Here is a 139,339-nt window from a genome sequence, read left to right on the forward strand (position 1 = left end):
CTGTGACAGCAGGAGGCCCCCCCTGTGGCGTCTCAGAGAAACCAAACCCCGCAGATGCTGCCGGCCCCAGGCCCTCCCCTGGCCTGGTCCTGCCCTGCGGTTTCTGCACTCCTGAGCGGGGAGGACAGGGAAGGCCGCTCACGGAGGCTCCAGAGAGGCCAGAGGAACCACAGCGGCCAGAGGAGCAGGGAGAGAGCCGTCGGGCCACCCGCAGCCTCTAGCCCAGGGCCCCCGGGGTCTTCCCGGCTCGGGGCGGGGGGGACACAGGCCGCTGGGAGGGAGTCACAGAGACGGGATATTCTGAGTCTTCCCTGAGGCGTTCTGAGAATAAACATGCATCACTGTTTCCTATTTCTTCTCAGAGAAGCGAAATGAATTGCCCTTAGTTTCCATTTTTAAATCTCGTGACGTCACGCTTCGAGTCACTTTGGTCGACAGAGGATGCGTCTTCCTGCGCACAGCAGCCCTCAGCTCGGCGCCCGCCCTCAGCGCAGACCTGGCGGTCGGTTTGTGCGTCTGAGCGCGTGTGCGTGCGTGCGGGTGCGTGCGTGGGTGCGTAGTGCGCGTGCGTAGTGTGGGTACGTGCGTGCGTTCGTGTGTGCCTGGGTGTGCAAGCGTGCACGGTGCGCCCCGCCTCCCACACCTGCGTGGTGCTCTCCGGGCCCCGCGGCGCCCTGTCCGGGGCTCCCTCTGCTTTATCGGTGCTGCTGGTTGGTGCCTTGGCGCTTGCGGGTCAGCACCGCGCCGACAGGGTCTGCCCCCCAGCTCCTTTAAAACGCCCCCTATGCTGCAAACCAGTGGCCGGTGTGGTCTGGCCCTGGGAGACACTTTGGAAAGGGCCATCTGCCCACTTCCTGGCGGGGACGAGGCAGGTGTGTTAGGAAAGGTGAGTCGGGGCCAAAGCTGGGGTGGAGGGGAGTGCGGGCCCGGGCGGGAGGGAGGCCTGGAGCCTCCGCGGCCGCCCAGCCCCGGGTCCGAGTTCTGCCTGCAAGCACAGGAATGTAACGAAGTGTGAGGCGGCGGGGGGACCGGGCGACGGGAGAAGGCCCCGCCGGCTACTTGCCCCCCTGCACCTTCTGGTCGTAGGTGCCCGCATGCTTGTAGCCCGGCACGTAGCCTGATTCGTCCACCAGGTCCACGCGGCCCGCCCTGCCCTTGCCCCTGCCCGACGGGTCGAAGCGCTCCTTGTGGGAGCCCGTGAACTTGGTGGTGTCCGTGAGCCGCGACACGGTGGGCGAGGAGATGGCTTTCTGCAAGAGAGCGGGGAACGAGGTTAGGGAAGTCCAGCCCAGGGGCCCGGACCGCGGACGGGGGCCGCCGGCGCCCGGGAGCCACGCTTCTGCCTCCCTCCCGAGACCCGCCCGCCGCACTCACCGTCACCCCCGAGATGATGGGGGCCTTGCCCTCGACGAGCCTGTGCACCTCTCGGACGGCCGCCTCACCGCTCTTGTCTTTGAATCGCTTCTTGGCCAGCTCCTCCAGCGCTTCCTTGAACTGCTCGAATGAGATGGTCCTGCAGGACTTGCCCCTGCAGGGAGAGGGGGCTCAGGGGGCGCCCACCGGGCCCAGGCACCCCCCACGGGGAGGGGACGCCGAGCAGCCACTGGGCTGGGCCCCGGTGTCATCGGGGGACCCTCACCCCACCTCCTTCCCACAGCCCAGAGCGAGTCTGCCGTTGAAACCCAGAACGTGCCCCTGCCCCGCCCTGGTCTGCAGCGTTGCACCCAACGGTCGGTTGCCATCGGCAATGGCAGCAAACATAAATCGTCTTGGAACAAAGTTGAAAGGAAGCACATCCTTTGTGAACGACTGGACATCAAAACACATCCTTGTCTGGTTCTAAAGCGGGCGAGTGTGTGGCCTCCGTCAGAGGGAAAGTGGGTGAAAAGCACGTCGGATCCCACGGCACAGAGGCAGCTGCAGTCCTGGCTGGGGCCACCGGCCTGCGCAGGGTCGCCAGGGGGTGGGGGGTACGGTCCCCACTCGGGGACAGGATTGGGGGCCGCCTCCCCGTAGCCGGGGCCTGACCAGCACCGGGCGGGCTGGGGCACAGCCGGGACCCAGGAGCAGCTCCTTACCCAGACACATCCCACGGCTGCCCGGGACCTGGTAGGTCATTCTTGCAATTTCTTTCTCCTCCCTCCCTCCCTCCCTTTTTGGCTGCGTTGCTTCGCGTGGGCTTTCTCTAGTTGCGGTGGCAAGCGGGGGCTACTCTTGGTTGAGGTGTGTGGGCTTCTCATTGCGGTGGCCTCTCCTATTGTGGAGCATGGGCTCCAGGCGCGTGGGCTCTGTAGTTGTGGCGCACGGGCTCAGCTGCTCCGTGGCATGTGGGATCTTCCTGGACCAGGGCTCGAACCCATGTCCCCTGCATTGGCAGGCGGATTCACAACCACTGTGCCACCAGGGAAGTCCATTCTCGCAATTTCAAAATGGCTCTAGACTGGCTCTTGGTCTCTACGAATTTTAACTGAAAAACACTTTTGCCACTTTGGATCTTCCCCAGCTAATCCATCCAGTGAGGTTTTCAATGTTCTACAGTAAGAGGAGGTGGGGGGAGGTGCCCCGGGGACCAACAGAAAGGCTGCCTGCAGAAGCCAAGGGCTCGAGACAGCGCGGCCGCCGGCACCCAGGGGACCGGCTGGAGAGGCGAGAGCAAAGTGGGAGGGGGCTGCCCCCACGTCAGCACCGGCCGCAAAGCCACAGGGACGGCCGCAGGGCGGCCACAGGACAGTCAAACAGGCCACATGTAAGGGTTTTTGACAAGGTTGCAAAAGCCAGTGAGTGGAGGTGGAACTGTCCTTTCAGCGGCCGGAGGCTGTGCGCAGAGGAAAGGGCCTGGCCTGTGCCCCACGCCGTCTACAAGATGAACTCAGCTGGACCACAGTCCTACGTTGATATCATAGACCCCGAACCATCCAACTTCCGGATGAGCATCCAGACGAAACTCTTCGTGACCTTGGCTTAGGCAAAGATTTTCTCAGGAACGACCCCCCACAAACAAACAGTCCGTAAAAGAAAAACAATGAATTGGACTTGACCAAAATTTTTAAAACCATGCTCTTCAAAAGACACTGTTAAGAGAAGTAAAAGACAAGCCACAGACGAGAAAATCTGATAAAGGACTTGTATCTGAAATACGCAAAGAACTCTTACACCTCAACAGCAAGAAAAAACCCAGTGTAAAAAGTTGGGCAAAATACTTGAACTGGACACTTTGTCAAAGATCTACAAGTGCAAACCAGCCCGTGAAGGACGCGCCACGCCACTGGGCACCAGGGAAATCAGGTTGAACTGGGATGCGGCCCCGCCGCACACCCACTGGGACAGCGGAAGTAAGTAAACCAGATAAAAGGACACCACGGTGTGGCAGGGTGCACGTGGCAGCATCCCCCAGAAGGTGGGCTGGCAGCCCACGCACAGCCCTGCGACCCCTCTTGGGTCTCACTCGCACGTAAACCTGTGCGTGTGTCGCTCTCCTATTCGTGGTTCTGTTCAGTCACCAGAACTCAGACAGCCCAGCGGTAAGCGATAAACACGCCTCAGGATGTCCCCTGCGCATGCCGGGACTCACAGGCACTTGACACGTGAGTCTGAGGACACGGGACCTGCTGACCGCTCACCCCGGGGTCGGGGAGACAGAGGAGGGAGGACACAGCCCCAGGGGCCATGGGGAGGACGACCGAGTCGTGCCGCCAGCGAGGCCACGTGGGCGGATGGTGAGTGGAGCCCGAGAGGCCTGGACGGCTGTCGGGAGGGGCACCTGGACCGCAGGCCTCATCAGAGCCCCCGTGTCCGGCGGTGGGTTCCACCCCTCAAAGCCTGGCTGCGACACCACAGCGGCTCTGAGGTCTGTGGGCCGGGCTGGGGGGATCCCTTGGCCCAGCTGTCCCGGGCAGCGTGTTCCGGGCCTTGTCGGGGCGGGGAACCTGCCATCCCTGCTGGTTGCTGACCCGCGACGGCCGCGGGGCCCCACTTGTTTGTCCTGGGTTGTCCAAGGCGCTCCCGTCTCTATTCACGGATGCCAGGCCTGACTGCCAGCCTGGTGACCGGCCGCTGGGGCACCAGGCGCCACCAGCGTGAGTCACTCGGGCTGGGGGGCGGGGGCGTGGCCGACGGGGCCTCCGTCAGAGGCTGCATTCAGATCGAGTGGACGTGCGGGCCCAGGGCGCTGACCTGCCTGCTCCACCTGGCGGGGCCGGGTGTCCCCACGTGTCCCCACCATGACCGCCAGGCAGGGTCTCGGAGCCTGGTCTGGGCTGGCAGGGAGCTTTCCCCAGGGGGCCCCCGGTCCCCGCTGAGAGCAGTGCCTGGGGAGTTCTCGAATGACACTGCCAGCCTCTTCCCTGGAGACACGTGATCACTTTACACGGCTCCCCACACACAGGGAGCCTGTTCTCGGGAGTGCACAGAACTGGAGGGGGTCCCCCCGCCAAGCCCCCCTCCTCCCGGCTCAGCGCTGGGGCCAACCAGCGCCCTGCTCAGAAGGCTGTTGTTCTGCTGGAAAGCTGGTCCAGCAGTAACGGGGTCACTGGTCACACACGCGGCCCCGTGGCTTGTGCTCCCCAGGCCCTGCGTCCCCAGACCTCCAGGCCCAACGCAGGGCAGGCAGAGGGATGAGCCCGGCCACCCCCGAAGGTCACCAGGGACACTCGGTGGCCAGGGATCTGGGCGGGGGGGGGGTGGCCAGCGCAGCCCTCCGAGGACAGAGGTCTGTGTCTCCAGGGCCAGCGTCACGAAGGCCGCTGGACTTTGGCTAACACGTCCTAGGACGGAGCAAGGGGCCCCCTCTGGACCACAGATAACACGCCGCTTGGGGGCTGGAGAAAGCCGACTCCCAGGCTCCCCTGAGCAGCAGAAGCTGGGACCTGGGTGACCCGTCCAGAGAGCAGGAAGTGGGATCTGGAGGGGGAGACTAAGGCACCAATGAGGGTCAGAGGAGGGAGCCTCCGGGATATTCCCATCAGACCCTGGGCCAGCAGGGCTGTGCGGGTTGCCACGGGAGCGCTGTCTGGAGGACCTGGATGCCGCGTGAGGCTGCAGTGTGATGTGGCCGCTGCCCACACGTCTGGTTCCAGGCCTCGGGAGCGGGCAGGCGCCAGCCCCCTGCTCCTGGGCCCCAGGGACCACGCTGCTGGCAACCTGGAATGAGGCTGCTCAAACCCAGGTCTGGCGGCCTCCAGGCCGGCCGCCTGAAGGGCAGCTGTGGCCCCAGCAGTCAGCCACTCCCCAGGCAGGAAAGAGCGTCCTACGTTCCTCCTGACTTCGCGAGGGCCTAACGCAGGCTGGAGGCTCAGGGATGGGTTCTGGGGACAGATGCACCTGAGGTCACTGAAACCACTTCTGGGTGTTTGGGGGAGGTCATCAAAAGACCTGCGTGCACTGGCGTCCAACACCGATATCAATGGGATGAGGAGCCAGCATGGGCGGAATTGCCCGATTCCTGCCCCCCCGAAGCCTTGGCCCTCTGTAGACACACCAGGCAGGCCCCAAGGAGGCCAGGGCAGAAGCTGCTGGATGCCCTGCACAGCCTCGGGCGGCCAGGAGAGGCCCCCGCGGAGGACACTGTGAGACCCCCAACGCCACAGCTGGAAGCACATGCTGGGATCAGGGCCCCGAATGCCGCAGCCTCACCCACCAGCCTGCAGGGAAGGGCAGGGCAGGGCTGGGCGCCGCTGGCGTGTCCGGGACTGCACAGCGCACCCGGCCTTGCCTGCTGCCCGCCGCTGCCGCGGGCATCCCGCCCGGCCTGGGTCTCTGCACCGATGCGCCAAGCTCTGTGCTTCAGACAGTTCCCTCTGCGGCCCGTGCGGCAAAAATGGGCCACGTCCCCAGCCCAACCTGCGCCCTCCTAACCTGCAGCCCAGACAGGGCTCCAGTCACGGGAAACGCCACCACTGGCCAGAAAGCCAGCGGGTGGGGGCCAGGAGGGGCCAGCAGAGCCCCCTCTGCCTCCGCAGCCTTCCCACCTGGGCACACACGCGAGGGACCCTGCGGCCCACAGCCCCCCGGTGGGAGTGTTGGGGGTGACACTCCTGCTTATGGGAACGGGGTCCTGAGTTAATTCCTTCGGCCCTGGGGCCGGGGGGGGTGGGGGGGTCCCAGAGACAGCAGTCTTCAATCAAGGCCTGGGGAAGAGCTGCAAGAAGCTTGTTTAAAACTTAACACATAGTAACATCCAAACAAACAAGCGCTGCCATGACGACGGGCCTAAACAGAGGCTGCAGATACGGGGCTGGCGGCAGGGCTGCAGAGTCATGGCAACCGCCCCAAACAGAAACAGCCGTCGGCAGTCAGCGACCCGTGTGGTTCCGCGCCCACGGCTCCCACGAGCTGAGGCGCTTCTGCCGTGGCTGCCACCTGGAGCAGCCGCGGTCCCACGACCCGCACACCGGGCCGCGCACGTCCCCACCGCGCCCCACACTCCTCAGACCTGGTCCCCCAGGGGTGGCTCCCAGCCTGTCCTGCAGGACCCCACGACCCGACTCAGGGCACCAGCCCCCCAGGACCCCCCAGGGAGCACTGCCTTCCTCTCTGTTCCCAAGGCACGGTCCCCCCCTGCACAGCTGGGAGGTCTGGGGGACCCTCCCCCAGAACAGGCTCTCCCAAGTGGGACACAGGTCACAGGGACCCCCCAGGGAGTTCAGGTCCAGGAAGGCGGGGGGGGGGGTAGCCACAGGCTGGTCTTGACTGTGTCTTGACCACGACCCCTCGCCGGGCCGGGGCTGCAGCCGCCCACTTCCCGCGACGGCCCGCGCCCAGCAAGCCGAGGCAGAGACCCTGGGGCCCAGAGCAGCCGGGCTCTGAGGTGGGGCCCCCGTAGTGCCTGGGCGCCAGGGGCCAAGCCTCCTCCCTGAGTGTCTGAGCAGTGCCCTGCCCTCCAGAGCGGGACCGGGACCAGATGGGGCTCCCTTTCCCGGGGGGCAGAAGGGCCCGTGCGCCTCCACTGCCCGTGCCTCCTGCACACGCGGTCTCCAAGGCCTGTCCAGGGCATCCGTGCTCCGGGTGAGCCGTGACCAGCAGAGTGGAGACCTGAGTTCTACCTGTGTGTGCGTGCACGTGCACGTGTGTGCGTGTCTGTGTGATGCCTCGGGGACACTGTTGCTGTTCTCAGGTGTGGTCACGAGGTGTGAAGGGCAGGAGAAGGGGGAGGGGGCATATCGATGCCCGGACCACACGCCCGAGCCCGTGTGCACACGCGTGCAGACACGCACACGGAGAAGCACACGGTGCCACCGTTCGTCATCCCCGCTCTTCTTCACACGCGAACGTCCCCCAGAGCTGAGGGGAGCGGCGCCACAGACGCCCACCTCCCGGACTCGTGCCCCCTGCCCCCAGCAGCCCCCCACGGGCCGGGCTCTGCCACCTGAGACCCCTCGGGCCGCGGCAGGCGGCTGCAGCAGCGTCCCTGACCTGGGCTCCCGGCCCCACGGGGGCATGTTCTGGTTCAAACTCCCGGGCATTGTCTTCCGGGCGGGGACGACGTCCCGAAGCATCGCCTCCTGGCCGCCCGAGAGAACGCAGAGCCCCGCTCCCAGCCCCCTGGTCCCAGGCGCACACGTACTTGATCTTGCTGAAGACGATGTCCACGTCGGTGACGGTCACGTTCCTGCCGTCGATCACCTGGCAGTCCCTGCACAGCTTGGACCAGTTCTTGCCATGCATCTCCTTCCCGGTGGCCCTGGTGTCCCCGTGCACCGCAAACCTCCGGAAGGCCTCCTCCAGGGCGCTGAGCTCCGGGCCCGCGGCGGCCGCCCCCTCGCTGACACCCTCCGACTCCAGTGACAGCCTCTTGGCTGCCTTGTCCTTCGCGGGGTCCCCTGGGGACTTGGGGGGCGTCTTGTTGGCGGGCTTGGGGGGCTTGGGCCTGCTGTCAGCCATGCTACTGGGAGGAAGCAACAAGAGGTCACCTGCTTCTGCGGGCAGCTGCCCAAGGCCCCCGCTGCCCGCGGACAGGGGCTGTGGCCCGCCAGCGACTGTGCGACCCCGGGACAAAGTGTCCATCTGCTGCAGGACACGGCGGGGCGCCTCCAGCCCCGGCGCCCTGGCCGCCAAGTCCCCGACAGTCAAAGCCTCCAGCACGGGGGAGCACGAGGCCAGCCTCCTGGGGGACTCGGGGCCCCTCCTGCTCTGGGGACTCCCCGAGTGACTCCTTCCCGGGTGTCAGTGGGGTGACACCATCCTCGGGGAAGGGATCCAGAACCTGTCACGCTGCTGCGCCCACCTCAGGGCCCAGTCTGCTGACCAGGGTGCCCCCCACCCAGGGGGCCGAACAGACTGCTAGTAGGAGAGGGAAGCCCCAGGCGAGAGCGGGGGTCTGTGGAGACTCCGAGGGCCGAGCAGGGCTGCGGCCCGGGCCCAGGGTGAGGGGGGGTCATGTTGGGGGGGTGGCTGATGGCGTCAGGAGCCCAGTGAATGCCCAAAGCTGGGCCCGGGTCCCCACGGGGCTGAGAAGACACCGCCACCTCCAGCAGCTCGGGGGAGCCGGGAGCTGAGCACCGACGCCCACCCCCAGGGTCACGGCTCGTGGTCGGCGGGGGGAAGCAGGCAACCCGGCATCGTGGGGGTCCCGAGCGGGGCCCTGCTGAACTCAGGACCTACAAGCTCCCCAAACAGAAAAGGCAGCGCAGCTCAAGAAGGCACGGTGGCTGGCGAGGATGGTCCAGGACCCGGGGGCTCAGGGCAGGGTGGACGTGACTGCGGCTGTGGTGATGAGCCCCAGGACCCAGCTCTCCATCCTGGGCTCCACGTTTGTAGCTTAATAAATTAACCTGAAAATTACTTTAACAAAAGCAACAGGAGACCCTACATGCAGATGGGAAGCTCTCCAAGGTGACGTCCTGTTGTGCGGAGAAGCAGGACGGTGGGGGGAGCAGAAATAACACAGCCGATGTTGGAGCCGTCGAGGACGAACAGTATCCACGTGTGGGCCTGCACCTCGTGACCAGGTGTCGCTGTGGCTGGCTGTGGACGCGGCAAACTGGAGGCCCAGCGGCCTCCGTCCCTGCTCCCTCCACGTGAGGCTTGTCAGCAGCTGGTCCCGGTGTGGGGCCAGGGCCAGGGGTAGGAGGAGCAGGTGGGCAGGTGAGGTGGAAGGAACTGTGTGAGTGCCACCTGGCCAGGCCCTGCTGAGGCACGGCTGACCCCGCGGGCTCCGGAGTTGGGAACTGATGAGGGATTCACGGCGGGTGTGGGGATGGACTGCATTACCGGATTTGCATTTTCAAATGAGGGTTTGGAGACGGCAGGGCAGCTGCAAGGTGGACTCACAGCCCAGAGTGGAAGGAGATGCAGGACGAGCGGACCTGGGGACACCTGCCCCGGAGTGTCCACCAGGCTCCAGGGACCACCCCACCACGGGGGCCCAGCTGTCTTCAGACACCACGTGATCCCCTGGTCCACCAGCCCCTCACAGGCTGTCCACGCCCCAAAAAGGCGCCACGAGGCCTATGTCTCCAGAATGATTCTCCCTGGCAATGCCCTTAAGACGTGACTACCTGAAGCAAAACCTATAGAAAAGGTGACACAGGACAGACCATTATATGCCACAGTCACAGCTTCTGCGTGACATCAGCACACAGTGCCCCCAGCCAGGAGGGCTGGGAATCCATGTTAGTGATGTGCCTGCAACAAGGCCAGGTGTGCATGTGAGCTGGGCCAGGTGTGTCTGTGAGCCGGGCCAGGTGTGCCTGTGAGCTGGGCCAGGTGTGCCTGTGAGCTGGGCCAGGTGTGCCTGTGAGCTGAGCCAGGTGTGCATGTGAGCTGGGCCACGTGTGCATGTGAGCTGGGCCAGGTGTGCCTGGGAGCTGGGCCAGGTGTGCAAGTGAGCAGAGCCAGGTGTGCCTGTGAGCTGGGCCAGGTGTGTCTGTGAGCTGGACCAGGTGTGTCTGTGAGCTGGACCAGGTGTGCCTGGGAGCCGGGCCACGTGTGCATGTGAGCCGGGCCAGGTGTGCATGTGAGCTGGGCCAGGTGTGTCTGTGAGCTGGGCCAGGTGTGCCTGTGAGCTGGGCCAGGTGTGCCTGTGAGCTGAGCCAGGTGTGCTTGTGAGCTGGGCCAGGTGTGCTTGTGAGCTGGGCCAGGTGTGTATGTGAGCTGGGCCAGGTGTGTATGTGAGCAGAGCCAGGTGTGTCTGTGAGCTGGACCAGGTGTGCCTGGGAGCCGGGCCACGTGTGCATGTGAGCCGGGCCAGGTGTGCATGTGAGCTGGGCCAGGTGTGTCTGTGAGCTGGGCCAGGTGTGCCTGTGAGCTGGGCCAGGTGTGCCTGTGAGCTGGGCCAGGTGTGCCTGTGAGCTGGGCCAGGTGTGAATGTGAGCTGGGCCAGGTGTGCCTGTGAGCTGGGCCAGGTGTGCCTGTGAGCTGGGCCAGGTGTGTCTGTGAGCTGGGCCAGGTGTGCCTGTGAGCTGAGCCAGGTGTGCCTGTGAGCTGGGCCAGGTGTGAATGTGAGCAGAGCCAGGTGTGCTTGTGAGCTGGGCCAGGTGTGCCTGTGAGCTGGGCCAGGTGTGTCTGTGAGCTGGGCCAGGTGTGCATGTGAGCTGAGCCAGGTGTGCTTGTGAGCTGGGCCAGGTGTGCTTGTGAGCTGGGCCAGGTGTGTATGTGAGCTGGGCCAGGTGTGAATGTGAGCTGGGCCAGGTGTGCTTGTGAGCTGGGCCAGGTGTGCCTGTGAGCTGGGCCAGGTGTGTCTGTGAGCTGGGCCAGGTGTGTCTGTGAACTGGGCCAGGTGTGTATGTGAGCAGAGCCAGGTGTGTATGTGAGCAGAGCCAGGTGTGCACGTGAGCTGGGCCAGGTGTGCATGTGAGCTGGACCAGGTGTGTCTGTGAGCTGGACCAGGTGTGTCTGTGAGCTGGGCCAGGTGTGAATGTGAGCAGAACCAGGTGTGCATGTGAGCAGAGCCAGGTGTGCATGTGAGCTGGGCCAGGTGTGCATGTGAGCTGGACCAGGTGTGTCTGTGAGCTGGGCCAGGTGTGTCTGTGAGCTGGGCCAGGTGTGTCTGTGAACTGGGCCAGGTGTGCCTGGGAGCTGGGCCAGGTGTGCCTGTGAGCTGGGCCAGGTGTGCATGTGAGCTGGGCCTGGTGTGTCTGTGAGCTGAGCCAGGTGTGCATGTGAGCTGAGCCAGGTGTAAATGTGAGCTGGGCCAGGTGTGCATGTGAGCTGAGCCAGGTGTGCATGTGAGCTGAGCCAGGTGTGTCTGTGAGCTGAGCCAGGTGTAAATGTGAGCAGGGCCAGGTGTGCATGTGAGCTGGGCCAGGTGTAAATGTGAGCTGGGCCAGGTGTGCATATGAGCTGAGCCAGGTGTGTATGTGAGCAGAGCCACGTGTGCATGTGAGCTGGGCCAGGTGTGCATGTGAGCTGGGCCAGGTGTGTATGTGAGCTGGGCCAGGTGTGCATGTGAGCAGAGCCAGGTGTGTATGTGAGCTGGGCCAGGTGTGTATGTGAGCAGAGCCAGGTGTGCATGTGAGCTGGGCCAGGTGTGCATGTGAGCTGGGCCAGGTGTGCATGTGAGCCGGGCCAGGTGTGTCTGTGAGCCGGGCCAGGTGTGTATGTGAGCCGGGCCAGGTGTGTATGTGAGCAGAGCCAGGTGTGTATGTGAGCAGAGCCAGGTGTGTATGTGAGTTGAGCCAGGTGTGCATGTGAGTTGAGCCAGGTGTGCATGTGAGCTGGGCCAGGTGTTGTTTTAAAGGCGACAGCAACCCTGCCTCTCCTGGTTCCCCTTCCTCGAGCAGAACGCAGGTTTGCACTGAGATTAAAGGTGGAGTGTGTGTTCCTGCTTCCGCAGGTGTGAACGCACCTCCACCCCGACTCCCCCAAACCAGCTCTCAGCCCCTCATTCCCAATGCCCCGCCTCATACTGCCCATAATGTACACCCTAGCTGCAGGCACTTCCTGCGATCGGACCAGGCCTCAAGCATCTTGCCCCTTGGGATCCAGGTGCCTTCCAGCCCCCGGGGCCCCTTCCACCTCCTGGGTCCTCTGGGCCCGAAGCCCCGGGCGGGTGCTGAGTGCACCAGGATGGCCCAAGCTCGCTGGAGGGAGGCCTGGGAAAGCTGCTGGCCCTGGGGTGGGGGGTCGGGGATGGCGTGCCTCCGGGGGGCAGGATGGGGGCCAGAAGATGCGCATGTCTGGGAGCTGGGACCCGCACAGGGGACCCCCCGCCCCCAGCCCTGCCACGCCACGCGCTCCCAGCACCCGCCTGGGGGCCGTGTGACATCCCCACCCCCGCCTCCTTGGGCCCGTCTGGGAAACACTGGGTCTGACCCCTCTCCTCCCAGGCCCTGAGGGGGCGCTGCTCAGGCCTCAGGCCCGTCCCGCCGGCCTCCTTGACGCCAAACCTCCCGAAACGGAGCCCGGCTCCACCTCACGCCGAGCGAGCTGGGCCGGCGGCACGGGGGCAACGCGGGTCACGGCCCGGCCACGGCGCCCGGACCCTAGCATGGGCTCTGCCGGATCACTGGGCATCGCACCCCAAGTCCGGAACCTCCCCGCAACACAGCGGCCCCACTGGCGAGCCCCCTACTTGGAGGGTCGGGGAGCTGGGGGATCCAGAGGCCTCAGCGCGCTGTGGTCTCCGGGGCGCCCTGGGGTGTCGCTGACGACGCGCTAGAGCTCGACGGGGGTTCTTGTCACCGACCTCGTCCTAGAGGCTGCTCGGGACCGGGAGACCGGCCCGCAGGTGGGAAAGGGCTCCCGGGACAGCGGATGCCGGAAGGAATCTTCTGGAGCCGTGAGCCGGGGTGGGAGCCCTGGGCTCTCGAGCTCCTGCTCAGGCGTCCCTGGTCCTCAGCCCCGTCGGCCCACCCCACGTGCCGCCCTCCTGCGCTCTCAGGGCCGGCGTGGTGCCAGCGCCCTCCAGATGTCTACACCAAGCTGGGCCCAGGGGCGGCACCCTCCACCAGGGCCAAGAGCCCAAGTCCCTGGACCGTGGCTGCGCCCGCGGGTGTGCCCCCAAGGCCCGGGGTCCAGCTGAGACCCCGCTTCTGCGCAAGAACCGCAGGGGCCCTGGAAATGCCAGGTTCCCGAGCATCTGACAAACTAGCCCTCCTTGGACCTCGATGGAGCGCCTGAGGCCGACCGGGCTGACAGTCCGCTGAGCGCACCTGACCTCGGCCGTGTAGGGCCTGGCCACAGAATGCCCCTCGCCGGATGCTGCTGGACGCGCAGAGGCAGCCCAGAGGCTCTGTGCCAAGCGCGGGAAGGAGGGGAGAAGTGCAGCGGGAGCAGGCGCTTCCCAGGGCGGCCCAGCCCCTTTGGACGGCTCAGCCCACCGGGGCCGGTCCCAGGACTGATGCGGACGGAGGGGCGGGGGAATAACAGCAGCAGCCCCAAGTAGACCCCAAGCACAGCTGCTCCGGGGCCGCACAGGAGGCCAGGGTGCCTGGTCAGCTGGGCCCGGGGAGAACCTCCTTGACCCCTGCCGGGTGGGCGCGCTGTCCCTCGCAGCCAAGATGAGGTGGGCGGGGTGAGGGTTAGGACAGAAAGTGCAGAAGACCAAGCGGCCAGCAGCCGGGGGGAGGGATGCCGTCGCCTCCCCCTCCTCCCCTCCGTCCACCAGGGCTCAGGCGCCCAGGGTCGGGGTCCAGCTTCGCCCTCGGCGCAGCCCCTGGAAAAGGCACAGCCTCCGAGTGAACAGCCCGAGGGGAACAGAGGCGTCCGGGCCTGCACAGCCTCTGGCCCGGCCCGCTCCCCGGCCCGCAGCTCTGGCTCCTTACTTCAGCGTCCATTGGAACACAACACAGCCCTTTGGCAACTGTTCACATTTTAATCATAATACGGCCACCCCTCCTCGGCGGCCCGACACTCGATGTGAATGACCACTCGTCCCAGGCAGCGGCAGCCTCCCAGGCGGGCACAGAGCGGCCTCTGAGCGCCGGCCCCGCAGAGCAGGCGGCCCCGGGAGTGTCGGGCGTGGAGGCAGCCCTGCCGCCTTCCCGTCCCTGCAGGGGCCCCGGCGGGACGCGACGAGCGGCCGCACCGTCCGAGCAGGGTGCCACGCAGGTCCCGGGTCACATGCTTCAGGCCGTAGGCCCGGAACGGCCCGTGGGGTTGGGACCTCCTGCACTGAGGCTAGGCCATCCCTCGGGGCAGCCTGGGAACCAGTCACAGCCACACTGTCCCCTGCGCCCAAGTCAAACGCGGTTTCTCTGGGACGAGAGAGAAGAAAGTGGGTAGCTGAGGGCGCCCTCCTGGGGGCCGTGGCCATCCTGCGTCCCGCGCTGCCCTGCAGTGAGATCACCGTGGGAGCCGCACCCTCGGGCCTGGGGGCTCCTGCTGGTGGGGCAGGTGGGGGAGGGGACGGGCACGGCGGGAGGAAGGGGCCAGGACAGGTTTGCCACCCCTGCCCCTCAGAAGAACTGATGTGGACAGCAGGAACTTCTCTGGGTCACCACGAAGCTGGGGGCTTTGAGGGGACTCACTCTGTTGGGACCCCTTGGCCTCCCAGGAACCATATCCTGGGCCCCAGTCCCCCGGTCCCAGAGCCGGTCTCTACTGTTTGTCAGCATGTTTCTTACAAAATCCAAGAACACGGCATCTGCAGCCAACCTGGGGTCGGGCGGGCCCTGTGCAGGGCACGTGTAGTGGGTGAATGGCGGCCCCGAGTCAGGTGTGTCCACGTCCTCGCAAGGTGGAGGAACCTTGTTTGGAAGAAGGGTCTCTGCAGACGTCATCAAGCTAAGGATCTCGAGATGGGTCCACTCTGGACCAGGGTGGCCCTAAGTCCATTGACAGGTGTCCTTTCAAGGGACGGAAGAGGAGACACACAGACACAGAGAAGCCATGTGAAGACGGAGGCCAAGACGGGAAGGACGTGGCCACAAGCCCAGGGATGCCCGGAGCCCCGGGAGCTGGAAGAGGCAGGAGGGACCCTCCCTGGTGCCTCTGGAGGGAGCGCGGCCCTGCGACACCTCAATCTCGGACTGGGAGTCTGGCCTCAGAACTGGGAGAGGACACATTTCTGTAGTTTTCAGTCAAAAGTCTGTGGTCCTTTGTCACAGCAGCCCCAGGACCCGCACACAGCAGGGACACCAGAAAGGGTCCCTGCCCCAGAGAAAAGCGCCTGCAAAGGCCCAGAGGAGTGAAGCCTGGGCGGCGGCACAGAACCCAGAGGCGAGAGCGGGCAGAGGACCCTCCCCGCAGACAGGGTCTGGCCTCGAGTTCGCGTGCACGTGAGACCCTCAACAGGAAGTCTGTTGGCTCCAGGAACGTGGAGCTGCCCGCAGATGGCCTGGCCTCTTCCCGACGGCAGGCGCCCTGCGGTCACCACGTGCCCGCACGGCAGGTCCTGGGGCCAGGCCTCTCAGGCCGCCCGAGACCCCACGGACCCCACAGCGTGGAGGGCAGGCCGGGGCCCGGGGAGGGCGGGCGGGGCGGGGAAGCCAACCGCAGGGCCAGGAGGAGCAGAGGGGCCTGCGGGGAAGGGCCGCTGCCTGGGTCTGACGGCTGGCAGGTGAGGGACAGTGTCGCCTGCAGGCCGCAAAGCCTCTCCTGCCCCAAAGCAGCCAGCACAGGTGTGAAGCGCAAACCCAGAGGCAGCCCGAGGGTCTCCGAAGTGGTTTGCAGCCCAGCCCTCACTCCCCCTCCGCCAGACAGCTGGGAGGCTTCCCACCAACCACGGGGACTGAAAAGCCCCAGGCCCCCCACCCTGGAGGGCAGGGGACCCTGAACAGACCAGCCCTGCCCTGGGGGTGGCGGACGGCGCCCGGGAGTCAGGGGCGGGGGCCGCTGGCAGGGGCGGTCAGGTCGGCTCCTCTCAACCCCCAGCGTGGATGCGGGGATCTGGATAGCTGGTGCCCCAAACACTGGCAGGACACACATAAGCCCTCCTGAGGAGGAGACGACCATTGGAGAGGGAAAAACACAATATCCACACATGATAAAAAAACAACCAGGCCCAAGAGGGGGAACAAGTGCCAAGAACTTGCAGAAACAACAGGAAGCAGAAACGACTAGAGGTTCCAGTTCCTGGAGCTCGATCAGACGTTGAGTTTAAAGTAACTACGTGAACCGTGTGCAAAGAAGAAAAAGGACAAGATGAGGAATTCCAGCAAAGAACAGGAGCTGTAAGAATGCAGGAAGCAGATCTGAAAAAAGAACACCTTAGAAATTCTAGCCCTAAAAAGCACAGTAACTAAAATTCAGAACTCAGTGGATGGGTTTCACAGCAGAGCAGATTAAAGAACTCGTGGATCAGAAATACCCAAAAGAAAACAGCTAGATGTGGTGGCAACGTGTGTATGTGCACACATGTACATACATGTGTGCATGTGTATGGGGTACACACATAGGAAAATCGAATGTGGGTACACCATCATATGTGAGGTAAGCTGCCATCTAAGAACTTAGGAAAAAAACCTCAGCAAATTAAGGACAAAGGCGTTAGAAACAATGAAGATAAAAGTAAAAATTAATAAATTAGAAAACAAATCTATAATATAGAGGACCAACGACATCAAAAGTTAATGCCTTGAAAACACTGATAAAATTGATAAATACTGGGGACGTTAATCAAGTAAAATAAAGAGAAGGTCCAAATATCCAATGCCAGAATGGAAAATGAGGACATCCCTACAAGCTCTACAGATATTAAGGGATTAAAATATAATAAGAGAATATTATAAACAATTTTAGACCAACAATGTTTGATAATTTAAATGAAATAGACAAATTCCTAAAAACAAAACAAAAGCCATTTAACCAAACAGTAACAAGAAGAAATATATTCTTATAATTGCTCTTGTATTTATTATTAATTTTTATAATTATTGAGGATTTGAATTCTTATTTAAAACCCTTCTCACAAAGAAAACTCCAGGCCTGAAAGACTTTACCAGCAGATTCTTCCTTATATTGAAAGAAGAAATAATGTCAGCCTTACACAAATTCTTCCAGAGAAGAGTAAAAGATGAAACACCCCACCCCGACTCATTCTGGCTAAAATAATCCTGGTACCAAAACCTGAAAAGGGCGTTACAAGAAAAGAAAAATTTATGCCAATCTCACAAACACAGATACAAAAACCCTAAACAAAATATTAACAAACTGAATCCAGTAATAGATAAAAAGGATCAATACCTTACAATCAAGTTTGGTTTATGCCAGGAATGCAAGGTTCATTTAACATTAACTTAATATAATTCATCACATAACACAATACAGAACCAAAATCATATTATCATCTTGCAGCCAAAGCATTTGATGGATTTCAGCATTTATTCACCGCAAAAATTCTTAGCAAATTAGAAAAGGAAATAAATTCCTTAATTTGATAATGGGTACCTACAAAAAGCTACAAAATCATCACACTTTGAATACTGAAAATTTTTCTTTTCAAACTGGAGTAAGAGAAAGACGCTTGCCTGCTATCAACACTTCTACTCACTGTGTCAGTGTGGTAAGATAAGGAAAGGAAATAAATATGATATAAACATAGAAAGGAAGAAATAAAACTGGCATTATTTGCAGTTTCTATGACTGTGTACATACAAAATCCAAAGGGATCCCAGGAAAACTATTAGAATCAGCGTGAGTTTAGCAAGGTTTCTGGATACATGGTCAACATACAAAAATCTATTCTATTTCCATGTAGCAGCAAAACCAGACAATAAAAGGTATTTAGAAATATACCATTTTAAAAAAAGTGAGGAAATATGAATTACCTAGGAATAAATTTAACAAAAGATGTGCAAGACCGTCGACACAGAGACTATGAAGCATTATTGAAAGAATAGTGATATTATGAACATGGATTAAGTCTGAAATACAAAGATGTCAATTATCCCTAAATTCATCCACAGTTTTAATTTAATCCAAATAAAAATTCTAACACTTTTTATGTCTGGGTAGTGAGACAAGCTGAATGTAAAATATACCCGAAAAGGCAAAGAACCATGAATTAACCAGCGATCTTGAAGGAAGAACAGGTGGAGGATTTGCCCAGCGGTTTCGAGACTTGATGGAAAGTTCTGGAAATGAAGCCAGTGTGGTGTGGCGTGTGGTCCTGGTACAAGGACAGAAAATAAACCACCGGGCAGAAGAGAGCCCCCAATCCACCCGCACATGTGCAGAGACAGTGTGGACCACAAAGGTGGTCCTGCAGGGAAAGCGGGTAAGAAAACTTTTTCAACAAAAGGAGACGGGCTGACTGAACAGACACACGGAGAAAAATGGAGATTAATTCAGGAACAGATTGAAGCAGGAAAGGCAAAATCATTAAGCCTCAGGAAGGGGATGCGTGAGAGCATCTGATGTCCTGGGTGGGAAAGACTCTCTACACAGGACACAAAAACCACTATCCCTAAAGGAAAAGATTCTTAAATGGCACCAGATTAAAACTCAGAACTTCCATTCATCAAAAGATATCATTAAGGAGTGAAAAGACAGCTGCGGGGTAGAGAAGGTGTCTCTTACATGCAACACACATTGCTGTCTCCAGAACCTAGAAGGAACCCTGTGGATCAACCAGAAAAAGACAGCTCTAGAGAAATGGGCAAGGGACTCGAGGAGGCCCAGCACATCCAGACTCCCAGTCACCGGCAGGGACGCCGGGCTTCGTTACCTCGGCCTGAAACGCAGGCTCTGGCGCGCACCCTCCAGACGGCCACCCGCCAAGAGGCCACTGCGCCCTGCCCGCTGCCGGCGGCTGTGGAGCGCGGCCGCCAAGGGGCTTCGACCCCGGGGAGCCGCCGGTACCATCGGCTACGGCTGGAGGGAGACGGGGCGCCGAGGGCCCAGCAGAAACATTCGCACGCGTTCTCCGAGGAACATGCAGGGGGGCTCCAGGCAGCCACGCCAGAGCGTGGAAATAACCCCAAGGCCCGGGGCCCACACAAGACATCAGCGGATGGTGACGGGTTCACGGAACGGAGCGTGCACCGGCTCCACGCGGCATTGCCCGAAATGCGCCAGCGTGGCAGGGCACGTGCTCTGAGGGAGGAAGGTTGAACGCTAAACCGGAGAGGTGGGGAAACAGGCTCAGGTAGTAAAACCACAGCAAAAGCAGAGCCCCTCCCCAGGAACGGGCTGGGGGGGCAGCCACAACCCCTGGCAGGAGGACGAAGGAGCAGCCTCGGGACATCTGGAGGCCTGGGGGCCGAACAGCCAGCAGAGCCAGGGCGGGGGAGACAGGCCCAGATGAGCTGCGGGAACCGCCTTCCCAGGAAGGCAGCTTGGTGCTGGCGGCTCCTCCCAGGCTCCGAGGCCCATGGCCCCCCGCACCCAGAGGCAGTGGGAGTGTGAGGCGTGAACGAGGCCCCCGGAGGATGCTGGCTTTTGTGACATTCCCGCTGGAGCGAGAGCTTCCCAGGGCTGACCTGGCCGGGCTCACCTGGCACCTGCTGTCTGTTGAACAGATGGGTGCAACAGGGTTACAGGATGAGACCTTGGGAATGTGGCCCAAAGAGGGGAGGTTGTGCTGGGACAATTGGACATGGGACACGCTGGGGACACAGGGGGACACTGTGCTGCGGGACACAAGGCAATGGGCAGGAAAGGGCTCCAGGTGTTCTTAACTTTTACGCTTGAAAAAAGGTAAGGACCAGTCCTTCCTCTTCACAAATCTAATTACGAAAAGGAAAAGTGGGCGTGAACGCGCTCTTCCAAGGTGAGCACACACCCCCCTGCTAGTGGGGGTCGCAGAAGACACTTGGGTTTGGTACCAAAGTCAGAACACCATCGTTTCCTCACACCCCGTGAAAGACGTTTTACGTTTCTTCACCAAAGAAGGTCCTACATTTGGACGTTTAGACATTAAATTACAATTGAGCTTCACTGCATGTCACTGCACATCCTGTACAGTTAAAGGGGAAATCTGCAAGCTGAGAACAGTCTTGCTTCCCTGTCAGCAAACGAGATTTGGAGACAGCATGCCACGTCCCTGTGGGGAGCTGCCCTTCCCCCATATGCCCTTCTTGGGGGCTGCAGATCACAGAACCCGCACCCTCCCCTGTCACCCCAGCAGGGCCAATCAAAGCCATTTCCAGGAAGTGCCATGTGGATGCCGCTGAGGGCGTTCCCCCTCTGAAGAGGCTCTGCTGAGCTGGGGCTCGTGGCGCGGATGCTGTGGCCTGGGGGTGCCGAGTTTGGGGATTCCACGGGTTGTGACACCATGGTTACCTCCCCACCCAAAGAGGAGGCTGGTCTCCCCAGGAGGGGCTGAAGAGTGGGGCGAGCCCACATGGGGCGCCGGAGACCACGTCTGAGCCCCAGATGCCGCTGGGCCCCCCCCCCCAGGCAGCTCCCCACCTTCCTTCCCAGAAAACACCTGCTGCTGAAGCAGTAGGAGTTGGGCGTGTGTCGATTCTCCTGCCTAATCCCAGCATCTGCCTGGTCCAGGGTTTTGGGCTCAGGTGGCCTCTGCACAGTGCCCAGCACCCTCGGTCTGGGGTGGTTTCCAGATGGTGCCAGGTTGGGCCCAGGGCACGGACCTCCCGACCTAGGGAGGACCTGATACTTCAAGGTGCAGAGGGGGCCGTGCCTCACGGCCCCAGTAGCCCCAGATGGCGTCTCCTGTACGTGCTCCTCCGGCCTCACAGCAACACCAGCAGCTATAAATAGCCCTGGCGCTAAACCAGCAAGCCTCTCCCTGAGGAAGCTTCTAATTCTCAGCCTCTTCTGCAGGGAGCGGCTCCACTGCCCGCCAGGGAGGGAAGCCACGAGGACGCGGCCCCGGAGGGCAGTTGGGCTGCTCAAAGCTTTCTCTCAATCCTCGATCAGTGACCAGTCATTTTAATTTTCTTTACGAAATTCTCCTGTGATTTGCACATTTCCCACAATGAGCATCTACAACCTTGTATATAGTTAAAACAGCTTATTTACTGCAACTTCGAAGGATTCACGAAGATCAGCCAAACAACACCGAGGAGATAAGAATTCGGCCAACACAGCTTCCTCTAGTCTCCATCACTTCGTCATTCCAAAAAGATGGAGAAGAATTTTTTAATGTAGTACATAGATTAGGGTACCTTTCTGAGTCACAGATCCTTCTGGAAATCATGAAGGCCCTTTCCCCAGGAAAACACACATACCCTTGCGTGGCACGCATTTTGCAGATGCCCCCAGGAAATTCACCAGCACCCCCTTCCCCCATCACTCATCACTGAGCCCTGGGATCCCAACCATGTGGTGGGAACAGGGGCTGCTACCAGAGGACGGATCATGGAGTCCAGTTTAAGGCACTCGCAAGGCGCCTGTCCCATGGCCCCCGCCCCTCCCCCCATTTCCTGCCTGCTCCAAGCTCTCCCTCCCCAGCCCCATTGCTCCATCCCCGGATGTGGTCCTAGTGCACTTGGAGTTCAGGTCAGGGTTTACTGATCACCTCCTAGGCGGCAGGGGCTGGCTCAGGCCCTGGGGAGGCCCCCCCAGCACACCCTCCCTGAGAGACTGGCCACGGGGAGTCCTGGGAGGTGGTGGTGGGGGCCGTGGGAGCTAGGTCTTTTATCGTTTACAAACGTCAGATGAATTAGCCAGTAAATACACAGACGGATGACAGCATAGCCGGCTTAGCCTAAAAGGTGTCCCATCATCAGAGAGCACAAAACGCCTATCAAAACAGCAGTCACAGAGAGGGTTTTCTTCCCACCTCATTTCAAGGCTTCATTTACATAACTGAAACCGCAGAATAAAGGGTTTCTCTGGATCCTCCTTCAAGGGCGGGGCACTGGTCCCCAGGGGCGTGTGGAAAAAATACACTGGCAGCCAACCTCTTTATCTTGATTGCCGGGTTATGTGCCCACATGCGATAAGAAAACAGAACACCCCTCCGGGGATGCTTCTGGATTTGCAAAGTGTAGGCCTGACCCTCTCACCTGCACCGATATGGCGACGTTAATGCCGGACCGAGAGGGGCGGCCGAGTTATCGCCAAAGGATCACGTACATTCTCGGCCAGTGGACACAAACGGCCCTTTCTGTGGCCCTGGGTCTAAAATTCGTGCTGTATGACAGTGGCTTCATTTCAAACCCTCTAAGCCCTAATGTCCCGCCGTCTCGCCGGCAGCCGCCACCCCAGGCCTGGGCATGTGAACGGTGTTTATGTAGCAGGACACGGAGAGGGAAGGGGCTGCGAGGGGCGTCCTCTGTCGCGATACGCACCGACGCGAAGAAAGGCCAAAGCGCCTCATTTAGGGCCCAATTATAAACCTGTACCTTTGCATCGCCGGTCGCTCCAGCCCGTGCCCCCGCGTCCCCAGACCCGCGCCCGGACGCAGCCACGGGGGCCCGAGCGCCGCGCGGATAGCCGGCAGCTCCGGGGCGCGGGGCGCACGGACGCATTGGGCCTCGGGGAAGGGGCGCGGCGGGCGCCGGGAATGGGTGGCGCGCCCCGGCCTGCGGGCGCAGGTGGCAGGAGGAGCAGGGGGCCCTGCGCGCCGCGCCCCGGGACGGAGCCCCGCGGCCCCTTACCTCGGAGATGCGGCGACTGCAGCGGCGGCGCCTCCGCGACTCGCGCGCGAGCGATCCGGTACCCAGCCTGCGCTCGCGCCGCAGCTCCCACCCCGCCGGCTCCGCCCCCGTCCTCAGGCCCGCCCCCAGACCCGCCGGCGCGCCCCCCGGCCCACAGCTTCCGCGCCCGGTCCGCCCCACGCCCTGCCCTCCCCGCGCTCCCATTGGAGGACCCGTCCCGGGACCCGCCCCCCAGCCCCCACTGGCCCCCTCTCGGACCCGCCCCCAAGGCCCGCCCCGCCCTCTCCTGGCGGCTCCGCCCCGACCCCTCCCTCCCGGGCTGCAGGGCGCACTGAGGCCGTCCGAGCGCAGACCCTTCCTTACAAGGAGGGTCGGCGCTGGCCCCAGGGCCACACGGCTCCGCGGGACGGGGTGTCGCCCGTGCGGTCCCACCTGGCCCTCCGGGACCCCGGACGCGGGTCGACGGATGGGCGCGAGGACGGGCCTCCCGGCTGGGGCGGCCGGGCGCTGGCCTCTCTGCGGAGACGCTCGGGCCAACGCTGGGGTCCGGGGTGGCCGGGCTCGGACCCCACGGAGGGGAGCAGGGTGGGGCGGGGAGTGGGGCCGCCCGGCGAGAGTTTGGGGGACAGTGGGAGGGTGAGGCGAGCGCCTGGCTGGGGTGGGCCAGAGGCGGGGAGGCGGGTGCATGCCGGGCCCTGGGCGCGGTGCGCAGCTGGGACGCCTTCCTGGGGGCAAGCGGCGGCGCCCCAACCCGGGTCCCCACTCCAGCTGGAGGCGGGCCATCTTCCTGCGTCCGACCGGGGCCTCCGCGGGTTACCTGGGTGAAAGCTGCAGACCTCAGAGCCTCTTCCAGGGTCTCCTCCTCTCTCTTCTCGGGACACCTGCTGCCCCCTCTCCACCAGGCCGGCTCTGCGCCGGGAGGGGTGGGGAGGGGTGGGTTCGGAGACAGGGCGCGTCCCCGCCTTCACCAAGAGGTTGCTCAGCCGAAGGTTCTGGGGCCGGGGTGACAGGGAGGTTCTAGTACTGAGACTTGGGGTGCAGGGGTCTCCCTCTCTATCCTCCAGGACCCCCTCCAGTGGAGCAAGCCGTCTCAGGCTGTCGAGATGCCCGGGCTCCAGGGGGAAGTGTGGCCTTTAGCTTCACTGCCGTGGTACCTGGAGCTGGCCAAGGAGCCCACCGCAGGCCCTGTCCCCCCCTCTTGGCTGCAAAGCCCCCCACCCTGAGCCTTACACAGTACACGCCTCCATGGCCCATCTGGCCACAGACCTCACTCCTCCCCCACCCCAGGCTCTGTCCTCCGTCCTGGCTGCAGAGACCCCACACCTGACCCCAGGCTCTGCCCAGCTCTCAGGTCTCGTCTGAATCGGAATTGCAGGCGGCAGCTTCCGACTTCACCTGGGATTCCGGCCGGGCCAGGCAACAGAGGAAGCCGGGGTGCTGAGCCAGAGAAGGGGTGACAGGTGCTGCTGTCCAACAAACCGCCCGCCCCCGGGAGAGAGGATGCGGTTTTCTCGACCCTTCGGGAACCAGGGACCGGCAGGCTGAGCCCGCCCGTCCCCACCGTGGGCCTGGGCCGAAGTGCCTTTCTCTCAACCCCTCTGCGGCTCAAAACTGGCCGCAGACGGGCTTCTATTTCTCGTTTCCCTGAAAAGTTTCACGCTCTGGACGCCAGGTAAGTCCAGAATCTTAGAGTCGGAAGAACAGGGAAAGCAGGAGGTCCCCCTGAGGCCCGCTCCCTGTGACCTGCGGTCCTGACTCTTTAGGTTGAAGCTGGGCTGCACCTTCTCTGTCCCACACAGCCCCGAGCACCACTGAAGTTACTATTAACGATGCAAATGAAAGAACGAAAAACACTACTCGTTATTACGTTCCCGGTATCGTATTAGCCAAAAGGCGAGCATTCAGTCCACTTTTCAAAACCTGTGCAAGTGCCGCGGCATAAACGTGTGGGTTTGCCGATGGCAGAACTGCTCTGGGAGGTGAGTGCCAGACTCCGGGGGCAGAGACGTGTGAGGGACAGTCATCGCAGGGGCGGGGCCTGCGGGATGGGGTGGGCTCCCAGCACTCCCGCCCCCACGATGGGGTGGCCAGAGCCACAGCCCACAGAGCCACGCCCCACGGCGCAGGCGGCCAGAAGCCAGCCAGCGGGGTTGCCGCTGTACCATTCCTGGAGGCTACCACTGGTCGTCTGTGAATGAGACTGTGTTTTGAGTTCACAGCATAGAGCCAGTCCTGGCCACACTCGGAAAATCGCCTGAAATAGTGACATCGGCTCTCACCAAGCTGGGAGAGTCCCCTTCGCGATGGGATGGGATGGCAGGTTCCATCCTGGTGTGGGAGTCAGAGGACCCTTCTTCCGGCTCCGGCTGCTGGACCAGCGCACCCTTTGTGGGGGGTGACACCGCCCCCTGGCCCTTGGGCCACTGACGAGACCTGGACGACCTCCGTCTACACTCCAGTTATCAAAACCCACCTCGAGTTGGCGCATGCTCGTCTGCACGGTGGCCACACGGAGGCCGCCCGTGAGCGGAATCATCTGTACTTGTAAGACACTGTGCTGGTTTTTCAGGGCCACGGGGCAAAGGACCGCATGCTGGCGGCTTAAACAACAGAAGCCCTCACAGTCCAAAGTCAAGGTGTCTGCAGCTGTGCTCCCTGCAGGGGTCTGGGGACCCTTCCTGCCTCTCCAGCTTCGGGGGCCTCCAGGCATCCCTGGGCTTGTGGCCCCATCACCCTGACCTCGGCCTATGTCTTCACGTGGCCTCCTCCCCTGTGTCGGTTTCCTCCCTGTGTCTCCTAAGGACACTCTCGTGGCTTTAGGGCCCACGATGGTAATGCGAGGTGCCCTCCTGTAGAGGCTCCTAGTCATATCTACAGGGACCACCTTCTGTGCCCCCCCAGGACGGCGCTCAGCTCACTGGCCCGGCTTCCCGGCACCTTCTGTCTCCCGCGCCTCGTCCCCCCTAGCTCCCACCTGGATACCTCAGGCTCTGGACCCTGGGCCCCCGCCCCGAGGACCACCCAGGCGGGAGGCAGAGGGCGCCTGTGGGCGGGAAAGGGCCGGGACCTCAGGCTATACCTAGCTCCACACACTAGGCATGAGAGTGTTCCTTGTTTTAAAGCCTGAAGTCCGTCCTCTTGGTTGAAATGCATTCCTGACCACATGCTCGGAGGCCCGGGCAGCTTCCATCCTCGGCCATGCAGTGTTCCCCCACGTGGGAAGCTGCTCGTGGGCCGCGGCACACGCAGGCTCTCACCCAGGCGGCAGGGGGACACCGGTGGGCACGAGGCGGCCCGTCCATCTCGCCGGGGGGACGGAGCTTTGGCGACTCCCGCTTGGTGCTGCTCAACCAGGGAAGAGTTGCCCTTCATCGAAGCCTAGACCCAATGGAGCCAAAATAACCCTGGGCAGCCAAGGAAGGAGGGACGACCTCCAGCCAGCTCTGAGCCCCTTGGGGAGCTGCTGCCCGGGGTGGGGCGCCTCAGCCAGCTGGGGACCACTCTGTCCGCTCGCTGCTGGTCGGTGCCCAGCAGGGCCCCCTCCTCGGGGTGAGATGCACGGGATGGACGGACAGATGGCTCCTGGGGAGGAATGTCCTCACCACAACCGAGCTCGGTGACCGTGGACGCCCAGAGCCCGCTCTGACCCACGCTGGCCCTGCCCTGCTGCACATCCCGCCTGGAGTGGATGTCCGATCGGGGCCGCCGACGTCAGGTGCGGGATCCAGTCAAAATGAAAACTTGGGGCCCTCGTTCCAGATTGTGAAGAATCTCACGATGGTGGCGGCCGAGCCCTGGACCAGCACGGGATCCTCCTGGGGGCCCTAGGCGTGCACAGCCCTGATCGCCGTCCCGATTTTCAGGCGATGCTCCTGGGACTCAGAGAAGTTGAACAGCTGACGCAGGACACACGGCAGGCTTGGGGCAGGGCTGGCGTCCCCCACCAGTGTGTGCTTGATACTCACCTTGGAAACCTGCTTGTTTGGCTCATAGACGTATCCTTGCAGTCATAAACGTGGGCATAAAGTCTTATTTCAGAAAGCCAGAAAAACTTCTGATGGTTTAAGATGATGCCTTAAATTTTTATTCTAATAAGAGTTTCAGGACCTGGGGTCTGTTATTAACTTTGCTTCTAAGACAGTCTCGAGAGGCATCAGCTCACCAACTCGGGGTGGAGGCCTGGTGCTTCCCCTTGGCTTTGGGGACCCCTCCTGCCCACGCATCCTTCTCCACCTCTGGTCATGCCAAGCCTGCGGTGCTAACCCTGGCAGCATGGCGCGTGGGCTCTGAGCACAGTGACAGACTCTGAGTTCTTCCCCGGGCTGTTGGTCGTCGTTGCTGTGATCACAGTGGCCGAGGTGGTGCCCCTGTGTCCATCCGAGGCAGCCTACCTTGGCTTTTCCTTTTTCCCAACGTCGCATGAGGCTGAGGGCGTATGGTGCCAGCACAGGCGTGCACACGATTTCCTGAATGTGCCATCAAGGTCGTTGAACGCCTGTGCACTCCGGGCGTGAGGGCAGGAGGACAGTAGGACAGTCGGACACCCCGAAGTCACGGCGGACGGCGTTACAAACTGCAGGGCTTGAGGTGGGTGTGTGAACGAGGCGGCTTTCTGTGGTCCCTTCAGGAGGATGTGGAAGTGTATCCACGTCACAGAGGTTCTAAACATAGAAACAGTTTAACAGAAATCAAAGCCATTTTGATAAGCTTGTTCTTCCAGCATCTGTGGAAATCCATCATAAGACGTCCACTGCAGGGGAGTCACTGACTCTGCCTGACACCGTGTCTCGTCGTCTGGAAAGGATCCCGGGACAGAGGCACCACGCCTCCCCGGAAACCACGCCGGGGTCAGCTGCCCCGTGGGAGCAGAATCCGCCCTTCAGCCCAGTCCTAGCTTTTCCCACTTATTTAAACTAATAATCTGTTCTTCTGTGCTGCCTTCTTAGCACGTGGAGAGCTCAGCACGAGTCCTAATCTGTTAAGGTAGCAGCTACTGGGTCAGCTGCCCTCTCCCTGTGTTCTCTGAACGCGCTCTTGAGAAGCGCCACCCCCATTTCCGGCTGTTCAGAGGGAGCGTCACTGCTGGGGGTTAGGGCCTGCGAGCCCTCGGCCCTGGCGCGTCTTCACCAGTGACAACAGCAGCTGTCTGAGCCTGTGTGGGTTCAGTCGGCTCTGCTCCCGTCATTGCATTTCCTGAGTTTGCAAAGCAAAACGGGTGTGTGTGCAGCAATAGCCAATATGCATCAGATTATCACTGAACAGACTTCTGCTTCCAGGCAAGATGGAATAACAGGAACTAGGTTTACCTTCTCACATGAAACAACCCCAAACTGGATGAAATACATGAAGCAATGGTTTGCAAGGCACTGGACAGCAGGTGACAGAGGACAGTGACCCCGAGTGACGGAAGCCCCGGCTGACGTCCTAGATAGCGTCCAGGTGCAGGGAGAGGACCCGGGCGGAGCCGGCAGCCTCCCCAGGTGAGGGGACAAAGCGGAGAGGCTGGGGGGTCCAAAGTGGACAGAGTAGCACAGAGAGAGCTGCGCAGCCCCCTAGAGTGTGCAGCTGAGCGCTGATGCCCTCACATAGGTGAGGGCACCGGCCAGGCTGGGAGTGGACCACCGCAAATGTCAGAGGGGGCAGAGCTGACACCCACACAAGGTCATGAGCGATGCGGGTACCGGCCAACAAGAAGACTTCACGATTCTCAGGCGTCTGGGGTGCCTGGAAAGAAAGGGATTGCTCTGGAGAGGGGATGGTAGACCGCAGTCTGAGCTCTGCCCTGGTCTTGCCTACAAATCTTAGCAGCAAGGCACAGAGACCAAACTGCATCTCAGACCAAACTTCAAGAAAATTTATTGTATAAGAATACAGAAATATCTAGCACCCAAAAGGTACACTTAACAATCACTGGCATTCAATGAGAACTATTAGGTGTGCAAAGGAGCAAAAAAAAATAAGACCCATAATGAGAAGATAGATCAATTGAAATGGACCTAGAACTGACACAGGGCAATAAGACAGTATTATAACTTATTCCACGTGTTCTAAGATTATAGCAACACTACCGATTAAATTCATGGAGGTAAAAACTACGATGCGTGAGATAAAATACCCAAGGCGTTACTGGCAGGTTAGACCGTGGAGAAGTGTAGCAATGCCAACCATCCAAAGTGAAACAGAGATAAAAGAGAGTTAAAAAAAAATCATCACAGGGACTTCCCTGGCGGTCTACTAGTTGGGACTCTGCGCTTCCATTGCAGGGGGCACAGGTTTGATCCCTGGCTGGGGAGCTAAGATCCCACATGCTGTGTGGCACCACCAAAAAAAAAAAAAAAATCATCAGTGACCTGTGGGACAGCTTGAAGGAGCCTAATGTATGTTTAGTTGGAGCCCTTGAAGGAGGGGAGAAAATACTGGGGTTGGAGTGCAGAAAAGATGTTAGAAAAAAAATGAATGCCAAAATGTTTCCAAATTTGATGTAAACTCAACCCAAAGGTGCAAGAAGCTCGATGAAGCCCAAACATGAAGCCCAAGAGGGAGGCTCAGCGCGTACAGCTGTCCCACCGCTCAACTCCGTGGTCACGGGGAACCCTGAGGCAGCAGGAGACGGCACCACACAGGGCGGGGGTGGGCACAGAGGTGAGGACGCTCGCCCACCCACGCCCGTGACCAGAGGGTTGCTCGGGCTTTGTTTTGGGAGATAATCCCTGTGTGCCCGAGCAGAACCCACATGTTCCAGAAAACGAGTCCAGGGTCCTGAAGATGCCCCCTAATTCGGGCTTGTTCGTCGTGTTGTCCAATCTGTATTTTTACTTCCTTTCCAATGTGGTGGCCTGACACAGCCGAGAGGGGTGTGTTGGAAGCACTTCTGCACTTTTCCCGTGGCTTCTGCCAGTGTTTGCATTACACGTTTTCCTTTGATGGTGGTAAACTCAGCTTTTATTCATCTAAGAATGTGTTTCTGCTCTTTTTCCTAAGTATGCATTGCCGGGTACATGCTTCTAGGTTGACACCCATGTCTGTCACGCTTTGTGGACACCACTTCCCTCCTTTTGTTGTTAGTATCCAGAAGTCTGCTGTTCTCTGTAGGTGGTCCGTTCTCCTTCTGGTTGTTTTTAAGGTCAGATTGTCTGGTGTTCTGCCTTTCTCTCCAAGATGTCTAGGTGTGGGTTTCTTTTTTATTTATGCAGCTTGTTATACATTATGCCTCCTGTACCTGTACTTTCATGTCCTTTGTTAGTTCGGGGGAACCCTAATATCATTCATTATAACACTTCCCTTCCTGCGTTCTTGTCTTCCTGGCCTCTAGCATCTGAGACCCCATCTTTCCTCTGTCTCTGCCAACCTTCCCTTCTTTCTGTCCATCTCTCATCCTCTCTGCTGCATCTGCATTCTGAGTAATTTCTTCAGATGATTTTCCTGTTTAATAACTCTTTCTTCAACTATGTTTAATCTGATGTTTTGTTTACCTGTTAACGTTTATTTTAACAAGTATATTTATTTCCAAAAAGTCTATTTGCATCTTTTACATATCTTCCTGATCATGTAGAAAATCTTCTTTTTGCTTATTTCTGTGATTTTCATATATTTAAATATTTCATGCACCCTATTGAATAGTCCATATTTCTAATTCCAAATCTCAAGTTCCTGGGGCCTAAATCCACTTTTACTGTTTCTGTTGACTTCCACTCACAATGGTGTGTTTTCTCTGATCTTTGATTGTGAGCTTATTTTGCTTGATCTTAAACCCTGAAATCTAGAAATCTAAGAAATCTAGGATCTCAACTTCGGCCGCCTTATTTCAGTTTATTTCTGCTGGAGTCCCTGATTTAGTCCTGGAATCTTGCACCCAGCCCTGCTCTTGGTTCAAGGCCTGGTTTCAAAGAAGCCCACCCTTCTGTGTACTCATCTACTACTTATCTCCCAGCTCACTTTCTCTAGTTTCTTGAGGGTTTTCTCACTTTCTTCAGTGCAGGATGCAATAAACATGCATTTTTAAGCAAGCGCGTATTGTTCTGTGGTACAAACGTCACCACACAGCCTGGGAGCCCTTTCTTCGTAGCTCGTGTCCTAGGTCCTCCGTCCACACCCATGACTCAGAGGGCCATAGCCCAACGCCCATCATGTGCTCCCTGCATGCTTTTTGTCAGTGCTTTCTAGCTACCCAGCTTCTGAACCTGTTCTCCATTTGGGGGATCTTCTGGATCTTCTTTGTGAGCTTGGCTGGGAGGCAGAGGCCACCTCCCCTCTGGAAGCCAGAGGCTCATCTTTTCTTAAGGTTGAGGTCAGATGAGCGGCTGGGTCCCTCAGTCCCATGAGCCCATGTGGACTTGGAGGTCCCCATGCCATGGGGCAGGGGAGCTGCCACCTGGTGCCATAATCCAATTTCAAGTAATTGGGGTGACAGCAGTTCCACTAGCAGGTCCTGTGGGGACCAGGTCTCTGCAGACTTTGGGGGCTGGGGGCAGGAGCCAGAGTGCTGCTGGCAGCCCAGAGGGACACCCAAACCCTGTGGAGGAGGGCAGAGAGGGCTGGAGGTGGCAGGGAAACAGGGACAGGGAGGGGCCGCTCCAGGTTTCCCGCAGGTGAGAGGGCGCAGCAGTCTTCAGCTTGGAGGCAGGGCCCCCTGACTGTGTTGATGGGGATGAGAAGTGTGTGCCGGGGGGGGGGGGACTGTAGGAGGGCTGGCCCACCCTGGAGAGGCCCGAGGGCGTGTGGGGGTCTTCTAGGTGGTCCCCAAGGGAGAACACATTCCGTCAGGAGGAAGGGGCTGGAAACGGACTCTGTGACTGAAGAACATGGGCACGAGCAGGTGAGGCCAAGGGGCGCCTTGCGTCACGTACGACACACGCGTGTGCTCTCCTGATGAGGGACCACACAGGCGGCCCGGAGGCTAACCCTCTAGGAAGGGACCTCATCACCGTGCGGCTCACGCGGAGGAAGTGGGATTTCAGTAGCCTGCCCAGGGCCTCCGACCGTGTTGATGGGGATGAGCATGGCCAGCACAGGTGTGAGCACGGCCGTGCGGGTGAGGCAGGCTATGCCCTGGATGGTCACCACCTGCAGTGGGCCTGATTCAGGGGAGTGACAGGGACAAGGCTGGGGCGGCTGCCCCCGGGAATGGGCTTGGGAGCCAGTTCTGGAGGCCCAGACCAGGCCTGGTTCACACTGGACTTCAGAGCCCAGCACTAGTGTGGTGGGCAGGCCGGGGGTCAGCTGCCAGCCCTCCACAGAAGCAGCCACTTGAAACCCAGGGACTTAAATTTTACCAAGACTGATTTCAAGGTTATTGCCATTAAAATTAATTTTTATTTTTTCCTATAAAACTTACTAAGGAATTCTAAATTTTCTTAAAAGCTACTTAAATTCCTACAGTTAAAAACGTTAATAGTCAACAAAGTAAAAACATGGCACCCACTCCATCTTGAATCGTCTTTCTTTCTGGAATAACACTTAGACGTGTTTAGAAAAATATGAAAGTCTTTAACATATGGCTTCTAGAGTGAGTGAAATGCAGAGGTCATAAAACTCTTCCCACGTAGCCAGAAGCAGAGGGGCTTATGCTCCCTCTTCCCTCCTGACTCTCATGGAGGGTGTGGGGTCTGATGGTGACAGCAGGGTCTGACGGTGGACGGCGGGGTCTGAAGGTGGACGGCGGGGTCTGACGGTGGACGGCGGGGTCTGAAGGTGGACGGCGGGGTCTGAAGGTGGACGGCGGGGTCTGACGGTGGACGGCGGGGTCTGACGGTGGACGGCAGGGTCTGACGGTGGACGGCAGGGCCCAGGTCTCCTCCTAGAGTTGGAAATGAGGCCAGGCTGTGTGAGCAGCTCTGGAGGGAGGGGGCGTCCTGGGGCCCTCGGAGATGTGCTTGCTCTATAGAGGCTGAGGAGCCCGGTCCTTGAGCTCCGGGTCCTCAGGCGTTACGATCACGGTGACCCTGCGGGAGTCGTCGGACCCAGTGGCCTCCTCGGGGCCACAGCCCTCCTCCACGCTGACGACGGGGGTCACCATCATCCCACACTCTTCTTCCTCGATGACGGGCAGGCCCTTGGGCATCTGGATGTACGGCACCGTCGCCCACGCACGGGGCACCTCCTGGATGGCCGGCTGGTTGTTCGGCTTCCCGGAGACGTTGATGACCGTGGACTCCAAGCTCCAGGGCTTCTGGCTGCCGGGGAGGGTGTCCCAGTGCCTCTGGGACCACGTGTCCTTTCTGTGGCCATGCAGAGAGGACAGGAGAGAGTAGTTTTCAGGGACTGACTCCACAGGCAGCATACTGGCGGAGAAGGAGCCCTGGAAGGGGCTCTCAGTCAGCGCAGGTCCCTGGGCTCCTGCAGAAAAAGGAGACATTCCCGTGAGCACCTCAGAGGGGTGTGTGCAGGGGTGGGGGGCGCCGAGCCCTGGCACACGGCCCCGCACACGGCGCACGGCGCCCCACACGGCACAGAGCCGGCCGTTGCAGCAAAGACCAGGCTCGGCTCTGTGCACCTCTTGTCCTGCCCTTTTGCATTTCTGTAAGTTTTATCTCGTTCTTCCTCAAATGTGTTTGGTAATTAAAGAATAGTTTTCTGTTCTCTTCAGATATTTTGAACTTTGCCTTTTATTTCTCTAAACAAAATAAATCCTCATAGTTATTTGGTGTTTTCGCCTGCTGAGTCCCGAGGCCTCTGTGTCTGTTTCCGCTACAGTTTCTGCGGATTCTCTCTCCAGCGCTTTGTCCCCACGTGAAGTCGGTCACTCTTACTGAGAGCTGCTCACTTTCTTGCAGTTCTCTTCGTGACGCCTTTGATGAAGGAGCAGCAAGCAGTGAGGGGCGAGTCTCAGAGGGTCTCCGCCTGGCACTCAGGATGGCCCTAACCCTCTATGTCACTTCTCAGCTTGGGGGCTCAGGGGATCAGCCCCCTTTCACAAAGTTAGGGACAGCCTGGTGTTCCGAATAGTCAGCAGTGATTTTTCTCTTTTCCTCACACCCCCAAGGTTTGAGGCTGATTATTCCTGTGTCCTTTGGGGCTAGAGATTTGGGGTCCTCTGGCTCACCTCCACATTTTGGGGTCCCAGTTTTATGGGACAACTTAACCCATATAGTTAAGTTGGCTCTGAACTTGGCCTTCTGTTTCTACCTCCTGTACGTCTGTGAAGATCAAGGTCACCAGGGTTGGCAGGTGCCCTGGGCTTCTCTCTGGGGTTCTCCCTGCCTCAGTCCCAGCCCGAGAACCCCTCACCGCCTGGCTGGTCCATCATCACCTTCAGGAGGACCCACGCGTGGGCGCACCCTCACACACCTACGGGGCTCGCTTGTCGGGAGCACGCTCTGTCCTCAGAATCAACCTGCATACTCGGGCTCATGGAACAGCCTCTCCCTTCTCCCCTCCCTGCTTCATGGATGCCATGTTTGTGTTTGTGAGCCTTCAAATCCAGCTTACGTGGATGACGTAACATCAGTTAACCCTTCCAGCCTCCATCTCCCTTCCAGGAGTCGGAGTCTCCGAGTCCTACATTGAGTGTGCTGAAGGGTTAGCAGCTCAAGAAGGTGCCCTGTGTGCTCTACCGGGATGCACACTCATGAGACGATATCGTCATGAACGTTAGTTGGTGAAAGGCTGAGTGGTGAATATTTTTTTAAACTCTGGAAGGATGAAGACTCACAAACAGTGAAGACGCTGCGTGAAATCACTCGAGACCCCGGCAGGCGGGATGTGGTGGAGCCACGTTGGAGCGTCCGTGGAGCACACTGGACCTTCTGTTCCCGTCGCCACCCAGACTCTCTGGTGGGACCCTGCCCTGTGCGGCCACCATGAGGTCGGCCACCATCACTGCTTGCGGTCCACAGCTCGGATTGGTGGCCACAGAAGGATGCCCAGAGCCAGCCCTCAGTCAGGGGCAGACGTTCGCTGCTGGTGCTTCGGCCGGTGTCCAGCTCCACCTCTTGGACTGCTCTTTGGCACAGAGGTGGGCAAGGCAAACACATGGGACGTCGGGGGCTGTCTGAGGACACATCACAGAGACAAGCGTCCCAGCCCTGAGTTTCCATGCTGATTTCTCTCTCCTTTTTTTTTTTTTCTTTTTCTTTAAAAAATATTTAACTCTCTAGAAAATCACACTTGGGTAGATCTCAACATGACCCAAATTGCCAAATAGCTTACCTGAAGCTGAGCCTTGGTTTTCAGCCATGTCTCCTTCCATATGCTGCCTTATTTCTTGTTGATCATTTGCATCCTACAGAAAGAGAAGTAATACGGAATACGTGATGCAGTGTTTGTTAAACTGCCAAAGGGGACAAAATGTAGTGACAAGAGGATGTTTTAGAGACAGACAAGCCTGCCTCTCCCCCGGATGAGCTCTGAGATGTGGGCAGTCGGTCACCTCTAGAGCCTCAGAGCATTCATCTCTGTGTGTGCCTAGAACCACCACTGCTTCTGGTGGAGAATGTTGGCTTTTTCTCCTGCATGTGCATCAGGATAAAGACAAGTGTGCTTTGCCTAATGTGTGTGAGGGTCTCATGGAAGCCAAGGAGACCTGTGTGGGTTCCCAGCACGAGAAATGGTGGGTGCCTGGGGCACACACAGGTCATCGCAAACCTGGCAACTTCTCCATATAACTCGCTGCTCTGTGGTGCTGGGGTCTGGCTACCAGGGAGCCCCTAGTGTTTTACACCCACATTTGAATACAGGCATTTTGTTCCTTGCCCTGGTGCTAACCTGGCCCAGCAGACTGATGGCTTTATTGTCCCATGTCTGCCCAGCGAGCCAACAGGAAGGGTGACCACAGTTCTTGCCAGACTTGCCAAAGGGTCAGGGATGGTGATAATTTCAACTTTCAGTGCTGAATGTGGCATGAACCAGAGACTGGGACTATGCAAAACTGTTCTTTGAAGATTTGGAAAGACTTACAAGTAAACATGTCACTAGGAGACTTCTAAATCAAAACAGCATGTCTAAAATATGCTATAGTCTCCCTTCCCTGATCCAATACTTTAAAATTATAGTCAATATATAAATAGATACATAAAGGGGTAAAGATATAACTTCAGGGGAAAACAAGAAGGGAAACCCTTGCTGGGCCAGAAAAGACAACTCCCAAAGAGGAGGAAGCAAATGGGCACAGAAGGACATGGTCAGAGGAGTGTGCTGTGGAAGGTGGGAGAGACCCGCATGGAATCCTCCGTGAGGGGGGCAGGGTGCTGCTATGGTTGGGGGGGTACCCCCAATGGATAACTTGCTGGGACCACTGCAGGCCGAGCAGCCAGGCAAACGATCGCTGCTACAAATCTTCCTGAGTCCACAGGCGACAACGGGGTGTCTGCCCCCAGATGAAAGCACTGGAGCAGTCATCTTGGTAGAGACAGGGCAGTGTGAGAAAAAATACACAGAGGAACTGATGCCCAGGAAGCAAAGGTGAGGTGAGGTGTTGCCAAACCATCTAAAAATTACTGGAACTAAGGGGAGACAAAATATCACTTTGGAATGACAATAAAAACCGGACAAAGCAGGTAGGTGAAACAGTGGGGGACTGTGGAATGGAGATTTGTGGGGAAGGAGGTGGCTGACGGCTACGTTAGAAGCGCAGCAATGGTTTGCTAGGGAAGAGGGGAGCAGCCGCAAGCTTTAGAGGTTCGCCCTCCACGGAGGCGACCCTCGTGCTGAAAGGAGCTGTCAGTCACCCGTCTCACACGTGGAGACTGACCAGATGCTGTAACATCTGGGGGCGGGGGAGCGGCCGCCACCCTCTGTTCTTTAGTCCTGCTGCGGCTCCGGGCAGAACAGCCTTCATTCCCGGAGCAGTTGGCTGACGCACCCCACAAGTTCGGGGTTGTGTGTTTTGCTTGGCCTGGCCTTGCCCTGAGGGGCAGGCACAGGTGCCTGCCTTAGTTTTGGCCCCCTTGGCAGCAAGAGCTTCCGTCAGTGCCACCTTCTGGAAGATTTAAAGAGACAGAACCTTTGCCCTCTATTTGCAGCCAGACATTTAAGGAAGTCTTTGTCAGGTCACTAGCTGACCACAGAGATAACGGAAGAGAAATTTCAGTGACAAGAAATACACACTTGGCAAAAATAGTTTGGAAAAGTCACAAACACATAGTTCCACCCTTCCACAGGCAAAAATCTATAATCCCTGAGGAGCGAATCTGACTTCCAGAGTTACCACATTATAATACTCAGAATATCCAGTTCTCAACAAAAAATTATAAAACATACAAAGAAACAGGAAGCCCAGACTTTCAAATTAATAGTAAAGGATATTAAATCGGCTGTCTCAAAAATGCTCAGTGAGGCAGAGGACATCATGGACAAAGAATTAAAGGAGATCAGGAAAATGGTGTATGAACAGATAAGAATATCAGTAAAGAGGCAGAAATTAGAAAAAGAAACTAAATGAATTCTGGAGCTGAAAAATACAAAAACTGAAATAAAAAATTCACTGGAGGAGATCAGCATATTTGAGCAGGCAGGAAAAAGGATCAGAAAACTTGACGAAACTGAAATTATCCAGTCTCAGGACCGTAAAGAAAAAAGAATGAAGGAAAGTGGACAGAGGCTGGTGGACCTGTGGGACACATCGAAGGTATCAACATACGTGTTGTGGGAGTCCCAGGAGGAGGGGAGAGGGGAAGAGAACAGAAAAATACCTGAAGAAATAATGACTGAAAGCTTCCCAAAGATGAAAAACATACATCTACAAATCCAAGAAGCTTAACAAACTTCAAGCAAGATAAACTAAAACAATCCACACTGAAACATTACAGCCAAATTCTCAGAACCTAAAAAGAGAATTTTGAAAGCAGCAAGAGAGAAGCAACTGATCACAAACAAGGGATCCTCAGTGTGATAAACAGTGATTTCTCATCAGATTCCATGTAGGCCAGGAGTCATTGGGGTGACATAATGTCATGAAGGAAAAAAAAAAAAACCCTGCCAACCAAGAATTCTATACACAACAAAAGTATCTTTTAAGAATGATGGAGAAATTAAGACATTTTCAGGTAAACAAATGCTGAGGGAATCTATCACCAATAGACTTAACACAGTTTACACAGCCCCTCCAAATTCTTCAGGCTAAAATGAAAAGATACTAGACAGTCTTTCAAAGCTGCTTGCGGACATCAGGACTCCCACAAGGGCTGCTGGCGGTGCCTCCGTTTTGGGGTCCGTCTGCTTCTATCACACACACACCATCCCGCGGCCAACAGCCTTGGCCCTCCTTTCTCTGCTGCTCTGCACTCAGCTGGGCTGCCCTGAGGAGCACCCCTGAGTCACAGGCAAACCAGCCATCCTAACCTCAGTGTGGGGAGCCTGGCTTCTACATAGAGTCTCACTCTGCACTTGGGGCTCAGAGGTCGGTCCCCCGGGCTCACCTGGAGCTGCAGGGAGCTCTCTGAGCCGATGGTCCTGAGGGAGGTCTCACTTGAGCACCTGGACGGTGGCGACAGGAACTCCTTCCACTTCACTCTGCTGGGGCCGTGGGAAACAGAGTCAGCAGGGAGGCAGGGGGGTGGCATGTGGGGGACACGGAAGGAGGCCACGTGCAGTGTCTGAGGGCTGGAGAGGTGTGTGAGCATGTGCGTGCGTGTGTGTGTGTGTGTTTGGTGGGTGAGACTCAAGTAAATGACTTGTTCCTTTTAATTTTTATTTTAAATTGTATTCAATGACACCAGATGAAAGTGATTGAGCTTGGAGGGTAAGGGTGCAATCTCCAAATGCTTACAGCATAGGAAAGGTTTTATAAAAGTAGCTTTTTATTTAAAGCTCTCCCTGTTGCTGAGTAAGTGAATAAAGAGTGAGTAATTTACTTACTGTCAAGTTGTGAGTGTGTTCACTGTTACACGCTATTCTAAGATAGAAGACTCTCGTGGCCACACACAGTTTTGCCAGGGGACAGAGCATACGCTTTAACGCGTGTGCTTGAAACTGGGTCAGGGCCTTTGTAAAGGGTCACTTCCTGCCCTTGAGGCAGGAAGGTGGGCAGCGGGCTGGCCCGCGTTCCTGGGAGGCGAACAGACTCAGTGCCCACTGGACTCAGGCCTGCGTCAGGAGGACACTACGGGAAACCATCGGAAGGGCGTCCTACATGTTCACAGAGAGAGAAATCAAACGAGCACGACTCATATGTGTCCATTAGCTCAGGTGTCAGTTGTAAAGAAGGTGACGGGGAGCACTCAGGACTTTCCAGGCTGGGGGACAGCCGTGAGTGACAGTGTCAGAGAGTTACCTGAATAATTGTATTTTCTATTATGTCTTCCCCCAAATACCCCATCACAGATGAACCACTCTCCTCAGGAATCTGTGTTAAGAGGAGCATACAGCCCTTTGTCAGGCAGAAAAGCTCACAGACTTACCCCACTGTGGATGAACTCAGGTTGGCATCCAGTTCCTGTGGGGGGAAAGGAGTAAACGATGATTCATCAAGTTAAAAAAGAAGCCCTCGACACGGAGCTTACCTTACACAAAATCAAGCCCATCATCAGTGGACTTTGAGTAACGGTACCTCAGGGGCTCCCAGGTCCAGGGAAGGATCTCTGGTGGGTGGTACCCTAGCCCCAGTCCTCGGGTTCTGGCCTGAATTGCATCCCCTCCATTTCTATGTTGAAGTCCTAGCCCCTCGTGACTTTGTGGCTGTATTTGGAAACAGGGCCTTTAGAGCGGCAGTTAATGTGGAATGAGGTCATTAGGGTGTGTCCTCGTCCACTGTGCCTGCTTTCCTCACGTGAGGGGGAGATTCGGACGAAGGCCGTGTGATGGCCGAGGAGAGATGCTCAGAAGGACCAGCCCTGACTGCACCCTGACTGCAGACGTCCAGCCTCCAGAACTGTAAGAAAATAAACGTGTAGTTGGGCTGCCTGGCCCCTGCAGCCCCAGCGGAGAAATACACCGTCACACGTGCACGTGTTTTCACTCCCGTTTGGTGAGGACGGGGGTGGGGCGGCTGGGTCGCGTGAAAGCATGTATCTGACTCCAGGTGCTGCTGGCTGGTCCGCCTTCCGCACCTCACCCGCAGGGCACAGGCCTCCACCGCCTCTGCCCCTTCACCACGCTTGGCATCAGTAAACGCTCTGATTGCAGCCGCGCTGGCGGGCGTGTGGTGACACCTTCCTGCCGTGCTCATCTGTATCTCCTCAGAGTCTAGTGATACCGAGCCCCTTTTCATGTGCTTACTTGCTGTCCTTCGATCCCTTTTGGTGAAGAGTTTGTTCAAATCTAACCCTAACCCTAACCCTAAACTTTGATGATGCCCCATGTACCATTTATTTCTTTTTCCTCCTTTTTTAACCTAAAAAAAATCAAATATTTCATGTATTTTTACTCAAAAGTCATGCAACCACAGAAAACACTTTGGGAAATAGAAAAAGAAAACTAAAAGTTACCCAGAGTTCAATCATTCTAATGCATTTTCACGAATTTTCTGTCAATCTTTTTTTCCCTATTTATAGGATTTGGTTTTTGTTTTATACAGTTGCAAACATGCCATATATGTAATTTTATATACTGCTTTCCCCCACTTATTACATCAGAAGCATTTAACTTTGTTATTTCATCTTCAAAGCCAGAATTTTCAATTGGTCCATCATCTGTCAGGACTGGATATTCAGCCCATTTTACTTAATCATTCACCTGAATTTGGATTTTTAGATTATTTCAGATTTTTCATTATTATAAACAATGTTACGGTGAACATCTTTGCAATAGAGCTTTGTCCACAGTTATGATTGGATCTTCAAGTTAACGGTAAGAAACAGTTGCGTGCTCCCAAGTGCTGGGTGCTGTGCTAGTGGAGCAACTCTGCAATCACCACCAACAAACTTAGAGGTTTGCACAGGAGTAGACGTGCACAGGGCTCCCTGCCCAGGTAACCGGCAGAACTGGGTTGAACCCAGAAAGCCTTAGAGTCTATTTTCATTCTCAGGAGTGCAATTCCTGGGCCCAAAAGTTTACTAATAGGTTTACCCAAAGGGAAGACCTTTTAAAAATAAACCTTATGATCTCACATGCATCCTGGTGACTGTACTTGGAATCTGCTGAGAGAGTAGATCTCAAGGTTCTCTCTCTCACACACAAGGTGACGACATGAGATGCGATCATCTCACCATGTACACGCATGCCACTGCCCTCTTTCATAGACAGTGCTTTTGGCATTGTATAAAAGAAAACTTTGCCTAACACAAGATCTGGATGCCCGTCTGGATGTAAGAATGGACGTAGGAACATTCCGTTACAGTAGCAGCCCCGGAAACACCGGGTCAAACAGGCAACTCCTGCGCTGTGCGGTCCTCCCCCCGGTCCCTGAGTCCGGCCCCTGACCCCGCGCCGCGCTTACCTGCAGCCCCGAGGAGCTCTCGCCTAGGATGCTGATGGTAGAGTTCTGTTCTGTGAGCTTCACGCTGGTGGGACACACAGAAGGAAGAAAGGACACATATCAGCAAATGTGGACTTTTGGGGGCTCAGAATGGGCTGTGAGAGGCTGCGCGATCATACAAGGCTCAGAGAGAGAGCAGCTCTGCCGAGCCCTGGAGTCTGGCCTCTGACACTGAGAGAGAACAAATGCCCCCTCTTTTAAGCCCCTTAGTTTGTGAGGATTTGTTGCACTAGACCTAAAACGAACACAAAACTATTGCGTTGAATTATCTACGTGGGCCCAGTGTAATCATCTGAGCCTCTAAAAACGCAGAACCCAGGAAGAATAATTCAGAGAGATTTGAACGTAAGAAGGACTTAAACTGCCATTGCTGACTTGCGATTCAGGGGGAGGAGAAACGGTGAGAAGTGAATTCTGTCACTGTCCCCAGTGGGCTTGGAAGTGGATTCTCCCCCAGAACCTCCAGGGATGAACGAAACCTGGGGACACACGGTTGCTGTCTGTGGGGTGCAGAGAAGAGACCCAGTTTCATTCGACCAGGTTTCTGCCCCAAGGAAACCATGAGTTAGTAAGTGTTGATGTGTGTCTTCACGTGTAAGATCTTATTCCTTGTTCATATTCTCAGCCCATCCATTTAACATTCCATAACAGATAAACAGTCCAGAAGAGATACTCTTTAGAAATTGGTACGATAACCACTGCTAGAGCAAGAGACACTTTGTAAAGTCCTCCGTGAGGTTTTCTGTTACAACTTGCCCACAGAACACCGTCACATCCACGGGCACGTATGGGGCGCATTTCTTCCTCTGGCAGGTGTCACATGACTTAGATATTTGCCCTGGTCTCTGTGAACCGAGATCCGACCTGCTCTAACAGGGTCAGCCGCCGGAGTGAGGCTGGGAATGGCCATCAGAAGTGCGGATTTCCTCAGCTGGACCCAAACTACTATGTTACCCTGGAAACATTTTCTGCCACAAAAAAGACTACTGGTAATTTATTTCCCATCTCATCTAGACGATTTGTAACTTACATCGTGCTTGTATCACATTTTACCCATCATTAACCCTTTCATTAAGTAATGCTAGCTCCTTTTCCAATTGGAGGAGTAGAGGCTGGATTGGAAAAGAAAAAGAATATGGTAAAGATGAATATGATACATGCCCAAGGTAGAAGAAAAAGTCTTGATTTTTTTCTTTTAACAGAATGAACTTCACAATACATGAGGCTCCTAAGGAATTGTATATGATCATTATTTTATAAAATAAAACATTATGTATACAATGCACAGAAAAATTATTAGAAGGGAAGACTTAAAAGATACAAATCAAAATTCCAGCAGTAGTTATTGGCGGGTGGGGGACTCTGAGTGTCTTTTGTTTTTATACTGGGAATTTTGTATTTCCAAATTTTCTATAATAAATGTGCATTGATTTGGAAATCTGAAAAAAAAATTTTTTGAGGTGAAAGTTTACCATCCTGGTTCCAGTTAAGTTTCTATCATTCTTACCAGAAAAGGATAAAAGAGAAACGTTCTCAGATTCTACTTAAAGGGTCATGGTTAGATGATGCTGTGAAGTGAAATTCATAATGACTTGGATTCACATGATAGTCTTGCCGGTCAGATTTCTCAGGAAGTCAATTTAGAAGAAAACTTGTTGGGTTGTTTGAAAGAGAATTGATCTTTTTACACTAAATTGTATTGACTGGCTGATTGTTAGACTAAGCAAAAATCTAAGTGACTCTCAGCATCTGAGAAACTGCCTAGTGGTGCATTTCTTCTAAGCTCCCCTTTCCCGGTCCAGGGAACCTCTCTGCCCTGCTGGATGCAGGATGGAGAGAGAGTGACCCACAGGGGCACAGCCCCAGCGCTCCCCGTCCCCAGCTCCCAGCACAGCCCTCCAGAAGGGCGGGGGCTGCACTTCTGGCCCCTTTTCCACTGAGGAGAGATGAATCTAGGCTTCCCTGTGCTTCCACATGGAGCAGTGATGCTGGGAAAGAAGCAATGGTCCCTCCCAAGTGAAGCCATATTGAAGGCAACACCAACCCCAAACCCAGGTGTCTTGGAACTGGACAAAATCATTTCAAAGTTTATCTGGAAAAATAAATGTGTAAGAATTGTCAACATTTTTGAAAAATGAAAACATCTTGATAGGAATTTGTCTAACAGGGAGTAACGGGATGCTGCAGTAGAAAGAGATAAATGAGGCAGAAGCAGGCATCCAGGATGAGTGCAGATGGGTCCAGACACTAAAGAGAGAGCTTCTCACTTCCACGGGGAAGGTGGACTACTTAATAAACGAGGTGGCAACCAGTAGTTACATCGTTGGGATAAAATGACTTTGTTACCTGTCTCACTGTATCCAAACATCAAGATGGCCTGAGAATCAAAACGTAAAGAAAGCAAATAAAAACTACGAAAATATTAGAAAGACTATTGGAGGATATTTGTAGAAACTGAGAGTAAGGAAGGCTTTTAAAAGCAAGACAAAAGAAAATTTTGACAAATTCAGCTTCAGAAAAATCTGTGACCTCTACATTGCAAAAGACACAATAAAGAAATTTTTTTAAATGACAGACTGGATGAAATATATTTGAAACACATAGAACAAAGAATTAATCAATATCTTCAGTAGGCAAAGAGCTCTTAAAATTGCTAAGAAATATACAAATACCCCAGTATAAAAATGGGGAAAATATGTGAAAATCTAATACAATGCACACAAGAGAAACTATATAATGGTCAAAACAGATGAAATGATGTACATTCCCACTGGTATTAAGAGGAATGCACATAGAAACAATTACTTGTTTTATTTGGATGAAACTAAATATACTGTTAGTATCTTGTATTGAAAACTTTGAGGAAATTGATGGAAGTGTGAATTACTCTAACTTTGGGGAAAGTAATCGTGAAGATCTATGAAGATTTAAAGTGCACAGCCAAGCCCTTTGCCCTATGGACGTCCTACAGAAATAAAACCAACTGTACCTAACAATAATGGCACAAAGACGCTTCCGGTAAACTGTCCGTAAAAGCCAAAGCTGGCCATAACCTCAGGGTCTGCCGGGGGATAGCTGACAAACTCACGGTCTATCCACGGAAGAGGATGACTTTCCTGACGAGAAGGAATCACGTCTACGTGCAGTATCACAAAAGCCATCCACGATACACCATTGGGGGTATAAAATAGGGAGCTGCAGACTGACGGGTATGGCGTGATTCGATCTTTTTCCTGTAAGCTTTTGTGTATGGATAGAAAGCAAAGGTGGCGGCTGCTCAGGTTATCAGCCTTGAGGTGGTGCTGGGGGTTTTCCATGGTCTCTATATTGATGCAAGAGCATGTGTTAACAGATATAATAATGAAGAAGCAGTGAGGTATTCATCTCAACCAATTCTCAACTTTAAATGGATAACAAGCCCAGCTTCCTGGCATGGAGCAGGGCGTGGTGGGCCGTCACCTGGTGGGCCTGACGATAGCACAGATGACCAAGCCAAAGGGGATTTTCCTCAACACTTGAAATCTAAGGAATTTGCCCTGCTGGGTTTCAGATTTGCTCGGGACTGGTGACCCTTTTTTCCTTCTGATTTCTTCCTTCTGGAATGGGTATGTCTAGCCTATCTATGCCTGTCCCATCAATGTATTTTGGAAGCAAATAACTTGTCTGGTTTCACAGGTTCACAGATGGAGTGGAATTTTGTCCAGGATGAATCAGTCATACCCTGAGTCTCAGCCATCACTGATTTGGATGATTTAGGTGGTGAGATTTGGGACTTAGAGCTGATGTTTGAACTGGGGGAAGTTGTGATGTGGTGACAGAAGAGCATGGATTTTGGAGGGCCAGAAGGCACACTGTTGTGGGTTAAATTGTGCCCCTTTAAAAAAGATGAACAGTTGACCCTTGAACAACATGGCTTTGAACAGTGCGGGTTCACTTATACGTGCATTTTTTCCAATATACAGTTGGCCCTCCAGATTTATGGGTCTCACATCCGAGAATTCACCCAAACTTGGACCGAAATTTCTATCTGTGGTTTGTTGAATCCTCGGATCCAGAGCCCACAGATGTGGATGGCTACCTATGGCACTTGAGCATCCATGGATTTTGGTAAACGCAGGGGCCCCTGGAACAAATCCCCCACGGATACTGAGGGATGGCTGCATTGGCGCCGTAATTCCCAGGACGTCAGAATGTGACCTTATTTGGAGACAGGGTGTTTCAGAAGCCATCAACTTAAAGTGAGGTCATGGGGGCTTCCCTGGTGGCACAGTGGTTAAGAATCCGCCTGCCAATGCAAGGGACACGGGTTCGAGCCCTGGTTTAGGAAGATCCCACCTGCCGCGGAGCAACTAAGCCCATGTGCCGCAACTACGGAGCCTGTGCTCTGTCCTGTGAGCCACAACTACTGAAGCCCAAGTGCCACAACTACTGAAGCCTGCGCACCTAGAGCCCGTGCTTCACAACAAGAGAAGCCAGCACAGTGAGAAGCCCGCGCACAGCAATGAAGAGTAGCCCCTGCTCACTGCAACTAGAGAAAGCCAGTGTGCAGCAATGAAGACCCAACGCAGCCAAAAATAAATAAATTAAATTAAATTAAAAATTTTGGATTAGGGTGGGTACTAATCCAATACCCGTGGTGGCCTTGTAAAAAGGGAAATTTGTGCACAGAGACAGGCATAGAGGGAAGACGATGTGAAGAGACACAGGCAGAAGATCACCATCTACAAGCCAAGGAGCCAGGCCTGGAACAGATCCCACCACCCTCAGATCCCAATCCACCCTGCCAACACTTGATTTCAGACTTCCAGCCTCCAGAACAGTGAGACATGTTTCTAATTTTTAAGCCGCTTGTTTTGTGGTACTTTGCTGTGGCAGCCCTAGTAAATGAAAACACCCACCATAACATTGCAAGTAAATTCCCTGTTTCTCCACCGTCTGTGAGAAGATGACTTTTCATGGCTGCATACAATTTCATCACGGAGACAGAGTGTACTCTTGAAATGTGTTCTTACCCTGGATGATGACCTTTATAATGGGCCATGTTCTGTTTTTGTGATTTTGAAGGTGAAAAGGTCATGTGCGTGTGTGCAGTGCTCCTGGGGCAGAGTGTCACTTACCTTAGCATCTAACTGACTCAACACCGACTCAACATGAGTCAGCCTGACTTTCGGGAGCTTAATTGAAACCTAATGTTAGTAGAGGCTGTCAAAAGGACATTCAGGCTCAACGGAGCCCATGTCCTCCAACTGGCACGGAAAATAAAGAGACTTGTCTTATTTTTGTGTATTAGTTCAGATGTTAGTTGTAAAGAAGGGCGAGGAGAATTATTGTAGTTTTTGCAAGTAAGATAAGTAAAAATGAGATACATGAATGGCTATAATTGTTAGTAATCTTAAGTGAAACAATTTTAGTTTTCATTGTGGTACACATTATTTAAAAATATTCCATCACAGATGAATTATTTTTCAAAGTAATTTAAGTTAAGAAGAGAATATAGCTATTTTTCAGATAGATACAACAACTCTAGTAAGCATCTAACCTACCTGTGTACAGATGAACTCAGGCTGGCAACTGGTTGCTGTGAGAATAAATAAAAATCAATAAAATTGTAAAGGAAGAAATTGTCGATGTTGAGGTTATTTGTTCAGAAAATTCAAGTCTGTTATAGTTGATTTCAAGCAATGGTGTCTCACGGGCTTCTGAGGCCTGGGAAAGGATCTCACTGGTGGGATAGTATCTTTCCTCCCAACCCATGTTACATGTACAGAGGTGGCTTCATTTCTCCTAGTCAGGAATGGGATTGCTGGGTCAAATGATAAGAATATATTTAAGCTTTAAAGAAACTGCCAAACTACTTTCCAAAGTGGTGTCACTTTAAATTTTCATTTTCCTTTCCATGTATTAAGACATCCAACTCCTCTACAGGTTCACCAACACTTGGTATTGTTAGCCTTTTTAATTTTAGCCATTCTGATTCATGTGTAGTGGGGTCTTATTTTAGTTTTAATTTTCATTCCCTTAATGCCTAATGGTGTTGACCATCTTTTCATGTGCATATTTGCCACCCATATATCTTTTTTGGGGCGGTTTGTTCAAGTCTTTTGCCCATTTAAAAAACTGGGTCATTTTTCTTATAATTGAGTTTTGAAAATTCTTTATATATTCTGGATACAAGTATATGGTTTGGAAGTATTTATTCCAGTCTGTGGCTTATATCTTTATTTTTGTAGTGGTGACCTCTGAAGGGCAAATATTTTAAATTTTGATGAAGTCCAATTTTTCATATTTTTCTTTAATAGTGCTTTGGTGTCATATTAAAGAAAACTTTGCCTAACTCAAGATCACAAAGATTTTATTCTGTTTTCTTCCTAAAGTGTTGTAGTTTAGCCCTGAAATTTAGGTCCAAGATTGATTTTGAGTTATTTTTTTGTATGCTGTGAAGTAGGACATTAAGTTAATTTTTTTTTTTTTTTTCCTTGTGGGTATCCAATTGTTCCAGTATCGTTCACTGAAAATACATTTCTCCCCATTGAATTGCCTTGGCACATTTGTTTAAAATCCATTTACCATAATTGTAAAGGTTTTATTTCTGGAGTTTCTATTCTGCTTCATTGATCTCTATGTCTATCCTTATGCTGGCAACCATACAGTAGCTTTGTAGTGAAATTTGAAGTCAGATTATCTAAATCCTCCGATTTGGTTCTCCTTTTTCTAAATGATTTTGGCCACTCTAAGTCCTCCGAATTTCCACATACAGCTTGCTATTTCCTTAAAGAAAAAATCTTGCTGGGAATTCAATGGGGATCATGTAAGTTTGTAGACCAATCTGGGGGAAATTTTCTATCATGACAATATTGAGTGTTCCAATCCATAAATATTGTAAATCTTTCCATTTATTTGGAGTGTGTCTAATTTCTCTCAGCAATAGTTTGTAGCTTCACATATACAGATTTTTGTGCTTGTTTCATTATTTTATTATTTTTTGATTCTACTGTGAATGGAATAGTTTTCTTAATACCATTTTCAGAATTTTCACTGCTAGTATACAGAAATGTAATTCAGTTTTTAACATTGATTTTATATCCTACCACCTTGCTAAGCTATCTTATTATTTCTACAGATTTGTTAGGATCATGTTTCCTGCAAATAAACACCATTTCATTTTCAAATCTATATGCCTTTAACTTATATTTCTGGCTTTACTGCACTGGTTGGAACTTTAGTAAAATGTCAAATAGAAGTTTGGAATGGACATTCTTGCCTTGGTCCCAATCTTAAGGGGAAAGCATTCAGTATGAATTAAGTATGAATTAGCTGTAAGTTTCACCAGTGTTCTTTACCAGATTTAGGGTGTTTTCCTCCCTAGGTTGTGAAACTGTTTTATCATAACTAGATGTGTTACTGGCAAATACTTTTTCTGATTGATTGATGTGCTTGTAGGTTTATTGTATTTTATTTTATTAATATGTTTACTACATTAATACGTTTTCAGATGTTAAACCAACCTTGCATTCCTGGAATAAACCTCACTTAGTCACAGTGGATAGTTCTGTATATATGTGACTGCATTTGGTTTGCTAATATTTTGTTAATGATATTTGCCTCTGTATTCATGAGTGATGTTGGCTTATGATACTCTTGTTTGATGACATTATCTGGCTTTAGTATTATGTACTAGCCTCACAGAAATGAGTTGGGAAGTATTTCTTCCTCCTCTATTTTCTGAAAGTTTGTGCATAATTGATTTGGGTTTTTTTCCCCTTAAAATAACAGTTAGAATTCACCAATGAGGCCATTAGGGTCTAGGATTTTCTTTGTGGAGAATTTAAAATGACTAGTTCAGTGTCTTTACTTGTTATATGACCATTTGAATGTTCCATTTCTTCTTGAATCGGTTTTGGTAATTTGTACCAACTAAGTAGAATGGTAAATCCCTTTCTCAAGTAATAAAGCATATTTCAACCTTAGAACACTTACAATTAAGTATAGAAAAGTTTAAGAGACCCAAACCCATAATGTTATATTTTTGCATTAGAAAGTCACCTGTGCATTGGTAATTTGGTGTTTCATGTTCTTAAATGCCAAAGGTAATGTGTCCTCCAGTGCAGGAGAGAGAAAGGTTTCAAATCTCAGAGTCTCAGAAGACCTGCCTGCTCTTAGGAGTTGAGCTTGGCCCCATTCTCTCCTGTTGGCCACCAAATGGATATAATAATGTGTCCAGGAGACTCTTAGTGAGATTTAACATATGATCAATGACAAGTCAGAGTGGTGACCACATGGTCAAGACTGGCAGCAGGTATCAAATGGGACTGTCTCAGGCAAACTGGAACATAGGGTCACCCTGGCTTTAATGACAGCAAAGAAAAACCCATGGATGCCTGCTCCTGGCTTGCAGTAAAGGTCACCTTTGGTGGTTGAGTCTGGGGGGGGGTGGGCAGGATGATAGTTTCCATGACATGTGCTTCCGAACTTCTAGTAGAAGTTGCTAGCGCAAGTGCAAGCAAGGAAAAAGACTGCTGACAACTTCACTGCTGCTAAAGGTGGGTGCTGACCCTCTTGCTATTTCTAAATTATTACAAGGGTCCCCCTTCTCTGATGCCCTTCAGGGTTTGTGGTGAGATGAAGCTCCTCCACAGAGAAAATAAAGTCACCAGCAACCTTCAGAAATTGGCACAGCAGCAATGCCTGCTCACAAGGAGCCCACCAGAAACCCCCGGAGCATCTGACCTCTGGGGGGGCCTACAATGAGTCAGCCCTGCAGGCTTGATCCTGTGACGTTCTGGAAATGATACAGCACACTCGCACGTCACACACACACGTCACACTCACACATCACACCCACATCACACATCACACTCGCACATCACACACACACGTCACACATCACACATCACACCCACACATCACACATCACACATCACACCCACACATCACACTCACAACCACACATCACACCCACACATCACACATCATACTCACACATCACACCCACACATCACACACAGAACACACATGCATCACACACACACACTCACACACACAACACAAGCCCCACAGTTAAGAACAGTTCTGCCCCTCACTTTCTCTTCTACTCCCCACCTACCTTTGTTCCCATGTGAGGGGCACCCGTGGGAACCACATAAATGCTCCCATTCGTCAAACAAGCAATTCCAAATACTGCTCCGCCCTCATTCTTGGAGGGCCTCAGACCCACCTTTGGCTCTGACCCCCGTGGTGAGTCTCACGCTGGTGGCCGTGGGCTTACCTTCGATGACGATGACGAGGTGTCCTCTGGTTTTACGGCGGTGGAGCACAGCCTCAGGTGCATGGAAGTTGGCAGGAACTCCTTCAGCTTCTTTCTGCTAGGATGGGGCGGGGGGAGGGAAGACTGAGGTCAGCGAGGAGGGAGCTGGCTGGGGGCAGGAGCGCATGCAGGGCTGGTAAGGCTGCAGAGCCCCACACCAGCCCCAGTGCTGCCGTTTTCCCCTTAGAGCAGCAGCCCTGGGAGGCCGTTTGAACGCTCGATGTGAAACAGCCCGCAGGGGCTGTGCATGTAAAGGACCATGACTGCTTGCCAGTGGGACGCCAGGAAGACGGGCTTCGCCCCACCGAGCCCCCCCGGACAACTGCACTTGCCAGTTTGCGAGCAGCAGCGGCGCAGGGGCTCCTTACAAGCGCACAGTGACGTGCCCCGGGGCCACAACATCGCCACTTTGTGGCACTTTCCCGCAGAGGCTCCAGGAAACGAATACAGGGGGCTTGTCTTTGATGCCCAGGTAGGTCAGTGTCATCACACGGACCTCCACAAACCGAGGAACGTGGAAGAGGGAAGTCGGGCAGGTTTGAAGCACAAGGAGGACTCGGCCCTCCGCTACCGACTTAGAGATGGAGCGTGAGGACGGGACGGGCTCTGCCAACACTCCAGACCCACCGTCTGCCGAGGACGCCGCCCCAGGAGCCCTGACGGCTCTGTGTGAAGTGCCCGGCAGAGCCCGACGCGCCCGCAGGCATGTGCCCGCGGGAACTGAGAGTTCACGCGTCGTCTTTGTCACTAAGTCTGGGGGGATTTGCTGTGTAGCAATGGGAACTGGCACAGGCCACGCCTCTAAAATCAGACAGGAAGTGTCTGCCTGTGTGTGGTCCTCCCCCCACTTGTATTTTCATCCTAGCTGGTCAATTTCTATCGACATAATCCATTCTGTTTACTGTTCCACGGCAGGCAAACAGTCCAGAACAGAAGAAACACTCCCAGTAAACTGGTCTGATAACTGCTACTAGAGACACACTTTACAAAGTCCCCCAGTGTTTTCCACCAAAACACGCCTGTGAGACACTTCAGTGTCCTGTAATTTAAACATATTCCCAGGTTTCTAGGACCTACTCCAGCAAACTTTCCCCCAAATCGGGCTGTGTCTACTCATCAACTGTTAGGTTGACTCCCAGGTCGCCCCAGGAACATTTCTGCAGCAAGAAAAGGCCATTGGTGTTTTATTGCCCATTGGGTCTGGAGGGCTTGTAAACTTGTATTTTGTTGTATCACACTTCTCACACAATCAACCTTTTCAATAAAGGGATGCAAAAGTAAAGACTAGATTGAAAATAAAGAATAGTATTCCAAAAATGAGGAATACGGTACATTCCAAAGATGGAATGATTTATATTCACAAAAATCATTATTTTTTCTGTTAACAATGTTCACAATATATGGAGTTTTTAAAAAATACTTCTAAAGAGTTCTACAATATGATTATAATTTTAGAAAAAAACCCATCATGGGCTTCACTGCTGGCGCAGTGGTTGAGAATCTGCCTGCCAATGCAGGGGACACGGGTTCGAGCCCTGGTTTGGGAAGATCCCACATGCCGCGGAGCAACTGGGCCCGTGAGCCACGATTACTGAGCTTGCGCGTCTGGAGCCTGTGCTCCGCAACAAGAGAGGTCGCGATAGTGAGAGGCCCGCGCACCGCGATGAAGAGTGGCCCCCGCTCGCCGCAACTAGAGAAAGCCCTCGCACAGAAACGAAGACCCAACACAGCCATAGATAAAAAAAAACAAAAAAACAAAAAAACAAAACCCATCATGTATATAATGCACACAAAAAATATTTAAAAGGAAGACCTAAAAGATACTAATCAAAATGCCAGCAGTGGCACTTGGTGGAGGGGGGCAAGAAGGGATGTTTGTATTTACACTGGGAAGTTTTGCAGTTTCCAAATGTTCTATAATGAATATGCATTGATTAGGCAATCTGAAAAAAACTAGGTTTTTGTCTTGTTTAGGCTTGGTTTTAGAGTTAAGCTTACCATGCTGATTCCAGTTAGGTTTCTACCATTCTTGCCAGAAAGCGATAAAGGAAAAAATATTCTTAGATTTTATTTAAAGGACCATAGACACTTGAAAGTGAAATTCAAAATGACTTAGATTTTCACAATACTAGTGCCAATCAGGTTTCTAATAAATTTAGAAGAAAAAAAATAGTGGGCTATTTGAAAAGGAATGCTCTTTCACACTAAATGCCCTGATTATTAAACTAAGCAAAAATCTGTAGCAATTCTCAGCTTTTGGGGAATTGACTAATGGTGCACCTCTCCTTTTCTGAGTCTCTCTGCCAGTTGAGCTGTGGCAAGGGAGACGTGAAGCCCTCCAGGACCCCTGGGCCAGTCTTCCCTGCCAGGAACACTGGAGCTTCCCCTGTAGGTTTCCGGGAAGAAGGAGCCCACTAGGGTGTGCCCGGCACTTCCAGCCCCTCGATTCCCCACCTCCCCACCCGGAGACTGGCTTCCTGGTTTGTTCCCCACACAGATGCTGAGCTGTGAAGGTGGGGAGGCAGCCTTTGTCCCTCCCACGTAAAGTGCACACCTAACGTAACTCCAGCTCAAACTCCAGGTTTCTTGGAACTGCACAAAACGATCTTCAAGTTAAATGGAAAAATAAATACAGGAAAGAATTGTCAAAAGTAATGAAAAACAAAAATCTTAAGAGGGGCATTCACCTACTAGATATTAAAAGGTAGCTAAATGAAGTCCTATCCTTAAAACAGCACAGTGTCCTTAGTACACTCAGCAGAGGGACAGACTGGTGTCCAGAAGCAGACAAGCCCAGCGTCTACGGAAGCTCGGGGTATCAGGAAAAGGGCCTTTCGATTTGATGAGGGAAAGTGGACCATTTAATTAATGAGGTGGCAACCAACAGTTACGCTGTAATCAAATAACCTTGGCTCCTATTTCAGTAAATACAAAAATAAATAGAAGATGGTTTAAAAACCAAACGTAAAGAAAGCAAGTAAAAATTACGAAAATATTAGCAAAGAATATGGAGGCTGTTCTTTGGGCTAAGACTGACTTTCTAAAGCAAGCCAGTTAAGAGGAGAATATAGCTGCTCTAGGCAGACGACCACTTACCCCTGCACGGATGATCTCAGGTGGTTATCCAGCTGCTGTGGGAGACAAAGGAAAGTCATAAAATGAAAGCAAGTTGTTGACACTTTCAGTTGATTTGGAGCAGTGGTACCTCAGAGGCTCCTGGGTCCTGGGAAGGGACCTCACAGAAGGGAGGGGGCACCCTTCCCCACACCCTCACACATGTGTGCGCGTTCCCACTTCTCTTTGGCAAGAGACAGGGAGTGGGGTGACTGGGTCACTGAGACGTATATATTTCACTTTTTAAGAAAATGCCAAACCTCTTTGCAAAGTGATGTAGTTTCACATCCCCACCAGCAACGTGTGAGCCCGCCATCTACAGCCTCGCCAACACTTGGGGCTGGTCTCTTTGATTACGGCCACTCTAATGGGCATGTGTGAGGTCTCGTTGTGGTTTTAATTTGTGTTTCCTTAACAATGAATTATGTTGACCATCTTTTCATGTGCCTATCTGCCACCCATAGATCCCCTTTGGTGCAGTGTGTTCAAATCTTTTGGCCATTTAAAAAGTTGGGTCGATTTTCTTATAATTGAGTTTTGAGAGTTCTATACATTTTCTGGGTACAAGTATATGATTTGCAAATAATTATTTGTGTCTGTGGCTTATATTTTCATTTTCTTAATGGTGACCTTTGAAGAGTAAATGTTAACTTTGACGAGGAGCAGCTGCAGAAATGGGTGGGCCTGAAAGGAGTCAGCCCTGCGGGCTTGATCCTGTGGAGAGTGAGCTCGGACATGAAACCACACACACACGCACGCTACATGCCAAACATACTCACGTACGCATACAACCACACACACATGCCAACACAGAAGCGAAGGATGGTGGCTAAGTGTTCCTAGCTGCAAGGTGACCTTGGGTCTTGCCCCAGCCCGCATGAACCTGGATGGTGAAGCAGAGAGACGTCCGGTACCTGTGACAACTCTTCTCTTTCTGAGGTCACATCTCTCTTCACTGCCGGGGGCTTCGAGCTCTGCTGCTGGTAGTTTTGCATTATGTAATCATATGTGCTCAGCTTCTTGGCCCCTAGAACGGAGGAAGGAGGCAAAGGGCAGAGTCGCCCTCCATCAGCTGCACAGCGGCCCGCCCTCCGTGGTCCGGGGCGTCGGGGGTTGGTTCCCAGGCCACTCCAAGCCCGGCTGGCCTCGGGCCGTGGCCAGCAGCTCCCCGCACCTGCTGGGCCCACCAGCCCCGTCCCGGGCAGGGGAGCCATGGCCCTGCGTCCCTCACAGGCCCGTAAAGCCAAGGTGGACAGGGGAGGGCTGAGCCCAGCTCCGTTTTAATTAAGGTGAGACACCAGCTCTCACACGTGGCGGAAAGACCCCAGGTTGTTAGAAGAAACTCTCAAACATGTTTGTCAATAGAAAAGCACTATTAACGAAAGCACGTCCTGTGCCCGTTTCAGTCGTGTGCCTTCGCGGAGGGGCCGAACCTTCCCTGAAAACTAACAAACGTGAGAACAGAGGGTTGACCATCATTTCTGAAAAGCGAAAAGGGCCCCCCACAGAAGCCTGTTTGCCGCTTGGGGAGCAGACGGAGGGCCGCCCGCCCTCACAGCTCAAGGCCCACTCGGCTGCTCCCTGCGGGGGGCCCGAGGCTCAGAACCCCTTCCCCGTCCCCTTCCCTGGGGGTTCCTACAAGGGCTTTTGCTTCATTTGCCTTATCTTTCTTGATTAACTGCACACATTCCCTCAGAACCTGTGTCACAGTTTGAGGATGTAAACTTGACCCTGTTTATATCTCATGAAAATATTCATTCTTCGGTGCGGGTTTGCACAAACCCCACCAAATTCAGACCGTGAGCCGCCCCTGCGTGCATCCGGCGCTCACCCCCTTCTGAGTGCACCTCGCGTGAGGTGTGCTAATCAGACCGCAGTGATAAAGCAGAGGAGGGGACACAGATGCAGAGCCTCACACGCCTCGCGGCCTGGGAGCTGTGGCCGGAGCCCGGCCGCACTGAGGAGGGTCCGCCTGTGTCCACCCGCCAGCTCGGGCCGCTGGAGGGTCCTCTTCTTCCTCGGCATCTTGCATGGCGCTTTCTCTCCCATTTGCCGTGCCCGGCTCTTCCTTGAGCCTCCGACCCGAGGGTTTCACTCCGATCGCATGCTGAGCGCTCGCCACTGCGCTGAGCCTGGACTGAATTCTGACTCGCCACTGCGCTGAGTCTGACCCCGCAGAAGCTGAGGGGTCGCGAGGATGTTAAGTAGATACGTTCTAGGGTACTTTTACTGTAACTAACAATAGCTAAATCCCAATGTTTTCCTGGAAATCCATTCTTGGAGGTTCAAAGACCCTAAAATAAACCCACGCGGTCCTGAATCCAGCACATCTCCCCCTGTACAGGCCTCCTGTGTGTCCTCACCCTCGGTGACGGTGGCACCACTACCCCCTGGACGCTCCTGTCCTTACACGTCCAGCCGGCCACCGAGTCCTGGGGGCTTGACTTCTCCAGGCCCCTCCTCACTCCTGCGGACTCACCGCGCCCCTATCAGCTACAGAAGCGCAGAGAGCAGCGCTTGGGCGCGCTCCGCCTGGACAGGCGCAGACGGCCCCCGACACGCACCCCGGCCCCGAGCCCAGGGCCTGCTGGCCCCGCCGTGCACGCAGGAGCTGGCGGAGCCGTCCGGGGCTTCCAGGGCGGGTTCTGCGCTCGTCTCTGGCTCAGCGGGGGATGGTGGGCGCTGGAGCACCCGGCACGGCCACCACAGGCCCCTCGCCTTCCCTTCGGGGCCGCAGAGGTTGGTGACGGTTGTGACTTCCAAACAAAGTCTTCACAGGGTGAGGGATGGGCCTTCTCCCCTCATTTTAAAGGCAGATGGAGCCTGCCCCGGGCAGCTGCCGTGTGGACACGAGCAAACCACCGGTTCTCCCTCAAGCGAGTTTGGTTAGTGGAGACCCCATCGCTGAGTTCAATGCTCTTCATTGGTAGGATTTCTGGTTGTTGCTTTTCTAAATCTCCCTGTTCTTTTCCACAGCGTCCTGTTCATGCCTCATAGATTCTATTCCTTTCTATCTCTGAACACCTTAACTGACCACTTTCTGAACCTCCTTTATGTTTTCCGCAGGTCTTGGAATAGAACTCAGCCTTTCTGCCCCTCATGGGGTGTTTCTTCTCTTCCCGTGACTTGTCCTTTGTGCTTTGAGCTTGTTTCTGGCGGAGCCTGCCTGCCCGGGGACCCACGTGAACACAGGGGCAAAGGCTGGCCAACACAGGGCAGCCCAGGGGGCACGTACTCAAGTAGACGTGGAAGAAGAGCAGGTGACCAAGCAGCAGGAGGCTGATGAGCTCAAGCAGCAGCACCAGCACCCCGATGCCCAGGAAGACCGGGGTGCTCGTCCTCACAGGGAAGAGCGGAAGGAACAGCAGCCACGTGTTCTGATCGGAGATACCTGTGGAGAGGCGGAGACACATGCACCCAGCTCCTGCTGACGAGGCAGCACCCCTCATCAGGTGAGTACCTGGGGACAGAGCTTGGCACTGGGGGAGGGAACACCAGCCGGAGGGAGCGACTCCCTGCCCAGGTGAGCTCTTCCCTGCCCAGATGAGCTCTTCCCTGCCCAGGTGAGCACCTCCCTGCCCAGGTGAGCTCCTCCCTGCCCAGGTGAGCCCTTCCTCCTCGCCCAGGTGAGCCCTTCCTCCTCGCCCAGGTGAGCCCTTCCTCCTTGCCCAGGTGAGCTCCTCCCTGCCCAGGTGAGCCCTTCCTCCTCACCCAGGTGAGCTCCTCCCTGCCCAGGTGAGCCCTTCCTCCTCGCCCAGGTGTGCTCCTCCCTGCCCAGGTGAGCTCCTCCCTGCCCAGGTGAGCCCTTCCTCCTCACCCAGGTGAGCTCCTCCCTGCCCAGGTGAGCCCTTCCTCCTCGCCCAGGTGAGCTCCTCCCTGCCCAGGCGAGCCCTTCCTCCTCGCCCAGGTGTGCTCTGCCTGACCTAAGTACCCTTGCAGCCCCTCCTGACTGCGGTGGGTATCATGACCCACTTCACGGATCTGGAGGGTAAGGCTGGGAGACGGTAACTAGGTGCCCAGGTCACAGAGCCTGACCCCGGCGTCCACTGCGCTGCCCCGCTGGGCCCTCCCCACTCTAACTAGAGCTGGAAGGTCAGAGCCACCACCTGGGGCATTTCCAGGATACAGTCCTCTGTGACCCAAGGGGACCTGACACCACAGCCACGCGGCCTCCAACAATTAAGTGAAGAAAAACAGAGAAGGGTCGTGTGCTGGCCAGTGAAGACCGAATCCCAGCTCAGGCGTCTTCACCCCACAACTCAGTCTGGACAGGTGCTCGACCCCGGGCTGCCCTACGTGGCCCCCCAGAGGGAAGGTGGCGCGAGGGGAGGCCCAGGCCCGGGCGCGGGGAGCGCGTACTCCTGTAGTGTGGGTCGGTGCGCAGGCTGGCGGGGCTGATGAAGTACTGGATGAGGGTGTACAGCAGGATGGCGATCGTGTACAGCAGTCCGGCCGAAGCGGAGGCCACTGTGGTGAAGAAGTACCTGCGGGGCAGAGCCTGCTCAGGGCGGCTGCACAGCCCGGGGCCGGGGAGCCAGCCGGCACGCGTGCCGAGGCCCCAGGCAGCGTGGGGGACCCGGGGTCGTCCCTGCCGAGGGCGTGCCCCGGCCGCCGCCCCGCAGCCCTTCCGCCTCTGGCTCCCGACCTTCGGGCTTCTCTCTCCTGCTCTCGGGGTGGCCGCACAGACGCGCAGCCCCGGGGCCTCCCTGCACTTTCTGTTGCTCCACGGTCTCACTCGGTCCTCCAGGAGGCCCGAGGAGGGCCCGAACCCTAGCGCTACCCGCCCCAGCTCACAGGAGGGAGACGGAGGCTCAGACACGGGGTGCGACTGGTCCAAGCCGGCCCCCCCCGGGCCCCCTTCTCCTGCTGGTTCAGCCCCGGCTCCCTCCCAGCCACCACCAAGGGCACGGCCGGCCGGGGTGTTGATGCCGGCGCCGAGGAGCGGGGAGACACTGCCTTCGAAAGGCACACCCGTCAGGGCTGCGTGCTTCGGTGTCAGACCCGAATCACTGCTGCACTCCGCGCACAGAAGACACGGAGAACGGTCTCCCCGTCAGAACAAATAAACCCTGGGGGGCAATTCCTGGACTACGGTTCCACTAAAACGCCTTCCTTTAGTCTTCCTGCTGTTATACCTTTAACATTTTCAGTGTTAAACAGTGTCTGTAGTTCACCTGAAGTCGCCTTACACCTGCCCTGAGGTCCTCCCCTAACGGCCCGGATAACCCCGCACAGGCCGAGCCCGTTGCGTGCCAGGCCCCCCCCGACCCCGTCCTGCCGACCCTGCCCAGTGGACACGGGGAGGCGCCCGCCAGGAGACCCCTCTCGGCCAGCTCTGTGCTTGGAGCCGCCGTTGGGACCTCCCGAGGGGCCCCACGGAGCCCGGCCCCCTCGGTGCTCTTCGAGGCAGGGCCACACCCCTCACCCGTCCCCACGGCAGGTGGACCTTGAGGTGCTCGGCCAGTTAGGAGGCCCCTTAAGGAGGCACGTCCCGGAGGAGGGGGGAGCGAGCCGCGTGAGGGGTGAGTGCCGTCCCAGGCCCGACGCCCCGGGTGGGGAGAACCCTCACCAGTAATTCCTGCTCCCCACGCAGTTGTTAAGCCACTTGCAGTGATGGTCAAAGCCTGCGACACACTTGTTGCAGGCGCTACAATGCTTGGCTTTCGCGGTCCTGGAAGGAAGGTTAGGAGGGGCAGCCTGTCAGAGCCCCTGTCTGCCTGCAGGGCCAACCCCACGGGTGGGTGCCTGCCCGGGCGGGCGCGGCGGCCACAAGGCGCCAGGGCCTGAGGCCCGGAGGCTGAGTCAGATCCCTCCTGGCCGCCTACTGACACCCCTGGGGCCCTGAGCAGCCCCGGGCGGTGATCCGGTCGGGGGCAGAGGCTTGTGGGAGACCCGAGGCTACGGTGCTCCTGCCCCGGACGGGCGGGGAGCTGTGTGTCGGGGCCCCTGCTTCTCTGCAAAAGGGGCGGCGCCCGGCGGCTGCTGGGGACCAGGTGCGCCTGAGCCCAGCCCACCCCCGCGGGACGGCTCGGGGGGGGCCCCTCACGCGGCCGGGCACTCACACTGGGACCTTGCACAGGTGACAGTACTGCCTCTGGATGACATGAGCGTGTTTGGATCGGTCGAAAGTCAGCACAACCCGTGCGTAGTTCTTCTTTAAGCGGACATTGGCTTCGGCCGGATCGATGGAAACGACAATCAAGTGGACTAAGAGGTGGAAGAGGCAAATCCCGCCGGTCACCTGGGGGGCGTCAAGGAACATCTCGGCCTGGGCAGCACGCGTGAGGGGCCCGCTCCGGGCGGCCAGGGGTCCAGGCCCCAGGCAGCCACGGGAGCCTGTGCCTGGCCGGCAATGGGAACGGCCCCTCTGGCACCTGCGTGCCCAGCAGAACCCACCCGACTCCTTTGTCCTTGAGGGACACAGCAGGGCCCGCTGGAGGCCGTGGCCCTGCAACCCCAGCTGAGCTTCACTGGGACAGCGGGAGAGGCCTGTGTGCGTCCACGGGCACCAAGCCTGGCGCCGAAGCCGGGTTGTGGAGGTCCTTGGGGCAGGGAGGCCGCGCTGAGCACATGTGTCAACAGGAGAAGGAGGGAGGGAGGGAGGGAGGATTCAAATACCCCCAGTGAGCCTTTGTGGTGAGTGGGCCGGGACTGTCTGTCTCTCTCTGTCTTTGTCTCTGTCTCTGTCTATCTGTCTCTGGCTGTCTTCCTCCCAGCCCAGGACCCCTCAGGCCCACTCCAGCTCCCACTCCCTCCAGGGCTCCCAGGGTAAAATCAATTCCTCACATCCCACCCTCTCCACCTCCTCTTCAGGGACTGACACACTGTCCCCATGGAAACCAAACAGAAGGGGAGGAAGTGTCGGCCTGGCCTCCCCATCAGCCCTGCCCTGCTTCCCAGGACAGTTCTGAGCCGGGAGGGTTCGGGTTCACAGGTCCAGCTCCTGCGAGGGCGGCCTGGGCGTGGTGGGGAAATGCCTCTCTCCGCCCGCCCACAGGGTCTCGTGGCAAAGCCGCATGTGCACAGGGTCTACGGTGACTGTACAGAGGCCCACTGGCAGTGCAGACTCTGAGCAGGGAGGCCCCTCTTCTGGGGTCCTTCTCAGGCTGCACCGCCGTCGGGGTCCAGGGCCTGCTGGCCCTGCCTGTACTGCTCAGCCTCAGCGGAGCCGCCCTGGGGCTCTGGGGCTCGCGCTCACAGGCACGGTGCTGCCTGGACCAAGCACCCCTGGTGCACGGCGAGCCTCAGTGGGGGACTGCTCTGGCCAAAGTTGCTTGGCCTCCCTTGTCCTCCAGCCTCCGGCGCAGACCCAGGGCCCTGGGTGCCAGGCGTGGGGCAACAGAAGCCCGGCCCAGCCAGGGGGCACAGAGACCACGGTGAGGGCGAGAGAGAGCCGAGGACCAGCCAGGCCAGGGGACCTACACAGGGAACGGGACTGGCTGGATCCCTCAGTGCCACACAGGGACGCCCTTCCTGTGGCCTGGACCTCCCTGCCCCCGCTGTCCAGCAGGCTGAGCCACGCTCCCGTGCAGGGTGTGGGGCAGTGGGCAGGTGGTCAGCGGCCAGCCAGCACTGTCCCATCTGGAGATGCCAACAAGGTCCGGGCACGCTGGTGCCCCTACGCCCGCTTCCCGAGGCCTGAGGCACAGCTGACGCAGCACTGTTTGTGTGGTTGCTGTGGCAACAGGAGCGTGTCCTGAGCGCAGGACACAGGCGGGGGCACAGCCCGGGACAGGAGATGTGGCAGGAAGTGGCACTGCGGCCCAGGTGCGGCCCTGCTCTGTGGAGCTAGAGTAGGACTGTCCCCATCAGACGCCGGGGGCCCAACCCTAGCCTGACGGGCAGCCCTGCAGAGCCCCTAAACCTGCAGGTGCCCGGGGGATCCCGAGACCCAGATGCGCTGGGCCAAGCTGCCACGGCCCCTCAGACGTCACGCGTCTGCCCACCTGCCTGCCTGCGTCTGCGTTTGCCAGAGACGGCCCGGCCATTCCCGCTGTCGGTCACACACTCAGTGGCCGTCTCTGAGCCCCCAGAATAGAAGGTGCCACAGGCGGGGTGTTGCGCCCTCAAGCTGCCCGCTTTCACTTTCGAAGTAATTTTATCTCAGGAGCGTCTTAGGTTCAAGTAAATAATAAAAAGAACCCGGTCTGCCGTCTCACTTCCCCTGCAAAGCAGGGCCCCGAGCTGTTCTGAGGACGCGGCGGTCCCCTAGCAACTATCTTTGTTCAGTAAACAAACAGCACCGGGCGCCAGCCCAGGATGCCCGCCCTGTCACACGGCTGCCTCGCCGGTCCTGCAGCGGGAGGGCGGGGCCCCCGCGGAGCTGCCCCACCGCTGCCTGGGTCCCAGAGGAGCCCCACCCCGCCCAGTGCCTTCCGCACGCCGAGGGCGGCCAGGCTCCTGCGCGGTGACCCCCACGCTGCACGTGCAGCCTTGCTGACGCTTCCCTGTCTCCGCCGGGCCCACGGAATGCCAGACGGCTTCCTGAAATCCCGCGGCCCTGACCCGGGACCCTGCCCTCCCTGCTCCTGGGTCCCTGCAGGCGCCGAGTGACGCTGGCGCCCACTAGTGGCCAGAGCATGGCGCCCAAGTGCGGCTGCCAGGGCCTGAGGAACATCGCTGCGGCAGTGGCGGGTCTGGGTGGCAGGAAACTGGACCAGAAATCATGTCCTGAAGGCCGTCTGAGCTCTGAACAGCCAGGGACGCCATCCTGCATCCCCCGCTTGGGACAGGCAGGAGGGGGCCACACAGACTGGGTGCTGAGCCACCCACAGGCAGGGGCCCACCAGGGGGCCAGGACTCTGGGAAGAAATGGCCGTCCACGTGGGATTGGGTGCACTTGACCCCGGGGCTCCTTGCTGTGCACAAAGCAGGTAAGCGCTCACAGTGGCTACTGGACAAAGCACACGGGGACGCTCAAAAAGGCTCCAACGGCCAAAACTCAGCTAAGTTTTGGGTCAAAAGAGAATTAAGGTACAGCATCATAGCCCAGCACATAAGCAAAGACCCACAGGTGAGGCTGAACTGTGTCCCCAAAAGATGTTGAAGTCCTAACCCCAGGAACTGTGAATGATTTTACTTGAAAATGGGGTCTTTGCAGATGATCAAGGTAAGATGAGGTCCTTATGGTGGGTCCTGATCTCATAGGACTGGTGTCCTTACAAGAGGAGAAGATCAGGACTCAGACACTCACAGCGGGACAACCCTGTGAGGACGCAGAGGTGGTGGCATCTAAAGCCAAGGGATGCCTGAGGCCACCAGAGCTGGGACAGGTCCTGGGAACTTCAGAGGGAGCACGGCCCTGCCAAACCAGCTTGGACCTCTGGCCACCATCTTTGTGCCTCTGTGCCTCCGTGTGTGTGACAGAGCGGGTGCCCATATGTGTGGCTGGTTTGTGACTTGTGCATTGTACGTATATTAGTGTGTGTGTATCTGTGTGTTTGTAGGTCTGTGTGTGCTTGCACCTAAGGGGAAACTTACAGCTTCAGATACGACAGAAAGAAAAAAGGTCTAAAATCAATGGCCTAAGTTTCCACCTTAAGAAGGTAGAAAGAACAGAACTTCCCTGGTGGTCCAGTGGGTAAGGCTCTGCGTTTGATCCCTGGTCGGAGAGCTAGATCCCGCATGCCGCAACTAAGAGTTCACTCGTTGCAACTAAAAGATCCCATGTGCCACAGTGACGATCCCACGTGCCACAGCAAAGACCTGGCACAGCCAAAATAAATAAATAAATAGATAAAAATAAATCTTAAAAGAAAAAAAGAAGGTAGAAGAAGAGGAAATTAAAGCCACAATACATTGAAAATAAATAGTAAAAATAAAAGCAGAAATTCAAAAGAAGAAAACAGGGAAAATCAGTAAGTCCAAAAGCTGATTCTTTGAATAATCGATAAAAGCGATAAACCCTACGAAGACTGATCAGCAGTGGCATCACGACAGATCCTACAGATAACAGGAAATAGTGCGAATAATTGTATTCCAAGAAATGTGACCATTTAGACAAAATACTAAAATTTCTTGAAAAAGATGACTTGCCAAAACAGGCAGAAGACGAAACAGAAAAGCTGAAGAGCTCTTTTCCTATTAAGGAAATTGATCATTGCAAACCTTATCACAAAGAAATCTATCCCTATGACCTCGAGGGGAAAAAATGGGCCTCATCTGAGGGAGAGGCACTCCAGGCAGATGCCCTGGTTTTTCTGACTGATTGAGGCTCAGGGGGGCCTTTGGGGCTCAGGGGGGGCCCCACCTCTGCAAAATGACAAGTGTCAATCTTGGTAACTTGCCATGGGATTTTTTAGGTGAGATAAGAAGAATGGTGGTGTGGAGACAGAAGTCTTTGTCAGATGCAAACTGGGGCATTCCAGTGAAATTGCATGATGTCTGGGATTTTTAAAGGTACTCAGTGTATGTGTGTGAGATGGGAGACAACACTGGCAAAATCTTAACTGTTGAAGCTGAGTACCTGGTAGCTGGGGTCCACCACACTGTTCTTTCCGCTTCTTCAAAGCTGAAAGACGCCATGATAAGGGGTTGGGAGGCCCCGGGAGACAGAGGGGCCAAGAGACAGAGGGCCCTTCTTGGTCCTGCCACCTCCCTCGCGCCCGAGCCCCACCACTTACACACACCTGGCCAGGGGCATGGGGCAGCCTAGGAGAAGAGGCAGGCAGTGTAGCCGCAGGCGCAAACACCCCGCTCTTAGAAGCTGGTTCCAATGCCCACTCTGCAGCAGCCCAGCCGGTCCACTGGCTGTAACGGGCGGAGGCCCTCAGCGTGAGGGCCGGGGCTCCTGGTGGAGTCCCGCGCCACCCTGACGCCCACCCTGACGCCCACCCCAGCATTCAGAGCAGACGTCTCTCGCCCAGAACACAGCCACCCTGGGGTATCACAGACGTCAGCGCCTCGGCTCCACATACGTGACACTCGCGGGGACATGCGAGCTCTTCAAGTCCCTATTAAAACCCACCATTCCTCTTGGACAACACAGACCGACCGCTTAGCCATGGTTGGGAACGTGCGTGGCCCGTCTGCGGCTCCTCCCCTCCTGGGGTCTCTGCCCACCCGGGACCCTCCCACCCCTGCTGCCAGCTGGGCACCCTCTCCCTGCCCCAGCACTGGTGGGCACTTGCAGCCCAGAGCCCGAGCCAGCGGCTGCCTGGAGGACAGCTGTGGGGTCTCCAGCACTGGCAGTGGTAGCAGGGGTGGGGGGCAGGTCTGACCACCTCCGCGGGCGGCCCGGAGCCAGGCCTGCTGGAGGCCCCTCCGGGAGCACCGCCCCCCCTCAGACGACAGCAATGCCCCCAGTAAAAGGATACACTGTAGGCAATGTATCTCCACTCGGGTGGCAGAAGGGGAATAAAGATGCCAAAGGCGGTGAAGGCCAGGACCAGGAACATGATCCAGGCCATGACCTGCAAGTAGTGGACAGGCTGCGACCAGCCATTCACCCTGGGCCGCCTGGGAGGCACAGTCTTCGGGCTCTTCCTGGACATGGCTCCTGGGAGGATAAGCCGCGAGATCCTGGCACAGAGCGCCATCTGCAAGACAGGACGGGGCATGGCAGGCCACGGGCGCCTGCCCTCGTGGCGCGGGGGCTCTGGGGGCGGGACCCACGGCCCAGCATTGCCCGGGGCCCCGGTGATATCACAGCTGCGGAAAACAGCTCTTGGGGCGGTGTGGCCCCGTGGATGAGGAACGAAGGGCACCCCCCTGCCCCCCACCATGACCTCAGGGCGGGCAGCTACCAGCCCCTCACTTGCAGCGATGAGTCCGGGGGCTGGTTTATGATGCACACGCCTCATCAGAAGACTCATGGGATATGGGGGACCCAGTGAGGAAAAGGTCCTCATCCCTGGGGAAGCCGAGAGGGGGGCAGGAAAAGCCAACTTTAGCTGGTGTGATCATGTGACACTTTCATCCATCGGAAATCCTGCAAGTTTCCCCTGTGGCAGGAGAGGCCACATTTCCAGAGTCCTGTGTTTTTCCTTCCACAGGGACAGGCCCTCCGGGGGTGGGAGGGAACCGTGGCCCTTCCGGCCAGTCAGGTGGGCAGGGCCACTGGGAAAGGGAGGGATGTGGCCAGGAAGGCTGTCGGGTGTTTGAGGGTGTTGGAGGGGTTAAGGATGTTAACAGCTGTTACAGGTGGAACTTTGAGGTTAGAAGGCCCTATGCACAGCCTTCATTGTCTCTTCAGAAAGAAATGCACAGAAAATATAGTTGATATTAATGTGTTACTTTGGGAAGAGACAGAAATGTTGAAAAATATTCTAAGACTCTCTTTTTCTGTGAGCTGTGACTTCCCCTTGGGGATTGTCCTAAGAGCAGGTTTCAGCTGCTGGCCACAGCTTTTGGTCATCTGCTGTGGTCCTCTGGATGTGACGCCACGTGGACACCGGGACGCAGCAGCCCTGAGTCTGCGTGGGTTTCGTGAGCATCTAATGGCACATTTGTACAACACGACCAAGGCAGCAGGGATTCAGAACCCAGCAAGGCAGGCTTGGTATTGAAACATGATTCCCAGATGAAAGCATTCAGATGGAAGGGCCAACTAACAGAAAAGGTGTTGCCAAAAATCAAACTCCAGTCACGTGGAAGGTCACATCAAGGGATTACTACAGATCTTGAAACAGAGACATGTAGAAGGGATAATTGTGAGAGCAAATTTAAGTGACACAGGCACAATGTCTGTCTGTCAGGGTTTCCAGAAGAGGAAAAGGAAGAGGGTGTAACAGAAGAAACAAGGAAAAAAAGTGAAGCAATGTCCGTACTGCAAGAAGATTTAAGACTTTAGCCCTAAATTATACTCCAAGAACCAGACAGTGGAAAAAAGAATACATCTACGGTGGTGAAAATGCGAACTTCGAGGACGCAGAGTCCTACAGGTGTCCCGGAAGAAGAAACAGTGAGATTACCTATGACACGATGTAACTGGCATTTATAAAGTTCAAGTGCTGAGTCTTCTGTGCTGAGACGGACCAGCCGGCGTCTCCCTGAAGGGGACACAGGGCACGCCCTCGGGAGGCATGGAGACTCAAGCGCACCCACTCACCTTTTCCCAGAGATCTTCTGAAAAGATTTACTCCCTCAGATCTGAGAGTCACCCTGATACCCCGGGCACTTCAAGTTCAGAATGCAGGGCCGAGCGGGTGGGTCTTCAGTGAAAGCCGGAGCCCACGGCGCTGGCCGCGCGGACACCCGCCAGCCCTTCAGCAGGCCCGCCATGTGGTGGTGAGAGGTGGCGCCCGGGCCCCCCAACCCTGACCTAGGGCCCCCGCACGCAGACCTGGCAACTGTGGCCGAAGTCCTTCCTCTCCAGGCCCCGCGCTGGGACGTCGGGATCAGCTGGGTTGTTCCGACCAAGGGGACCTGGGGGAGAAGAGAGCAGACGGGGTGGAGGGGCCGCGGCCCACGCTCGTCCCGCGCCTCTCCTCGTGAGCCGCGCCCTGCGGCCTGAGCCCCGCCTCCCCGCGTGGACGAGGGGACACGCGGGGTGACGAGAGCCACGCAGGGCCGCGAGCGCTCGGCAGCCGTGGAACGTTCGCGCGGGGCCGGGCCCTCTGCCCCGAGACGGGACTGTCCCCGCCTTGCCATCCGGCTCCACCTCCCACCGCGGCCTTGGCTCGCGTCCTGCCGGCTCCTCTCCACTCAGCACCCCGCCAAGCGCCAGGTCCCCCGCCGCCATGGCCACCGCTGCACGGCGGAACTGGAACCCCCCAGGCCCAGCGACCGGCGCGGTGACAGGCTCTCCTGCCCCACCCGTCCTGCGACACGGCTCCACACTGCTGCTGCACGCGGACACACAGCACACGCCACAGACACGCACACACGCACGCACACGACACACACGCATGACACACACACGCACCACACACACGTACAACACACATACATACACACGCATACACACACATGTACATACACACACCACACACGCCACACAGAGACACACACACACACACAGCACACAGCACACACACCACTCACCACAGCTGCACACACTCTCAGGTTTCTGGGCTCGTTTCTCACTGCTCAGTGTTTTCCAGGCTATTTCCTGGGCCGGGACCCTGGCGCCATCTTCTGCCCCTGCCCACCCTGGTAACAGCCACTTTCTCCCTCTGTGCCCTGTCCTGGTGCCACCTCCTCTGGGACATTCTGACTTCACTATGGGGCAGACCGCTGGTGTTGGGCTCAGGAAATTAGCCCTGTTTGGGGCATGATGGTGCCTGGGTCCACTTTTTGCCCCATTTTGGTTCCTGCATCTTGTTTTCCATCATCCCTGGGGCTCCAGTCTGTGCTTGGTGCTGGGATGACCCGTAAGGTCATTGTCACCTCCAGGCCCCCGACACGACCATGGTCAAGATTCACAGGCTGTGGTCACCATGGAAGCAGGGGGGTCCCAGGTCTCCTGACTAACTTGTCCGCAGTGCAGACAGAGCCCCTCCCCACCTCGTCCCCAATGTGTTCCCACCCCACCCACACTGTCCCCACCCCGTCCCCACTCTGTCCCCATCCTCCCCGGAACAGAGCATCGGGCTGGCTGCACGCTGCGTCCTGAGCCAACCACGACCTCTGCGAGCACGTTTTCTGGCCATCCCCCAGCACAGATCCTGGCAGCTTCTGGACCCGTGTCTCCCCGCGTCCCACGTGGTCCTGGACTCGAGGGGCGGAGCAGACGGAGGGCAGAGCACCCACCTTCCCCGCAGCCAGACGCGCAGCCGGAACGCACTCTCCTCACGATCCCAGGTCCTCGATGAGCGGGAACGCAAGGTGCCTCTCGCTCAGCCCAAGCCCAAGTGAGGGGAGCCGGGTCTCAAGGTGCCTCTCGCTCAGCCCAAGCCCAAGTGAGGGGAGCCGGGTCTTGAGGTGCCTCTCGCTCAGCCCAAGCCCAAGTGAGGGGAGCCGGGTCTCGAGGTGCCTCTCGCTCAGCCCAAGCCCAAGTGAGGGGAGCTGGGTCTCGAGGTGCCTCTCGCTCAGCCCAAGCCCAAGTGAGGGAGGGGAGCGGGTCTCGAGGTGCCTCTCGCTCAGCCCAAGCCCAAGTGAGGGAGGGGAGCGGGGTCTCGAGGTGCCTCAAGCTCAGCCCAAGCCCAAGTGAGGGGAGCCGGGTCTCGTGGCAACACTAAATGGACACCCAAGACGTGTCACAAAGGCGGGCCCCGCCCCTGGGACGCATCACCAGCTCTAGTGCAGGGGCAGGGCGGCACAGGGGCGGGCCCAAGAGACCCTCAGGAGGGACCCTCACCACCCGTGCCTGAGCCTGGAGAACTTCAGCCCTCGGTGAAAAGGCGGTGGGCTCGTGCCCCCGACCCGCTGCTTCAGCAGCTCACGCCGGGGGAGGCCAGGGCGTCCATACCAACCTCGTCCTCACACTTGACCCAGGAGCCGAGACTCCAGGCTCTGTCCAGGGTGTGGGTGCCTCTGTCTGGGCTGCGCTCCCCCAGCCTGACGCCCCGGTTGCCCCCTTGAAGGCCACGGAAGGGCCACGGCAGGGGCGAGTAGGGGAGCACGGGGCACGTGGACACAGTGCCGAGCGGGCAGCTCGCGCCACAAGGATGGCCAGCCAGTGGGCTCAGGGCCTCCTCCCCCCCGCCTCTCACCACATCGTCTCGATTCCCAAGGTCCAGAAAGTCCCGGTTCCTTAGTGTGGTGTCCGAGGACTCCTATCTGAAGGCCCCAAGTGCAGCCAATCGCCAATCGCGATCCTTCCTTGGGGGGGACAGGGAGGGGGACAGGGACACGTCCCCTCTCCGTCCACAGAGGCGGCCTCTCGCAGGCTCCGGCTGCCCGCGCCCCACGCACCTTCCTGGGGAGCCACGGCGCCGGCAGGCTGGGCGGTGGAAGGCTGACCTCCTCCAAGCAGTGTGGCGGCCCTGCTCCCGGCGCCTGCAGGGACGGCTGGGTCTGGCCCAGATGGACAGAGGCACGAGTGGAGGAGCCGACAGGTTACGAGGCCCCCTGGGTGGGGCTGGGGGCCGGTTAGGAGAGGGGGGCTCCTCCGCGGTCGGGGCCCCTCTGCTGGGCCCTGCGCCCCAGCCTGACCGGCCCCTCCCCACTCACCTGGTGTCCGTTCCCTCAAACGGCAGCGCTGCCTTTGGCCCGACGGCACGGTCCTGGGAGCAAAGCACCACCGGCACGACGACGCTCATCCGGGAAATCCCGGCTGACCACAGCCGGCAGGGGCGTGGGGGGCCAGGGGCCTCCCGGGATCGCCCACCTCGGGCCCCAGGGAATGAGGGGCTGCGGGCTGCTTGCAGGGCCCCTGCGCGCCGCGCCCACTGCAAGCAGGCCCGGGCTGGCACCTCCACCCAGAAAGCACTTCCCAGGGAGGCAGGCGCCCAGGACGGGACCAGGCGGCGCCACGCCGCCGCCGCCGTCCACAGTACTGCCAGGGGCCCACAGACGCCTCCCGAGCCCCAGGGCAGACCATCAGGCCGCCCGAGCAGGGTGTGACCGCGAGAGTCCAGCCCGCCGTGCAGCAGAGGCCGCGGGCTGCAGGGAGCGTCTGGGCCGTGAGCTCTGGTGACTCAAAGCACAGCTCAGCCCCGCAGAGAGCGTGGCCCTTGCTCCGTGCACTCCCTCCCCCAGGGTCCGGGCCCTGGGAGCCCGGGGGCAGCCACAGCTCCTGCCTGAAGCAGGCGTCGCCCAGGCTGCTGCTCAGCGTGTCCTCACGGTTCTTCAAGGTGCAGAGGAACGTCCCCACAGCCTCCTGCACGGAACACGCTGCTCCGGAAACACGTGTGAGGGCAGTGACCGGTGCAGGGGAGCCCGCACCCTCGGGGTTTGGGGGGCTGATGACCTCAACACCAAGTGCCCCCCAAGTCCAGCCGGCCCCAGGGCATCGCCCGTGACTCTGAAGGAGGGCACCTGGGACTGCGGGGCAGGCACTCACCTCCCAGGGCACCCCAAGTCTGCAGTCGTGAAGGCTCCCGACTGGCCCGGGGCCCGGCGAACTCAGCTGCTCACACTTTGGAGAAACGACCCCCCTTCAGGGGCATCGCTGCTCCACGGAACACCATTAAAAGCTACAAATTCAGGGTCTGCTACAAATTCTCGTAAACACGCACAGCCACGATCCCCGCCCGGGGCAGCCAGGCCTCTCCACACCGCAACGTGTGAACCGGGATCGTCACACCCACCTCGGCCGGCTCCCGTCCCCGAACTGCTGCGTCGTCCCCTCCCCGACCCAGACCCCCCACCTGGTCTTCACGGAGGGACGGATCAACAGGCCTGGAGTTCGGGGCGCTCTGTAAGCCTGCCCGTGCGCACCTGGACCAGGAAAGCGGCCCTCACTGGGAGGGTCTCCAGCCCAGGTGGGGGACCAGGTGGGCGCAGAGGGGGAGTGGCCACGCCGGAGTCGGCGTGGGGCAGGCGCGGGCGCTGGCACAGTGCCCGCCGGCACACGCACGCGCCCCTCACAGGTCTCGTTCTGAGGGAAGCTTCCAGCAGAAAAGTGCTGTAAGACGGACGGACGCTGGCCGTGCCTCCCGGAAGCAGCCTTTTGTTTTCTCTCTCCGGGGAGTCAACAGTCCCCTGTGAGGCCTGCAGCCAGCATCTGGCCCGTGTTGCCCTGAGGGTCGCCCCCTCCACCCCAGCCACCTGGGCAGTTACTCTGGCCAAGAGCGCCTGTGGGTCTCGGCTGGACCCTGCCGGCTTCCTTAGGCAGAAGGCCTGGCACGGAGGCCCCAGGTCCCCCGGCTTCACGGCTGCGACACCCCCAGGAGTGGCCTGAGCCCCGGCAGGGCCTGGGGTGAGGGCCGGTCACCCGCAGGGCCCCACTAACACCTGCTACAACATGGATGACCCCTGAAAACCATGCTGAGAGAAGCCAGACCCAAAAGGCCGCAGAGCGCATGATTCCCCTTGAACACGAAGTCCAGGGCAGGGACGTCCGCGGAGACTGAAAGCAGAGTGGTTTCCAAGGGCGGGAGGAGGGGGACCTGGGGGGTGGGGGCTGCCAATTGGTGGTTTTCTTTCGGGGTGATGGAATGCTCTGGAATTTGAGAGATGGTGGTTTACGAAAACATGAGGGCCTGGGTCGGAGGGCCCTCCTTCCCGGCGGGCGTGCAGCTCTGAGTGGCAAGGCGGGCTCCCCTGTACACCGTGTGCCCCAGACTCCATACGGCGAGTACGGGTCCCTGGGACACCCGGCCGCACGCACCAAGGCGCGGGGTCCGGCCTCCTGTGTTCACAGCTGACACGGCCACTGTGCTGGAGACCAGGCCCTCAGGGGAGTCTGTGCTCCAGGGACTCATATTCTGTCTCGGCGGCCTTGCCCTCATGTGCTATGCTCCACGTCACGCTGGCGTCTACTGGAGAACTCAGGCTGCGGGCCAGGGAGAGGCCACGCCCGCGGGGCTGCACCGTGGGGACCCCGCCTGGGATGCGCAGGGGTCCCGGCCTCCTGAGCCCTGGTGGGGGCAGAGCCCACCGCCATCCCAAGGGGGGAAATCCAGATCCTGCCCCTCCCGGCCTCCCCACAGCTGGGGCGCTGGCTGAGGTGGGGGCTGGGGGGGCCTGCAGGGCAGCAGAGGGCCAGCCACAGGGCTTGGGGCCAGCTCTGCGGTCGGGCTGCGGCCCCGCGTAGGTAGGGAGGACGGCTGCCCTCCAGCCCTCCCGGGCGTCGGCTCCGTACCAGCCCTGCTGATAGGCTCCTCTGCTCACAGCGGCCACAGCTGCCCCCGACGCCTCGCCCGTGAGATGCCTTGTGCTCCCCTCTCCGCAGCGCTCACGGGGACCCGCGTCCGTCCAAACGGTGAGGCAGCCAGCCCTGCTCCCTGGCCTCTCGGCCACACGCGTCTCCCAGGACTGACCCTGCCCCGGGAGGCAACGGAGGCTCCGGTTTTACGTTTCACGGCGAGGGAACAGAACGGGAAACTGTGCGGGGATGGGCGTGACCCTGGACATCACTGCGGTGCCAAGAACCGGGCCAGATGCAGAGGAGACGGCAGGAGACGGGGCTAGGAAGAAGGAATGCCATCCAGCTCGCACGACAAGGGTTTTTACTAAGTCACGCAAAAGGGGACGCCTAGCAGTGCTGTAAACACACGTAATGACACTCTTTGTGTATCTTTTTATTAAGATCTGTATTTACATTTTGCAAACACAAACAGGCATCCAGTAAACACTTCCAGAACAAAGAGCGCTTTCGGACACTTAACCCTTCACCGTGCCAGCAGGACACGCCAGCTCGCAGCACCAGGCTCGGAGAACGGGGGGCGCTGCCCTCACTGCCAGCTCCCGCGCGGCCCCCGCCACGGCCCGCCTGGGGAACGTGGGGACGTGGGGCACGGGCGGGGCGGGAACGTGCAGGATGCCCCAGGGAACAGAGACAGACGCACCCACGTCTGCCTCCCGAGGGCTTCTCCCGGAGGACGCGGGGCAGACAGGTGCGTCCACACAGGCACAGAGAAGGACTTCACCGCCACCGAGAAGCTCGGAGACAGACCACGGCAGCTTCCCAGAATCTGGTCACACACCCTTTATGAGTGACCTCCAGCTCTTCAGGACGCACAGGACTATCCACAGAAACGCTGCATCCCAGCGCGGCTAACGTGACAACAGACAACTCACCACCTCCCCGGGGCTGCTTCCCGCATGCCAAAGGGGACAAAATGAAAGTCTTCGTCTCACGACAAAAACTCTGCACATGCAAATAAAAACTTAAAAAATAAAAACAATCAAAGACTACCTACAAGGCTAGCTCTTCGTGGAGGCTGCAGGCTCTGGGGACTGAAGAAACTCGTACGGGTCGTGGGTCCCCTCTGGCTGCTCCCCAACACTGAGGCGAGAAGGGCTTCCTGCAGTCACGGGAGAGAAGGCGCGTGTCAACCCAGCGTCTGCCACACGCGCAGCTCAGGACCCTCCTTCAGGGGCGTCGCTGCTCCACAGAACAACTTCAAAAGCTACAAATTCACGCGTGCTGCACACGAACATCCGCGTGGCTGCAGTCAGCTGAGCCCAGGCCTCAGCCCCGAGCTGTGGCTCCCGGGGACGGGCCACCCGATGGCCCCAGAAAGGGGGCCCCGAGCCTCCACGCAGCAGGGTTGCTGCTTCTGCAGGAAGGAAGGCTCCTCGGCCGGGGGCCCTCAGACAACCCCAGCCTCCGGAGGAGCCCCAGTGTCACCCTGAGTCCACCAAGACCTTGGGGTCCTCATATCTGGGGCTGCCCCAAGGTCACCTGGAACCTCCTTCACGTGCCTTTATCACAAGGTTAACGGGACCAAAACGCTGGTCCTTAAGACAGTTTTAGCCAAACCTCTACAGGCGATCAGTCCCCTCCCCCTCCCCCAAACGCCAAGATCTGTTACGTTGAAAGAGTAACCCAGTATCTGTATCTGGGAACGAAAACAGCAGCACGAGGACTAATCTGCACACTCAAGGGGCCAGGAGACACCCATCTGCTCCCTGGCCGGGTGGGGCCCCCATACACCCACCCGCCCTCACTGGTTCAGCAGGGGACTCCCAGGCCAAGCGAGGTCCCGTGCTCTCCCCACACGAGGGTCCTGCAGGGACATACTTGTCCACACGCTGTTTCAGGACCAGAAGTAGGAACAGCAGAAAGAAAGCAACGTTCTCAATCCCTCATTCTGGAAGGCTGGCAGGTCCACAGCTTGGGGCTCCTCCTGACACAGGACCTGCAGCACCTTCCGGCCAAGCCCCCAAATCCCTAGACTAAGTCCCACCCAAACCCTTCACCTCAGTGCAGCCGCCTGACCCGGGAATCCCAGGGGACAGGGTCCTGGGGGGGCAGCGGGGCCCACGGAGCCCCGTGGGCCTGGACCCAACCCCGCACGTGCCCTGGCCTCCCAGGGTCTTCCCAGCCGCGACCCACGCCACTCCGCACGAGGCGGGCCTCACCCAGGTGGTGCTGGTCCCTGTCAGAGGCGTTGGACAGGGAGCTGAGATTGGAGGACGGCCGCGAGCCCCCGCGCTCTACCTGCGCCTCCTGCAGGTCCTGAAGGAGCTTCGTGGTCTCATCCAGGCTCAGGTGGCCGTCGTCGTGGTCCAGCTCCTTCTTCACTTTCCCTGCACACACGGGACGATGGGATGTGGGCCAGGCCGGCCAGCCCCGTCCATCCGCAGCCACGCTCGCTCGTCACCACGCGCACCAAGGACGACAACCGCCTGGCCGAGCCTGCCCTGCGCCAGTAGGAGGGCGGCCTCTTGGGGGGTCAAGAGCCGCACACGTGCTGTGGACACCTGCGGCCCAAGCCCCCAGAAGGCGCGGCCCAACGGCGGGACCACGTTTGCCCTGCACTGACCTGGCTCTGTACCCTAAGACGGCCTAAGAAAAACCTGGACAGGGCCCGACGCTCCAAGCTGCCTAACAACCATCGGAACGGCGCCCGGCACGCGCAAAGGCGCGGACTAAATCCAGCGCATCCGGCCAACCATGACCCGGCAGGCAGAGAAACAGGGACACGCAGCCCCACCGGGGCGCGGGGGGCGGGGAACGTCGCACATGAGACGCGGGGCCAGCGATTAGCAACACGCACCACGCGTGCAAAAGGCAAAGGACACGCGACCGGAGGCAAGAAGGGGGCGACGCAGGAAAAGTCGGTGCAGCTTCTGGGGGTGAAAAGAACGGCAGCTACAGCGAGCCCAGGAGACTGACAGGTCAGCAGCAGAAAGGGCGCCCAGTGCCCCCAGGACTCCGTCCGCCACGGCCCGAAACCAAGCAGAGAAAAGACCAAAGGCAAATGGGCAGAATCGGGCCCAGGAGAGTGTTGAAGAACTGCAGCCAGAGTCCCCACATTCGATAAGAACCCCAAACCCCCAGGCCCAACGAGGAAACGTAACCCATGAAGAATAAACCTAAAGAAGAACAAACCAGGGCTGCTGTAACCAAACTACCAAAAACAGGTAATAGGGAGAAAACCTCAGACTCTGCGAGAGGTCAGAAGACCAACTGGTCAGAAGGCCAGACCGGCCCTTGGCTGGGTCCCACCCGCCGAGTGACCGAGGGGTCGATGTGCCAGACCGTCTGTGCCATGGTGTGCTTTGTCCTGGGCCCCTGCCTTCCTGCTAGGAGTCTGGGGCTGGGGCTGGGCCAAGCAGAGGCTGCCGGTCGTCACAGCTCCGGCCGGGGGCTCGCAGGGAGGGCGCGCGCAGCTGGCGCCGGGTCTCCTGCAACAACACCCCCCCGGGCCCCTCCCCTTTGGGGATCCTGGACTTTGTCTTTTCGCTGTAATGAGCCGTGAGTACGACCACCACCTGCCAAGCCCTGGGGTCCTAAGGAATCACCACATCTGGGGGTGGTCCTGGGGACCCCTGAACCGCTGGGAAACCAGAAAACAGCCAGATGGAAGGCTGGAACGCAATCTTATCCATAACTGCGTTGAACACCAAAGGTCTGAAGCGCTCCAACCAGAAGGCAGGGCCTGCCAGGCTGCGTGACGGAGTGAGGCCCGCCTGACACCCTTCACGACGGGGTGATGAGGTCCACTTCCAACAGCAGGCAGGGGCCCGGACGCAGCCCCCGACCGCAGGCCAGGCCATCCTTGCTGGGGCTCTTCTGGGGTTTCTGGGCGGTAAGCAGCACCTCCGGCCTCTGTCCACTTGACGCCAGAAGCACCAGGTCCCAAGTGTGAGGCCAAAGAGGTCTCCAGAGGCTGCCACAGGTCCCCTGGGGGAACCGCCCTGGGCGAGACCGCCGAGGGGACGCACAGCACATCCAGCAGGTCTGAAGGGGGAGGGGAGGAGGCGCTCCACGAAAACCACGGGCCACGAGGGGCTGGGAGGGCCTCGTCAGCACACGAGAGCCGAGGGGAGCACAGAGGCATCTTCCCCGATGGGGCCGGCCCAGCGGGCACACGTGGACGATGGTGGTGTGCACACCGCTGCACTAACCAGGGGCGGGACCCCAGCGGACGATTCCCAAGGATGGGGCCTGAGGTCAGACAGGAGAGCCGGGCGAGCCCCATTTGGAGTCACCTGGGGGGTCCTGAGGATGGGGGTCTTTATCGTGAGGCCAGTGGGCAGGGCCGAGCCACCCTCCTGGGGGGCAGGGTACACACAGCGCCCGGCACAACCTACCCAGACAGCCGAGCACGGAGATGTCCAGAGAGACGTCCGAATAGGACTTCATGGCCATGAAGTCCAGGGTGGAGCCACCATCCCCGAGAGGGTCCCCCACCTGCAGGAGACAAGCGACGTGAGACAGGAAAGGAGAGGCAGCTGACACGGATGTTAACGGCCTGCCAGCCACGGGGAGGCCAGGCCTGCCGCGTCGTGTCCACCCCGAGGAGCCCACGCCGCAGCCCAGGGGTGAGCTCCCAGTGGATGCTTGTACCTGGACCAGCAATGAAGGCTGCCGGTCTCTGGGGACCTACAGGCGCTGAGGGGACCTGAGAGAGACCCAAGACCTGAAGGGCCAGGCTACCTTCCAGGAACTTAACAGATAACGCGGCAGATTCCAGAGCAGCACACTCTCCTTCCTTCTCTGGGCTGACCCGCGGAGGCCCTGCTGCGGGCCAGAGTGGGCGGTCCCTGCCCAAGGCGGCCTGCAGCCCATCCCAGCTCCTCGCAGACTGTGCGAGGCTGGCACCCAACGCCACACGTGTCTGTGTAGCCCAGACAGCGGCCCGAGCAGAACCCTGGCCGTCCCGTGCACCCGGGGGAGATGTCCTCGGCACCCTCTCCAATTCTGCCCATCCAAGGGCCCCCACCTGACAGGCACCTGACGCTCTGCCCTGGCTGGGCCCCCGGTCACCAAGGCCAGGTGACCCCTGCAGTCCAGGCCCCCACACCCTGCCCAGAGGAGTGGCACCTCTGCCCACATGGCCATGTGCAAAGCTGGGGGCCACGAGTGCTCCAAGTCACTCCAGGGCAGGATGAGGAAACCACGGCCGGACCGCAGCGGACCGTTTCCTCAGAGAGTGCCTGCCCCGGCGCCGGCGAGGCCCCGGGACGCCCCAGCTGAGAGCACGTGCCCGCCGGCAAGCCCGCCTTCCGGGAGGACCGGAGGCCCCCTGCTCACCCTGCGGGCCGCCCCGCCAGCCCGTGGATCCCTCTGTCCGATTTGGAGGCGCGTGCTGCGCCCACACCCCCAGCCAGTCATCGCAGTCGGCTGGGGGGCCACCGCTCAGGATTCCTCATCAGCAACACAGCCAGTTTCTAAGTAAAATACCTCAACCATCCCACCTCAAAGGCCAAACGCAACTGTCCTCAGGGGAACCCGAACGATTAGGCTTCCGCTACCTTGTCCACGAGACTCACCTGTCCTTCGTCCGGGGGCTTCGTCGGAACGCTTCTCCTCTGCAAAGCAGGAGAGACGAGGGCCAGTGCTCCCCAACAGACTCACCCAGGGCCACTCACCCAGCCGCCCGCGCGTGAGGCGGACGCGCCCACCCGCTGCGCCGAGCGGGCCCTTGTGGGGTCACGCTGCCCGGTGACTCACACGGCCCGCGGGTTGCAGCCAGAGCGAGGCCGCCCCTCGCCCCCTGGGGCCCGGCTCACGAGACCACCCTGGGGTGAGGTGGACACCAAGCAGAGCAGCCCAACCTGCGTCTGCATCCCCAGGGGCAGAAAACCAAAGAGGAAAGTCAGACGTTGGAAAAACAGCCGATGGTTTAACCCAGAAGATGGTTTAACCCAGGAGGTAGAGAGATGCAGAGACCAGCTGGATCCCGACAGAGCAGGACGCCTGTGGTGCCGCCGCCCTTGCAGGGATGGGGCCACGGGCCAGGCACCCTTCTCTCTGGCCTGCTCAGCGCCAGGGGAGGGCGTACACTTGACCACCCCTGTGACCACCACTCTGACCACAGCACAAACGCTGCACTGAGCTGTGTCCTGTGATCTGGCAGGAGCATTGTCTGAAACTACCCTAGTTCTGTGGACGAACCTAGAAACAGCTACTCAGCCTGCATGCTCTCCACCTGCGATCTTTGGCTCAAGATGATGTTTCTGGGATTCGCTTGTGTTAAAAGCTCCACAACTTTTAAGTAGAAAAATAAATACTGCCATTGTTTTAACGTCTATTTCCTCACATAAACTTCTGCTAACATATATATTTCATTATTGGATGCTATTTATGCTGTGGCACACCTGAAATTATGCCACTCTGAACACAGTTCACATTCAGAAAAGTGATCAAACTGTTCTTGTCTCCTTTGTCATAAATTGGCCATAAGTGGATGGGTTTATTTCTGGGCTCTCTATTCTGTTCCACTGATCTGTGTGTCTGTTTTTGTGCCAATACCACACTGTTTTGATTACTCTAGCTTTGTAGTACAGTCTAAAATCTGGGAGTGTGATATCTCCAGCTATTCTGTCTCAAGATTGCTTTGGCTATTTGTGTTTCCATATCAATTTTAAAATTATTTGTTCCAGTTTTGTGAAAAATGCCACTGGTATTTTGATAGGGATTGCACTGAATCTGTGGATTGCCTTGGATAGCATGGCCGTTTTAACAATATTACTTCTTCCAACGCAAGAAAAGACAGTCTGTTCAACAAGTGGTGCTGGGACAACTGGACAGCTACATGTAAAAGAATGAAATTAGAACACTACCTAACACCATATACAAAAACAAACTCAAAATGGATTAAAGACCTAAGTGTAAGACCAGAAACCATAAAACTCCTAGAAAAAAACATAGGCAGAACATTTTGATATAAATCGTAGCAATATTTTTGTTTTTGAATCTGTCTCCTAAAGCAAAGGAAATAAAAACAAAAATAAACAAACAGGACCTAATTAAACTTAAAAGCTTTTGCACAGGAAAGGAAACAATAAACAAAACAAAAAGACAACCTACTGAATGGGAGAAAATATTTGCAAATAATATGACTAATAGAGGTTAATATCCCAAATACATAAATAGCTCATACAACTCAACATCAGAAAAACAACCCACCCAATTAAAAAATGGACAGAAGAACTAAACAGACATTTCTGCAAAGAAGACATACAGATGGCCAACAGGCACATGAAAAGATGCTCAACATTGCTAATCATCAGGGAAATGCAAATCAAAACCAAAATGAGTTATAACCTCACACCTGTCAGAGTGGCTGTCATCAAATAACAAATGCTGGAGAGGGCGTGGAGAAAAGGGAACCCTCCTACACTGCTGGTGGGAATGTACATTGGTGCAGCCACTATGGAAAAACAGTATGGAGATTTCTTCAAAAAACTAAAAACAGAACTACCATGTGATCCAGCAATTCCACTTCTGGGTATATATCCAAAATATATACTAATTCGAAAAGATACATGCACTCCAATGTTCATAGAAGATTATTTACGTTTGCCAAGACATGGAAGCAACCTAAGTGTCCATCAACAGATGAATGGATAAAAAAGATGTGGTGTTTATGGGTGCGTGCGTGTGTGTGTATATATATACACACACACACACTCACACACCCACACACACACATATACATACAATGAAATACTATTTAGCCATAAAAAAGAATGAAATTTTGCAATTGGCAATAACATGGATGAACTTGGAGTGTTTTATGCTACGTGAAATAACTCAGACAAAGAAATACAAACACTGTGTGTTATCACTTATATTTGTGATCTAAAACACACAACAAACCAGTGAATACAACAAAAAAGAAGCAGACTCACAGATACAGAGAACAAACTAGTGGTAACCAGTGGGGAGAGGGAAGGGGGAAGGGGCAAGACAGGGGAGTAAGAGGCACAAACTACTCTGCACAAATAAGCTACAAGGATGTATTGTGCAACACGGGGAATAGAGCCAATATTTTGTAATAACTAGAAATGGAATTTAAACTTTAAAAATTGTGAATCACTATATTGTATACCTAAAATTAACATAACATTGCACATCAACTATACTTCAATAAAAAAATGATAAAGAAAAGCACAATCTAGACTTCACACACAAAAGAGAAAAAAAGATATTTGAAGAAATAAAGGCTGAAAATATTCCAAATTTGATGAAAACTATAAACCGGTAAGCCCAAGAAGCTCAACAAATGTTAAGCAGAATAAATACAAGGAAAAGCACACGAAGAAACAACAAAAGTAAACGGATGAAAGTCAGTTATAAAGACCAAAATTTTAAAGTATCTAGAGGAGCAGGCAGCACTTTTTCTCCAAATGGCTGGAGAGCAAATATCTGGGGCTTTGCGGTCACGCACGGTCTGTAGCACGTTTTCTTTTCTTTAAACCTTCAAAAACTGTAAAAAACACTATTAGCTTATGGGCCAAAATTTGCCAATCCTTGATCTTGACCAAAAAAGACACATTACAAATGGAAAACAAAGATAAAAATGACTGCAGACACTTCCTCAGAAACAAAGCGAGTAAGACATTGTTTTAAGTAGAGGCTAAAACGTCACCCTATAATTCCACACCGGGAACATAACTTTCAAAAATGAAGGAAAACGAAGACACTTTTCAGATAAAGAAAAAGCTGAGTCAATTCGCAGCCAGCAAATCTGTCCTTTAAGAAACTTCAAAGGAAAGTTTTCAGGACGAAGAAAAGTGACAGCAGATGAAAGAAATGTAGGTCTAGAGAGCAATGGAGAATACGTGCTAGACAGAGAGGATCTCTGTAAGCTTCTCCGAAAGACAACTGGCTAAAGTAAAAACAAAGGATAAATAGTAACCAGAGAGGGAGGAACAGCCACCGACCACTTAAAGACAGCACATCCCCTAGCGCCCTGTCCGGCGGGCACAGGGGTGGCCCAGCGCGCCCACCTGCCTCAGCTGGAAGAGCAGCCGCGAGTGGTCCCCGCCCGTGATCTGGTCCAGGAGGTCATCCACCAGCTTCTTGCTGTAGCTCCCGGCATCCTTCACGAACTCCTGCAGGCTGGGAGGGGCCGCGAGAGAACAGGCTGGAACCCACCCTCCGCGCCCACTCCCCATCCTGGCTGCACGCCCCTCAGACATCCCCCCACAGGACAGGCTCTCCCTGAGTGCTACAGCCCTCCAGGTGGGGCGGCTTGGGGAGTGGACAACAGTCTTCATCAGAGTGGCCCATGACCCAGAAAAGTTAAAGAGCAAAGTGAAGAACACGTATCCGCATACCGACATACCTCACGCTAACTCTCATACAAGAAGCACGCTCCTATCTGCTTGTTTTGGATTTAGAAGCACAGGGAGATCGAGGAGAATGTTCAGCGGAGGGCTCCACACTGGGGGGCGGGGGGCGCAGGTACGGGAGCAAGACTCCCCACGTGCACCTTGGGTGTCATTTTGATTTCCTGACCATGTGAATGCTTGAAAATCCAAAATAAGACTAAGTAGCAAATTTGGAAAGGAGCCCGGGAACGGAACCCAGAGCCCAAGCAGCAGAGCCAGGCCAAGTCCCAGAAGGGGCCCCGGACTGCAAAGGCCCTCACGTGGGGCGGGGAGGGCTGCGGGCCTGGAGGGTCTCCACCAGGAGCCTTGGGGTGGGGCGCAGGGCCGAGCAGCAGCTCTCCCGGGGGCCTGGGAGTGCCCAGGGGAAGGGGCGCCGGCACCTCGAAGGGCGCGGCCTGCGCCCTGGGCTGTTCAGGAGGCCCGGGATCCGCAGGCCTTCCAGGAGCAGGCGCCGGGGGCGAGCTCGTGCTGGCCGCACTTGCTGCCTGAACCAAGGGGAGCGGCGCCCCCAGAGCTGCGAGCCGAGGAGCGGGCCACCACTCGGGACACGAGCCTCCCACCTGCAGCTGCCTCCTCGCTTCTTTACCTTCACTTCTTTTTTCGCACAAAAATCAGGGTGAGGTATTCATTTACTGTATTAGGGGCTAACTGATTTCTTGTTGTGTGCTCTTCAAAGATATTCCATATTCTCTTTGGAATAAAACAAAGATCTAGCATGGGAAGACTCTATTTCTCAGAGACTAGCAAAGTCGTTACTTTCCCCATAGAAAAATCACTAAAATTCTAAAAGAATGATCCACTTCTACTTCATCTCAGAAAACAAAAAATACGAAAACAGCCCCATAAAAATGCAGTGCTCTATCACTAATTTTAACATCACATCTTAATCGCAGCTGGGGCTGAACCGCGTTCCCAAAACTCTCACGTTGAGGCCCTGAGCCCCCATGCCTCAGAGCGCGACTGTATTCTGAGACGGGGCCTTTAAAGGTGATGAAGTTAAAACCAGGTCTTTGGGGGGCCTAACCCTGGTGTCCCCAGAGGAAGGGAGCTCCGGACACAGACGCGCAGAGCGAAGCCGGGCGAGGGTGCGGGGGACGGCGGTCTGCACGCACCTGCACCTCGGATTCCCGCCTCCGGGACTGGAGACCCTGAGCGCGTGTGGCGCGAGCCGCTTTGTTTGGCGGCTGGAGCCCTCACGCAGCCATGAGACCCTCTTCAGGACAGCCGTGACCCCGGCTCTCCCTGACGGCGCACGGCCGCCCCACACACGGGCTCCCGTGGCTCCGGCCTGGACCGTCATCACCCCCAAACCCCGACCGACCGAGTGACCCGAGCTTGAGGGCCGCCTGCGGTGGCCGCGGAGGTTTCCTGGAAGCAACCCGGCCCCGCTGCCGGGGACGGCGCTCGGCCCCCACCCCAGCCCTGCCCGCAAGCGGGCCGCGCCGCCGCCCACCTCAGCGCGCACTGCACCCCCGTCTCGTCTCCGTAGGCCGAGTACAGCAGCTCCACCTCGTCGCACTTCAAGTCGCCGAACACTGAGTTGTTGTGCGTGGACAGCGCGGTGCTGGCGCCGGACAGGAAGGTGACTGGGGGGGCGGGGCGGCGTCAGGGCTGCGGGCTCACGCGGGTCACGCCCCGCGCAGCCGCCGCGCCCCGCCCACGCCGCGCCCTCCGGGGAAGGGGAGGTCCCAGCGGAGCCGCGCAAACCGGAGCGCCCAGCGTGAGCCCCACGCGTCCTCCCGCCCTTCGCGCAGGGCCCCGCTGCAGGCAGTCTCGCGACCCCTCCAACGGATGAAGCGTGACGGCTTGTTGGAGGAAACGTACACCGCACCCGCAGGGCGGCCGCCAAGTGCAGGCGCCGCCCCCCCTCCCGCCCGGTGGGCTCCCGATTCCCACCGCTTCACGCGACCCGACTTGGGAGATTAGAGTCAGAACCAGGACCGGATGCGGCGCCCACACGGTGAGCCGGGGCCGCGGGGGCACTCACCTCTGCTCCTCCTCTCCTCCCTGAAGCCCAGCGCGGTGAAGCCGGGCAGCAGCTTGCTGGACAGCGCGCTCAGGTCCACCGGGTGGGTCTCCTCCTCTGCAAGGGGACCGGGGCCGTGAGCAGCTGACCCCGGAGCCCCCAGCCCCAGGCAGTGATGGGCGCACGCAGGAGGGCGGGCCCGGGGGCTCCCTGTGCCCATCTACAGCCCATCTACCCAGCCGGCTGCCTTTCATCTCAGCTGCACCGTGATCTCACCTTAGTGCCCCCGCAGCTCTCACAACGACAGGCCAGCTGTCTGCCCACCACAGGGCAACATAACCTTCCCAAACCCACGCTACTGAGAGACCTCGGGCCACGTGCCACAAGAGCAAGAGAGCAGCCTGAGGGCAATTCCTACACTGAATTCGCCCTTCAAGTTGCTCACGTGACCTGAGCAGGACCTTCAAATCCCCAATCTGAACCTTAATCTCATGTTCTCTAAGCGTTGACCAGCTCGCCTGTTCTCTTCTAACGAGAACGTATGATTCACTCCAACTGAAGGTCAAAGGCAGTGGTCAATGCTTGTCCTCCTCAAACATCAGAGGACACTGAGTGACCCTGCTCATCTTGGCAGTGGCGGGGAAGCACCGAGGGGCATGCTGGGCCGTGAGAGCCGTCCCACATCCACGCAGGTGAGAACAAGGGGAGTGTTTCACCTGCTGTGTGTGTGTGACAAGCCTTTGAAATACTTTTCCAGAAGATGGAAAAGTGTAAAAGTACTTTAAAGACCACAGCCGTGACCATACAGGTTGGATGGACCCTCCTTTTAAGGAAGCTCATGCCTCCTTCGAAACCTTCCCTGATGTAACTGACGAACAGGCCGTGTGGGGCAGACGCCTGCCTCGTTCTAGCTTCAAGGGCGGGCAGAGCCCAGTGCCCCAGTTCCAACAAAGGAGCCTCAGCTGGGCTGCGAGGCAAACCCAGCTCCCAGGGCTTTGCTGCAGCCTTGGGGAGCGCGACCCAAAGCGCTTGGGGCTTGGGGGCCCTTGGTCCGAAAGGTCTGACCAGCATCTCCGTCCTCGCTGGACGGCCGCCCGCGGTCCACAGACCACATTTGCATCCCGCTGCGTGGAAAACCGGACACACCTTTATCTACACTTCCCCACAGCGTCGTGACCAGGGAAAAGGGGCATGTCTGGCAGGCTGTGAGGTGCAAGGTCACTGGACGGGACAGAGGTGAGGAGAGCGCGTGTGAGCCACCCACCGTCTGCGTCCGGCTCGGCCGTGTTGACCACGCTGTACAGCAGGCTCCCGTCCCCGTTCTTCTTCAGGTAGCCCATCTGCAAGGAAGCACGCCTGAGTGCCCACTCTCTGCATGGCCCCGGCTCCCTGGCCCAGGGCTCCACCGAGGCACCAACAGAACCAAGGCCTCCGAGGATGGCCTGAATCCTAAAAGGCCACGAAGTTACTCATTTCCCTGTGAACAAATGGCCACGTGCACACGTGTGCGATCGAGGAACTTCTGGGACGGGCTCCTCGGGACCCCTTCCAAACAGGAGCTTTGAAGACAGAGAATGAAACCTAGAAACAGCCTTTTCCAGCAGTCAGAGGCCCGAGCAAAGCGAGCTGGAGCGGGACCTGGTCAAGGAGACCAGAGATCCACCTCTGACGCCCGTGGGAACTCATCTCCATTTGAAAACCAGCCTGCGCCTAAGAGCAGCCCCCCTGCACAGGCTGTCGGGAGGGCCCAGGAAGGGGAGGCTGCCATGTGGGTCGGTGTGTGCGAGGGGCCCAGCGTCCGAGCAGGGTGAGTAGGTCATGGGTAGAGGGGGATGGAGAGGGGATGTAAGTTGGGTTTCTCACTGTGGAACTACGAAACTGTAAGGGGGAAAAGCAAAGCAGACCCACTGATGTTGGACGGAATTGAAGGTCTCAGTGTGAAAACACGGTGTTCAGTGAACGTAAACACAGCCGTCAGTACAGGCTGTACGGACGGATGGGGCCTTCCTAGCTTTGTCCACCAGGGCCCAGGTCTAGGTCTGGGATGCCGCTCTCCGCTAGGGAACCAGGGCTCCTTGGAGAAATGCTGACTCCAGGGCTGAAAGGCCACAGGAGTGCTAGACAAGCGAGCTCAACAGAAAGAACTATCACGTGAGCCACATGGGCAACCTCAAACTTTCTAGAAGGCACATTGGAAATAAAAAGAAACAGGTGACGTAAAATGTAACATATTTCATATAACCCGACACATCCAAATCGTTACCACTTCAAACTTCTTTATGTAAAATGTAAATTCCAACGCATGTTTCACAGACTTAGTACAAAAAAAAAAAGTAAAACTGTAATAAGTCTTTACACAAACTGCACGTTGAAATAAAATTTTAGACATTATCAGGTCAAACTAAACACTAGGGTTAATTTCACCTGTGTCCTTGCTAACACGACTACTAGGAAGTTTAAAGCCGCACACGTGTGTGACTCACCCTGTTTCTATCGGATGCACGGATGTAGGAAGCCTTGTGTGTTAGAGAGAAGGTGCTCAGAGGAGCGCAGGGCCCCCTCGTGAGGACCAGCAGCTCTCTGCACAGGCTCACACCTGGGTCACACCCACGAGGGACTGCAGGGGCACACAGACACGTGAGCACACGGGGGAAAGGATTCACCTACAGCGGAGAGTCCCGGCCGGCTCGGCCTCGGTCCGGGACAGAGGGTAGCGCCCCTGCTGGCGGGCGGCCCGCACACAACCACACCCGTCCTGTCCTTGAGGTGCCCTTGGAGTCCCTCCCCGCCCTCCGGGAGACCCTCCCCGCCCTCCGGGAGACGGGCCAGCAGGCTACCCCGGCCAGTGGGGAGGAGGAGCCGACCCCTCCGGTGACAGCAGCGCCGCACGCTAGTAATGCCCGGCTGACCTCTCGCCCGTGACGGCCGTGCCGCTGTCCCGGCAGAAACACAGCCAGCCCGTCGGGGGAGCTACCTTGCCACCAGGCAGCAGCCGGCTGATCCTGTCCCGGGCCTCGTCGGCCGCGTGCTCCACCAAGGCCAGGACGTGCTCCTCCGCGGTGCTGTCGGTCAGGCTGCAGGCGTTGCCTTCCGGCTCGAACATGCAGCTACGAGGCAGGAACAGGCAGGAGTCAACGGGCCGCACGTGGCACGCTCACCCTCATCCCCACGGTCCGTCCCTCACGCCACGCTGGGCGCAGCACAGGGCTGGCTGGCGGGGCGGCGCAGAGCGCGCTGCAACTCCCTGCCTCTACTTGCGACGCTTCCGCTAAGACGCGAAGGTACCAGCCAAGCAGACGCTCCGCGTTTCCTGCATCTCGGCTGCACGTTTTGGTCACTTGAAGAGCGACAGAAGCCTCACGGGTTAGTGCCACTCAAGGCGTCAGTAGAAAAAATGACAATCCCACGCGGGGCTGGGGCGCTGGCAGTAAGCCTGGGCTGGAGGGCGGCCCCCCAGGACCCGGGGCGCCTATGACCGCAGAGGCGGAGGGAGAGCGGACTGCCAGCGCCCGAGGGAGACGCCCCCCCGCCCCCTCCCGGCGGAAGGCTCTAGAAGCAGAGGCGCCGGGCCCCTGCAAGGAACTGTGGGGATGGGGTGAGCCCTCCTGGGGCTCTTGAGCCTACGGAAGGCCCTCGCTCAGGCCCAGGCTCACAGCTACCGGCGCGGGGAGCCCGCCCTCACGCAGCCGTCTGCCCAAAGCAGCACACCCGCGCCGAGCCTGCGACGGGCAAGCCCAGGTCGCCAATGCACGTCCTACGCAGGAGGGCATGTCTTTGGGAGTGAAGGGTCAACAAATATTCACACAGAGCACGAGTGTGGGAATAGCAGTGACTGGTCAGCAGTGGACACCGCAGAGCCAAACAGCTGGCCCTGGCGAGCCACGCCTGGGACAGAGCGTGCGTGTGGCCGGCCGGCCGGCAGGGGTCCATCAGGGCGACAGCGACTCTTTGCCAGGAGAAGCCACTGTGCACTGGCATGCGGAGTGTGTGGGTCACAGAGCAGAGAGCTGCGCCCCTCACAACTGACCCCGGGGCTCAGGGTCTTGACACTCCCAGCATCCACCGGGGCCACCTCATTCCCAAGGTGGGCAGGGAAGAAGGGTCGCCTCCCTCTGAACACAGGGTCCAGGGCTGTCCCAGCTGCCTTGAAAGCCCGGGGGCTACAACATGGCCCTCGGCTTCCAAAGAGCAAACTCTCCGGCCAGCAACGCAGGCAGCCTGTCCACAGCAGCTGCGCAGACCCTCGAGGCCCAGCTTGTCCCCCGCTCCCCACAGAGCCCTGGCCCCCAAGGCGGGCGGTCCTTTACCTGATGACTTCTCTACTTGGCCTTTTGGATTTCTTGGCAGTTTCTACTTGTACGGGCACAACCTCAGGGACAGGCTCCTCGACGGCTGTATCTTCGTTGCCCAAAAGAGCTGCCTGCTGAGAAAAATCCATGTCCTGCATAAACGACATGCTGCGCTTCAAAGCTAACAGCCGCTCCTAGAATCAGAAAGGACAGAGCAGCAGGGACTTTACCTCTCCCTCCGGCCAAGGCACCATGACGATGGGATGGGATGGGTGGCCACAGCCTCACCTGGCCTAACAGCTAACCTGCCACGGGGTGCGGCACCAAAGGGCGTGCCAACTGGCCGGGAGTGGTCAGAGCCGGCGGGGATGCACCTCACCTATGGGCTGGTCAGGCCCAAGGCACTGGTCCTAGATGCGTGACGCATGCAGCCTGGCTCACGGGAGAGGTCGGGGAAGCCACCTGGGACGGCCGGGATGGCTGTCTGGCTTCAGAGAGGCAACCACGTAAAACAAGCCCGCAACGCAGGCTGCAACCCAGTGAGACCAAGAGATCCGGAACTCTGCACCAACCCTACGCGAGACCCTGCAGCTGGGGCAGGAGCAGAGAGAAGAGAGCGCCTGCAGGAGAGGGGCGTGGGGAGGGCGGCTGGCTGGGGGGCTACCCTAGAGCAGAGGGCCCACGCCGTGGCCAGGGGCGGATGGATGGAAGCGTGTCAGTCACTGTGAGCTGCCGTTTAGGCACGAGGACCGTGGAGGAGGAGGACGCTCACAGCCGTGGCTCCGCGCTCGCTGTTAGAGGGTCCCTTACTTTGCTCATCATCTTAAAGCCCGCGTGGAGGATCTTCTTAGCTAACTTGTAGTACACGGTGTCTGGTCTGTTGTATGTCATTGCATTATCACACATCAGTTTGAAATCTGCCTGAAAAGAAAATGAATTCATCAAGTTTGAAACACCACAGATAACAACAAAGAGTTGAGATTTCTATCAGAAGAGGCCAGAAGTGGCTGAAACAGAGTGGAAGACAATTTGGCTCTTTAATTCAAAGAGTAATCGTTGTGAATTTATATGAACTTTGACAGGTTATTTTCCACTACGGATTACTATAAGATGTTGAGTATATAGTTCCCTGCTCTATATAGTAAGTCCTTGTTGCCTATCTGTTTTATATATAATAGTCTGTAACTGTTAGTCCCAAAGTCCTAATTTATGCTCCCCCCATGCCTTTCCCCTTTGGTAACTGTAAGTTTGTTTTCCATGCCTATGAGTCTGTTTCTGTCTTGTATATAGATTCAGTTACATTTTTTACATTCCACAAGTGATGTCGTATAACATTTGTCTTTGTCTGACAATACTTCATTTAGTATGATCATCTCTAGGTTTATCCATGTTGCTGCAAATGGTAATATTTCATTCTTTTTTATGGCTGAGGATACTTTTTAAAAACTCTGAGAGATTTTCATAATTGTTCATTGGTCTTTACTTGTATGAAAAATATTCCGGTGAGAAGCTTGCCAAAGTGTGTAACTGCTTTCTGAACGTAATACACACATTTCACAGGAGTAAAATGCTGGTTCCCTCTGCTTCCTTCCTGACCCACCCTATTCCCTCTCTTCGGAAGGAACTCAGACATTAATAGGAAAAAAACCCAACAACTGGTTCTTTCAAGCAAAAGCAGAGGGATGAACTGAGAGGTGGGCATGTCCTCTATCTCTGGGATTTTTCCAAAGGATTTAAAATTCTGTCTACAGTTACTCTAGTACCGTTAGAAAACCACTTTCCCCTAAAATAAAGAAGAGCCTTAGTGAAAAACTTACAATAAAAGTAAATGCTTTGAAATATCAGCATTTTACCATCTAGCCAAATTCCTTAGGGTACACCTGTCACAGGTGAGTCAGACCTCAGGATGGACAACTGCTAACGTAGCGTGTGCCACCCGGAGTCCTTACCAAGTCACGTGCCAGTGTCCCCAGGGCTGGGACTGAGGCCGTAAAGTCCCTCTGTCACAGATCCCAACTGTGACAGGTTCAGAACACTCTCTGGAGGACACGTCTTGGCTTTGTCACTGGGTGAGTGACCAAATTAGGGGCCTGCAGGTAGACAGGTCGACTCTAGGACATGGATTATTATTAACCACCTGCCCACAGGAGTAGTGCCTGACCTTCCTATGAAAACTTTCCTTTTCTCCCACCCTCCCTTTAGTCTATTGTGCTGTTTCTGCAGGTCAGCAAACCCTTTCAGTAAGGTCTCCAGTAAATAAAAACAGAAAAGCCAAGCTTTTCCAAAGTTAACAGAACCTAAGAAAGAAACCTAATGCCTTTTTCTAAGTGACAGTATTGTCAATGTTGTCAGGCATTCGTTTTGATCTTCCCCCGAATCTGAAAGCCAATAAGCCATTTCTCCCTTTCACAGCCAGTGCTGAGAAACAGGGAGTTAGGGACAGAGCACTCAGAAGACATAAAGATCTATTATCCTAAAAAATTTAAACTCCCCGTTATTAAGATAAGGAAAATTATGTTTCTAAAAATACCCATTCTGGAGCCAGGCCAAAAGGAACACATCCTCGCTTGACCCAACATGTCCGTTTATGCCAAAACAGTAACTTAAAAAAGAAACACGTCTACTAGAACGCAACATACAGGCCAGCTTCTAGACCAAAATACTGAGAAAAGTACAACCAACCCCTATGTTGGCGAAACGTCAACCCCACACAGAAACACCCACGAAAACTTGGAACTGGAAAGAACCTAAGATGTACGAAGTGTCCACTGGACGTGAAGACACATGGAGCCTCCTAACAATGACTTCAGGAGCTGAAATGAATTTACCTTAAATTCCGTGACTGACTTGTATTCATTAGCTACAATTTTGTCTTTCATTGTGCCAAAATCCATCGGGTGTTTTATTATCATTGAGTATCCAGGAGCAATTGCATCGGTGACAGGAAAAGCAAAAAATCCGTGAGGATCTTTTCTGAAAACACAAACATCTTTATTTAAACTGGAAAAACCCTAAAATCTAAATTTCTGAACAAAACCCCTCACAGTAAAAAATTTGATACAATTAACCAAATTTTAAGATTGTTTCTTAAAAATAACAAATAAAATTTATGCTCTTTAAAATTGTGGTATTTTGGATACACTGAAAATTCCAAAACTACCGTCCCGGCTCCTGCCATGACTCTACGTCAGGGCGTCTGACAACCGGTGCAGACTCAGAGGAGGTGAAGGAGCTGTTCTGGAGCCCTCCCAGCTCCACGCCCACATGGCAGCACCCCACCGCCCCGACCGAGCGTTACCCAGTGAAGGTGAAGTGCCTGCTTCACAGGGGACGGGGTGAGGCAAGAACGCCAGAGAGGGAAGGCACCTCGGATGTCCCCTAGCACAAGCTCTTTAGAAAAGCTCTTTACCTCTGGAGCTGGCGGAGGAAATGCTCTAGTAGTTGCTGAATAGGCGTGCTCTCATTTTCAGCTGACGATTTAAACAGTAAAAAAATAAAATTGAACAAAAGGATTTTGGTATCACTTCACCAGAAAGAAAACTCCAATTTCGTAGTACTTATTTATCTATTTCTTGTTCTACAATGTTTTGGGTTCAAATGAGAACTGGATATAAAGATAAGCAGATCCCACAAAGCTCAGCAGGGTGAAAAAGGGCACCCTCAGCATTGGTCCCCTAAACCCCTCAGACTGCCAACACCCCTCTAAAACAGTGACGTGGAGCCATCACTCATCACCCTGTCTCCAGCCCCCATCACTCCTGGGCCTGGGACATTCCACACAAGGTATGAAGCAGCAGAAGGCTCTGGACATAGAAGCTGACCCTGGAGGCACCGATATCGTTGTACTTGATATCGTTTACGGGTCTAAACTTCTGGGCACGCCTCTGTTTATCTGTAAAATGGGAATAAAAATGAGGGTTCCTGTGAGGACTCCAATTGTTAACTACATCTCTGGGCCCATGGTGTGAAAAACACGGTTTTCAGGGAATGTGAATGCAGATGTCGGTACAGGCTTCCTTCCACAAGAGTACGTATTAAGTGGTCCTCCCAGGCTTTGTCCCCCAAGGCCCACACCCAGCGCCCAGATCTGGCATTTTGAATGCTGTTCTCCACCAAGCAACCAGGGCTCCTTGGGGAAATGGCTCACTCCCGGGCTGAAGGGCAACACGAGTGTAGACCAGTGGGTCCCAAGAGTGACGCTCTCGAGAGTGATCAGGACAGGTCCAAGAGAGCATCGTCTGATCATGAGCTTTTCAGGTCTGCCGGGGCAGGTGCTAAACGTATGCCCTCAGACAGCTTGTTACGCAGATTAAGCTAGCAATTACTAGTAACTGTAGTAACTTCAGGCGCGTTCATCTGAGGAACTGATGCTCTGTGCCTGACCTTCTCTGCTCCACAACAGGCCCAAGGGCCCTGAGTCCTACCTGTTCCCTACAGCAATGACTCCCGCAGGAGAGGGTGTTGCCAGGAAACAGCAACCCCACGACTGCAATACAGTACCTCCCCCCACCCCCAGCAAATCAAAGGTGGTCAGACCCCAAGCCAAGAAAGAAACACCTGCAGGACAAACCTGCCTCCCATTCAGTACCTCCCGACAACCTGACAGCCTCTGAGGGAAGTGACCGCACACAAATCAGAGGGTCCCGAGCACTCCAGAAGCCTTCCTCTGCTGGAACCAGCAGAGCTCCCAAGGGAGCTGATGTCCTGCATAACTGATGCCAGCACTAGCCTCCTCCCGTCTACGATGAGCTTCTCATTAGCTCATGGGCTTTAAAAAAAAAAAGGCCAGGAGCAGCGGTGGGCCAAGCCCTGCTCTACAAGTTCAAAGAGGACGGCAAGAACCTCAGGTCCATCCAGCTACTCTGTGTGAGGCCCTGGAAGAGAAAATGCTGTTCCTTCCTTCCTATGTTTCTCCCAAGAGTTGAAGGGCGGATGCCAAGCACTAGTTCCCAGCGACAAGCTCCAAAGCTCCAGGACGTCTGTGAAAACGCCGCCACTTGCCTGGCTGTGTCCGGCACGCTCGGACAGGCCGGTCGGGGGGCGGCTCCACCTCCACCTTCTTCCCGGGATCAAAGTCGTCCGCCTCTCCCTCTGTGTCGCAGTGTTCCTTTTCCCGTTTCCGCTTCTTCTCTTCCTGTGAGGCAGGGTCAAGGCAGCGAGAGCAACGAAGCAGCTGTTAACAGATCTCGTGTTTCTAAGGGAAAGCTACGAGAGAAAAGCCCTCTTCCAGAGCCTCTTCTTACTCCAGACCACCACCCTTCAAAGACCCGCCCCCCAGGGGCCAGGCAAGAAACGATGCACAAAGAGCCAAAACCGAAGCAACTGACCTCTGCAGGGTGCACCCTACTAGAAACAGAACACCCCCTTCCTGAGGCCACGAAGCCCTTACTCCACCTGCCCCCCAGGGGTTTCGGCCGCCCTCGCTCACCTTTCGCTTCCTCCTTTCTTCATCGTCAAGGTGCTTCTCCTTCTCCGACTTTTTCTTTTTCTTCTTCTTCTTCTCCTTGTGCCTCTCTCGCTCGTGGTCTGACCTGTCATCGTAGTAACTGGAGTCGTGGCCGGACCCCGAGAGCTCTGTCACTTCACTTCCTCCAACCTTGAGCACCAGCTTCAAGGGCTTCTCCAAAGGTTTGTCTGCATAGTCTGTGGACACGCAGGCGGCCTTCACCGTGTGTGCTCAGGGCGCTCACTGCTGCCCTGTGGGCAGCATGGCGGGCCCAGGGTGGGGTGTCACGGGGAGGACACAGAGGCCCAGGAAGGTGGGGGGATCAGCTGAGCTCAGGGGGACAGCAGGGGAATGCCAAAACCATCAGCGAAAGATGCTGCTGGGTGCAAAGACAGGTGGGGTGCTCCTTCCGCCCCGCCCACAGTCATTCTCAGGGGGGCTGCAAGGAGATCTCTGGGTCACTGTCAGGGGGGAGGAGCCAGACCACGCCTGGGGCCCAGGCGCCCAATCCCCTACCCCCAGGTCCTGGCCCGTGGTCACCCCCTTCCTGTCCTGAAGCAGCCCCCGTGCGGCGTCCCTGACACCGGGACCAGGGCTGCCGGACCAGGGCTCAGGCGGGAAAGGCGCGAGAAGACCTCGGGAAACACGGACGAAGAACCACAGAGATGCTCAGCGCTTCTCTCCAGGATGCGGCCAGAGCTAGACGGACGCGTGAGAGGCGCGGCCCCGAGACCCCCGCCGGCGCGCCCCGGACCCCCGCTCTCGTCCCCGGGATCCCCGCCGCCTCGAACGCCCGCCCTCCCGGCGTCACAGAGCGCGTCCGCCGCCTCACCCTCGTACGACGAGCGCCACTCGGCCTTATGCTTCTTGTGCTTCTTGCCCATGGCGACGGCGCCGAGGGCAGCAGCGAGCCCTGCCGGACCGTGGCCGCCGCCCCCCAGCCCCGGCTCTCCGCCCGCCTCGCCGCGGAGCTTGTAGGATCGCGCCGGAAGCGGGCGCCGCGGCCGGAAGTGACCCGCCCGCCGGCGCCGGCGCTTCCGGGTCAGGGGACGGGACGCTGCGCGCGGCAGGTTCGAAGCGCGGGCGCGGCCGGAGGGCTGAGGCTGCTGCGGTGGCGGCGGCGGTGGCGGCGGCGTGGGGCGAGAGGCGGCGGCGGCCGCGGTCCGGCCCGGTCCTCTCGGCTTCCGGCGGCGGCGCCATGGACGAGGCCGTGGGCGACCTGAAGCAGGCGCTGCCCTGCGTGGCCGAGGCGCCGACCGTCCATGTGGAGGTCCACCAGCGGAGCGGCAGGTGAGCCGGGCCCCGAGCCGACCGCGGCGCAACCCCGACCTGACAACACCCGACCTCGACCCGCTCCCCCGAGCCTGACCCCGACCAGATCCCGCCCTGACAGGAGCCGACTCCGATCCCGAGGCGGACTCCGGCCCGGCCCCGGCCCCGGCCCCAGCCGAGCCCGGGAACGCCGGGCTCTGGGACGGCCGGTCGCAGGAGTTCCGAGTCTGGGGAAACGGCCCTGACCCCGCACCCTCGCCCGCAGTCCCGACCCCCGGCGAACCCTGTCTGGCCTCGGTGGGCGGGGAGGGGCCGGGGCGCCGGGGGTGCCGGTGGCGGGCGAGGGGCGCCTGCGGGCGGCGGGGGGGGGTGGTTCTCTAGGGGCAGCCGAAGGGCCTGCGAGGTCTGGGAAGCAGCGGGCAGGGGGCTGAAGGGGGACCGCAGCTCACGGCCTCGTTGCCCGCCGCCGCAGCTTGGGGCTTCCAGTCTCCGTTAATCACAGCCCTGTCATTGCGCCTGCGCTTTGCGGGCTTCACGGTGGGCCTCGCGTTGTCCAGCACAGCTCCAGCGTAGTGACTGACCTCCAGGAGCCCAGGGTGGCACCGACTCTTGCCGTCGCCCCTTCTCCGGATGGGGACCTGGGGCACAGAGCCCTTGGGCGGCTTCCCCAGGTCACGAGGAGTCCGCGCAGGTCTGCTCCCCAGGCAGGCCCTCCTGCCTGCCCTCTTCACTGCTGCCCTTTTCCCTGTTCCGCCTGTTTGTTTTTTTTTTAAATCACTTACTGTTAAAATGTTGGTTTTTAACTCAGACCTGATTTACACGTTTTGTTTGCTTTCCTAGCACTGCAAAAAAAGAAGATCTAAAGCTGAGTGTTAGAAAGCTCCTCAACAGGCATAATATCGTGTTTGGCGATTACGCGTGGACTGAGTTTGATGAGCCTTTTCTGACCAGAAATGTGCAGTCTGTGTCCATTGTTGACACGGAATTAAAGGCTAAAGATCCACAGGTAACTTACTAATTCTCAGTGGCCCCGTGAACGTGCACTTGTTGTTTTGAGAGGGTGTTGTGTAGATTTATTTGATGTTTCCTTCTCATCGCAGCCCATTGATTTGAGCACGTGCACCATTGCACTTCACATCTTCCAGCTGAATGAAGATGGCCCCAGCAGTGAAAATCTGGAGGAAGAGACAGAAAATATAATTGCAGCAAACCATTGGGTGCTGCCTGCAGGTACCTGTGACAGTAACAGTAGGCAGAGCATGCCGAGAATGGGAGGTCGGAGGATGGCACGCGCCTTGGGCTTGTCAAGGAGGTTTTGTCCGCTGTGTAGAATTTTAGAATGTTTTATCTCTTATGAAATAGAAAGTATATCACGACAGAGAAAGGTAGAAATTTCCAGTTTGAACCTATTTGGATGGATCCCTCAAAGACAGTGCTAATTGAGAATTACACTGGTGCTCTTCTCTCCTGCCCAATTGGTCAGTCTTGCTGGACCACTCCTTTCTCCTGCCTTCTCGATGCTCCTCTGTGAACTTTGCCGATGGGGTCTAGCAGGCAGAATCCTGCTTCTAATCCGGGTTAGGCTTGATGTCCTAACGACTAGAATAGACCTGCCGCTCAGCTCTGCCGGAATGGCGGCTCGTGGGGAGAGTGGTGGGTTCAGGGTCTGTGTTGTGTCCGAGCACAGGTCCACAAAGACAGGTGTACAGAATAATATGACAAAGAGGTTAATTACCTATTCAAAGCCACGTGCGACTGCCATTTATTCAACATCTTTAATTTTAAGAACAATTTTAAAAGTCTGGCTTCCCGGTAACCAGAATTTTAGCTTACCGCGTGTGGAGCAGTGGAGGGCATCAGCGGCTCAGGGCAGACCAAACCAGTAGGTGCAAGGCTTCCTTTCCTAAAATTAGGTTTTTGTTTTATTCTCTCAGCTGAATTCCATGGGCTTTGGGACAGCCTGGTGTATGATGTGGAAGTCAAATCTCACGTGAGTTGTGCATTTTTCCCAAAAGACCCCATTATTTGAAGTAGAATCATTATTGTGTCACTCTCTAGCACTCCTTAACTCAGATGGGCTTTTGTGAACACTGCTTACCAGCAGCCCATGTCCTGGATTTCTGTCCTGTGGGATTGCTCCTGAGTGGAGCTGCCCTCCGGGGAGTTCCCCTTGGGAGAAGGGGGAGTGTTGGGAGGGTGAAGACCACTTGCACTGGGTCTCACGCTTGGTGTGACCAAGCACGTGCACAGGGTCACTCCGTGGGCTGAGGAGGCAGTGCCGAGGGGCAGACTGAGCAGGTGGGCAGGTCTGAGCAGGTTCCAACGTGTCTGAACCCCCTTCAAGGGGAAGAGTCCTTCTGCACGCCGGGGGGACACTAGGGGTCTGTCCCCACCACCCCTCATCACCCCAGGCTCCTCTAGGCAGCCACAGTGGACCGCAGAGCCCCGGCTCTTGTTCTTTCAGTGAATGGGCCGTGTGCTGGTCCACTGCTGTGTCCCAGAGGAAGGAGCTCACTCTTACTTGGCGTGTCCCTCAGTTGTTTTGTGTGTCGTTGGCATTTTAAATAAAAGTGATCTTCGTGTTCACCTTTTATCCTTAAAACAGTAACAGCCAGCGCTTGTCCTCTTATATCTCAAGTTACCGTCTGAGTTGAAAGCCTGTAGGTGTCTGGCAAGCGTCTGGCCATGGCAGTCTCTGAAGACTCCCGTCGCTCTGCTCATTTAGGGCACGTTCAGCGGAACCTTCGCCTTGCCGGGGACTTTATCTGTATTTTTCCTTTCTCCACTCAGCTCCTTGACTATGTGATGACAACTTTACTGTTTTCAGACAAGAAGGTCGACAGCAATCTCATCACCTGGAACCGGGTGGTGCTGCTTCATGGTAAAGCATTACAGCTTTGTTTGACAAGATAAACTGCGTGAAACCAGGCTTCTACTCGTGCCTTTGTCCTCCTGCGAGAGTTGCAGCTGCTTTTTTCTGCTGGGGCCGGAGTTGTCCTAGAGCGTCCTCCTCTGTGAAGCCAGTCGGGCTCACGCTCGCGGGGCTTTGGTTACTTGACCCTTTGTTTGGCAGCCACCTGGTTATGCCTTGTGACTTTTTATACTATTATTAAACTTTTCAAATACCTGCCTCATTTTCCGATCGGTTATGGACTCCTCAGGATAGCAGTTGCCTTGTGTTTCTTCATAGTATCCTTAGAGCTTCCCTTGATGGGTAATGAACTGCAAATGCCACACTTTACAGGACTCTGGCTAGTTCTTGGAGGAGAATGCTGGGTTTTCTTTCTTAATGTCCCTGGAGAGAAAAGAATCGAGAGAAAACCCCAATTACAGTGAAGTAGGAACTATAATTAAAAGGGTAATTAGCCTCTTTATACAATAAAGATTGTAGGCTTGTATACAACTTTAAGAAATCAATGTCTTTTAAATAGCATATATTCTGGCAGATTGTCTTAATACCAGGGTCAGACTAGGCAATCGAGAGGTGTTTTAATTAGTGCAGTACATTACTTCCATTTAGAATTGGTTGTATATTTACTCTTAAACTATGGAAAATGCAGAAAATCAGAGTTGAATGTGTCAGCATTTTCTCTTGGATGGGTTCATGCTTCCACATCAGTTACCTCAGAGTTCCTGCAAAACACTGTGCTAAGTGACACACACTCAGGACACAAGCCCTCGCCTTACCGCTCTCCCTGTGTAGTGTGGCGTTCGGGCCCACGTCCAGGTAACGAGTGAAAGATGGTGGTTCCGTGGGCTTCAGAAAGAGCAAACGTCAGTGCCTTCAGGGTCCTGATGGTTACCAGGAAAAGTGTGTTTGACCTTTGAAAGGTGGATTTTCATAATCAGTGGATTTCATAGAGGATGTGTGGGGACGAGGAGGATGTCAGTGTAGATGTGGACAAACGTGGAGCGGATTGTGGGCCAGGAGGCATACTTGGTGATGTTTTCTAGCATTTACACCACTAGCAGATTTCTTTGTAAGTTCATAAGCGGTAATTGTGGTAATAACATTCGTAGCACTGAAGTCTGTTTGTTATCTTATATCCTGTGGATAATGCAACTACTGTTTAACAAATTTGTTATAGCACTGACTTAAAAACATAATTTGCTTGCATTTTGTTACAGGTCCTCCAGGAACTGGAAAAACATCCCTGTGTAAAGCTTTAGCCCAGAAATTGACCATCAGACTCTCAAGCAGGTAACTTCGGTAATTTGAGAGAGGAGAGCCACAGAAGTGGGTTTGCTGGGTTTTCAATTACAACAACGGAAACTGTTTTTATTTTTAAATCATTTTACATGAATAGTAGGTCTCTGTCTTTCAACGTAAATTAACGAATTCCTCTGTACTCAGCGTTGTCTTGAGTCATGATTCCAGTCTTTTTAAACGTGTTGAGACTTGCTTTATGACCAGCACGTGGTCTCTCCTGGTGACTGCCACCCCACGTGCACTTAGGACGTGTTTCTGCTCTCGCTGGGCCGACGGTCCCACGTGTGTTGGCTCCGGACGCTTGATGCCCATGCTCGCTGATCATCTGTCTGCTGTTCTGTCGCCTCCTGGGAGGACTGTCCAAGCCTGGCGCCGGGTTTGTCTGTTCCTCCTTGAGTTTTGGCAGTTTTGGGGCTTATGGTTTTATCACACTTAGGGAATATTTGGCTGTTACCTTTTCCACTAGTTCCCCTGCGCTCGGCGTTTGTTTACATGTTAGACTGCCTGATGTCCCACAGGCCGCTGATGTGCTCTTCTGGTGTTTTCAGGTTTTTAAAATTTTCTGTCTGTGTTTCATTTTGGATAGTTTTCTGCAGTAGACGATCTGTTTTTAATTCTGTTCAGTGAAATTTTCGTTTCTGGTAGTGTATTTTTCTTTGGAGACTCTGTTTGGTTCCTTTTATACTTGCATTTCTTGTCCCATTGTGCTCTTGGTAAATCCTGGGGTAAGTGTATGATAGCTGTCTTATGCTCTGTCTACCAAGTCCATTGTCACTATCACCTGGGTCTGGTTACGGGACACATGTTTCTGCTTCTTGGCGTGTCAGGTAATTTTTGATTGAATGTGGACGTTACGATTCCAAGCATCTGGATTCTGTGGTCGGTCTTTAATGACTGCTGGGTTTTGTTCTGGCAGGCGTTTGTGTGCTTGTCTTTGGTGTGATCCTTTTTGAGGTCTCTTTTTAAGCTTTGTTCGAGAGGGGTCTTGATGTGGTCTAGGCTTAACGCTCAGGTGGGGCCCTTCTCGGGTCTCAGTTGAGCCCCTGGATGAGCAGCGAGTACTCTGCACCTTGGCTGTTGGGGCCTTGAACACTCCTGGCCTGTGAGCGCCAGGGTTTCCCTACTCACACACACCACATATCCAGGAAAGACTCCAGGGCCCCGTGATGGTTTCTGGAGCTTTATTCCTGTGTATCCCCCTCCTCTCTGGAACCCTGCTCTGTAGCCTCCAGACACCTCAGGCTCCTTGAACTCTGGCCTCTGTCTCCTCGACTCGCCTGATGGCCACTCTTCTTGGGTCCCCCCCACGGTCGCTGTTGGAAGGTGCTCCAGGCAGGAAGTCAGGGCGGTCGCGCTCGCCCCATTGCCCTCCTCTCGGGTCACCGACCTCCAGAGCTGTCGTCCAGTGCCTGTCACAGACGTTGTTTCATCTGTTCTGACTGGTTTTCTAGTTGGTTAAAGCAGAAGGTAAATATGATCCCTGTTGATCCAGTATGACCAGAAGAGGAAATCCTGTGAGATTTACTTTTAAATCTATTTTGTTTTCAAAAATGTCTTATAAGTAGGGAAATTGCTTTATTTCAACCCTTTTTTTATGTTTAGTAATTTGGCCTTGGTCTTTACATAGTGAAATGCATCTGTGTTTTGAAGACCTCTTAAGGGCAGTTTCCTAAGCCACCAGAGGGGGAGGTGTTATTACAAGAAATGTAACTTTTCCAGTACAAAGATCTGGAAATCTGTACTTATTTTGTGGCAAAAAGAAGCCTTAGAAAGTCTCTTTCGCCCACTTCACTTAATATTCAAAATGCTTTATGATTAATTTTGTTTAATAGTCAACCCGATCCGTATTCATTAGGTTGTCTGTCTCCCCCTTCTCCTGTTTTGTTAAACAGAATTAGTAAATGGTCTTTTTCAACTGGAAAATTAATGATACTTTTTAAAAGTAATTCTTTTTCTTCTGTGGACTTTTGACATGAAAGAAACTGTGAGGAGGACCGGGGAGTTAGCTTTTCTCGGGCCTGTTTCCTGTTCGATTTTAGTCAGAACTGAGTGCATCCAGATCTCTTACCACCTCCTTGGTGGATAGAGTGTTAGTGCTGGACTTCAGTCGGTATGTGTTCAGGTTCCCTTTTGAGCTTTCCAGGGCTCTAGGTTTGCAGGAAGTGATTTTGTGCCAGAAAACAAATTGTCACATTCTTTACGGTTTTGTGGAAGGAGGAAAAAATGTTCCGCTCTGGCCAAAAAATTTTTCAATGCTTGTGTTTTGATTTGTTTGCTGTGTTAGTGCAGGTAATGCTTTTTCAATATGGAAGTGTAAATTATAAGCAGATTTAAAATGAGAGGGATTTTATTCTTGCTTTAATTCAAATGAAGATACTGTTCAGTTCGAGAAACTTAATTTGCTCCATCTAGAACTATTGACGGTGATGCATCTTGTTAGATTTTTCGTAATTTTTAGTATATAGCTTGCGAGGTCGATCGGTCGTGTGTCAGTGGCTGTAATGATTTAACAAAGTAGCCGTTCTCAACCTGCTGGGCATTTGAGAGATGTTGCATTAATGAGGTGGAGGCGGCTGCCGCTGCGGAGGCTGCGGACCGATTTGTAACAACTGCTGTGACTCTTTTTTCCCGTCTTAGGTACCGGTATGGCCAGTTAATCGAAATAAACAGCCACAGCCTGTTCTCTAAGTGGTTTTCAGAAGTAAGTGTTAGTACGAATTCCAGTTCTCTCGATTGTCAGCCATGCGGTTGAAAAGTTGTCCGGTAGATTAGGCAAACTTTCTCCTCCAAAAGCTTTAGGAGAGAAAGAGGTGAAATGGGAAATGGGAAAGTGACAAGGAGCTGACTTTGCGGTCAGAGAAAACTTCCAGAGCTCAGCGGTAACTTGGAAATAGTCTGACGCCTCTGCCCGTCACATCCAGACCTCTGACTGGGTGGGACAGGAAGTTCAGTGTAACGTTAAGAGGGAGGGGTCTGCCTTCTAACGGGGCGGCACCCCTCAGCGGAGCATGCGCTTGGGGCTTGAGCCTCGTTCACCGTCTGTGACCTGAGGGACTCCAGCCAGGTGATGTCACAGGTGCCCCTCACCTCTGAAAGGCTCTGCCGCGGGCACCTGTGTCAGGAGGTCCCCCTGGTGGGTGGTGAGTGGGGACAGGGAGTGCCCATAAGGGGTGCACCGGGCCGGTTTGCACGCGAGACCCAGGCTGTCCTGGTCGTGAGGACAACTGGGAAGGGAAAGGAGGGAAGACAGGGGGGCCAAGGTGCGAGTCACCTGAGCTGTGCATGCATCCCTGGCCCACGAAGCCAGGAGGGAGGGCATCTGGGTTCTCTGCAGACCTGGCTTCTCTGGTTCAGGGAGTTTTCCGAGGGGCCGTCAGGAGACGGTGGGCTCGTGCGGCCACCTGGGGTCAGAGCAAAGCCAGGTGGGGACAGTGGGCACGTGTGCACCAGGCAGCTTGATGAGTGCAAGTGGGTAATAAAGAGTGTTTTGCTTCCAGAGTGGCAAGCTGGTAACTAGGATGTTCCAGAAGATTCAGGACTTAATTGATGACAAAGATGCTCTGGTGTTTGTGCTGATTGACGAGGTACGTGTGTTCAGACTTTAAACCTGTGACTGGAGGAGGCTCGAGACTAAGGGGCCTCGTAAATCGCTGGGGCGGGTCCAGCCCCCGCAGGCTCCGTGCCCTGCAGTCCTTGCCCCACGGGCACCCCTCTCATCAGGCTCACGGTGCAGGTGCGCGTGCCCACACCTGCGTCTGCCCAGCTGACAACGCCCCATTGCTCCGTCCCTACAGGTGGAGAGCCTAACGGCCGCCCGCAATGCCTGCAGGGCGGGTGCCGAGCCTTCGGATGCCATCCGCGTAGTCAACGCCGTGTTGACCCAAATCGATCAGATCAAAAGGTAACGCTGTGCACAGCGGGCTTGCGTGAGAAGCACGGACACCGCCCAGCCTTACTCCCAGCTTTTCTAGCTAAGAACGCATCTGGCACTGAGCGTGGGCTCTGTCTTCTCCACATTTGAGGCAGCTTGTACTAAATGCATGTTTTAGAAATTAAGTTTTTTTTCTTTATTAAAGTATTAAAAATGCAAAACAAACCTTGGGTGTGGGGAGGATGTGTGCCCTGCAGAGAAGCAAAATGTAGTGTCTGAGTTAGTGCCAGCAGGACCTGGCGGTGGCGGTCGTTGAAGGGCCGGCACCGGGCGGGTGGGGCGCCAGCTGCTCGCCCTTCACGGGGCCGGGTTTCGCGTGTCCGCGGTCCAGCCTCGCACTCCAGGCCTGCGGCCAGTGTGCCCAAAGCCGATCCAGCTCTAGGGGGCGACTCCTGACGCACGAGAAGCCCCGTCTGCTCTGTGCGGTGGTTCTCCCGTTGCCCTCCACGTGCCGCGCTCAGAAGTGGGTCTGCTGAGTGGAGCGCCGTGAGCTACGCCGTGCTGTGTCAGACTTGACCCTGGCCGTCACGGTGTTCTTCACAGCGGAGAACGTCTGCATTGTCTGTTGGGGTCAGCTGCAGGCGTCCCTTGCTTCTTCTGCAAGCGAACTTTGTGTGAGGTGTAGACCCTCTTGTCTCTGCCTCCTCACCCCACACCCCCGCTCTTCGGTCTGGTTTCTCCCCCTGCCACCGCCCCCTCGTCCACCCCAGCGCTTCGTGCGGAACCGTCCGCGGCATTCGGCCCCCGGGGGCCCCTCCCTCTCTCCGCTCTCCTGACCGCTCAGTTCCTGCTGCCAGCGTCGCCCCGGCATCTCTGGGTGGGAGGAGGGGCCTGCGCTCCCGCCCTGCTCACGGTTCTGGTGGGCGAGCCTCCATTGAAGACCTGTACGTCCACACAGTCCCCGGCCCTCATTCGGCCCAGAAACCCCAACTCCCTGCGGTTCCCATTGCCCTGATGGCCTTGCTGCGCACCCACTGCTCAAGGCAGAAGATGGGGCCCCGGACCACCCCCGTCACTCCGGGAGGAGTGGAGACTGGGGCTCTGGTTTGTCTCTCACCCCGCTCACCTCACGCTGCCTCTGTGCGGGTCTGACCGTTTGTGAAAAGCCCGAGCCCCGGACGAGGGGGTCCCAGCGGCGTGTGTGCGCCCTCCGCGCAGCCTGGGCTCACCAGCCTCCTGGCCCGTGTGCCCGCCCCGCCCCGGGCTCACCCTGCTCACCCTGCAGAGGGCTGTGTACCTGTGCATGGCCGTGCCCAGGCAGGCGGGAGTGTAGGTGCTGGGGGCTCGGGGGCGCGCGCAGAGGTGAGGGGTTCGCCGTGGGTGGAAGGCAGGGGGATGTCAAGCAGGGGCCCGGGAGAGCTTTCCGGGAGGCAGGGGAGCGACCAGGGCACGGCCCGGGGAGGGTCTGCTGTGTTGCAGCCAGGAAAACCTGGCAGGAGTTGGGGATCAGGCAGGAGCTTCGGAAGGCCTCGCGGGCAGGTGTGCGGAGGGGGAGTGTAGCCGGCTGAAGGGCGCTGGCTGAATGCCCGGGACCTTGGCGGCCGTCTGTCCTGACGCTCCTCGTGTCGGGTCAGGTGTGGTCGAGTCCCTACGGCATGGGGTGACCGGTCCTCACCTCTCTGTCCGCAGGCACTCCAACGTGGTGATCCTGACCACTTCCAACATCACGGAGAGGATCGACGTGGCCTTCGTGGACAGAGCTGACATCAGGCAGTACATTGGGCCGCCCTCCGCAGCAGCCATTTTCAGAATCTACCTCTCCTGCCTGGAAGAACTGATGAGGGTACCTTGGTTTTTTTCTCTCTGTCCTAATCAGTAGATTTCTTATGTTTTCTTGACTCGCTGACGTAGCCTAATACATCTGGTTCCAATGTAGAATGAGGTCTCTCAACCTGACATCAATCATCTCCTGAGACTGAAAGTTACAATTGTTGGGGACTTCCCTGGTGGTCCAGTGGTTAAGGCTCCGTGTTTCCACTGCATGGGGTGAGGGTTCGATCCCTGGTCGGGGAGCTAAAATCCCACGGGCCACGTGGTGAGGCCAAAAAAAAAAAGCTACAGTTGTTGTATCTGCAGGTTGAGTGAATAGTCGAAATCACAGCCACTGGTCCAGTATTTTGCTGATCATCATGGTGGTTTGATCTGCTGATCTGCAAGGTGCCGAGTGAGTAGGGGTGTGGGCCTGTCCCGGACCTCATGGCCTTTGCAAGTGACCTGCTCTCTGGGCCTCGATTTCCTCCCCTGAGAGAGGAAGAACCGTAGTGGTCCTGGTTCACAGGGAGGTCACCAGACTGGAGGTCGTAGTTCACAGGGAGGTCGTCGGCTGCAGTGTTGGCGGCCCCAGGTTCTACCGTCAGCGCGAGCACAGCGGCAGCGAGCGCATTCATGTTCACAGTCTGCCTCTCGCGAGTCGGTCTCAGGGCCTGCGTGTGCCCGTGGGCGGTAACCAATGCAGCCAGCAAATGGGGATGTATACAGCGATCGCCAGGCTGGCATCCTTGTAACCGGCTGGGGGATGGGACCGCTGCCTGCACCACAGAGGGGGGGCCCCAGCGTCCTCACAAGGGTGACCCGGCCTCTGACAGGGACGGGAGCTGGTCTCCGCCCCGGGTGCGCTGTCCAGGCGCGCGGGCCCTCCTGCTTTCCCGTGCCTTGGGGGGCGGGGTGGGGCGTGGGGCTTTGACGTGGTGCCGCCGTTTAGGAGCCTGTGTGGTGGGGATCCTGCTGGAGGCCCCCGGGTGCCTTCCCAGGGTGCCGCGTCGTGCTGTGCTGCGAGTCTGGGGGCTGCCCTGAGGTTTCGCCAGGCGTTCGGACGTTTTCTGGGGAGCCGAGTGCCTGGAGCAGGTGTCGTTTCTTAGACGGTTTATGGGAAATGAAGACATTCCGATGTGGCGGAGGTTTGGCCGGCCCTGAAGGCTGTCGGCGAGGGACTGTGGCCCCGCGCTGTCAGGAGCCCGCTGGACGGCTCAGGTCCCTGGGGGGTCCGCGGAGGCCGCAGGGAGCCTGAGGGAGTGTCACGCAGTCAGGTGGGAAGGTCAGAACACACCCAGCACAGACCCTGTTGCTTAGTTTTACCTACGACCCCCACCAGCCCTCCCAAATGTGCAGCCAGACCTCTCCTTTCTCCTCTCGTGGCTCCTGAATCGGACGGTGTGGCAGCGTCAGCGTGGCAGCCTGACAGTTTAGCGCGGGTGCTTGGGAAGGAGCGTCCCACGTGCAGACACGTGGTCTGGGAGGTGAACTCTAGGACCCGGGTCCATGGTCAGTTAGAGGCTGTCTGTCATTCCACCAAATGAGTCTTGATTTTAAAACAGTGAACAGAGACCCTCCTTGAAAGGCTGGCCAAGTCCAGCTCCAGGGCCCAACTCTGTCCGTTGTGGGGTGTGACGCATGGTCGAAACTGAATACCGGGCTGGATGCAACACCTCTGAGTTCCTCCCACCTGACACGTGCTGAGGACATGCTTTGCCCACAGGAGCAGAAGGGGCTGAGCCGCTGTGGCTTCTGAGACATGTTTTGCTGTCTGTATTCTTGCCTTTGTTAGAAGCAGCGGGGCTGTGTGAGAGAGCTGCTTCCTGGGGCCCGTGCAGGTCCAATGGCCCTACTTGGATTTCTGAGATGTGATGTGGAGTGTGTCTGCCGTCTAAGTGCTGTCCCCGTTGCTGACCCTCCCTCTGTCCCCGCAGTGTCAGATCATATACCCTCGCCAGCAGCTGCTGACCCTCCGCGAGCTGGAGATGATCGGCTTCATTGAAAACAACGTGTCCAAGTTGAGCCTCCTTCTGAGTGAAATTTCAAGGTGAGCACTGACCTCACTTTAGTAACCAAGAGAAGCCCGTTTGCTTTGGGATTGGCGGGGAGGCCGTCGTAACTGCCTGCGGCAGCCGGGGTGGTAGTTTGGGGTCAGACGGCAGGGGCTTGATCCCGAGGCATCGCACACGCGCCAGAAGCCCCCTAGCCTCCCCGACCCTGGGCTCCTGGGCAGGAGGGTGGAGGGCAGCTGCCCTCCTGCCTCCTAGACGTGACAGTGGACCGTGAACAAAGTGCTGCCCTTGTATCTGGAAAGACGTTCAGATTAAGGCTCTCTTTGACGCATTACTGATTCCTTAAGCAGTATCTGTTAAACTTTTACAAATTGGCAAGAAAATAAAATGGACGCTTTTGCTTTGATAAGCAAACAGTTAAACAATTAAACAATTACGGCGCTAGGCTTGGTGCTTTGGGAAATAAAGGAAAGCGGTCCAGCTGCCTGGGCACCGAGGGACACGTAACACGTGAGCATCGAGAATCGTGGGCAACGCCTGCTCAAGGCCCAGGCTGGTAGCGCTTTCAAGTTCTCAGATGGCCTTGGTGATCAAGGGAAGCTGGGAAATGGAGCAGAGCCCCGAAGGACCGTTAGAATTTGCATAAACTGGAGAGAAATCAGGAAGGCTGCGGGCGCCCTTAGGTGGGCTGAGCTGCAGACACCAGCTGGTGGCGCTGGCGGGGCCTGGGGGGTGGAGTCACTACCGGTTGGAGAGATTTAGTTAAAGTGGCTGAGGTGGGACAGAGGAGAGCAGTTCAGAGACTTGGGCAAAAATTCACTAAGACGTGAACCAGCCCGGTTCCCGGGGGAGCCGTTGCTGCCAGCCGTGTGCCCACCTCACTGTGCTCCTTGCGAGGCCGTGGGTGGCATCAGGACCCTGTCCTGGCCCCCCTCGAGGGGCTCTGGGGGAGGGACGTGCAGGGTCTAGTCCGGAAACATGCAGCGGTCCGTGTGGAGTTGACGCCCTGAGTGTGGTCACGTTCACAGGAAGAGTGAGGGCCTCAGCGGCCGTGTCCTGAGGAAACTCCCTCTTCTGGCTCACGCTCTGTACATCCAGGTGAGTCCCCGGCCGAGCTCCGCCTCCGGGCCCTGTTCCGCCGCCGCCCGCTCTGTCCAGCAGGGTGCGGCCTCGCTGAGAGTCCCACTTGCCACCATCGGGGTCTCTGCCTCATTTCACGTTTCCAAAGCGACGGGCTCCTGGGGCAGTGGGGGGGGGCGGCCGTGTGTCTGCTCAGCCCTCGCTGGCACGTCGAGCGCTCCCGTGCAGGCCCTCCCTGCCTGCTCGGAGGTGCTTGTGCCCTGGCGGGGGTCGGGCGCTGCCGGGCGGCCCCTCCGAGGACGAGAACCCGCACGCTGCCGTCTGTCTTTGCAGGCCCCCAGCGTCACCATCGAGGGCTTCCTCCAGGCCCTGTCTCTGGCCGTGGACAAGCAGTTTGAGGACAGGGAGAAGCTCTCGTCGTGCGTGTGACCTGGCGCCCCCGTCTGCGTTCTCGGTGAGCGCACAGCAGGGAGGCGACAGGCTTCTCTCACAGCAGCGCCCGCCCGGCAATCTCCGAGCCCGTGGCTGAGCCTTGCCGGCCAGAAACCCACAGACCGGTGGTGTTCAAGAAGCGTGTTATATTTACGTACTTTTAAACGCGTGTTAGAAGACAAACAGCCTGTCGTTTTCTCTGTTTTAAAAGACGATCATCTGAGCTCTGTGTCTCTTTGTAGAGAACCGTCTAGATGTCCTTATTCTAGCCTGGCTCCAGTTGATTGGGCCCAAAATGCTGACAAGTTTTGTTTAAAAAAGATGACTAATGTAAGTTTTATAGAAGCGAAGCAGAAACTACATTGCCTTAAATAAGAATGTAATCATAGCATTAAAAGAGAAGTACACATCACTCAAGGCAAGGCAGCATTTGCTTCCTGCTGTGAGCTTGTTTGGTTTAGTGCAGACATTTCGGAGACTGATGACTAGGAAAAACCTGTTCCTATGTTAACAGAAATCGAGAAGAAAATTCTAGGGCAGGTGCTCTTCTCAGTAAGCAGACAGGCTGCACTTGCAGGGGAGGAGCAGCTGACGCGGGGCAAGCCTCCCTGGTGTCCAGTGCAGGCCGGCATTTCGGGGACGTTTCACGGTCAGTCACGGCTCAAATGCAGATTGATGTTAACAGGTGTAAAATACATTGGCCAATAATGGATGTATTCCACAGAATATCGTGTTTGTTGCTTTCATCTCATACTAAAATAAATTTCATATTAGTGTTTCGTATACATTTTTAAAAGAACACGTTACCTTTTGTCACAGAACTTCTTAAGTATTAAAATTGTTTTTCCAAAATTTTCTCATTTTGATTCTCTTATCACTCTCAAATGCTTTGAGTTTTATTTTAAAATTACTCACACGATCACTTGACTTTTAGCCTGTTTTACGCCTTGAGGTGAAGGTGCATCGTCTGCAGGTGGCTGTGCAGCCCAGGGAGGCCTGGGGTCAGGGCTGGGCTGGGGGTGGGAGGACCCGAGTTTCCGCCCCTGGGCCGTCGGCCGTGCTTGGCTCCGGGTCAGATCCAGGACCAGAGTGACTGCGGCCCTGGGGCCAGGCCTGGCTCTGTGGTCTCCTCAAGACCCTGAAATAGGGTGAAAGTGGCGTCTGTGGGCCCTGGGGTCAGAAGACGGGAGGGGTGCTCCACGCTCCAGGGTTGCTACTGAAGTGCCCAGCGTCCAGGTGTCCAGGTGGGAGGAGAGGGGAGCCCGGGGCCGGGCCGGTGCAGAGGCATAGACAGATGAGCGCGGGGGCAGCGGGGGAGGGAAGCCCCGAGAGGGGCGGCGGGGCCTGTGACACGGGTCTGAGGGGGCTCCGCCGGGCCGTTTCCCAGGACGTGGGTACGTCTGCCGCCGCCGCCTCTGGGCACCAGGGGGCAGCGCTGCTCCGCGGGACGGACAGCAGGGGCTCCGGGTTCAGCCAGGGCCCCGGGGCGGGGCGAGAGTGGTCAGCAGAGACGGCCAGCCTTGCCCCGCGCTCCTGTTCAGGCGCTCTGGCCTCCTCCCCACCCCCGCCATGTGTGCCCGTGCCCACGGGACATCGGCACCTGCGTGCCAGCCAGGTGGGGGCGGGAACACGGATGCTCCGCGCCCGTCCTGCCTCCTCAGGCCCCAGCTCACTCGGGGGGGGGGGCGGGCCGGGCCCCCCAGGCAGAGGGCGCAGACCCCGGGCGCCTCACCGGGCACAGGCTGTCGTGGGCACGTCCTGGGCCGCGGCCAAAAGCCCGAGACGCGAGTGGCCGGGCCCTGGGGCCAGGGTGGGTCCGCGCGGCCCACCCCGTGGGGACAGGTTCCTGTGCGGCGGTGAGGCTGCAGAGCGCTGGCCCCGGGAGGCCCGCCGGACACAGCGCCCGCTGGCCAGGCCTCTCCTGAGCCCCCGGCCCGACCCCTCAGCCGGAGGGGTGCCCTGCGGGAGAGGACGCGGACACGGGGCCGGACGGAGCAGAACTTCCCGGGCAGGATGACCTGGAGCACGAGGCGACGGGGATGGCGAGGGCGATTCTCACGGTCACACCACCGAGGAGCCAGGCGCTGAGCCGAGGGCGCCGGGGCCGCAGCCCCTCCACCCGGCTTGGAGGTGGCACCCAGCAGAAAGGCCCCAGGAGCAAGCTGACCTGCCCCTCCCGAGCCTGGAGGCCCTTCTGTGGAGGCCGTGGTTCCAGCCCGAGGGCCCGTGACTCCAGCGAAGCGGTGCCCCAGGGCGGCGGCTCCTGTCACCATGGCAACGCGGTGGCAGCCTCTCTCTGAGGGCTGAAGTGTCCTTTGTGATGGGGAGGTGGGTTTCCATCCCCTGAGTTCTGATTTCCGACTCTAACTTCCTCCCTCGACCATCTGCTTACTGTTCAGGACAGGAAATATTTTGTTCTCAGTCACCTTGTATCATTCAGAACTGGAACCTTCTTTCTCTCTCACCTGAGCTGTCACTTACGGATGGAAACCTTTATTCTCTATCATCTCCAGATTTATCTATTCTGACCGGAAACCTTCTCTTTCTCTAACGTGAGTTAGCCTTTGTTCCTGAACGCTTCTTTGTTTATAATCTGGGTTCGCATTTGTTATTGGAAACCTTCCTCCTCTATCAATCACCTCAGTTAGAATTTACGACAAGACAGTTTCTTCCCCTGCCACCCGAGTCATTATTACTGACTGGAAACCTTCTTCATTATCACTTGCGTCGTCATCTGTGACTGCAAACCTTCTTCCTCTGTCCCCCGACGTCGTTCACAACGCGAAGGCTCTTTTCTCTTTCAGAGAATCATCACTTCTCAGGGGAATCCTTTCTTTCTGTATCACCTGGGCTGTCTGTGGCTGCCTTCTCAGTCGCTCGATGTGCCTCTGTGACAAGCGGTCTTCTGTCTGGACCACCTGAGTTACGATTTATGATCAGGAAACTTCTTTCTGCGTCACCTGACTTGGGTTTTATGACTGCAAAGGTTTTTGTCGCCTGAGTGACCATTTATGACTAGAAACTTCGCCCTGTGTCACGGTAGTTACCACTTAGGGCTGGAGACCGTATTTATCTGTCTCCTGATTTAGCATTAGTGACTGGAGGTCATCTCTTTCTACCCCCGGTGTTGTCACTTATGACTGGAAACTGTCTTTCACCATCACCTGAGCTATCATTCCTGACTGGAAACTTTTCTTTTTTACTAGTTTTGAGCAGCAACCTTCAGTTTTGCCCCCTGAGTTGTCATTTGTGACTGTTATCCTTCTTCCTCTGGCCCCCAAACCCTCATTTACGACAGGACGTCTTCTGTCCTGTCACCTGAGTCATCACATAAGGCTGGAACATTTCCTTCTCTGTGACCCTGTTACCTTCGTGACGGACAGTCTTCTTTTTCTGTGATCTGAGTTATCGTTTGTGATGGAAACCTCTTTTTTTTTATGCTGTTGGTTACCATTTACGGCTGGAAACCTTCTTTCTCTATTGCCTGGTTATCATTCATGACTGAAGATTTTTCTCCCCTGATTGATCATTTATGACTGAAAAATCTTCTTTCTCCATAATTTATGACTGGTACCTTGTCTCTTTATCACCTGACATCATTCAGGCCTGGAAACCTTCCTTCTCTCTCACCTGAGTTATCATTTATGAGTGAAACCTTTTTTCTCTGTCACCTGAACTATCACTAATTATTGGAAACCTTTCTTTTTCTGTCTTATTTATGACTAGAAACCTTTTCTCTATCGCCTTAGTTCTCTATTTTGACTAGGAACCTTCTTTCTGTATCACCTGAATGATTATTTATGACTGGAAACCTTTCTTTCTCTATAAAAGTCTTCATTTGTGACTCAAAACCTTCTTCTCTAGCTTATGAATTGTTACTATAACTGGAAGTGTTCTTTCCCTATCACCTGAGTTACAATTTTTGACTGAAAACATTTCATTTTCTCTCACCTGAGTTTCTCTATCACCTGACTTATTATTTACAACTGGAAGCACTCTTTCTCTATCATATGATTTATCTTTTATGACTTGAATCATTCTTTCTCTATATCACCTGAGTAGTAAATTATAATGGAAACCTTTGTCTGTCTCATACTAGTTACCATTTATGACTGGAAATCTTCTTTCTCCATTTCCTGAATTATCATTTATGACAAATTTTTTCTCTTTCGCCCAAGTTATCACTTATGGCTGGAAAACCTTCCTTTCCATCATCAGATTTATCCTTTACGTGTAGGAACTCTCTCCATATCACCTGGTATCATCATCTTTCTCTGTCGTGTGTTTTCTCCTTCATGACTGGAGTTTTCCCTTCTCTGTCACTCCACTTATTGTTTATGACACGAAACCTCCTCCCCTGTCTCCTGAGTTACCATGTAAGACTGGAAAACTTCTTTCTTTTTGACCTTAGTTTTCATTTATGAGTGGAATTCTTTTTCAATCTCTTGATTATCATTTACGATGGAAACATTTTTTTTTTCTGTGACCATGGTTGTTATTTATGACTAGATACTCCTTAGTTGTAAGCATCTCTTTAGTTACAATTTATGACTGCAACTTTTCCCTCAAACATCTGAATGATCATTTCTGAAGTAATATTTTCTTTCTCTATCACCTTGGGTATAATTTATGACTTCAAATCTTACTTCCCTATCTACCGAGTACTTATTTTTGACTGGACGCTTTCATTCTCTAACACCTGAGTTATCATTTATGACTGGAAACCTTCTTTCTCTACACCTGCCTTATCAGTTCTGACCGAAAACATGTTCCCCTGGGATCATGTTCCCCTGTGATCAGGTTCCCCTGCACTACGTTCCCCTGTGATTTAGTTCCCCTGCACTACGTTCCCCTGTGATTTAGTTCCCCTGTGACTATGTCCCCCTGTGATTATGTTCCCCTGTTACTATGTCCCCCTGTGATTATGTTCCCCTGTAACTATGTCCGCCTGTGATTATGTTCCCCTGTAACTATGTCCCCCTGTGATTATGTTCCCCTGGGACTGTGTCCCCCTGTGATTTAGTTCCCCTGTAGCTATGTCCCCCTGTGATTATGTTCCCCTGGGACTGTGTTCCCCCGAGCTATGTTCCCCTGTTTGTCCGGTTCCACCACGTTTCTCCATGAGGCTGTGAGGCTGGTGCTGGGATGCAGTTGGGCAGGTGTCCCTGGCTCCGGGCTGTGCTGCTCTGTGTGGGCTCTGAGCATCCCCTCTGCCCTTGTCGGGTGGCCTGAACCCCAAAGGCTCTCTTCACATCACCAGCACTTTTGCTGTTTGGGTAGGTGCCAGGCCTGCCACCATCCTGCTCCAATTTCTCTGAGGACGTTTATTATGTGCTTTTTAAGTTCACTATCCAGCTGTCCCACCTCATCTGCCTCTGTGGGCCACGTGGCATGTCCTTTGCTTTATCAGGGCCGCCCTCCTTGGCTGTGCCTCCTTGGTCATTTTTGACACCCTGAGTCCGAGTCCTGGGGTTGTGTGTGTCCCGGGGTTGGTAGTGTGGCGGAGACCGAGGCTGCTTCTCAGGCACCCCTGCCTCTCGCCTCCCGTCCAGGCCCTGTGAGGCGGCCATGCTCACTGCAGGCCCCGCTGTGCACACAGACTCTGGGGCGGGCGCTGCGGCCAGGTTGACTCGTCGCCACCCCCCTTAAGCTCACAACAGCTCCAAAGGCATCTCAGCTCCTCCAACAGCCTGGTGGGGGGGGGCGCACCAGCGGCTCCGCATGGGCCTCTCATGGCGGAAGGTCCGGAGTGGGAACCAGATTCTCTCTGGGCAGAGACCTCAGCACCTCATGTCTATCCAGTGCTTTTCAGACTTTAAAAAATCCACGAGGATTCCCTGCTGGCGCAGTGGTTAAGAATCCACCTGCCAGTGCAGGGGACACAGGTTCGAGCCCTGGTCCAGGAAGATCCCACATGCCACGGAGCAGCTGAGCCTGTGTGCCACAACTACTGAGCCTGCGAGCCACAACTACTGAGCCCACACGCCACAGCTACTGAAGCCCGTGCACCTAGAGCCCGTGCTCCGCAACAAGAGAAGCCACCGCAATGAGAAGCCTGCACACGGCAATGAAGAGTAGCCCCTGCTCGCCTCAACTAGAGAAAGCCCTCGCGCAGCAACAAAGACCCAATGCGGCCAAAAAAAAAATCCACGAAACTTCTTCAAGAGAAGTCATACCTGGAAGCCCCATCTGTGCGTGAAATGAAGCAAAGCTTCCCTGGCTGGCGGAGCAGGGGGAGCTGGGCCCTGCACGGGCGCTGTGCCCCCACTGCGGGCCTTCCCGGGGTGGCCCCTCTGCACTGCGTCTGTGGCCCGGCCCCCCTGCAAACCGCTCCCCTGGAAGGACGAATTCCTTCTCTGGCTCTGGGTGGGCGATAAGAAGGCAGGGCTGGGAGGGGAACTGGTTCCAGGAAAACCATTCAGTGGTCGGCTTCCTGGAGAGGCCGGCATCTGAGCTCTCGGGAGCTTTGCAATTCTTGCATCACGTCGAGGGGAAAACAGAGGCGGTTTGGGATTGCTGGGTCCTCGGCCCCGTGCCCTGGTTCCCCCGGGCAGGCGGGAGAGTTGCTAAGGCTCAGCCACTGAGACCCCAGGCCCCAGGATCCACTGGCAGAGGCTCTCCTGGAGAGCTGCAGAGAAGTACCTGAGCTTCACAGGGAGTTCAGGCTGCTGAACTGGGGGGTCCCAGGGGCCACCGACTCAGCCAGCCGGGAACCCTCTGAAAGGGGGCGAGGTCAGAGGATGGCTGTGCCACAGGAACGAGAAACCTCTGTGCCAGGGACAGCCGCCATGTAGGCCCACAAGGACCCGAGTGACAGTGACCTGCCCCGGGGCAGGGGTCACGTCCCATGGCCGCGCTAGGCCCAAGGGGTGGGACCAGCCAGCCCGCCCAGGTTAGAGGCTCACAGGGACCCGCTTCCTGCCGGGGTGCAGGAGGGCTGGGCAGCTTTGCCCACCGCAAAGGAGGGTGGGGCAGAGGAGGAGAAATGCCCGTCCAGAGGCGGCTTGGTGAGTGTGGGAGCCGGACGGGCCAGCTGTGTGGAGCTGGCCTTTCCTGCGGGTTATTGGACACGCTTCCCTCTGCCTGCCTCTCTGTTGAAGGGGCTGAGAACTGGCCGGCGTCCCACTGGTCACACGTGTGGTGTCGCCAGTGGCCTCATTTTCTTCTCTCTTGGTCTCCAGCCAGGAGAAAGGCCCTGGATGGGGCCCGGCCGGAGCCTGAGGTCTGCAGGGCAGTTGGTCCAGCCCCCCGTCGACCTAGTACACTCTGAAGTGACCTGAGGTTTGTAATAATTGTGGCAGTGGAATTCTTCCTGAGGGGTCACTGGGAGTCCAGTCGTGGGGACGGAAAGACCCTGGGGTCCTCCGTGTGTCAGGAACGTGTCCTGAACACCTCAGGTCCTGGCTCACTTGTTCCATAGCAGGCCCACCTCTAGCCGAGTCAGGCAGCTCAGTTTTCCCCTGAACGCAGCCAGCACATGACACCAAGCACTCTGAAGGATGAGCGTCCGGCCTGAGGGCCCTAGGGGTCAGCGTTTGGCCCCAGCGCTGTCCCAGTGTGGCACACTGGGACCACGTGCCAATCCAGAAGCAGCTCTGTCCAGCCCTGCCTTCCGTCAGCCCTGGCCGGGACCTGTGACGGTCAGCATGGACCGTGGCCTCGGGCGCTGCACCCCATCAGGGCTCACGTCCCTGCTGGACCCGGCTGCCCAGAAGGCACCACACTTCCTCCTGAAGTCCAGCCAGCCCGAGATGCAGCGTGGAACAGCCTGCACGGGCCGGACCCGGCCAGAGCTCTGCACAGACCCCAGGGCAGCCCAGCCTCTGGGATGGGCCTTCGGGGCTTGGGCATGTGCACGCCTATAACAATATTAAAAACGGGGAATATAAAGAAGTAACACAACTCAATCAAGAAAATAAACAACGTGATTAAGAAATGGGCAGAAGATTTGAATAGACATTTTTCAAAGAAGACACACAGATGGTCAACAGGCACATGAAAAGATGCCCAACATTGCCAATCATCAGGGAAACACAAATCAAAACTACAATGAGATACCATCTCACAGCTGTCAGAGTGGCCATCATCAAAAAGTCTATAAACAATAAATGCTGGAGAGGATGTGGAGAAAAGGGAACCCTCCTGCACCGTTGGTGGGAAAGTACATTGGTGCAGCCACTATGGAGAACCGTACGGAGGTTCTTTGATAAACTAAAAATAGAGTTACCATATAATCCAGCAATCCCACTCCTAGGTATTTATCCAAAGAAAACGGAAACACTAATTAGACAAGATACATGCCCCCCAATATTCATAGCAGCACTAGTCACAGTAGCCAGGATGTGGAAACAACCTAAGCGTCCATCAACAGATGAGTGGATAAAGAAGATGTGGTGTATGTATATATGTATATATACAATGGAATACTACTCAGCTATAAAAAAGAATGAAATAATGGCATTTGCAGCAACATGGATGGACCTGGAGGGTATTATGCTGAGTGAAATAAGTCAGGCAGAGAAAGACAAATACTGTATATTATCACTTATATGTGGACTCTAAAAATTAAAGCAAACAAATATAACAAAGTGGAAATAGACTCACAGACACAGAGAACAAACTAGTGGTGACCAGTGGCAAGAGGAGTAGGGGAGGGGCAAGGTAGGTGAAGGGGATTTAGAGGTACAAACCACTAGGAATAAAATAATAAAGTTACAGGGATATAATGTACAGCACAGGGAATATAGCCAATGTTTTATCATAACTTTGGAGTATAATCTATAAAAGTACTGAATTACTATGTTGTACAGCTGAAACTAATATAATATTGTAAGTCAACTATATTCAAATAAAAAAATGTGAAATGAGGATTTAAACCACTTCATAATTAAATTACCTTAGAATTTATTTTTGAAAAATTTTTTAATGAATTTAAGAAAATAAAATAAAAACAGGAAATGCCAGTGGAAAGACTTAACCACAGAGGCACTGCCGACTGGCCGAACGTTTCCCAGTAAACGGGGCTGGTGCTGCCCCGGGGCTGCTTCATCGCTGCGAGGGCGCGAGATCCCCACAGGCGGAGGGCTCCCCTGGCGGGGCTGGGGTCCCCATGGTGCAGACCCCACGGCGCAAGTTTCGGGAGCCCAGCAGCTGGGCGGTGGTGATTAAGAACAAGTGCCGCCCAGCTCTGGACAAAGAACAAGCTGATATCAAACACCTGATAGACACTGATGGATGTCGGAGGCCGAGAGTCTCCCGCTGTGTCTGTGAAGCAGCACGTGCTCGGTGACCCCCGTGTCCTCTGAGGGCCTCACGGGAGCCCCCCACCCACCCAGCAGAGGGCATGTGGCCCCAGGGATCGCAGGTCCAGCCCTGCTGAGATCCACCAGCCCAGCTCGGTCCTGAGCCCACGGCGGGGGCGGGCTGTGGTCCCTTGTGGGAGGGTTTGAACTCTAGCTGGGACCCTCTCCTTCACGCCTGGTGCCAGCTTCCCTTCCTGCTGTAACAAAACACGGGAACTGGGGCCTAAATAGCAGATTCACTCTCTCCCAGCTCCGGGGCCAGACGTCTGAGATCCAGGTGCCCTAGGGCCGCGCTCCCTCCCGAGGCCCCAGAGAGGGTCCTTGCCACCTCTTCCGGCTCCCGGGGCTCCAGGTGTCCCCGGGCTTGTGGCCGCGTCATCACGTGGGTCTCCTCTGTGGCTGTGTCTCTCTTCCCCTGTCCCTTGTAAGGACCCTGTCTTTGGGGTTACAGCCCGGCGGATAAGCTAGCATTCTCTCATCCTACGACACTCAACACAATCACATTTGAAAGAATCTTTCCCTAATAAGCCAATAAGTTCATGGATTCTGGGGTGAGGCGGTGAACATCTTTTGAGGGCCACCCTCAGCCCACACGGGGCTCTGCGATCAGCATGCAGGCCTTCCACTCTCCCCTCCTGAAAGCAGCACATCTGTCCTGGGCAACTTCCCTCCGGGCCGGCCAGCCTTCCAGACGCAGCGTTACTTCCAGAGTTTGGCTGTGTCCCAGAGGTCCTTCAGAATTTGTTCCAGAACTAGAGCAGTAAGAGAGGAAACCCCAGGCCCTGCACACGGATAGGGGGTCCCCACACAAGGCCACCCCTGCCCTCGTGGGCATCAGCAGGGCTCACCCGTGGCCTCCCGGCCTGTGGGTGCCCCCGTCACACCTCTGGACCAAGGATGTGCCGGTGTCCCAAGGAACTCGTGGGGTGTGGGGTGCCTCCTCACCCCCTCTCCTGTGGCCCCGAGGCCCTTTGCCACTTCTGGTCCCTGCAGGCGACAGGTCGGAGTGCCACACCTGGAGGCGAAAGAAACAACACCTCTTGTCCAGGCCTCTGGGTTGTCTGGCCTCTCGCGACAGAGGCTGACCGGTTCTGTGGTGGGAGGGGCTCCAGGATGCCCCGCCCTCTGCTCTGTCCACCATCCCAGGACCACCCTCCGTGTCCACCTGACAGTTGCGTTAGTGATTGGGGCCCAGAGAGCACCTCAACCCCGCATACTCGGGGGGAAGCGTCTTCCTCTCCCCTCTCGCCCACTTCTCCGATGCTCTGGTTCTGTCCAATCCCACTCCCCCCCATCCCTGGCCTGGTCTCTGCATCCCCCCTGCTCCACCTGGTGGACATGAGCCTGGTCCTCACTTGGGTCGCCCCCCCAGGGCTCCACTATCAGCCCCCCTGCATTCTGGTTCCCTGGAGGGAAGCACTGCATGCTGATCAAACGTGCAAATGACAGGAAGCTGGGAGGGAGAGCTAATGTACTGAAGGATGAAGTCAAGATCCAAGACGACTTCACCACCCTGGAGAAAGGGCCCAAGTTAACAAGATGGAAGATAGTGGGAGAAGTCCACAGCCATGCTCTCGGGCCCACTCGGTTCACAAGAGGAGCAGGAAGACCCAGCATGACAGTTTGTGAAGAAGATCCGAGAGTGTCAGTGGACCACAAGCTCATCAAGAGACAGCTGTGTGACTCGGCTGCTTAAAAGCCCTGGTGTAGCCTTGAGCAGCCGGGAGAGAAGAGGACCCTCGGGCCAACAAAGGATATAACCCCCGCCTTGCCATGGTCTCCACTGGTCAGTGCCCACCAGTCAGACCCAGGGTAACAGCAGCCCACGCTGATGGGGCAGTTCTGTGGCCCTGTGTGGACATTTCACGGGTTAATAAGGGTGTGACCCTCACATCGTGCAGTGGGTCTTTCCACTGAAGGGAACAGGAGGTGGGCCTGGGTAGTGGGAGGCGAAGCTCCGCCCTCGGGTGCCTCTCAGGGGTCCTGCAGGGCGTCCAGCCCGGCCTCAGGGTTTCCAGAGGGGCAGTGACAGACTCGTGAGCTTGCAGCGGAAGGGCAGGGTGGCAGGAGTCACGTACTGTGGACTTGGATGTCGGTGGTGGGACCATAGACACTCAGCCCCTAGAAGAGCCTTCACTGAAAAAGGAAGAGAAATTGTCTTTTCTGCGGCCACGAGGTGAGTTTTCAGAGCTGTGGGGATAAACCAGCCGGGCGGGGGCAAATGAAGGCTGACTGAAGGGCCCAATGAGCCGTGTAAGCTGCCCTGGACACATGCTCGTGGTCTGTTCTGTTCTGGTTTGGTTTTAGAATTATGAGATAAAGCGAGGTGACAGGACAGCGTACAAAAGCGCGTGTGCACAGCTTAAGGGACACGGTGACCAAAGAGCCTCAGGCCAGACCCCATGGGAAGGACATGCCTTGCTCGCCCTGATCAACGCCTCTCTCTTCCTCAAAAATAACCACCATCTGGAGGGTGTAAGCTCTCAGTATCGGTGGGGAAGGTCCCCGCCGTGGTCTTCTGCTTCTGGTTCATCTCTGCAGCTCGTATTCCTCTGCCCATCCACGTGAATTTTAAAATCATCTCGCCAGGGTCCACAGCAAACCCACCGGAGGCTGACTGGAATTGCGCTGGGTTCACAGACCCATTGGGAGGCCCCGGCTTCCTCACAGCACGAGTCCTGCCCTCTGTCTGCGTGGCAACCTCTCCTGGATTTAGGTCTTTATTAATGTCTCAGTAAAGTGTATGATTTTCTCCTCAATTGCCCTGTTCATATTTTGTTAGATTTTTACATTTTTAGAATGTTTTATCTGGGATATAGAAATGCAGGTGATTTCGTGTGTTGGGTTCACATCCGACACACTTGCTACATCTTGTTACGTCTAAAGTATGTGCAAATTCTTTTGGATTTTCTATCTTTATTCTCTTTTATTTCTTATCTTTATTATTCTTTTTCATTTTGTTCATTTTTCCTAATTTCTATAATATAATAATACCATTTGTGAATAATCTAGTTTTTCTTCTTTCCTTTCCAATCCTTAGCCATTGTCTCTCTCTCCATCTTCCTCTGTCTCTCTTTGTCTCTGTCTCTCCCTGTGTGTGTGTCTCTCTCTCCCGCAGATGATATGACCGCCTACCTCTCTCTGAATGTAGCAAGAAGTGCAGTTGGAGGCATACTTACCAATCCTGTTCTTAAGGGCAATACTTTCTGTTTCACCCTTTAGTGTTATATTTGCTGAAGGTTTTCTGAAGAGACCCTTCATCCAGTTAAGGAAATGCCTTTCTAAGTCTGATAAAAAGTTTTTCGTGGATGACTGTGAGTGTTCTCAGATGTTTTTCTATAAGCTGATCACATGACTGAATTGGAATTTTGTCTGTCTGTTCGCTGCTGGACGCCCACTGCTTAGAAGGCCTGCCGGGACAAAGCATCTTGACTCCCCCATCTGGAAAATGGGTCCATCTTGGTGACCCGGGCCTGGAAGTCTGGCTCCTGGGAGCTGTCTGTGGCCAGGTCAGGGTGGCACCGGCTGGGCCCAGGGCTTGGGCCAGTGGTCAGCGTGAGCCGTTCGGCCACCAGGAGGGACGGTCTTCCATCTCTGCCTGCTCTCCCGGCTCAGGAGACGTCCCAGAAAGTGGGGGCCCGTTGTTTCCGCTCCTCTGGGGTCTCGGACCCGAGAGGTGGCCTTCAGAGGGCTGCTCCGGCACGAGGGATCCACGGGGTCTTCGGACTCGCCCGTGAAGCCCCCGACCCCTGGGGGCAACTCCAGCGCCCATCCCAGGGCAGCTGGACGTGGAGGAGAGGCCGCGGGGCGCCGGGCGCTCCAGGAAGGGCTCTGTAGGCTGGGTCCGGGTGTGAAGAGCACACGCAGCCCGAGTTCACCCCTCCATCCCCTGGGCGCCCTGCAGGCCCTGCCCCCCACCCTGGGCTCACAGCCTCCACCGGTGGGCGGCTCCCGTCGGCCTCCCCTCCCAGCACAGGCCGGCAGCCAGCCCGCGTCTCCAGGGTGATTGCACGTTCCTTCACCCCCCGAAGAGCCGAGAGCAAGCGAGGTGCCGATGCTCCAGTTCCTGGAACGTTTTCCGGTTGTTTGGGCCGAGCTGAGACCCCAGACTGTGGGGCTCCAGGGGGAGCCCGGCCTCGGGGCTCCTCCAGAAACCCTCTTTCGTGGCATTCCATCAAACTACTGGAAAGAAAATGAAAGGCCCTTGATGACCAGAGAGTGGGGAGCTGCCGGCCCCACGGCTCTGGCTCGGTGGACGCCAGCTCTCCCCCCGGACACCCAGCCGGGCTGCTCCGGCTCCTGGGCGGCCCCCTGCCCCTGCCGCAGTGCGTCCTGTTCTTGACCTTAATCTGCGGCGGCCACGCTGCAGGGATGGAGCCTCTTCACGTTTCAGGACCAGAAACACCTGTGTGGGTCCTGCCTCAAAGGGGGGTGTCGGGAGGAGCACGGCGATCCCACCCCGAGAAGCCACGTGGTCAGCTGGGTCCACTACCCACCTCCTGCGAGAGCCAGCGTTCAGGAGAGATGGACAGACTCAAGCTGCTCTGTGGACTTGCCAAGTATTTTAAACGGTCATTTGATGAAATCCCATGTGGTTTTGGCCAAGTCCATTTCCCAGAACTGTAAACATGCTTCACAGAGGGGAAAAAAAAAGCGGCACAGATGTTTCTGATTCCTTCGCACTTGAGGGACCATTTCCTGCTGTTCGGAGACTCCCGGCCCCTCCTACGGTCCCTCCCCACTGGGCCAAGAAGGGGAGGTGGGTGACCTGGGCAGGAGGGTGGGGAGCCGTGCTGGGGGCTTTGTGAGGGGGACGGGTCTTCCCACGCTGGAATTTCAGGGTTTGTAAAATATGCAACTGCCCACCTCTCAGGGCAGAACCGGTGCCCCAGGAGGGGCCTGCCTCTGCCTTGCTTCCCAGGACCCCGCACCCCTCTCCTCCCCAAAGCCCACGTTCTCCTCCAAGTCGCCCCTGAGCACGAAAAGGGGGCTGTGTGCCTACGGTCTCATCTCAAAACTGAGCGACGTGTTCTCCGCCAGCTTTATGTTAAAATGTTATTGCTGCTGCTCTGAGAAGGGCCTTTATGAGGGCGTTTCCCTTCCTTCCTCTCTCCCTTTCACCGGTCCCTCCCTGTTGATGATTTACAAATTCTATGCTGAAACTGAGGAGGAGAAAATGCATGACAGAGTCGACAAAACCTGACCAGAAATCTCAGCCAGCCCACAGTGGCCAAGGGCGCAAGCCTGGTGACACACGGGGATGAGGCCCAGCAACGCCGTGTGCCGGGGACCCTGGCTGGGACAGCCAGCCATCAGCACCTGCAAGGTGGCCAGGATCGGAAGCCACTCCCGGCAGATTCCTACCTCCATCATTTTCTCTGAGGAAAGCACGTTAGGTCCAGGCGAGGACGAAAACCAAACGAAACGCGGGCACGGTTTGGGAAAGTACGTCACATCACAAACGCCAGCCGCCTCGTGGTTCTCTGTGTGATCACCACCAGCTGGCAGATCATCAAAAATGTGTCAATTCACAGTTACAGGCACAGGCTGGTTCCAAACAAGGAGAGAAGGGGGCTTTCGTGTCTCCAGGAGCGAGGATACAACAGGAGTTTAAGGGACACAGAAACATTGTGACTGAACCAAACTTGGGTCCCCTCGCCCGCGTGCAGTAAAGCCAGTCTACTGACCCCGGGTTGTGGTGAAGGAAAGGGGAGCGTTTATTGCAGGTGCCAGGCAAGGAGTCTGGACAGCTAGTTCTCAAAGGGCTGGAACTCCCCAAAGGCTTCTGGGTGGGGGTGGTTCAAGGGCAACATCAGTGGTGAGGATTGTAGGGTGCCTGATCGGCTCGTGGGCTTTCTTCTGATTGGCTGCTGGTGAGGTCATCAGGAGTCAGCATCATCAACCTCTGGTTTCAGCGGGTCTGGGGTCTACATGCTTGTGGGCAGCAGACAGTTAACTTCTTCCTCCTGGTGGGGTTTCAGTATCTGCAAAGCAGCTCAAAGACACGGCTCAGAATAGTAACTATAGCCCTCGAGGAGGAACTAAAGGTCATTAATTTTGTTTAATGGCTAAACTATTATTACTTTGTCTTGTTTGATGGTTTTCCTTTGTTTCACATTTTCTTACTTCTCTGATTAAATTTTCTCTTTGGAACTCAGGGAAGTCCTAGGAGGCTAAAGCTTTTCTACAGACAAGAGGCAGGAGGATGACATGGCAGGGTCCCGCTTGGTCTCAGCATGAGGTTGCAGAACATCTATAGACTCTCTTCAATTCGTTTTCTAAGGGGCTGACCCAAAAGTCAACCTGGGTCTATGATAATGGGAAGTAGAAATGTCACAGGGAGGGGGAGTTAATTTGCAGTGATATCATTTTATTTGTGGATGTCACAGCAGAGCCATTTCTCAACTCCATGTTCACATTCAGGGTTCTCTCTTCACAAACAAGAACCACAGATTAACACAGGGAATGTATTTTTAGCAACCAACAGTCTCTGAGAGCTTTCTATGTACAAACCATCTTCTAATCAGTTCACGTAGGTCAATACACCCAGTTCTCTCCTCAACACTGTGAGGGAGGCGCCTTCCAACCCATTTTACAGATATGGAAACAGAGGCTCCAGAAGAGAAGCAGCACCCTCGAGGGCGCCAGCTGGAAGGGCACATCCAGGCAGCCGCATCTCTGAGAAGCGGCTCCCTGTGTTTGGGACTCCTAACTTGGGGAGCAGACGGGGAGGAGAAATCCCCCAGGCGTCAGGGAGCCGATGCCACATCTACTGGTGCAGATCTAGGCCTGGAGGACAAGGGTGTCCTCGGGACTTCTTCCTTCCAGGAGCACCAAAATTCAGAAACTATCAACAGCAGTTTCCTTGGGGCTCAGAGTGATGCTGAGGGCTGTTACTTTTCAGCTTTTGTGTACATTTTTAAATCCATGGACACTATTCTTTTGTACTTTTTATTCTGAGATAATTTTAGACTCAGAGAAAAGTTGAGAAAGAGTTCCGGTGTAACTTGTGCCCAGCTCCCCGTGCCGGCGTCCTGCGCAGGCACACGCAGTGCTCCAGAGCAGGGATTAACACGGGTAGAATACGGCCAGCTACACTGCAGGCTTGGGTCAGATTTCACCAGTTTCCTCACAAGTCCAACCCCTGTTCCAGGTCCTACAAAGGACCCCACTGCACTTTGTCTCCTCGTGACCGTCACACTTCTGAAGGTCAGGGGTTCGTCGAATGTCTCTCAATTTGAGTGTCTGTTATTTTATCACGACTCGGTTGAGGTTACGTATCTTTGGCAAGAAAACTGCAGAAGTGCTGTGCGTTTTCTGGTGTGTCTTGTGGGGTGCAGGAAGCCAGAGTGTTTTGACTTGATTCCCCTGAGAAAGGTGGTGTCTGCCAGGTTCCCCCACTGAAAAGTTACTATTTCCTCTGTAAGTAATAAACATCTTGGAGAGATTCTTAAAACTATGCAAATATTCTATTTCTCCTCAAACTTTCGCCCACTAACTTTAGCATGCATCGGTGGATTTTGCTGCGACAATTACCCCTGTGGTGTTCTAATGGTGACTGTGTGTTTACCTCATTCCTTCTACATTTAAGAACTGGAATTTCTGCGTAAGGAAGAACTGTCTCCCTTTCCCTCATGTTTTGCTTATTCCATTATTTATTTACGTCAGTATGGATAGTGGATACTCGCCTTACACTGAGGTGATACCCCTGTACTGCTGTTACTTGTTTGACTGTTCAGATGGTTCCAGTTCTGGCCAGGGGGCTCTCCCAGGTTGTCTCCTGTGCCCTTTGACACACACCTCCCTCCCCACCATCCTCTTTTGAGCGCTTCCTTGCTTCCTGGCACAATGAGATACTCTGGGCTCATCTCATATTTTTGCCCAGCCCTGGAATCAATCACTTCTCCAAGGAGCCCTGGTGCCTTTTATTGGGAAATGGTATTAGGAACCAGTATCTGGGTATTAGGTGTGCTCTCTGCTATTGGGGTGTCATTGAGCAAAGAGAAATTTAAGCAGAAAATTAGCCTGTAATTAGTATTAAAATAAATGTGTATCAGATAAATAAATGAAAGAGTGAATGAAGGAACCAATTCTTCAAAATAGTCAAAAGATAGATTTTGACTGACTCGTTTCTTCTTTATAAGAAATAATTTAAAACTAAGTAAACATATTTTACTTGCATTGTCTTTCCTTCTCATTTCTCTCCTCCTTGCATTTAGAGAAAGAAAATTGCTGAAAATATTTTGACTAAATAATTCTGTAGTTCCCTCTCAGCTCCTTTCCAACTCTGAAACAGCACCTCTCACTGTCAAAAGGAATTCCTGGGGGTCTTAATAATGTAAATGAACTTCTCACCTGAAACAGAGTGATCCAGATTGGGCTTTTTCACCTGAAAGTAAATGCTTGCATGATGCCACATAAGTAAGAGAAGTGCAGGCAGCAGTGTATTCAGAAGGCAGGGGCATAGCCCCACAGGGATCTCTGGAGCAGGAACTGTTCCAGAGGCACTGGGTGCTCTGCACACACATTGGCTTCTTAGCCTGGGATGTTAAGAAGCCAATGGCCTGCTCCTTGACCTGCACTTATACTGATTTTACTTTTCTTTGGTAATTAAATTATTTTAGTAACATTTTAATTGCATTAGTAGCAATGATACAAAACTTTTAGGAGGAGCTTCTGTCCCTCCTTGAGACATGGGTTGTCTGTGGCAGGCATTGCTCCCCCGCCCCCCACTGCACCCAGACTTGACTCTGGGTGAGAACTCTTGTCACACCGCAAGACAGCCTGATTTTACGTTTTCACATCTGCTTCCTCTATCAGACTGTGGTGAGGGCAGGGTCCGAGTCCTAGGGGTCCAGCCGAGCGAGGGCCTTGGCATCTTCCTGTGTGCAAGCTGCTGAGACACATCAAAAAGCAAGAGACACCCCACTGCGTGCAGACGGAAATGCTGAAGAAAACACAGCAAAAGCAAAATAAGGATTGTAGAGGAGTAGCTGAGCTTACGAGAAAGAAACAACACATTCAGAAAAATACCTGCCTCCTGATAAAATTAGATGGATTAATTAACATAATTCAGCCCACATTTACATTACTTCTGTGATCCAGGAACCACCAAGGTAAAACGACAAACAAACATGTTTCCAAGCTGGTGATAAGCCAAGATTCCTGCCGAAAGTAAAGGCCAGAATGTGCTGAAGGGGCACCCCAGCCAGCCTGCTCAGATCCCCCGAACAGCAGCCCGTAATCCTAAGGACAAACACGCAGGGAAACAGGGTAGCACTACAGAGAGTGGGCAGAGGCCACAAAGCAAAGGGTTCAAACCTTGGAATCTGCCCCAAGTCACTATGTTTAAAGTCATTAATTATAAAGGAGGGACTTGAAGCCAAAATAAAATATAAAAATGAAGAACAAACATGAAACGTGAAAAATAAACAGGAATAATTTTTAAAAGGACAAAATAAAACTTTGTCTTATCAGTTCAGCTGCTATGACAAATTACCACAGACCGGAGGCTTGAACGACGATGTGTATTCCTCACGGTTCTGGAGGCTGCAGGTCTGGGGTCAGCAGGATCGGGTTCTGGTGAGGACTCTTCCTGGTTCATACACTGCCATCTTCTCACTGTGTGCCCAAAAGGCAGGAAGTGTGAGGGAGCTCTGCAGGGTCTCTGTCTTCAGGGCACTGATCCCATCATGGGGGCTGCACCCTCACGACCTCATCAGCTCCCGAAGCTCCCACCTCCTAACACCATCCCATCAGGGGTGAGGGTTTCAGCACATTAATTTGGGGGGACACAAACATTCAGTTCATAATAAACTCCTAAGAATGAAGTATATTGTTCATTGAAATTAAAAACACAAAGAATGGGATAAGCAACAGATGAAACATCACTGAAAGTTATGCTTTGAAGAAATAACCCACAATGTTCATTCATAGAGAAAAAGAGATGGAAAAACATGAAAGAGGAATTAACATACACGGAAGAGACAATGAAAATGTTCAGCTCGTTTTCATGGGAGTCACAGAAGAACAGAAAAGGAAAACCTTAATGGCTGGCAGTAAATAGCAAAAGAAATAGAATAAACCCAACCTAGATCCATTGTATTGTAGTGAGATTGCAAGATACAAACAATAAAAACAGCTTGAAAGCATGTTGAAAAAAGGCAATTTGCCTGCCAAGGAGCATTTAGACGGATGCAGGCTTCTCAAGACCAGCAGCAGTGGCCAGAAGACAGGACAGTAACATCCAGCCGTGAAGGAGGACGTCGGCCTGAGGTCCACGTGAGTCATAGCGCTGAGAAGTGCTCAGCCTTGAGAGTGGTGATGGGTTCACAGGTGTGTATCTATGTGACGAAACTCACCAAATTGCACACTCTAAATACAATCACTTTTTGTATTTTTGTATGTCAATTATTTCTCCATTAAGTTATAAAAAGAAAGTTTAAGACAACTCTTCATAGGCAGGTTTAAAAGCAGATTAGACACAGGAGAAGAGGGGAGTGGAAAGCTGGACTGTAAGATGTAGGAAGTACCTGGGCTGAAGAAGAAAGACGAAAGAATTAAAATAGAAAATAAACGTAGTTTAAAAGGTGAAGATGTGATGAAAACACCTAACCCCATGTACGTATTTGGAGCCCTAGAGAAAGAGTCGGGAAGCAAGACCAATTCCAACGCCAAGATCAGTGCTAAGAAAACCATGTACTGATGCGTCGACAAATCACAGGAGAACTGCTGAAAACCAAGGGCCAAGGGACATATTTTATTTTGTTTTTTATTAGTTATCTATTTTATACATATTAAGGTATATATGTCAATCCCAATCTCCCAATTAAGGGACATATTTTAAAAGCCAGAGGAAAAACACAAATATCACTTCATAAGGGGCAATAAAGTGATGCAACCCAGAACAGAACAGACTGGCATCTTTGTGGTGCTAAGAGAAAGTGAGTACATCCAGACTCCTGTACGCATATGAGTAGCCTTCAACATGAAGACGGAACAGACATTCCAGGCTGAACACCAGAGATAAGACATTTTTAGGGGCCGGCACCAAAGGAAACGCCAGGTGAGCTACTCAGCTGGAGGAAGCGCATCCCAGGTGGAGGCATGAGAATGCAGGTGGAGTGGAGGCCACAGAAGGGCCGCCCGCCACCACATCCGACAGCCAGGGTGTCGTGTGGGACCCGGGGTGCTGCGGGCTCACGGGGTGCCTCACGTGGGAGGGGCGGGGCGGGGTGGGGGCACCTGGCCCGCACTGCCAACACCGGCTGCACCCTAAGGTCAAGGTCGGGGCAGACCGTGGGGCCGAAGTGTTCACGGGGGTGAAAAGGCCATCCAGCGGGTGGTGCGGTGATTCTGATCTGTGCACGAGACACAGCCTAAGTGGTGACGGATGTCAGGTCCACAGAACCAAAGGATAAAGTGGGCGAGTCCACAGTCATCGCGGGAGATTTTAGCACACGAAGCTTAGCAACTGGGAACAAACTGCCTAAAGACATAGGTTTGTAAAACACATTTACATAATTGACAAATGTAGACCAGCGCGTTCAGTGCATAGAACACAAGCCTTTCAAGGGCACACAGGACATTTAACTGAACTGACAACAAGTGGGTCACGAGGCAAGACTCCACAGACCTGAAGGACTGGATCGCTCGAGCGTGTTTTCTCTAACTGCAGCGGGACAGCAGAAACGCGATTTCAGAAATCCTCGAATGTTTGGAAATTAAGCAATAACCTTTTGGATAACCCATGGGTCAAAAATAAATCACCATGGAAATTAGAACGCATTTGGACTGAGCGATAAACATATGACAAATTTAAACTTGGAGGATGCAGTGGTTTTATAGCCTTAAATGAATATTGACGGAAAAAAAGAATTTAAAAACAATGACCTAATTTCCATTTTCAGAAATAAAAGAAAAGCAAATTAAAGCCAATAAAAGTGGCAGGAAGGAAATAATAAGGATAAGGACAGAAGCTAATAAAATAAAAACCACAGGGTAAAGCATTGTTTTTAAAAAGATGGCTCTTTGAAAAGATCAAAAACACTGATAAAACCCTGACAAAAGTGAACGAAAAGGGCAAAAGGCCTAAATTACTGACATCGAAAATAAAAAGTGATGTTACTGTGTGTTCTGTGGACAGTTAAACATTGTAAGAGAGCACTCTGAAACACTTTGCGCTGTTATATATGAAAATACAAAGGAAATGGATGAGATCCTTTCCAAAACTGACACAAGGGAAAAAGAAGAAACTGAATCCCTTAGCGAAATGAATGTGTAATCAAAACTCTCCCACGGAGAACACGCTACGCCTCACACGCTTTTCTCGTGAATTTTCGGGAGAACCCGGGCGCCGGAAGCGCTGCCTTCCCTCCCCCGCCGGGCGCTCAGGGCCCGGGTCTCAGGCGCCCGGAGGGCACAGCCAGGCCACGTGGGTGGCGCCGCCGCCTCCCCGCAGCCCCGGGCCAGGGCTGTCCGAGAACCGAACGCACCCGGGGTGGCGCCGGCTCTGTGCTCGGCTGCTTTCGGCCGAGTGACCCGAGGCCTGGGACCCAACCCTCTGCGGACCCAGCCCTGAAGGCGTTCCCGCTGAGAAAGCGCCCGGGCCAGCCCTGCCCTGAGCGGCCCCTCCCTCCGCCCGAGGGCCTGCTTCTCCGTGAGAACAGCCCCCGCCCCGCGGCCATCAGGGGGTCACGTGGGCCGCACGGCCGCGCCGGGCCTGCGCATGCGCACCCCTCCCCCCACGGGAACTTCCGCCTGCCGCCTTCCGCGCAGCGGTCGTCGTCCTGCAGGCCGGCGCCGCGCGGGTCCTCCTTCGCTGGCGCGTCGGTGGTAAAGGTGCCGGACGTTTGGCACACAGGACAGGACCGGAGTCTCACGCGTGTCACGGAACTCACACCTCACCCTCCAATTTGTACAAAGGGAACCGGATGGACCACGAACAGCCCACGGAGGGGGGTCTCTGGGTGTGGCATGTTGAGCCCCCTCTTCTCCACGGGAGTCCAGCTGGGGGACAGGACGTCCCCGCAGGCCCCTGGCGTTCCCTCTGCTTCGCTCTGAGTGCTCGCCTGGGGAGGGGTGGCATGTGCTAAACCTGCATCGAATCCTGTTTTCACGACTTGGAGTGTCGGTCCTGCCCAGAGGGCCGAGAGCGGGGCCGCAGCCCCTCCGCCCCAGAGCACCCGGAGAGGCCCCCGGAGCGGAGGGAGGACCTGGGGAGGACGGGAACCCTGACCCCGCACCACACCCAGCGGGGACGCGTGGGAGAGGCCCGGGGTGCCCAGGGCTCAGCAGGGGCCGGGGGCGATGGGCGTGTGTCCCCTTCCTCCCGAGGGGCCGCCCCCAGCAGAGGGACCCGCCCTCCTCTCTCTTCTCTTTGGTGCTTTACTTCCCTCCCTCTCGGCTTCCAGGGCTCTCACAGCAGGAACTGTCTCCCCGACGTCCCTGCGCCCACCGAGCGCCCTACACACACTAGGGAGCGATGCACGCCGGCGGGGTGAGCGGTGGGCCGTCAGGGCAGGGGACGCAGGAGCTCCAGCCTCGTACAGACTCTGCGGGCACGGCAGGCTTGGGGGAGCAGGCTCGCTGTTTGCCGGCCTTTCTGCAGGAGCCGGAGCCGGGGAGGGCTGGCCTGCCTCACCTGGGCAGGTGACGTCGCCCGCCGCCGGGCCAGGTGAGGGAGGAGTGCGCCCGTCTCCTCGGAGGCACAGGGACGCCACCCTGGGACGCTGGGTGGCTGAGGAAACTCTTGCAGCAAACTGTTCACCTCCTGAGCTCTGATGAACCGGGAGAGAAACGGGCCCAAAGGAGATCAAGGTTGAGACAGACGGTCCGGCCGCGGCCGCATCCAACAGCCTGTCAGCGCCATCCACTGTTCAGCCCACGTGGGCCAGTGACTCGATTTTTGCCTTAATTGACTTAACGTGTTGGTGTCATGAGATGTGACAAAGAGTGAGTTCCTGGCCAGAGCTTAAACTTAAGAGCAGATTTCCAAGGAGGCCTGGGTTCTTCTCCCCTCCGGGGACTCTGGGCGGAGGAAAACAGGAAGGGAGGCTGAGGGCCTTTAACGCGGTTGGTTTCTGCCCTCCTGGACCACCAGAGTCACGAGATGAGATGCAACACCGACAGGTACATTTTAAAGGATCTTGTGTGCTTTCCGGAGTGACAGGGGTCTCGTCCGGGACCAACGACTGATTCTCAAGGAGGTCGGTGTGATGAACACTTACAACTAAACTTTTATGCATTTTAACACGTAGCTCATCTTTTTAACAGACTAACTTTTAGTGAATACTCATGCATGGGAGGCCCTGAGCTGAAGTTTCTAGAGAAGGCCCGACGGGGAGAAGGGCTTGTTCTAGGAAGTAGCGTAGCCGAGAGCGGACCTTTAGACAGCATCTCGCTGGGCGTTGGGCACACTCTTCTCTGAGCAAAGGGAACTTCTCTCCTTAGAACAGTGAGGACAGACGTCCTTCTGTCCTTCTGGGCACGAAGCTGTGTCATGACTGCAGAGGCGGGGAGGGCATGGCGGCCTCCTTCCAAAGTGTTTCGCAAGCCTCCCCTCAAGATTAGACCCTGGGCCGCTGGTCAGGTTTCAAATCCAAACTGGAAACAGATTTGTTTTCTCTGCTTTGATGAAGTTCTGCTGTTTTGTGGGGCTTTGAAGTTTATTTTTTTGTCCTTAAATTGCATTAATTATTTTTGAAGTTTATACTTTTGTTCACGAAGTCTCTGTGAAGGGCGTAACGTGTGTAGATTCAAATAATTCGAAGGGACCTGTCTAATAGTTACTTTTAATTGGTAGCAGAGGACGGCATCCAACTTAACTACAAACCTACATGCTATGGTTGAGAACTAATTTAACTTCCCCTTGAAGCTGGAATTCAAAGCCTCACTCGTGGCCTGACGTGGTATTATCCGGGGAGAATGTTTGTTTCATAATTTGAAACAAGAACCAGGATCTTGTATGAGGCCCAGTATTACTTCCATATGAGGGGGCTGGACGGAAGGACAGAGCTGGACCCCTGACTAGCGCCTCTGCCCTGGGGGCTGCCCTGCCCTGGGCCCGGGGTGCAGCCACCTGGTGAGGCTGGGAAGCCATGAACCTGTGTGCCACGTCCACGCAGCGACCGTGAAAGCAGGGGCCCAGGGGATGGGGTGCGTCCATGGTGCAGCCTCTGAGCAGAAACCGAAGGCCTGTGGGACCCGGCCCAGAGAACCCCTATCCTGGGGGCAGAGCAAGTGGGTTGGGCTGGAGGAGGCTGGGGAGGGCGGGCAACGACCTGGGGCTGCAGGCGTTTTGGGGACTCTAGCTCCTACCGGGAGGGAGGAGGGTGGGCACGGGGGGCTTCTTAGGGGGTGGCTGGGCCTGGCTCTCAGTTCTAGGGATCCTTTGGCTCCCCATGGAAGATACACTATGGGGGGCATAAGAGCAAGACCAGCCAGGAGGCTGTGGCCAGTGCCCAGGGCGGCTGGATGGGGACAGGGGTGCGAGTGCCTGGGTCCTGGGTGGGTTGGCAGGAGAGCCGAGAGCGTCTGCTCATGGCTGGGTGGAGTGTGAGGGGGCTGCCAGGAGAATCCTGGGGTTTCATCTGGAGCCCCTAGAGGAGGGGCTGCCGGTTCCTGAGAGCAGGGGAGATACGGGGGAACACGTAATGAACGTGCTGGAGGGGCATCCAGAGTGGATGTCGTGGAAATGCACATCTGGGGCCCCAGGGGGAGGAGCCGGGGCATCACGTGACCATGAGGCAGAAGGACACACCCCTGCATCCCAGTACAGAGACCTAGGCGCTTGAACTCTGAGGCTGGGGACCAGGAGGAAGAGTCAGTGAGGTGAAGGGAACTGAGAAGAGGTGTCCTGCAAACCCAGGAGGCCTGGCACACCCCTGTCAGCCCACCCAGGTTTTCAGAGATTATTGATGTATTTGGACGTTTCCTATCACCTCTTAAATTTCAATTTGCTCTACGTTTTCTCATTCATTTTTCTTGTTTTTGTCTTTATTCAGATTGATAGCAAACGCTCACTCGACCGGAGGAGGGTTTAGTGGCTCTCAGAACCCCTGGTCTCCACGTCCTGGTCCCTCATCTGTTGCAACTACTGGGAGTTCTTGTTCTGGGTTCATACATATGTGTGTCCATGTTTCTTTTCTTTGGTCTTAGTTTTTTCTTAAGACAACAACAAACTTTATAAAGTTATAGTTTTAATCTTTCTTTTTTTCTTCTTACATCTCTTGCAGCTTTTCTGGGTTTGTTTCTTTATATTTTGAGGTTTCCTCCAAAAATGTTTTCATTGTGGGTTTTGTTGGCAAATCTTTTGAGACCTTGTAAGAATAGCTTTATTATGCCCTCAAAATAGTTTGTTCTTTCAACTATTGTGTACCTACTATTTCTACTTTCTTCTTTTTTCAGGGTATTTTTTTCTTTTTCCTATTGCTAATGTCTTCCATTATTTTTAAAGGGTATTTGTCATACTTATTTCAGATAATTTGTCCTAACACTTCTGCTTCAGATGTTATAAGCTCCCTGGTTTGTGGCTCTTTCTTTGTGATTTTTAAACTTCTTGGGTGTTTAGATTTCTTGACTCGGAGCTCACTTCCCCCTAGAAGTGAATTAAGTGATCTTTGGAGGAAAATACATCATCCAAGCCTCTATTTCCATGCATGACATCCAAAACACACTCAAACTTTCCAACCATACCAAGGACCAAGTGGCCAAAAACCTTGGGACAAAAAGACAATGTAAACAGTATCAAATGTGAACAGATGCTGGACTTGCCAGATATGGATTTTAAATTAACTGTTTTTAACCCTTCCCTGCCAGTTTTTAACAATTAAACTAACTATTAATGTATAAACAGAAATATGACAGGATGCCCAATTTCACAGGAGAACTGAAATCATTTTTTTAATCAATGGAAATACTAGAGCTAAATCTACATTAATTGAAATTAAGTACTTGAAAGGTGGATTTAGTGATGGGTTAGAGCACAGAATAGAGGTCAGTGAACTGGCAGAGAGGTCGGCAGAAAATATCAAAAAGAGCATAAAACCACCTGAGATTTAGTGAAAAGCTATAACGTGCATGGATGGGAATCCCAGAAGGAGAAGAGAGAGAACGAGGGGCAGGAAATATTTGAAGAAACGCTGGTCAAGAAATTCCCAAGAAAATGGAAGACATCAAACCACATATTTGTGAAAATCTACAAACATGAAGCAAAATGGACACGAGGAAACCACCCCTGGGCACATCATAGTCCAACTGTCAGAAATGTAAATAAAGGGAAAATTGTAAACAGGGTTACAGACAGCTGACTTCTTCACAAAATGATGGAAGTTGGGAGACAATTGAAGGGTATATTTAAAATCCTGGCGAAATAACAGCTCACCTAGAATTCTCTATCCAGTTAAAATGCTTTTTGAGAATAAATATGAAGTTAAGATATATTAAAATGAACAAAAATTGAGAGAATTTGCCAATAGCAATTTTCACTAAAATAAATGTTAAAGGAAAATTTTCAGGCAGAAGGGAAATCTTGTTTTTTTAAAGAAAGATAGAGAAAATTGTGGAAAACAATTAGAAAGGGTGCATATGCGGGGAAACCCAGATGACTGCTGACTGACTGCAGCAATACAATATCTCGTAGAATTTAAATAAATGTAGAATTAGGACACAGAAAGAAAAAAAAAAAGCTAGGATAGGTAAATGGGATTCAAGAGTTGAAGTGTGCTTGCTTTGTCCAGGAGGCTGAGTACTAACTCTAATTTATCAAGGATACATGGGGGAAATCACTAAAAGAAAAATAGAAATCGTATTTAGGGGAAATAATAAGAGATATTTAGATATTAGTCAAAATCTGTCAGAGAAAGATTTAAAAGGGACAGAGGAGACCACTACAAAGCAAACTGTAATATGGTAAACTTGACACAAATGTACCATTAATTACACCAAAAATAATTATTATTTCGTTAAATCATTAAAATACATTAATCCTCTAACTGAAGCCAAAGATTGTCAGGCTGGATTACAAAAAACAAAACAAACAATTGTTCCTCCAAGTGACACATGTAAATGTGAGTACATCAACATGAAAGGATGGGGAAAGGTACACCATGCAAACAGACAAAAATCAGTAGAAATATTGAAGATTTGAAAATCATGATAAACAAATCTGACCTGGTTGACATGCACAGAACCCTGCATCTAATCGATGACTGCAGTATACACTTTTTTTTCCAAGTGCACAAGGAACATTTACCAAAACTGATGACGTTTTGCATCCCTCAACAAATTTTGAAGTACTGAAAACATACAATACTCTATGACCACATTGAAATTAACCTAGAAATCAGTAACCAAAAGATACAAAGCAGGGAAATCCCAAATGTTTGAAAATAACATGATAAAGTTCTAAATGATCCATTAGTCAAAGAGAAGTCCCAATGGAAATTAGGAAATATTTTGAATGGGATGATGATAAAAATATGAAGTATAAAAACTTGTGTGACATAGTTAAAGCTATACTGAAAGGAAAATGTACAACTTTGGGGAATTTCCTGGCAGTCCAGTGGTTAGGACTCAGTGCTTTCATTGCTGTGGTCCCAGGTTCGATCCCTAGTCTGGGAACTAAGATCCCACAAGCTGCAGACAAAAAAAAAAAAAAGAAAAAAAAAAATGTATAACTTTCAATTGCATATATTAGGCAAAATGCTGAATATCAAAGAAATAAGTACTTTACTCAAGAATTTGAGAAAATATTGCCAAGATCTCGGCTTCCCTGTGCACCAAGGCCAAACAGAAATACGGAGACAGGGATTTTGGAGGAAGAGAGAGATGGCTTTATTCTTCTGCCAGGCAGAAGGGAAGACACAGCCGGCTAGCGCCTCAAGAACTGGGCCCGCCCTCCTTGAGAATCAGGGAAGATTTTATACGTGGGGCTCTCGCAGTCCGGGGTATAGGATGAGGATCGAAGTAGTGAAGGTCTTGCATTCCTCTTTTCCTTTGCATTATTTCAAAACAGTCATAGCTGGCATCAGGCCGCCTGGTAATTGGGGTCTGGCAGTCTGGTAATTGCGTCCGTTTGCCTCTGGTTTATCAGCCGGTGACCTTGTTTCTGAAATGCAAAAACTACAGGGGTGATTTGTTACGAGGGACATATAGAATGTAAGTGCTGGACATAATAATGTTAGGGAGTGAGAGGCACAGGCATCTGTGCCTAACTCATACAGAGTTAGGGGTGATGGGTGCCAGAGGTAAATTACATAGTGTCAGGGAGTGAGGTTAGCTTTGTAAAGTATAAATCTAGTTACTACAAATCAGTGACAGTTAAACAAGGAGTGATTAACTCTTTCAGGCCAGGCTGTGTTTCTTCTCTAGCCGGTTTGCCATTCCCTTTGTTTTCTTTGCTGTCAGGAGAAGAAGAAAGAAAACTCTCACTTCTATATACATTGCAACAAAAAGAACAGAAAATTAAACAATTACACTCAATTAATTAGAAAGAAGAATACAGCAATGATAAAATCAGTAATTAATGAAATATAAATCATACAGGAGAAAAAAATCAATAGCCAAAGATTGTTTGCTTGAAATAGAATAATAAAAATAAAATGATAAACTCCTAGAAAGTTTAATCAAGAAGAAGATAGGGAGGCACAATTAACAGTGTCAAAGATGAGAATGGAGACATCACTAAGGATCCCACAGATATTGACTCACGAACGGATGTGCTGAACAATTTATGCCAATAATCTTGACGACGTAGATAAATTGAACAAATTCTGAAAAATGCAACGTGCCGAAACTAATACAAGAAAAAAATTTAAGTCTAAATAGTCCTACTGGGGCTTCCCTGGTGGTGCAGTGGTTAAGAATCCGCCTGCCAATGCAGGCAACATGGGTACGAGCCCTGGTCCGGGCAGATCCCACGTGCCGCGGAGCAACGAAGCCCATGAGCCACAACTACTGAGCCTGTGCTCTAAAGCCCGAGAGCCACAACTACTGAGCCCGAGTGCCACACTTCTGAGCCCACACACCACAACTACTGAAGCCCACATGCCTGGAGCCCGTGCTCCACAACAAGAGAAGCCACCACAATGAGAAGCCTGCGCACCGCAGCCAAGAGTAGCCCCCGCTTGCCACAACTAGAGAAAGCTCACATGCAGCTACAAAGACCCAATGCAGCCAAAAATAAATAAATTAATTTAAAAAAAAACACCATAAATAGTCCTACTAAAAACATTCCCACAAAAACTCCAGATCCAGTTGGCTTCACCAGTAAATTCTTCCAAATGCTGTGGTAGAAATGACATCAGTCTTACACAAACTCTTCTAGGGAAGAGAGAAAAAAGAGGTGATACTTCACAACTTGATTTAAGAGAACAGAATGACCTCATTATTCCTATCTGACCACAAGGTCATTGCAAGAAAGAAACATTACAGCAATCACTGACATGAGCATGGACACAAATGTGCTTTAAAATTAGCAAATCACAGTCAACTGTGTATGCAGATATACACCATAGCCAATTGAGGTATAATCCGAATATGCAAGAATGGTAAAACATTAAAAAAGAAATCAATATAAATAGCATGCAATCAAACAAACAAGAAATGCTACACCATGGATGAACCTTGAGGACATTATGCTGAGGGAAACAAGCCAGTCGCAAAGAGACAAATCCTGTGTGACCCACTTATACGAGGCACCTAGAGTCATCGGTTCATAGAGATGGAAAGTAGGTGGTGGGTGCCAGGAACCGGGGGGGGAGGGGCTTATTGTGTACTGGGTACAGGGCTTCAGTTTTGCAAGATGAAAAGAGTTATGGAGATGGACGGTGGTGATGGTTACACAACATTCTGAACATATTTAATACCACTGAACAGACACTTAAAATCATTAACGTGGTAAATTTTATGTTATGTGTATTCTACTAAAATTTTAATTTATTTTTTATTTTTTATTTTTTTGGCCACGCCATGTGGAATGCAGAATCTTAATTCCCCGACCAGGGATGGAACCCACATCCCCTGCAGTGGAAGTGCAGAGTCTTAACCACTGGACCACCAGGGAAGTCCCAACTTTTTTTTAATTGGAAAAAGTAATAAGGGGAAATAGCTATGGAAAGAGAGTAAATTTTTAAAAATCAGAATTGATTAATGTCAAAATCAATTTAAACCTCTGTCAAATGGAAAACTTTATAGAAAAATATACTTTACCAAACGGAACTTGAAGACATATAAACTTTAAATAGACCACTTTCCATGGAAAAAAATAGTGGAATCTGTCAAAGACCTACTCTGAAAAAAGCACCAGACCTGCCCTTTAAGCTGTTTCAGAGCACAGAATAGGAATAGACAATTCTAGATTCTTTTTACAAATTGCATATAACATCAAAGTCTGGAATGCATCAAAAATAAAACAGGCCAATCTTGCATCATGAATATTGTTGCAAAAGTCTTTTTAACATCTTAGCTAACAGAATCCAGCAACACATTAGGACCAAATGGGGCTATGATGATCAGATATTAGAAGTCCTGCAAATATCATAATATGTTCTCAATAGATGCTGAAAAGCCAACTGACATATTTCAAGGATAACTTGTCTCTTTTGTAAAAAGGGGGGGGGCAGACTTGTGTTTTCTTGTATAACATTTCTTGTATGTAAATTAAAAGAAAAAACCTCTGGAAGCATGCACAAAAAAGTATTACAGCTGATTACCTCTTGAAGGAATGGAACTGGGAAAGTTAGCAGGGGGGATAATTTTCACTCTCTACCTTTCTATATATTTATTAAACCATATGGATGTATTATTCAGAACTGTTAACTAAATAATAAAAGAGTCAATTTATGCCAACTATGTAGACAAAGTGAAGAAAGGGAAGATTATAAACTAAACACCGATAAATTCAAGAACCTAAGCAAAACAGAAACATTTCTGGGAAAATAAAGAATGCCAAAATTAGTGTGAGAAGAAACAGAAAATGTGATAGTCCAATACCCACTGGAGAATTAGGGCTGCAATCAGAGACTTAGGGCCACCAAGGCCACAGCCCACACCATGTCAGATGCACTTTCTTACCCTCTTCTATGGGACACGCAGCAGAGAAGCTGGTGCACTTTTCCAAGACCAGGAGCAAAATAAGGGTGACCTCCATCCCCACTGCGTTTCAAAAGAGCTTTGTAGGTTCCTGACTCCAAAGTAAAGGAGTTAGGAGTAGATGGATGATTGGATCATCTACAGACAATGCACAGGATCGATCGACAAACAATCTGACCTAACCCAGGAGAAAGTCAGTATCACAGTGTTACCCTTCTGCCAGCAGCAGCCAAGTTTAATAGGGACAGACTCTCCAGAACTGTGAAATAGGAAGAGGGGCTGTTCTTGCCGATACTGACTCCGAGACACGGCGTGGCGATAAGGCAGGGGGCTGGTTTGCA

The 139,339-nt window shown here is 54.8% G+C and overlaps 4 protein-coding genes across 12 annotated transcripts; 1 reads left to right on the forward strand and 3 right to left on the reverse strand.

The window, feature by feature from the left end:
- Window positions 1-785: 785 nt before the first annotated feature.
- Window positions 786-22,477, reverse strand: LOC118893524 (tubulin polymerization promoting protein). 2 transcript variants are annotated; one of them, XM_036849177.1, is made up of 4 exons: window positions 22,386-22,477; window positions 7,562-7,879; window positions 1,375-1,528; window positions 786-1,250 (listed from the first exon to the last, which is right to left on the reverse strand). In XM_036849177.1, exons 2-4 carry the CDS (start codon window positions 7,876-7,878, stop codon window positions 1,056-1,058), a joined length of 666 nt encoding a protein of 221 aa, XP_036705072.1. In that variant the 5' UTR covers window position 7,879; window positions 22,386-22,477; the 3' UTR covers window positions 786-1,055. The 2 variants fall into 2 exon arrangements, with proteins under 2 accessions (XP_036705072.1, XP_036705074.1); XM_036849179.1 differs by having other exon boundaries at window positions 7,562-7,882.
- A 9,269-nt stretch (window positions 22,478-31,746) lies between these two features.
- Window positions 31,747-67,951, reverse strand: LOC118892820 (probable palmitoyltransferase ZDHHC11B). Of its 3 annotated transcripts, none has more exons than XM_036847789.1 (16): window positions 67,844-67,951; window positions 66,435-66,517; window positions 64,468-64,689; window positions 59,215-59,393; window positions 58,722-58,823; window positions 57,512-57,636; window positions 56,388-56,543; window positions 54,067-54,179; window positions 53,135-53,169; window positions 50,000-50,093; window positions 46,278-46,312; window positions 40,696-40,759; window positions 38,720-38,754; window positions 37,739-37,835; window positions 34,533-34,605; window positions 31,747-32,720 (listed from the first exon to the last, which is right to left on the reverse strand). In XM_036847789.1, the coding sequence occupies exons 3-16, from the start codon at window positions 64,687-64,689 to the stop codon at window positions 32,263-32,265; spliced, it is 1,788 nt and encodes a 595-aa protein (XP_036703684.1). In that variant the 5' UTR covers window positions 66,435-66,517; window positions 67,844-67,951; the 3' UTR covers window positions 31,747-32,262. The 3 variants fall into 3 exon arrangements, with proteins under 3 accessions (XP_036703684.1, XP_036703683.1, XP_036703682.1); XM_036847788.1 differs by having other exon boundaries at window positions 37,739-37,832; window positions 50,000-50,096; XM_036847787.1 differs by having other exon boundaries at window positions 50,000-50,096.
- Window positions 67,952-72,036: 4,085 nt separating this feature from the next.
- On the reverse strand, window positions 72,037-93,910 carry BRD9 (bromodomain containing 9). Of its 6 annotated transcripts, XM_036847780.1 has the most exons (18): window positions 93,748-93,910; window positions 92,898-93,112; window positions 92,471-92,603; window positions 90,879-90,939; window positions 90,298-90,442; window positions 88,280-88,390; window positions 87,488-87,663; window positions 86,155-86,287; window positions 84,445-84,520; window positions 83,202-83,297; window positions 82,668-82,800; window positions 80,831-80,942; window positions 77,366-77,404; window positions 76,184-76,283; window positions 74,006-74,173; window positions 73,665-73,675; window positions 72,841-72,945; window positions 72,037-72,105 (listed from the first exon to the last, which is right to left on the reverse strand). In XM_036847780.1, the coding sequence occupies exons 1-18, from the start codon at window positions 93,797-93,799 to the stop codon at window positions 72,052-72,054; spliced, it is 1,920 nt and encodes a 639-aa protein (XP_036703675.1). In that variant the 5' UTR covers window positions 93,800-93,910; the 3' UTR covers window positions 72,037-72,051. The 6 variants fall into 6 exon arrangements, with proteins under 6 accessions (XP_036703675.1, XP_036703676.1, XP_036703681.1 ...); XM_036847781.1 differs by lacking the exon at window positions 72,037-72,105 and having other exon boundaries at window positions 72,199-72,945; XM_036847786.1 differs by lacking the exons at window positions 72,037-72,105; window positions 73,665-73,675 and having other exon boundaries at window positions 72,199-72,945; window positions 87,488-87,600.
- A 58-nt stretch (window positions 93,911-93,968) lies between these two features.
- On the forward strand, window positions 93,969-108,456 carry TRIP13 (thyroid hormone receptor interactor 13). The gene is made up of 13 exons (XM_036849331.1): window positions 93,969-94,205; window positions 95,028-95,193; window positions 95,288-95,417; window positions 96,122-96,177; window positions 96,978-97,068; window positions 98,316-98,388; window positions 101,035-101,098; window positions 101,895-101,981; window positions 102,192-102,298; window positions 103,958-104,111; window positions 106,015-106,127; window positions 107,121-107,190; window positions 107,506-108,456. The coding sequence occupies exons 1-13, from the start codon at window positions 94,114-94,116 to the stop codon at window positions 107,599-107,601; spliced, it is 1,299 nt and encodes a 432-aa protein (XP_036705226.1). The 5' UTR covers window positions 93,969-94,113; the 3' UTR covers window positions 107,602-108,456.
- The last annotated feature ends 30,883 nt before the right edge of the window (window positions 108,457-139,339 follow it).

Source organism: Balaenoptera musculus, chromosome 3 (genome assembly GCF_009873245.2).
Source record: "Balaenoptera musculus isolate JJ_BM4_2016_0621 chromosome 3, mBalMus1.pri.v3, whole genome shotgun sequence".
NCBI classification, from domain to species: Eukaryota; Metazoa; Chordata; class Mammalia; order Artiodactyla; family Balaenopteridae; genus Balaenoptera; species Balaenoptera musculus.

Excerpts from the sequence above, each read along its gene's own strand:
- LOC118893524 (XM_036849177.1), bottom strand. The coding sequence starts at position 7,878 with ATGGCTGACAGCAGGCCCAAGCCCCCCAAGCCCGCCAACAAGACGCCC. Across the intron at positions 1,529-7,561 it reads ATCGTCTTCAGCAAGATCAA|GGGCAAGTCCTGCAGGACCA; the intron begins GTACGTGTGCGC and ends CTCTCCCTGCAG. Across the intron at positions 1,251-1,374 it reads CCATCATCTCGGGGGTGACG|AAAGCCATCTCCTCGCCCAC; the intron begins GTGAGTGCGGCG and ends GCTCTCTTGCAG.
- LOC118892820 (XM_036847787.1), bottom strand. The coding sequence starts at position 64,689 with ATGGCGCTCTGTGCCAGGATCTCGCGGCTTATCCTCCCAGGAGCCATG. Across the intron at positions 56,544-57,511 it reads CACCGACCCACACTACAGGA|GTATCTCCGATCAGAACACG; the intron begins GTACGCGCTCCC and ends GCCTCTCCACAG. Across the intron at positions 34,606-37,738 it reads AGAGCTCCCTGCAGCTCCAG|GATGCAAATGATCAACAAGA; the intron begins GTGAGCCCGGGG and ends CTCTTTCTGTAG.
- TRIP13 (XM_036849331.1), top strand. The coding sequence starts at position 94,114 with ATGGACGAGGCCGTGGGCGACCTGAAGCAGGCGCTGCCCTGCGTGGCC. Across the intron at positions 102,299-103,957 it reads CAAATCGATCAGATCAAAAG|GCACTCCAACGTGGTGATCC; the intron begins GTAACGCTGTGC and ends CTCTGTCCGCAG. Across the intron at positions 107,191-107,505 it reads CTCACGCTCTGTACATCCAG|GCCCCCAGCGTCACCATCGA; the intron begins GTGAGTCCCCGG and ends CTGTCTTTGCAG.
- BRD9 (XM_036847780.1), bottom strand. The coding sequence starts at position 93,799 with ATGGGCAAGAAGCACAAGAAGCATAAGGCCGAGTGGCGCTCGTCGTAC. Across the intron at positions 92,604-92,897 it reads AAGAAAGGAGGAAGCGAAAG|GAAGAGAAGAAGCGGAAACG; the intron begins GTGAGCGAGGGC and ends CCTGCCTCACAG. Across the intron at positions 83,298-84,444 it reads GGCCGAGCCGGACGCAGACG|AGGAGGAGACCCACCCGGTG; the intron begins GTGGGTGGCTCA and ends GTCCCCTTGCAG.